The sequence below is a fragment of the Corvus kubaryi genome, unplaced genomic scaffold (assembly GCF_017639235.1).
Source record: "Corvus kubaryi isolate FWS band 111438036 unplaced genomic scaffold, C.kubaryi_AGA036_p1.0 split1-37296, whole genome shotgun sequence".
Taxonomy (NCBI): domain Eukaryota; kingdom Metazoa; phylum Chordata; class Aves; order Passeriformes; family Corvidae; genus Corvus; species Corvus kubaryi.
In genome coordinates, this window is record NW_024582075.1 from 4688866 (window position 1) to 4833044 (window position 144179).

The 144179-nt window shown below is 40.8% G+C and overlaps 3 protein-coding genes and 1 long non-coding RNA gene across 8 annotated transcripts; 2 read left to right on the forward strand and 2 right to left on the reverse strand.

Moving 5' to 3' along the window:
- Positions 1 to 15269: 15269 nt before the first annotated feature.
- LOC121657376 lies at positions 15270 to 22889 on the reverse strand. The gene is made up of 2 exons (XR_006013594.1): positions 22801 to 22889; positions 15270 to 18359 (listed from the first exon to the last, which is right to left on the reverse strand). It is a non-coding gene; the product is annotated as an uncharacterized LOC121657376 (long non-coding RNA).
- On the forward strand, positions 22405 to 80390 carry MAMDC2 (MAM domain containing 2). 4 transcript variants are annotated; one of them, XM_042013026.1, is made up of 15 exons: positions 22405 to 22492; positions 22643 to 22756; positions 51838 to 52103; positions 52806 to 52890; positions 53847 to 53984; positions 56425 to 56681; positions 59326 to 59419; positions 62006 to 62152; positions 63040 to 63305; positions 73410 to 73503; positions 75193 to 75345; positions 76639 to 76898; positions 77088 to 77172; positions 77499 to 77604; positions 79862 to 80390. In XM_042013026.1, the coding sequence occupies exons 1-14, from the start codon at positions 22462 to 22464 to the stop codon at positions 77558 to 77560; spliced, it is 2052 nt and encodes a 683-aa protein (XP_041868960.1). In that variant the 5' UTR covers positions 22405 to 22461; the 3' UTR covers positions 77561 to 77604; positions 79862 to 80390. The 4 variants fall into 4 exon arrangements, with proteins under 4 accessions (XP_041868960.1, XP_041868961.1, XP_041868959.1 ...); XM_042013027.1 differs by having other exon boundaries at positions 77499 to 77600; XM_042013025.1 differs by lacking the exon at positions 79862 to 80390 and having other exon boundaries at positions 77499 to 78285.
- A 1074-nt stretch (positions 80391 to 81464) lies between these two features.
- On the forward strand, positions 81465 to 123446 carry SMC5 (structural maintenance of chromosomes 5). 2 transcript variants are annotated; one of them, XR_006013541.1, is made up of 25 exons: positions 81465 to 81615; positions 82906 to 83047; positions 84165 to 84217; positions 86331 to 86493; positions 87674 to 87808; positions 88427 to 88567; positions 93624 to 93785; positions 98420 to 98491; positions 99325 to 99580; positions 100773 to 100927; positions 103445 to 103558; positions 104533 to 104627; positions 104817 to 104949; positions 106241 to 106414; positions 106546 to 106715; positions 109803 to 109926; positions 111110 to 111232; positions 114073 to 114198; positions 114839 to 114934; positions 115305 to 115409; positions 115620 to 115739; positions 118528 to 118707; positions 118794 to 118889; positions 118994 to 119172; positions 121682 to 121767. XR_006013541.1 is itself a non-coding variant. In XM_042012711.1 (24 exons), exons 1-24 carry the CDS (start codon positions 81503 to 81505, stop codon positions 121817 to 121819), a joined length of 3186 nt encoding a protein of 1061 aa, XP_041868645.1. In that variant the 5' UTR covers positions 81465 to 81502; the 3' UTR covers positions 121820 to 123446. The 2 variants fall into 2 exon arrangements, 1 of the variants encoding a protein (XP_041868645.1); XM_042012711.1 differs by lacking the exon at positions 118994 to 119172 and having other exon boundaries at positions 121682 to 123446.
- A 5796-nt stretch (positions 123447 to 129242) lies between these two features.
- Positions 129243 to 144034, reverse strand: KLF9 (Kruppel like factor 9). Its single transcript, XM_042012815.1, has 2 exons — positions 143240 to 144034; positions 129243 to 132377 (listed from the first exon to the last, which is right to left on the reverse strand). Exons 1-2 carry the CDS (start codon positions 143706 to 143708, stop codon positions 132145 to 132147), a joined length of 702 nt encoding a protein of 233 aa, XP_041868749.1. The 5' UTR covers positions 143709 to 144034; the 3' UTR covers positions 129243 to 132144.
- Positions 144035 to 144179: the final 145 nt, after the last annotated feature.

Here is a 144179-nt window from a genome sequence, read left to right on the forward strand (position 1 = left end):
CATTACAAATTAGGTCAAAATGCCAAGGTACCTGAAGGGCTTTAGTTCTGGTATTACATTTTTTCCATTAAAATCAATGGTTTCCAATAAATCATTGAATCATAGAATATGCTGGGTTGAAAGGGACCCGTCAGGATCATTGAGTCCAAATCCTGGCCCTGCACAGGATACTCCAAGAGTCACACCATGTGCCTGAGAACATTGACCAAATGGTTTTCAAACTCTGTCAGGCTGGTGCTATGACCACTTCCCTGGGGAGCCTGTTCTAGTGCCCAGCCACCCTCTCGGTGAAAAACCTTTTACTAATATCCAACCTAAACCTCCCCTGACACAACTCCAGGCCATTCCCTTGGGCTCTGTCACTGGTCACCAGTGAGAAGAGATCAACGTCTGCCCTTTTTCTTCCCCTCAGAAGAAGTTGTAGACTGTGATGAGGTCTCCCCTCAGTCTCCTCTTCTCCAGGCTGAACAGACCAAGTAACCTCAGCCACTCCTCACAAGGCTTCCCCTCAAGGCCCTTCCCCATCCTTGTGCCCTCCTTTGGACACTCTCTAACAGCTCAATGGCTTTTCTGTGTTGTGGCACCCAAAGCTGCCCCCAGCACTCGAGGTGAGGCCGCCCCAGTGCAGAGCACAATGGGACAATCCCCTCCCTTGCCCGGCTGGCGATGCTGTCCCTCATGCCCCCAGCACACGGGTGGCCCTCCTGGCCCTCCTGGCTGCCAGGGCACTGCTGGCTTATGTTTAACTCACCATGACCAGGACCACCAGGGCCCTTTCCACAGTGCAACTTTCCAGCTTCTTGTTTCCTGTCTATACACACAACCAGGGTTGCCCCATCCCAGGCTAAACCCTGAGGCTTCAACAGGATCAGTTGTTAGTCATGACAAGTGCTTTTGAAAATCTTACATGTTAATTTCAGCAACTCATAGCTGAAGAGTGTCATAGCTGCAAAATAGCATATTTAAGGAACGGATTGCTCTTTTAATGATAGTATTGTTTTAGCTCTGGTGATCTAAGGACAGATAGGAGACAAAACATAGTAGTTAGACCAGGTAGTTCAGCAGAAAAAATACACACACTGTTAAGCATGTGAGAACTTTCTTGAGATAATTTTACTAGCAGAATATTTAGAAGACTGGAAGCTAACTTACAGAGGATTACATAATATATGATGGTATCAAAAGAAAGTTTTCAGGCACATGAAATCTAATAAAGAAGTAACAAATTCCTGACAAAAGTAATTTAGGACAGCACTTGGGATCTGCTGTCAGTATCTGTTTAGGCCCGTTGATGACTATACATCTTCTAGGGCAGGTATTCCTTCTGTATGTAACTATGGATTTAGATGGTGAAATTAAGTTACTAACTGTGTTCATCAACTGGTCAGATCTCAGTGAAAAAGTTTAAACAAAAAGAAACAGAGAAGTCAGCAGAGGTTTGTGAAAGACTGTAAAATATAAAATTCAGTCTTCACTGCATTGGTGTATTTGGTTTCAGCAGAAGTGTGAATTTTGTTTACAGGTTCATCTTTTTTGTATGTTGTTGAAAATCAAGATGAGACATAAAAATAGAATGCTACTTTTAAGAGAATATTGCACAGGATTAGGATATAATTTTCTTGGTCTTCTAGATTGTCAATCAAGTTCCTAAAGGTACTGTAGTGGCAGATTTCCTACCATTGTTACATCACAGGTTTCATTTCTCTTTCTTGTAGAGCTTAATCACATCTGAATATTCTTGCCAGAATATCAGTTTATTGCTCTTTAAGTTACTGTTTCATTAACAACAATTAAATCACTCACGGTGATTTATACTCATACACTCAAGCTGGTATGATAAATTAGTGTGTAATAGGTATAACAATCAAGCAATGTTAAAGCTGATAAATTATAGTATATATATAAAGAGATTGATTTTCATTGAACTTCCTGAAATATTTCATGTTTTAATCTAATGCAAACAGTAAATTATTTAGTTTCTTAATCCTGTTCTGGTCAACAAGGCTGCTATAAGGATAGTTTATTTTTGCCATGAAAATAAATTTAGTTGTTGTTATCATAGAGCACATTTATCTAGAGTTCGGCCGTGTACTGATCGCTCCTGTCCTCTGGAATTTGACAAAGCACAAAATTATGATGATTGATAGGTTGATTTAAAAAGGTTTTTTCCAAACTAAATAGTTCTATGATTCTAGAATGAAAAGGCAACTGAGGGCTGAAGTAGCTTCCTAAAATCATATGTGTTGGGCTATACCAGCCTACTGGTGATGAATGGAGAATGCAAAGCTGGTAACAGGGTACCTAAAAGTGTAAGAGACCCACGTATGCACTGGTCAGATGCATGTCTTCTACTCTAATCTACCTGTCCAGAACTCAAAGTCTCTCACTGACACTGAAAAATAATGCAAAATTAGTGGAATGAGGATTGCTTGAGTTCTGTGTCAGGCAGCAGATGCCATGTGAATCTGCTGGACAAAACCAAGGGCACAGCAGGACATTCTTACATTATGCATAAGAGCATAAGAACATTACTTGCTGAAAAGTGTATATACATATTCCTAAGGAACAGACAGTGCCATGTTCGTAGTTGTTTGTGGCAGTACAACCCCATTTTAAGGCATTTTAGTGTGGTGCAGCACATGCTGTTCTGTTCTACCTTGGATGTGTAAAAGCCCACGCATCTGGCGATAACTGTGTTAAGCTTCCCACAGTCTAAAAAAACCCCAACCAACCAACCAACCAAAAAACTATATTTCGTATTTTGATATTTATCTGGGAGGTCTGCTGTGCCCAATAAATCAGTGTTTGCAGGGGTAATCTCTTACATGCATGGTGTGTGTTAGTGCGGTCCTCACAGACTTTGAGGCATTTTGTGCTAGATACCCATTATTCTAATTATGCTTGCTTCTTTCTCCAGGGCATTGCTTTCTAGTGCATCTCAGAACAGAATGCTGGTGTTGACTGTAGCTGTTGCTGCAAGAGAATAATAACTGTGACTTGATTTTTCATTTTAGTGATGGAGAAATTAAAAAAAAAAAATTCTAAGTATCATTTGGGCACTTAAAAAAAAAGGTAAAATTTCAGTTTACTATTGTCAGCATTTAAAATTTTCAGTACTTATGCTGACCTCTCCCACTCCTTTTGCTTTTCTCCTTCTTCCGCTGCCCCAAACTTGCAGAGATTCAAAAGGAAAAACACAAGAGAAAGCTTACATTTGACTGTAAATTTTCAGTGATTCCACAATGAACTCAAAGAATTTTTGTATTTCAGCTCAGAAAAAGTCTAAAGAGAATAGTTATTGAAATCAGAGGTGTTTGAGAAAAGAATTTTTAAATGAGACCAAGTAAGTGCAAAAAGGATGTGGATTGCTAAAATTGTGAGCTTTCTTTAAGTAAAATTTAGCTCTGTCTCTTCCTATACACAAGTAATGACAATATTGTTAAGAAATTACTATTTTTATCCAAGCTATTCTCATGTGGACAACAAGTTCTACATTTGACTTAAGAAGCAGGGAAAAATTCTCATTTTAGGCCTATATGTTGCGTATTTTATTTTATTTTATTTTATATATATATATATATATTTTTTTTTTTTTTTTAAGTTAGAAGAGTGGAATACAATATTACAAGTAAATATTCATACAATCATAGAAGATCCTGAGTTGGAAGGGACCCACTAGGATTGTCAAAGTCCATCTCCTGGTTCTGCACAGGACAGCCCCAAGAATCCCACCATGTGTCTGGGAGCATTGTCCATGATATCCTAACTGTAGTAGTCACTAAAGAAAATCCACTGTGGAAAGCAAGTGTTGAAACTCTTCCTGTCTCACATTTCATCAATAACTGCAACTAAAATATTTATGGCAATGGCACATAAAACAAAGAGCCCATTAAGTGTAGAAGGTGAGTAGGTAGCAAAACATGTTTTCTATATAAACTGACCTTCAGCAATCTGTGAATCTTGGGGATAGCAAATCCTCATCCTGCTGTTAGTTTTTACTCTAGAAAGTTTGAAAACAAAAGCTTTTCTCTCAAAGGCATATGCTAGAGTTATTAAGCCACATTGTTGTTACACAGTATGAAAAGTGCAGACTAGATCACAGCACTAGTGAAAGATTTACTCCCTGCCTCTTTTGTTTCCTCATTTCCTTTACCCCTAATTCAACAGGTGTTGGAGGAAAGTGGTTGTTACTTCAGTAACCTCTTTCTAAAACAACTGAAGAATAGGTTTTTATTTTTTGGAGAAACTAGAACAAAGTAGGAAGCCTTAAACATATTTTTTCAGTTTAAAATGTGATATTTCTGTAAAGGCCTTTTCATTGTTCTGATGGTTTATTGGGTCATGCTTGAGCTTTTACAGGTCTTGTAGATGTGGTCTGTTAGCTGGAGCTTCAAGTACAGTTAGAAACAAATGAACACTTACTAAATGTATGAATTATCTGCTAGTAGGACTCATCTGAAATCCCAGACCACAGGAATGTGAACTCAGACTTTTATGTGGGTCACCATAACCTTGCTGCAGGCATCTCAGATACCACTAGCATCTAGGTTAATAATTCCTTTGACATCTGGAAATAATGGCAAATAAATCTTTCAAAATACTGATATCTGATATTCTCAACAGCTGTGTCAGTTGGTATCATAGGGCTGGAATCGCTCTTCTGGTGACTACCATGAATGCTGGCTCAGCTGGGTCCTGATGGGTCTCTTGAGATGCTGGCCTAGGAGATACTTTTTTCTGCTGCTCCACGCACAAAGAGGCTCTTGCGTGGGCACAGGCTGGGTTGCAGAGCAGCAGCATGTGCTGCAGGAAGGCACTCTGCAGTTACACTGGCATTGTACCCTGAGCGGCATGTAAAACAGAGCAGAACTAATGAGATCTGCTTCTCAGAAGGAGAAAAAGGAGTGGTGTAGCCTGGCTGCCTTTTTTTTGCTGGAGCCATTATTTACAAGGGTGAGGTGCTCTTACAGCCAAGGGCTGTTCAACATGGACCTGCTTTTTTGTGCATGTTGATAATTCAGGTTTTGTTGAGGAAACTCAGCAGGAGGAACTTCTCCCTCTGGTGGGTCTTGGGCCCACAGCACGTTCTCCTGCCCAGCTGATGCAGGAGAGCAGTCAGCTCCACACTCAGGCACTTGATGTTTCACAGAAGGCTTTGAGACTCCAGCAAAGTGGTGTTTGATGAGGCTGCATCTCTGGGTTTGCTTCACTGGTTTGGGCTGTAGGAGCCTGTTTCCCCATTCACTGCATACACAAAATATAGTGTATGAAAAAAATAGGGTTTGTTTTCTCTTTCTTCCTTGGTTCATCTATGTACTTCTTTTGTCTAATGCTGAGTGTCACCTTCAGATGTTTCATAAGATTTTTGTAGAGGCTGCCCTAATATTTTCATGACCTAGTAGTAAATTTCTAATGAAATATTTTGCCCATGTTGTGACCTGCTGTATGGAAGAAGAACTATTTCAAATAAATCTTGTCTATTAAATCTTCTCCTATTTATTTTGTAAGAATTCCTCTTCTGTTTGGGAAACAGGAATCAGAATTGTCTTAATCACTGTCTGAAGAGGCAGAGTAAGCCATGAGAAGTAGCTGTTCTTCGTCAGAAATAAATCCATAATTGATCCTGATTATAGTATACAACTATGGAGGCCACCCAAGAGGAAAAACAGATGGCTCCCAAGCCTGGAGATAATAGTCTAGTGGCCACAAATTCTAGGTTTTGACTGGAAACTTGAGCATCGTGAAGAAAAAAGACACTCGGGGACCTAGTTACTGAGTGGACTAGTAGAGGAGAAACAAAAGCACATAGATGAACTTCTTTGACATAATTTTCTTTGCCACTGGGGAGTATGTGGAAGTAAGTGGACAGTTTATTGTAATGACTGTTTTGCTGAAGGACCCTTTCCTATGGTTCATCACTCAGGTACTTGTACTGGTATGCTCTGAGGTGGGGCAAGGGAAACTGGGGCAGATCTGTCTGGGTGTTTCAATACATGAATGTTTACAATCAGGCAGTACAAACACACCTTGCACCATGTGTGGCTTCTCTCACCACATGCGGTCCCAGGAGGTTGCTGCATTCATGCCCTGTGCTAGGACAGGCAAGATATATCAGTAGCACGATGTTTCAGTAATACTGCATGGCAGGGTTTTCAGTATGCCTTTTGGTTTTGTGCACAGTTTGCCACTAAAAAGTCTGCAGAACAAGGTGAGATCTCCACCTATCCCCGGTTAACCCTGTCTGTATGGGAGATGAAGCTGATGGTGCTGATGGCCAGCTAAGGAATACAAAGAAACTAAGTGTTTGAACAGTTAATTAAAGAAATATTATCATCTTTCATAGTTTGTTTGTTGATATTGCTGTTAAGGAAAAAGAAAATCACAAATCTGGATGCCCTTTCAGTTAATATGGACCATCTGTCTGGTTTGGTCTACTTTTCTGGCAGAACTTTTACTTTTGTGGTTCTTTTTCTTCTCTTTGTGATTATGAAACAATCCCCAGTGGCGTGTCAGAAATCACCATTATAAATGCTGACAATTGTTCTGGGGTTAGCATTAAAGGCTTCTAAAACCCGTGATATGTCTGAAGCTGTGCGTATAGTCGTTGGCTTCAAATGGAGGTTGCCCTCAGTTGTGAACACACTACAAATTCTTTTAACACAGAAATGCTTGTCAAGTGCAGATCAGAACTTGGTCACTGGGACACCACTCCTAAGGGGAAGTGGAGTTTGGCAAGGAACCAGTTGAATACAGTGGCGTGGCTGGAGACCCACAATCCCAAGTGGTGAAGGTGGAGGCGGGCAGAGGTTCTTTGTACCAACAAAACTTTGCCCTGAAATGGTAAAATACCAGTCACAGCTGTGCACAGACTTGAAAAGGAAAAAGTGTGCAAGGCTGTTTTGCAGACAGATTAGTGCTCCTGCCTAAAATACCTGGCTTCTTCTGCACATTATTCTTCCTGCCTTGATTTTGTGGGAGTCTGCTGACTTTTATGCCTGATTGGATGAGACTAGGATTTGACCTGTGGCCTCTTGTGTGCACCTCTTGGTTGTGAAGAAAACTTAAAAGGGGTGTAAAGGAACAAGAAAATGGTTTAAGTTTGCGTCCAGTGAACTAGCAGCTGTTTTCCCTACAGCTGAACTGGTATTTGAACATGAATCTACATACTGTGGCAAGAGAAAGGAGGAGAATGTTTAATCTAGCATTCTGGGGAGTTTTAGTGTATTATAGAATTTGAATCTCAAACATATTTAGGAAAAAATACATACAGAGGCAAAGAAAATACCCTAATAATACAGTAATTAATTTTAAAAAGTACTGGTTTGTTTCTGTTCTGAAAGTAGAAATCTTGACCCTCTACTGTGATGTGCTGGATGAACTGAGGTAAGATGCCTTTCATAATCTTTCATAACCAGAGAAAAGAATTAATAACTATCTTTAATGCTGTGTTTGGACGTTCGAGTTTTTTTACTGGTGTTGAGACTATCTTTCTATTTCTAGGGCCAAATAACACTCAACAAAGTAAAATAAAATGTAATGTTTTCTTTGTCTCCAACATAGTGTTCAAGGATACACATCTTTTCAGTTTGCAGCATCTCTAGGCAACTGAAGACCTTTGCCTATTTTCATTAAGATCAAGTGGAAGTCTTTTTCTTCCTTCAGTGGGAGCACAATTGAGTCATTACATACTGCTTCTTGAAAGCAATGTCTGATCCTATTCTCTTTCCCTTTTTGTAGGAACCCAGAGTGCAGAGAATATTTCTCTGCCTGTTTTGAAGAATTTTACCCCCCTGAACAACACTGGTTTTGACCTCCGTCCTTGGAAAAAACTGCCTGCTCTTAGAGAAGAACTAGAAACTACATTGATGTGAATTAGGTGATAGACTACTATGTAAGATTGTCACAGGGTGAAAAATTTAGAGGTTTTGGGTTTGGTAATCTAGTAAATAGATAAAAGCAAAAACCATCAAAATGGAGGATTGTTGTTGTTCTCCAAACCTTCTTCTTCTTCTTCTACTACTCCATATTCTGCAGCAAAAGTAGTTTGGGATGATTGGATAGAGAATTCCACAGTTCCTGGCTGTGTCACTAAATATTTGGTAGAAAAGTAAAAATAATGTACATTTTTAGTAACCATTGGTTAATTTACCTTTAAAAAGGCTGTGTAAATCTTGGTAATAGGGCTTTCTCCTGCATTCTCTGCTTTGTGCTATGTCTGGGTCATGCTAGTGACTCTTTTTCTCTGATAAGAATTAATAAACAACTATCAAGAAGCAGTGAAGGCTGAGAGTCCCGTTTGTCTCTCGAACTCCTGGCAAGGACTTTAAAGATCTCTCCCACCAGGAGAGGCATAATTACGGCATGGTCAGTGTCACCTTTTTACTTTTTACTCCTCATGTCTATTACAGAAATTAATAAATACTAATATTTTATTATTCTCTAGCCTTTTACTACACTCTTTTTTTATTTTCAAAATTCAGTGTGTTGTTTTAGCACACAGGAACCATCAATGGAAAGACTTAGTTAATAACATTTGGAGAACGTTACAAACAAAACCAGGGAAATACATCACTGTGAGACAGGTTGAAGTAAGCTGAGTATTCAATTCTGCGTGCGCCAGCATTTCAAAAGTATGGTTTTTTCAGCACTGATGTTTTTTGCTTCTATTTTCATCAGGAGATTTTGAATCTTCATTGAAATCTACAAGGGAAACATGAAGAGTTAATTCTATTTTTAAAAACAGGAAATTGTGTAAAGTGTTGGTATTGAATGGAGCGTTACCATAGCAAAGTCAAACATGATTGGACTCTCTCGTGCTTGACATAGTGTAATAGGGTTTCTGTTATTTATGCATGTCAAAATTTAGCTTCCAATACTAACAAACCAATGTCATTCTAGTTCTGGTTTGAATTAGCAAAAATCAGAGCTTTTCTTTCTACTCTCATTTTGTAATAACAGTGCCAATTAAGAAATAAGACACCAGCCATGAACAAAGAAGCAGTTCCTGCTCTAATGAGTTTGTGGTCTGAATTCAACAGGCCCGAAGGTCACCAGCTGTTTTACAGCATCAAACTTGTATTTCCATCTTAAATTGGATGTCCTCATGAAATGTAGTTCCACTAGTTCAGGGAGCTTTTCTCTTGTTTTTGTGAATAAACTGGAAATTAGAATTATGATCTCTATAATTATACAAATGTCTGAAGAATCATTTACTATATGTCTGTCTATAAAACCAGATGTTTTCAGTCCTGCTCACAGAAGTCTCCACTGGTGGTTGGGAATTTCTTTATCTGAAGAAAACCAGCACAGGTAGTTCTTAACCACAAGTTATTTCAATGAAGACTTTTGTAGTTTTTTCTGAATAATGTCCTTCATATAAAAATGTTATTATTTTCTGATAGGTACCACATTTCCTCACAGATCTGCAAACAGGAATAGCTGCTGCTTTCACACTCATGTTTTGTGTGAAGCTGCCTGCAGCAATTATGAAAAGCTCCTGGCAGGACTGAATCAGGGGATTCCAAGTGGGAAGACTTGTTGATCATGGCGTATCTTTTTGGCACAGATTTTCACATGTCTTTTCCATCAAATTTCTGGCTTCTTCAAAATGGGACAGCTCATTTCAGTAGAAATACACCCATACATACACTGTAGATTTTAATTACCGTTTTGCTTCATTGCTACCACATCCTTACCAAGTACTAAGTTGGCCATAATCTTTTCAGCTGACCTCAGACTTTTCAGCATCATTGCATGGCATTATACCATTAAACATGGCTCCTTTTAATTTTAGCACAGTCCATAATTTGGGATACTGATATTTTATCTCTATTTCTGCAGATTCTATACTTATTACAACCAAAACCTGCAAGTGTTTACAGTGCCTAACAATTGGTGAATAAGTACTGCTGTCTTTCCTTTAATGCGCTTACCCATAGCATAATAGGAAATCACAATGCACAGTCAGGCCATGAATACAACATCTCATTTTAGGGATGGAAAATGCAGTGATTTCTGAGATCGATATAAAAACAGGTGGTGTGTCGTGTTTCCAATCCCCATGTGCTGTGTGATTCCTGTTTGGTTGAACAGGTAACTTTCAGCAGGGAGACAACAGTACGTGAAAGTACTCCAACTGTGTTGGGAGCTCTAAGGAGCAGGAATTAACAAAATGTATTTTGTTTCATGGTGGGTTTTGTGGTGTTTAGCCTCATGAAGTTCAACAAGGAAAAGTACAACATCACGCTCAAGGGTACAAACAGCCCCAGGTACCAGTACATTCTGGAGGCTGCGCAGGTGGGAACAGCTTCACAGAAAGCACCTGCGGTCCTAGCAGACACCACGCTGACCATGGGCCAGCAGTCTGCCCTTGTGGGAAAAAACCCCACCAACAGCATCCTGGGCTGTGTGAGGAGCAGTGTTCCTGGCAGGGGGAGGGAAGGGATCCTGCCTCTCTACTCAGCAATGGTGACACCTGGGTGCTGGTCCAGTTCTGGGCTCCACAGTACACAGATACGGACACACTGGAGAGAGTCTAGCAAAGGCTTCAGAGATGATGAAGGAGCTGGAGCATCTCTCCTTTGAGGAAAGCCTGAGAGAGCTGGAGCTGTTCAGCTTGGAGCGCTGAGAAGGCTCAGGGGGGGATCTTATTAAGGTGTGCAAGTACCTGAAGGGAGTGCACACAGAGAAGGGAGCCAGACTCTTTCCAGACATGCCCAGTGACAGGGCCAGAGGAGATGGGCACACACTGAAACACAGACAATTCCCTACAAACAGCAGGAAACACTTTTTCACAGTGAGGGTGACTCAGCACTGGCAAAGGTTGCCTAAGGAGGCTCTGGAGACTCCATCCTTGAAGATATTCAGAAGTCATCTGGACATGGGCCCAGGCATCTGGCTATGGGTGGCCCTGACTGAGCATGGGGTTGGACCAGGTGACCTACAGAAGTCCCTTTCAGCCTCAGTCAGTCTATGGTTCTGTCATAATGAACATGCCTTTTCTAGAGTCTTCAATTAAACAGAACTCAAATTACTCATGCTTTGTTTTACAGACTGATTTTTACGTTATAGAGGTATCTGTAACTGCCATTTAAAATTTTGATGCAGAATCATGATGTATTACAAAATCCGTAAGACAAGTTTTCAAGTGAAAAACATAGAGATATCAAATTTAAAATTAACAGCAGCAGCAAAGGAACCAATAGCAAATAAACAGAATTGTCGGGTGAGTTGATTGCAAATCTTGCATGGATTAAGAAGCTGTGAACAAGAAGTTACTGAATTAAAAAAAAACAACAACTAGGATCTATTGATTTTTAAAGTTGGGCATTATTAAATGGTCCCTATGGACATCTAAGATAGTTTAACTTCTGGTGGTTGTATGAAAGACACTTGCCATTTAGCATTATTCTCCATCTGCTTTTGCTCACAGTTGCTACTGTTGTGGAACAAGTTTCTCTTGCAAGCTTCAAATTTTCCATTACAACAGAAATATCTTAATTTTAATATTTTTTCAAAAGACAATCTGGGTTTTTTGCAAACATCACAATGTGCCAGTTAATATAAAACCAGATTATATATACTTGTGATTATAAGTCATGGAAAGTAGCTGATGAATATGCTTGGATTTCTTTGTTCTTGCAGCCCGTCTCGTCATCTTCTGGCTCTGCTGTCCTGTAGAGGTTAGACCTCCCTGCCCATCCTGCTACTTTGTATTCCTCCGTTTTCCTAACAGTTTCCCTTCCCTCTGCCTGTTCCTTGCAATCTTAGGAAATCACTTACCTGTATATGGTAACACCACGGAGGTGTTCAAAATGCACAGTGAACAAAGTTGCGTGCTGTTTCTTCCACCTCCCGAAAGCAACACAGCTCATCCCTTTGCCTTAGGTGACAAACTCTCTAGTCCACATGGGAAAGGGTTTGTGATACGATCCAGCAGCGATGCATGGAGCACTACCTTGGGATGGCAGGCACACGAGTGGTGTTGAGAAAGGTGTCTTCTACAGAAGACATGCTTAGGAAAAAGAAGATCTGCTTCAGATAAGATCTTAAGATCTTCAGATAAGATCTTCGACACCTGGAATAAACTTCACTTTCACCTGTCCTGGCCCTCATGGGGGTCTTCAGCCACCCTGGTATCTGCTGCAGTGTTAATGCAGGAGAGCACAAGTAATTGAATTTTCTGGACTCCACTTATGACGATTTCCTGACACAGGTGACTGAAAAGCCAAAGAAGTTCTGTTGTTTCTGTTAATTTCACAGAAAAAATGGCTGAGAATGTGAATGTTGGGAGGAGCCATGACTGCAGTTACCACCAGACAGTGTAGTTCAATGTGTACAAATACCTGATGGAGGGTGTAAGGCAGATAAAACCAGACTCTTCTAGTGGTGCCCAGTGACAGGACAAGAGGCAGCAAGCACAAAGAGAAAAATACGGGAAATTCTACTTAAAGAGAGGAAAAAATTTTTTAGTGTTTGGTCAATTAAACAATGCATCAAGTATCTTAGGCAGGTGGTGGAGCCTCCATCCTTAGAGGTATTAGAAACCCAACTGAACAACAGTCCTGGTAAACTTGCTGTAGCTGATGCTGCTTGAGCAGGGGTTTGGACTAAGTTACTTCCAGAGATACCTGCCAACCTCTGAGATTCTGTGACGTGAATCTGTGATAAAAATATATTCCAAAGCACATTTCATGGTAAATTTTAGAAAAGCTTATTCATAAAGAAATTACAGGGAGGAATCCTGGCTGACAAACCAATTTGAAAGGGTGCTTTATTTAAAATTACAGGAGCATCAGCTTTCTTTAGCCTGTTATGCACAATGCCATGCAAATAGCAGCAGAACATGCTCCTGTTTAATCTCCCATGCACTTCTACGGCCCTTTCAGCCCATGGCTTCACTGCTGTGCAGAAGGTGAGCTAAGTGACGCAGTAAGCTGTCATGTAACTGGGACTAATGTGCACCATCAAGCAATACTATTACTCACAAGCTGTCAGTTGGGGTGATGATTTCCAGACTGTCAGACAAGTATAAAGGAGATCAACAGAAAGTTAATTAGGAGTTGATGTGTTGACAATACCCAGATTTCCCTTTTCATAATGCTAGATCTGGACAAAGAAGTGAGTACCCCAGTGCTTAGGTGAGGTGGAACAGTGATGAGCAGTGGCTCAGTCAGTCTGAGGAAGCTGATGAAGTTGTTGCTATGTCATCGTGACTGTTGAAAGATGTGTGGGAGCCCTGCTCTGGAGCTCTGCAGCAGACCAGTTGTTGGCCCACCTGTAACTGAGCAACTCAACCCTTGTTCTGGTTTGTTCCCTAGATGGCTGTAGGTATTGGCCACATAAACCTCTCTGTGAGATTTCACCTTGGAAAAAAAGAGTTTAGGCACTCCTGCATGTCCCAGAACCAGCAACAATCAATGTATAGAAACCAATGGAAGTAGGGGATCTGGCAGCTTGCTAGTTATTGGGTCCATCTTGTTGTGATGCTGGAACTAAAAATGGGGTATTCCTAACCAGAAGAGAACACAACTCAAAGACATATACATATATTGTGTAAGTCAATCATAGGACTCAGTCCATGACAGCACATTGTTGTGGAAACCTCATACCCAGTGTCATTAATTATTAGTCACTTCTCCCCTTGGACCTTGCCATATACTGAAATCCTCACTCACTGCTTTTGTCTCTACATGGTAGCAAGAAAGCTACAGAACTGTAACTTTGTCGACAACTGAAATTTGCTTGTTTACCATGATGTGCAGCTTTTGGTGCAAAGACCACTACTTTCTCATCTGACAATTTTGCCCTGGTGTGGGATGGTCAGGGTGCACACACAGATTGTTGGAGACATTGATCAGGTCAGCTGACAGGGCAAAACCACAGCCACAAGAAGGGGTGTAATTTTGGCTTTTCTTTTTTTGTCTAAGTAAAAACTTTAGAAGGAATAACGTCATCTGTTAGCTTTAAAAACAGGAAGAAGAACTTCTAAAGTTTCTAGATTTACTTTTTTTGTTTAGAGATGATCAGTGTGAGTCAGTCATTCCTTCTGCCAAGCTGGAAACACTCATAAGATCCAACAGTCTCTAATAATTCCTAGGGAACAAATATTTTAACCTGTGGAAGATATTTTTATCCTTGCAGATTTTGTAATTGGCAAAGCTTTTTGGTTGGAAAGCAAATCAGGAATGACAAAGTGATGCTGTCTCGTTCATGAAAATTGGCTTCTAAGGAACAGAATATGCAGGGATTTTTCTGTACCTCCCTGGTTTGAGTTCTTTATGTCCACTATTTGGGTCCTATACTCCCTTAACTTGGGCTACATAATATTTCAGTTTGCGAAGCCTTACTCTTCTCACACCAACCGCAGGGCAAACCAGGAAGAAGTAGACTGAAGTATAAAACCGGGGTATGAAATGCCAATCGGGCCTTAACTGTTCAAACAACAATAAATATATAAACGTCTGAGCTTATTAGCATGCTGCCTTCTTGCTGGGGAATGAAATGGGTGATTTCAAACAATAAACAACCACCGTGTTCATCTCTCTCCTTCTTTCAACAATTTATTTTCTCATAGCATTGTAATAAATGCTGCACTAAAGATTTTGAACAACTGCTTGAGTGTCACAACATTCACAGATAAGAAAAAATTGGTGTAGCAGGGAAACAAAAGGCAAGTTTTGCCCATGAAACAAGGTGAAAGTCAGATCAATTGGCTATGCAGGAACACTGTGGAGCTGCCGTTCAGGTTTTTCATCAGGTAGTTAACAAGTTATGACCTGTAATCAAAGTAAGCAGTACATTACAGAGATTTTTCTTTGTTGCATGTAATCTGTTGAAATGCTGGCATTTAACATGAGCGGGCTGGGGGGAACCCTGTGGCAATACCTGCCTGTACAGCTTTAACTATGTATTTATCTCATGGCCCATGTATTTATGCTGTATAGCAAATTGAAAAACAATGAGCAGCTGGAGCTGCCTCTTTAGGGGGTTGTAAAAGTGAAGCTGTACTTTTTGTGATACTCAGCAATCTCTAGTGTTGAGTAAGTGTCCTGATTTCCTTTGCAGTTGTTGTAAAATAGTTTTCTTCCCTTTGCTATGCATTTGTAAAACTGCAGCATAGTTCCTTCAGGCAAAAATGCTATATGTATGTCAGCTCTCTTGTTTCTGTGGTGGTGGGTTGGCTATCTTTTGGTTGTTTTATTTAAATCTCATACACTTCCTATTTGATGTCGCAACTGGGACTGCTATTGCTGTGAGTATGTCTTTCATTTATGCACATATGTACATGTCCTTCCTCTATTCAGCATGTTTTGACGGAAGAGATGGTTCCAGACAGAAAGATCTGACACAGGCAGGAGGAGATACCCGGCTAAGAGGTGGATTACCGCATGACTTCAAGCCACACAAAATCCCAGCCCAGCAGCTAGGTGAGTGCAGTGACTTCCAGCTGTAGGACTCTAAACCCCAAGGATACAATGCAGACATGGTGTCTGCTGGTTCTTTGCTGACTCAGGAGACAGAAAAGGTCCTGACACAGCTGAACTAGTCCTGTGACAGGAGGTCTCTCTTAAAGAGGGTAACCCTTCTCTGCAGGATTTTGCTACTTTTTTGGGCAGAAATTTTGCCCCTTCCAGGGATGTTCATTACCCTATTTCAGTCTGAAGAAGCCCCTGGAATACTACTTTACAGCAAGATAAGGCACATGCAGGTCCACTGCACTCAATTCTAAAAAACAGGCACTAATGATTTTCAACAGAACTGAATAAATTTTCCTTTTCTTGTCTCACTTCCTTTTTTCCCCCCCGTTTTCCATCTCTGCACATATCGTCATATTTGGCTTTGTCGTCTGTTTTCTACAAAGTTCTGCAAAAGTAATGTCATCTGAGGGAGAAACTGTCTGCAGGGCATTTATTTGTACACAAATAATATTTTACCATGGCAACCCTAATTTTTTTCATTACACAGTCCTCTGGATCATGAAATAGCTTTTGAACAGCTGGTCATTCCCCTGCTTCTTCTGCAGCTGATATCTTAAAGAAATCTTAAAAATAGATTGTTACACGCACAGAACCAATAAAAAAAAGGGACACCATCCATAGAAAAGGTTTTCTTCAATAGTCAGTGGCTTTTTTCAAAACAATAAGTAAGAATTACTTATTTTAAAGCAATTAGTGATGTTATTTTGCCTCTTACTAGGCCTAATTATATTTACTTTTACACCTATACTGTAGCATCTGGTACAAATTACTGTCCATGGTGTTTTGTTATTTCTGGGTTATTAAAAATTTTTGCTTACAATTTTTTCTTATACCTGATTCATTCCATAATGTCCAAAGAGGATAATGTCACTTGAACATTTTTTTGAACAAAAAAATGCTCTTCTATTTTCAGAACTAAAATTTGCAGCAGAATACAGATAGCCTATATTGGAAAGAACAGTTTACTTTGGCCAATTGGACATTGCTCCAATGGGGTCCTCAGATAACTAACACAGACCCTAACTTTACAACTAGCTGTCCTTGCAGGAGATGACACCTATTCACGATGTACACTGACCTACAGCTTTGTCCTGAGCCCCACTGCCATCCCAGGTCTTTGGGCTGAACAAGATGTTGCTCGCATTTCAGCTCTGAGGTCTTTGATTTCCCTGGCCCTAAACCAAATCCTAACTTTAGCTTTCTGCAGAGTAGAGGATAAACCTCTCCAGTTCAAAATATATGATGTCCTTCTACTCCATCCTGAGCCCAACTGGATTTTCCTGAAATTTTGTCTTCATGGGAAAACTTTGCAATTTACAAGCTAGTTACACTGGCAATCATTGTATAACTACCTGCTCCAGTACATCTTGTTTCAGTGTACTGTAAATCCCTTCTTAAATGAAAATATACTTGCGTTTGAATTAATATTTTAACTATACTTTTGCAAGTAGTCCCTATTCTATATTTCACAGAATCACAGAATATACTGAGTTGGAAGGGACCCACAAGGATCATGGAGTCCTGTACAGGAGGTCACATCTCAAGAGTCACACCAGGTGCCTGTACTTGTTTAAACTCCTGTCTTCATGCAGAACAGCAAAGGCTGTTTTTTCATCTAGATATGACTAACCTTCAGTAACTAGACACTCACAGTACAGCTTTAATTGAAGAATTTATTTTTGTTCTCACCTGAGTAGTTGAAATATTCAGCAAAATGCCTAAATCTTACAGTAATTCTGTGGGTTTGTCCAGGAACAAAAACCTCCTTGAATATCGATTCCCAAAAACCAACACATTAATGTTTCTTTCTTCTTCTCCCTGAGTTCATTTCATAAATGCTCATCTCTAGCAGAGCATCTGGGGAGCACAGAAGGGCTCAGCTTTGTCATGTGAGGTCTTTTCTTGTGGTGGCTCCTGTCTCTTGCTAGCGAAGCATGGTGCTGTAGCTTGGATTTATGCCAAGAAACTCCTTTACACACATGCACGTGGAAAGACTACTTTTGACTGCTACTTTTTAATCTGCAGTTTTCATCACTGTGAGATTGCCCATCTCACTCTGGCTCTCCTACTTTGCCAAGGATGGTGCCACTCCAGCTTCTACCTACTGGCTTTCTTTTCTCGGCAAGGCTGAGCAGCCTGTGTTGTGAGGATGTAGAAGGGAGTCTTGTAGAACTGCATTCCCTAGGACAGATCAAGCATGGGTATCCTCTTGACACTCCTGATCACTTACACCAACTGCAAAATCACAGTGACTTGTGCGCTCTCTGTTGACTGAAAAGGACAGAATTTGCAGTTAAAGCAATATCCAGTGGCCTTCAGGAGCCATTGTCTGGCCAGCAGGCCCATACTCAGCCTTGTAGCCAATGTTTAGATTGCATACAGTCCAGTCACAGAATCACAGAATAATAGAATGGTTTAAGTTGGAAAACACCTTTAAGATCATCCAACTATGCCAGCTCCTTAACTAGACCATGTTCCTAAGAGCCACATCAATATGTCTTTTAAATTCCTCCAGGGATGGTGAATTAACCATTTCCAATAATCTGCTAACTGTCTGGGTTTTTTAAAAAAAATCATAGAATTCAGATGTGAGAGCAGCTGTAAAACATTCATTAGCTGTTAAACTGAGCATTTTGTGCTAGCTATTTCTCTGACACCTGAATGGTGGGGGTTTTTTTGAAAGAGGAAGTTGCAGTTTGCTGGTGCCAGCAGAGTTTTTACAAAGCGACAGTCACTGGGATTTAACTTGTTTAGTAATTCCACATGCAGGTGTCATTCTTGACTGTTCCTTTTACTCTTCTTCATGAAACCATGATGATGTACAGCAAGAATCCACTTCATTCGAGCAGAACTTTCCTTTACAGGGAATATAAACAACATCTGAAAAATATAATCATAAAATAATACAATCATTATAAAAAGTAGCCTGATACTTTTAATGTAAGAGAGTACTTTTAATATAAGAGAGGGGTCCTGTAATCTATTTGTTGCCCCTCGCAAAGAGTCAGCTTTACTGAGCAGTGACTTCATGCCAGCTTTAACTTTTCTGAGATTGGCCTCCTGGTCTTTTCCCTACTATGACTAGCCTGCATATTGCCGAATGATTAAATTTTTTTTAAGGATTACTCAGTTCAGCCACTTTTCTGGAAAGTGCTGCAGTACTTACAGATACACATGTATCTCATATATATACATATATACAGCAAATGCTGACTGGACGTATAAAACAGATCAACCTGTTCCTGTCTGTGGCTGTGGCTCTGTATTACAACCCTCAGCAACAGCCACTCTTGCCAAGCTCAGCCACAGCAGGATTCCCTTCACTGAGCTCAGCAGCTGAACCAGCACTGGACTGATTGCAATTTCCATTAACAAATCCAGGTGCCCCTCAAGATCAGTCACCAACCCTCAGCAATCCAGAAGTAGTGGAGAGCTCCATGGATCTCCACATGTAGTTTTCAGAGCATCAATTAGTAGATGCAACTTCAGTGCAAGAGTAAATACACCAAATCAAGATGCAGTATGTGGGGACAGCATGACAAACACATGCACTTTGTTAGGACTAAACCATGCCAGGCTGTGCAGAGCAGGGCCTTCCAAAGCATTATACAGAACTAGTTCAACAGAATGCGAACGAATTTCCTCTCTGAGCCATCCCCAAAAGCACACAGGAGTACCTGCTATGCTGATGTACACATGTGGCTCATTCCATAGACAGCAGGACAAGAGCTTTCCCCTGCTTCAGCTGGCAGTTGCCATTTGCTGCTAACAGTACAATGTGATAGCAACCAGAAACATTAAATAATACTGCCAGGACTTCTTCTTGCTCATCCCATGGGTGCATTTCTTCTCTTACCCCACCCTCAGATGGTAAACCATATGGGAGCAGAAATGTCTAGCACAGCCACTGGCTTCTAGTACCTTCTACCTTACCAGTGGAAGTATTCCTATGGCACAATATACTTCCAGAGAATGGAGAAGACAACAGCTGCAGAAACTGGCTCACAGGCAAGATAAGAATTGTCTGGAATTCTGAAGCACAGGAGATAATGGGCAAAGGACAGAAGAAATATGAATATACCAAAGCAAAGTTAGATTAGATGACCTCAGCTCAAATTATTTGTATTTTTCTTACTGAAGATAAATATAAAAACATGCCAGGACTTCTGCCTAAGTAGACTTATAAAGTGTCATGCATGATTATAGTACCATTAAAGCATGTAAGGCATAAAATAATAACATTAACACATGTATATGAGAAGACTGAAGTTTGAACACTGAAAGGCACTACAAGACCTCATTTCCTTTTCCAGTCCTGGTGTCCTTTCCCAACTGAGAACAGTACTGGTGTCCAAGGTCTGAGAACAAGTGGAAAGTTTGGATGTGCCTGGGCATGCAAAGAGGTCTTTTTACGAAGTGTATTTTCCAGGATTTCAAAGCAAACACTGGAGAGGACAGTATCTGTAGCTGTGCCGAGAATTTGGAAAAGCTCAGACTTTAACTATTGCTCGTCTGCTTCTCTGGTGTTGCAGTTAATCTGCAAAAATGAAAGCAGTCAAATTAATAAAAGTTAAATGGCAGCCCATGGATTAACTTTGTGCTTAAAGCAAGCTCACTCACTTAGTAATAGGAACTGACAGGATATGTAACTGGCCTTCTGCCTTATCCTAGATCTCTGCATTCCCCATCCCAAAAGGCAGTAAGGACTAATGTGGCTTACACATTTCCTGTCTGGTCAGGAACAAACTGGGCAAATGCTTACGGAATTAAACTCTGCCATCTGTAGAAGGCTCTTGTACCTCTCAAATACTCCTGTATAATGATTAATGGCACTTCTGACATTGGTTTTCCCTTGTGAGATAGCCTGGTTAGCATGGCCTTGATTATGTAACTCCCTGATATGAAGAACACAAACTTAATTGAATGAGCACCAGGAAAGGACAGGGTGAGATTTCAGGAAACAGGAGTTAATAAGGCACAAAATGCTTTTACAAATTCATTATTAAGGAAAATGTCTTCTATGCATTTCTTGGAAAAGAGTGTAGTGGGCCACTCTGAGGTTTTACATTAGTTTCAGGAATTCTTGGCTCCAGAGAGGTTGCAGCAAGGTGCCAGTTTAAAAACCAGTTAAACACATGGTGCTGTAAAGTTTGGTGGCTGACATGTGCAGCTAAGCCACCTCTGTTAAGAGGTGGAACATCTTGAATATCATCAATGAAAAAACTGAGGGCATTAGCCACTTCAACTGCTCTTAGTGAGTGCTTATGTTAGTGAGTCATCAGCATCCATTGGCTATTTGGGCCATCAGCTCTTCAAAAGTGGTGTATACTGGATAATGCACTATACTGAATTCTGTGCAAAGATAGGCATTTGTCAAAGCTGCTGGAGAAATTTAGCTCATCAACTGCCTTAGTACTGAAATTAATTCATGGAGATACTGAAATTGGCCAGAATAAACTTTTTAACACAATTTGAAGCATTAGAAAGCAGGCATTATTTATCTGCACAGGACACACAGAGGATCTCTCTTCATTCTGTGTGTGAGGTGAGAGTTTACAACAGGTTTTTTATCCATCATAAACATATATATTCATTAAAATGTGTCTCTTATCTAATACATAAACATCACTTCCCTAGAACTAATTTGCATGCATCCACTGCCTGCTGGAAGTCCTTTTATGGTCCTGGAGAGTAATAAAAGGGGTCTCTGGTGGTCTTTCCTATTCACTGAATGCTTTGATATTAAAGCATGGTATTAAGATTAAAGCTTGTATTTGAAATACTACTATGTGCCACCAGTCAGATCTGGCAAGTATGCTATGTGGGCAGCCCTAATAGACAAATAGTTCAGAATTTCAGTCCTTGCAATGTAACAAATTAAGTGAACTTAATCTCTTTGTTAGATGCAAGGTGAGGGAAGAACACTGAGACAGTGGGGTTGGAGACTCTATCCCACAAGGAGGGGCTCCAGGACCAGGTCTGGTACATCTGGGAAGGGAGATGACTTCGGCAACACCTAACAGCAGTCCTGGTATGGACAGGAGAAGGACAGAGGAAATGCAGCATCACAACTCCTCAGAGTGGTGCACAGCTGGTGAGTGAGAGGGAGTAGCACAGCTGTAACAGTGGAAATACAGAGCTTTGACAATGAAGAAACATTTTCCCCAGAAAAACAGTCTAGGAGTCAGGGCCCAGGCAGGCTGTGCTGTCACCAGCCTTGGAGGTTACCAAACCCCAGCTGAGCAACCTGATCTAAGCTCAAAGCTGGCTCCGCCTTGGGCAGGGTTTGCACTGGACACCCCTTGTGGTCCATTCCAAACTGAGTTATTCTGTAACCCTAGGAACTACTACAAGCTCTTGGAGCATCTCAGCAACTGCTGGACCATTCTTAGCTAGAAGTGCAAGGGTACCCTGCCATGGCCCTCTGGAAGGGCAGGTTTAGTGGCTGGGAAGGACAGAAGGGCAACTTGCGGTAACACAGGAACTCAGGTAGGAGCCTCTTTGTCCTCGGCAGATGGGTTTGAGTGGACATTTCACCATTGTGAACAAACACCTGACAGGGAGTACATCAGACAGATCCAAGCTCTTCGAGTGGTACCCAGTGACGGCAGAAAAGCACAAGCTGAAAAGCGGGAAAATCGACTTAAACATAAGAAAACACATTTTCGCCGTGCGGGAGGTGATACTCTTCGGCAGGTTGCCCGGAGAGGAGGCGGCACGCCCCACTCTGGAGGGCAGTCCAGCCTGAGCCACTCCGGCCTCGGGCCACCGTCCGGGGCCGACCCCACTCCGCGACGGAGTGGGATGGGCCGCCCACCCGCGGTGTCCGCGGGCCCTCCCCGTCCCTCCCCCGCCTGCCCGGCCGCGCTGCCCTCCCCGTGCCCCGCCGGGGTGCCGAGCGGCCGCGCTCAGCCCCGCCGCACACCGCGCCCCGGGGCGGCCGCGCTCAGCCCCGCCGCCAGCCCGGCTCCCGGCGCGGAACATGCGCCGCCACTGCCTGCTCGCCGCGCACGGTAAGCGGCGGCGGAGACCTTCCCGCCCGCCCGAGACGCGCCCGGGCGCTGCTCCGGGGGCAGCGGCGGCCCCCAGCCCCAGCCCCCAGCCCCCAGCCCGCGGCCCCCGGGCCGGGCGCGCCGTGACTGGGGCTCGCTTTGTCCTTGCAGCTCTACGGCTCGCCGGGGCGGCCTTGCTCTCCCCCGGGTCGTGCACCTTCGAGGACAGCGCCTGCGGCTACCAGTGGGACTACGCGCATCTGCCCTGGACGCTGCACGGGGAAGGTGAGAGCGCTGCCGCCCCCGGGCGCAGCTCCCCCTGGGCTCACCTTTCTCCCCGGCGCTGCGGGACCCCGCTCCGGGCGCTGCCGGACCCCGCGGCGGGGCGGCGGCATCTCGGGGTGCCGCTGCTGCCGGCGGGGCGGCGCCGCTCGGCTTCCCCGGGGAACAGCCGCCGTCGCGGCCCTCCCGTGTGGGTGGCAGTCCCCTAACAGCTGGTGATGGGCAGACCCTGCGGGGAGGCGTCTGCACAACCCCGGCACAGGTATCTCCGCAGGTTTCCGCAGGATGCCTCGGAAATCTCCGTTCTTTCTCTTTCTGTTGGGAAAAGGTGTCTTTTATCAAACCATCTTTCTAAAAAAACCCTCACAGCTGCCACATACCTATTAAGCTGCATTATTTTTTTTCGAAATATATTTTGGGTTCTACTCCAAAAGTGGATGCATTTCCAGAGCAAGAGGCAATCTTTGGCAAGAGTATCTTTACAACATGTTCAATTAAGACTTTTCTCCATTTTATGGTACCTTCAGTTCAACAGAAAAAGTCAAGTCTTTCAGTAAGTTGTATTAGACTTACAAGACTTAATGCTACTGAAAAGAGGACAAAATCCAGTCACTGCACAGAGTTTCCCTGCAACTGTAACTACTTCTCAGTAAGTTTTCAGTGTGGGCTCCAATTTTTGAGAGAAACTACATGAACATACCAAAAGACTAAACAAAAGTATACACAGCATGGTTGTAACTGGGTAATGAAATAGTTTAATTTTGATTATGTGCTCACCAAATTGTCATTCATGAAGTGAAAGTTATACTCACACAGAAAAAGGGACTATGTGGTTTTAGTTTTTAAGCACTAAAACAGGTGCCAAGAATAATGAAGAGGTGAGTACAGATATGAAGAGATAGACACCCCCTCAGAACCCCTTAATCAGTGCTCCATTCAAAACTGGCTGGTCCAATTTTGTATTCCGCTTGTCACTCAGTTGAGGAAAAAGATTTTTTTTCCTCCTGATTCGTGCCCAGTTATCATCTATGCAAAAGAAGTCACCTTCATTGTTACTTTTTAGATTAGTTAGTAGGCTTTGAGAATGTACAAAAATGCTAACTCAGAAAAGCCTGCAAGGATGTCATAATTAAAATACTTGATTTTCCTCTTATTTATTTGATATATATTTCTTAGTTTATTTATTTATTTAAATATACAAAGATTTTACTGTATTTTTGAAGATGCTAGTGGAAATTTAGTAACCATCTTTGCTAACCCAGCTATGCCTCCTGACATCATGCCCTCTTAGTCCATCTGTCTGCAAAGTAGCACTTACTTCCTCCTTGTGATTTACAGGGTAGTGGTAGTGGTATTGATTCAGCTCCAAGAGACTGTGAGATGCTGGGAGCAATATCTGCAGAAATGGGTGTGCATCATGTTGTGCACATCCACACTACAGTGCTTCAAGACACAAGGATGTTTAACCAGAGGTTTGGATCAGCAGCAGCCTGCTTTTTTCAGTGCACAGAATGCAATTTTTCTTACTGTAGTTTGATCTTTCTGTACAAACATAAACATACCAGTGGCTGCGCAGCTTCTGTTATTGCACATCTTATTTTCAGAGATACATAATGGAACTGTAATACTCTGGTAGAATATGTGGTATGCCAGCTCTTGTAATAGGCATAGTTCTGTCAGCATTTCCATTATGAACAGTTTTTCTGCAGTCTGTAATTTGATCATAGCAAGACATTCTGTGCAAACATTTGGCACACAAGGTATTATATTAGTCTCTTCAGAAATACATTCAAAGAATCACAACTAAATCTAGCTGAAAATAATTCATTCAAATCTACACAGCAGGTGTGCAAAACTAGTCTTCCTTAGATGCTCTTTCATTCTTTTGCCTCCTAAAACCATGCTCCTTTTGGCAGCACCGTGTCCTGGTGTTTGCTGGTCAGCGTATGTATATGTGGTAATTTACTGGGACAACAGGGGAAGTCAAAAATGGGAGAGACAGCTTAGCTCTGAATTGTTCCACTTCTCCTTGCATTGCTTCAAAGTTGCTTTATTATTTTAAAATGTTATTTGTAGTATAGAATTACATTCAGCAGGTCTTTTATAGGGATTATCTGACTTGCAGTGCCAGTTCTTTCATCTTATAAATCTCTCAATAGTGTAGTCTTGTGCCAAACTGTCAAGGTGATGTAAACATAACTAAAACCGTGCCCAGGAATTTCCACTCCATACTTGAAAGTATTTTGCCCACTTGCCAAGGAAGCCAGTATCTTCTGGTGGGCCAGAATAAGTGAGAATGTGAGAATAAGTTTTGCTTTTGTTTACAGCTATGCAGTCACACTAAAATGAATATGTTTCTAAGGTTCAGCTGCTGTTTTAGATGTTTCTGGATTCTCATTAGTGTTCTGGTAGTTCCAGCATACAAGATTTTTTTTTGTTTAATTTTAGAATTTTCATAATTGAAAATATTTTTATTCCTTTAGCTAAAGTTTTGATACCTGTAACTGGTATTTTAGGACCCATTTTAATCAAGTGCAAATCAAAAGAAAATACTCAATACTACAATGGATAGCTGTTTCACTCCTAAATGCTTTACTCAAGACTGGCAAATCAGGCCGTAGTGAAGTGGCAGTTTGTAAGAGCAGCCACACAAGAAACAATTCACGCATCTGTCCAGTAGACCTGTGCTCCCATAAAACCTCTGCTTCAGTGAAACCCTCTGTAAGCTTCAGGCTCTCTCACATGACTGAATTCTGGAATAGGACCATCGAGTATATCAAGGTGCTTTTTTCAACTGTTGGCTTTTTCAGTCACTGGCTAGCTCAGTGTTTGCCTTTTAGAACTATAATGATTTTAGCAGACAAACACCATACAAGGAAAAATGTAAAATACAGAAAAAGCTGTGGATATAAATTTCTAGTGAGCCTGGTTATGGCTGAGAAGCACACCCAACTGAGGTCATGGCCCAGGCTGGGTAAGTACAGCATCAGGCTTGAGGCAGCATGTTCCTTAATGAGCCAGTTCTCTTTTCAGTGTAAGCTGGGAAACCCCATGCAACATGTTGTGGTTCATGTGTTCGTAGGATACCAGCTACACAAGAAACAGTAAAGTTGTTGCTCAGGAAAAGATCATTGTAATATGATCCTGGTTTCTGAAATGAGCAACAGATGAATTTGTATGTTACCAGTGATAAGATCTGAAAGCTTTATGTGAGTTGCTCCTAGACATAAATAAAGGGGACAATGGTCCACTTTCATTTCAGAGGTGTAGGCACGCCCCCAAAAATGTTCTTGCATTCATGATGCCTCTGAACAGATAATTTATTTTTACATTCAGAATATAAGACAAAGATCAAACTCTTGGACCCAGCAATGGATAGGAAATTTAGAAATCACATCTGTACACATTGCTACTGTAGTAATTAGAGCTAGTTGAGAAGTTTGAATACCATGTTGGTTCTACTAACACCTGCAGGTGTATAGAGCATGAGTTCATGTCCAGTTATTTTGGGGCATAAAGCTTTGCAGATGTATAGTGGCTGATTTCCATAGGAATTTACTTCTTTATCAGCAGCGTATGTGTGGCAAGGGAGATGCCAGTTCATTCTAATACATACCGTCAAATGGTGCAGTGTAAGACTCATCAAATAATCTTGAGATTTTTTTTAACCAAACGGCACAATTATTTTAGAGGACAGACATACTTTGTAAATGCAAAATGGTCCTTGAAACAAAGGAAGATGCTGTATGTAATAGGCAATAATCCTGAGTAGAGTAATAAATAAAACCATGCAGACCCACTTAAAACAGCAGTAGGAAAGACAGCCTTGGGTCAATTGCAGCCATTCTGAAGTGTTAGGTTTGGGCACTTTTTGCATTCCGCTTACCCATGTCCGGCGCAGAGATGGCCATAACCTGATTGTAAGAACATCCTGCTCACAGCATTATTACAGATAAATTTCATTAGACACAATAATTATGGCATGTCTTTTCTGTGACTCTAGGCAACGTTTACATTTTTGCTTAGAATATCTGTACAGGACTTGTGTGAACTGTGTGTATGTTTTGTTTTCTATTGCCCTTCACTCTAACATAGACCAGTTTAATAGTGCTAAAAATAATGTGCGTTTTGGCGGTCAGCTTACATCTGCCCTAAAGGAGTTTGCTTTGCTGCATCTGCTTGCCTGGATTTAGGCACTAGATAAGAAACTGTGTCCATTACCACAGCAACCTATAGGGAAGAGAGATTGTTTATATTAGCAATGTGCTCCAAAAAGCAAGTGATCATTGTTAAATGTGCCTATGCATTGCCTAATGAGTTTTGTGGCACTGAAATACTAAAGGTATAACTGGTAGTTGATACAGCTGTATGCACTTCGCTCTCATAGGGTGATAGACAGCTTCAAATGCATATTTTTGTGTGTGTTGCCTTCCTTCTAAAATTCTGGAAATGTGTATTACTTCGTATCTCATGTTGCCAAGGGTATATTTTAATAGCACACATTTCAGGGGTTTTAATAATGTTTTCTGTTTCTGCAGTATTTTGAATGGAAAGAGAGATTTCACTCAGAAGAGTGATTACATTACATACAAATATGGCCTTACTTTCTTATCCTTGAAGCATATGCCTATTCTTGCCACATTATTCAAAGACACTGTTCCTGTGATACACTCCAAACTGGCATCTATCAGATAACAATTTATGGAAAGCTGGTGAGCAAGCAACATCTTCTAACAACAGTTTCAGGAAACTGAAGTGTGTCTTTTGAAACATATTTATCACATAGCTACACTTAAAAGTATATGGAAAATAATTTCAAGAGACAGGACAGCTATTGCAGACCATCAGATAAGTCAGGCGTGAGAGCAGCAGCATAAGGAATCTCAAATCTAAACATTGTCTGCATACCATTTAAATAGCTTGTATTTACAGCTGTGCCATATGACTTAAAACTGACCTCTTTTGATCTGAGCTCTCTGATCTTGAATGTCACATCATGTGGTTGTAATATGCAGAGTAATGAAGCAGGTGATAATTGGTGATCCTACGTTTTGTGGCACAGCAAACACGTAGTGCTCCATCACAAACCTACTGGCAAATAAATTAGCACATTTGAACTTAGTTTTCTTTCCATCTATCTACAGTACTTTCCTGCACATTGGAAATACATAATTTGAAAATGTAAAAAAAGTTGTAACATTGCTGGCTTTGTACAATTCTTGAGATGAGACAAGTGGTCTCACATGTTTGTTGTGAGATCACTGTATACTTGCGAATCAAGGAGACTTGCACCAGCTTGTACCTAGCTGCAGCAGAACCAGGCTGGCATACCACAGTGCTTGTTTGCTGGCAAGATCTCAGCTGATAAATTCACCCTGCCATGGGAGCATATTGGTTTGGGTCTTCCAAACCTGTAGCTGGGGCATCTCTGCACCAAGAACTGTCTGATGGAGGGTAGAAGCCCTTAGGTTGCCACATGGTCTGTTTTGCCTTGCTCTGATAATTAAAATGTTGGTATTCCTGGCCAAAGTAATTGAATTTGGAGTGACAACTTTCCTTCCTGAGGAGCGGGGAAAGAAAGACTGACTCACACACTTCTTTTATGCTTAGAATCTCATGTTCTTCTCATTTTCCTTTACTTCTGGTGCCATTTCTTCTGTGCACTTGACTTTGGCTACTTAGCCACCACTCTTGTGTTAGCAACTCATATTTTTGCGCTGTTTCCCTGTTCAGTCTGTCACTGGCAGTTTAACAGTAGTACCATGTGTGAGTAGCATTCCATCTTGCTCCAGCCTACCCCTTGTCTTGCTGATCCCAGTATGAAATCTGACATTTTGCTTGCCCAGGTATAACTTCCATCCTAGGCTTCTGGGTAATAGCATTTTTATTGAGCTATGCCCACGTTACAGTTATTAGCATCTTTTTTCCCCACCTTCAGAGGCAGATCTTGTGCAAAAATAAGATGCCCAAGAGCACTTTATGTCCATCAAGGGCTTCACCAGCAGTTGCCTAGGCATGATGACACTTGTGATAAGTCTGGCCTTTCCATTTGCAGCTGGGGAACAAACAAAGCCTAAATTGTTATCAGTGAGTCACTGCACAAGAGATGAGTTTCAAAGCATTCCTCCTCTCCACAGGATAGTAACGTTCTCATAAGATTATTTTCACATACAGCTGTTACTGATTCAGTGCTTACAGAGTCAACAACTGCTGTAGTGTGTTTTACACTGAGCCATGGAATTTGGCCACAAGAGAGGGAGGATGACCCTGAGAAAATTCATGTTTACTGAATATACCTTGCACTTCTGACAATAGGCTGGACTTTGTGTTGAATGAAAAACCTGAAAATAGATAATTTGTCACTTCTATTAAAAAAAAAAAAATCAAAAGCTGTAGGAGGGAAAAAGAGTATTTGGGAGATGTGATGGAGGTGAAATCACCTCAGTCAAAAAATCACTTGCATGTAACCCCTGACCTTGGAGATGTGGTTGAAGTTTGCTAAAATTCCAGTACAATCATGCAAATCACTTGCTGAAAACTGCTAGAAATATTTTTGAATTGCTTTCTGAAAAAGAATGAAAGATGCAAATGAGCTGAAGTTAGGTTTCTTTCAGGAATTTCAGGATGCAGGCATGGCATGATTTCTTTTTATTAGTAAAACGCTGTCAGGCAGTACTTCATGGTTGTTGCACCTATTACACTATATGTGTAATCATCTTGAAAAATGAAGAGGAAAGCCAATCATTTGCCAGTTCATTTTTTGGAGGGAAGGAAAGGTATTTTCGCTATAAATTTTGGTCAAGATCCAACGTGAGTCAAGATCTGCAGTGAGGTAAGGTAAGCTTGCACTTGTGCTGAAAGGATGATCACAGACACTCTAGAAGCATTTCTGCTAGTAAAGAAGACTTGTTCACCTTGCACATGGTACAGACTTCAAAATTTTAATAGAATCAGCCTGAAAATGCCCTAATATTCTTGTTATATAGGATGCTATCAAGTAGAAGCATTGGAAGTTTATTGAGAAAGTAAGTCCAGACTAGTTACAACTAGTTGGTTTGTTCCCTTTTTTTGAGTTCTCCCATTACATTACCTTCTGAGACATTTCATCCCCAGCCACTGTGTGCAAAGAGCAGTACAAGCAAAGCTGTAATTACTTCACTAAACTTAAAGCTTAGAAAAGAGGGTCAAATCTTCTGTGGTTACATCTCAAGAAAATATACTTTTAAAAAATAGAGAGATTTTCCTTTAATGTTTGAGTTTTTACTGTCTTAATAATACTTTTTAGCAGTTATGCTACCGAAGGCCAGATAAAAGGCCATAGTCATCCATGTAATTTTATATAATGCTTTGATTGCTTAGAATGCTTTATATCATTTGAAGAATTTTATTGCTCCCATTGAAAAGAGTAAGCATGTTTTGTCCCATCCTTCCCTGTGCGCCTCTAGACAGGCAGAGGTTAAAGTGTGATTATTGTAGTCCTTCTTCACATAATAATCAAGCCAAACATTCCTACAATTTAACATAACAATGTAGTGCTCTTTGCTTAAGAGAGTGTCTTCTACACTGTATGGCTGTTCCTCCAACACATTTTCCTTTGCCAAATGTGGCTCAAGATCAGTATTTGAGACTACTCTAAGAGTGTGAGTAATTGTGTTGGTGTACTTTGAATGCTGTTTTAAATAGATATATTCTCTGATAAAGTATGAGCTACATGTTACTAACATTTTACTCTGTTCTGAAAACCTTGTGAGTCTAGTATGAAAATAATCATGAATCATGGTAATTAGATCTCCGTTGGAAGCATTAGTCAAAGTGTTTTAGGAAACAGAGTCTTCACAGTTTTCAATTAGCAAACCATTAAAAAGTTTAAAGAGGCACTGTTGTGACTTGACAATTTTCTTCAAAGTTCCTGGCCCACAAACTGTGTTTGGTATTAAAAATACATAAAGAGCTACAGAAATGGAAGGTTACAGCTGTTGTATACAAAATCATAGTGAGACGCAAATTTATTGAAGGAAATAATTCTCCGTCTTTCAGATTGTCTTATTTTTTGGATGTTATATCACTGACAATTGATCAATACTGTAAGACTGTTGCCTTGTCTATCCCTCATGGTTCAAAAAGGCTGGAGCAGGCTTCTGCATGACAGTGGTGCCTAGGGAAATGCTAATGCATTTGTGGCAAAATGTTATGCCTGGAAGGCAAAGAAGCCAGACAATCATACCTGATCTATGAGTAAGCAGAAGATTTCCCTGTTCTCTAATAATAACATTAAAGATCATGTTCTAATGCACTAAACAAAATTTAGATTTACTCTGTAAACACTTCAATAAAATTCTAAGTGTTCCACCAAGCACTTTCTGCTTGCAGTAGAAATCCTCAGCTGATACATAGATGGGGAACCTTAATTGTCCCATGTACTTCCTAATTCATTTGTAGATCAGGCAATGAAAATGTGTCTTCTTTCACAGGCCTCTTTCACATTTGCTAAACAGTGTTTTTTCCAGCCTGTAACATAGTTTCTTTTCACAAATTATCATGTGTACAACTTGAGAAGGCCCTTGAAGAAGGCTGGAGTCAGCAGGTGGAATGACTGCTTTCTCTGGGTTAGAGAACTGTGGAATGCAGCAAACACCACTTTAATGTCTGTCTCTTCATTCCAGGGCTAGATGATGAGGTTGGTGTCTGGCTGTAAGAATCCAACCAAACTTATAGGTACCTGTAAGGCAAAGTCACTTCTGAGTTAAAATCTTTATGGATACTACAAGACTTGTGAGCACTGGAGGGTCTTTCGGGAGAACATTCCATGTTTTTATATTGTGGCCTAGTTCGAAACAGCTTGGCAGAAAAGGCCCTGGGGGCCTTGGTGGGCACCAGGTTGGACACGAGCCAGCAATGTGCCATTGTGGCAAGGGCAGCTAATGGTGTTCTGGGCTGAATTAGCAGTGTTGCCAGCAGCTCAAGAATGACCCTTCCTCTCTGTTCAGCACTGTTGAAGCCCTGTCTGGAGTTCTATCCAGTTCTGGCCTTGTCCAATTCCAGCCTTCCCAGTACAAGAGTGACATGAACATACTGGAGAGGCCCCAATGAAGGACCATGAAGATGATGGAGTGGAGGATCTCTCCTATGAGAAAAGTCTGCAAGAGCTGGGACTGTTCAGCCTGGAGAAAAGAAGGCTTGAGGGGGAAGTTTATATTATAAATAAACAGAAGTACCTGAAGGGAGAGTGCAAAGGGGACAGAGCCAGGCTCTTTCCAGTGGTTCCCAGTGACAGGAGCAGAGGCAGTGGGCACACACTGAAGCACAGAAGGTTCCCTCTGAACATCAGGAAACACTTTTTCACTGTGAGGGTGGCTGGGAGGCTGTGGAGTGTCTGTCCCTGGAGATATTAAAGAGTTGTCTGGACATGGTCCTCAGCAACTGGCTGTAGGTGGCCCTGACGGAGCAGGGTAAGAACAGGTGATTTCTGAAGGTGTCTTCCAACCCCAACTATTCTGTGATATCTTCATATTTTTGACTGAAAGTTAAAAAAGCCCTACTTGCAGTGGTCTTTCAGAGATATCTTCACGCACAGTAAAAGAATAAAAGAATTTCTGGTTCCTTTTAAAGTTAAGAATTAAACAGAACAGTCACATGTTATGTGTAGATGCCTGATCCATTTATATGTATGTATCTCTGCACCCTCATGCAAGAGGAGAAATGAGTTTGTTGTAGATCCCGTTAGATGATCTCTTAGTTGTAAGCAGGATATGGAGAACTTGCTACTTACTGGTATCTTTGGGGCTTGATTTGCATGTAGCTAATGTTTCTAATGCTCATGGCTGCAGAATTTCATGGGAAGCAGATAGGTTAAAGTGTACAGCACTCTGATGCATTTTGTGACAGGATCTGTTCTTCATAATTTCCTACTTTTTAAGTAATTTCCATTTGAAAGCTTGTCTTTGATGTGTTCTGTTTTAGACACAGTTGTTATCCTGAAGAAGTTTTTTAGCAAAATAGTTGTGCTCCATCTAATCACTCTTGGCACATCATTCTGCACATGAACCTCCTCGACTGAGACCACAGTTTTGCAGCTGTTTGGCCAAAGTGAGTTGAGTTCATTTTAGGCCATATGAGAGAGTTGACAGAAATTGGCATCACTGTTTACTGGAGTCAGCAGGGAGGCAGATGAATGAATGGATATTGACTCTGAGTTGTTCTCAGCTCATCAGACTAGATTCAGGCAAGTGATGAAACAGATGTAGATGTCTGTGCTGTCTCCCTTGCATCTGTTTGGGAAATAGAGTCCTAAATTCTCCCAAGCCATGTATCCTCAAGCTGACCTGCAGTTCATTATCAGTATTTATGCTGTTGTCTGCTCCTAGCAAATCCCTTCTTCTCTCCTTCCCCTGAGTGCCAGATGCCTGGTGTACTGCTAAGTGTATTTGCTGCCTTAGACATGTAAACACTTGTGGCAAACAATCACAAACATTTACAGCAAACAACCACAAACATTTACAAGCTCTATGTAGGAGCTGGAGCCAGCAGACCAGGTACATGATGACACATTTCTTCATGCTTCACAATCTTCCTGAGATATTTGTTATCCCAGGAGAATCATATTTGTGTACCCAAGTGTCAGGTGATAGTCAATTTTGTCCTGTATGGTTACAGTAGAACAACAGTGAGAATCTGTAGCAGAACTGGAGTAATGCCATTGTTTTCCTATTTTGCCTCTACTCTATAGTAAATAATTTCCCATTATAGAGCCTGACAGTTTGGTGTCATACTTAACAGTTCAGTTCAGAAAATATACTCAATACAGAATGCAAGAAAATGAGGAACTTTTATTTCTGCTCTGGCTTTAAGCTACAGCTTAGTTTACTCTCATAGCTGTGAACAAATTTGGATATGGTTTTCCGTAGTGTAAACTACTTTTTGATTGTGTAGATTCCTGAGTTAAGGAAAGTAAAGTCTGCCTTGAGTTCTAGAGGACACAGACATACCCAAAAGCAAACTGCAAATGCAACCATCCCGGTATCTGAATTTTAAAAGTGTAGCAAATATAGCAGCAATAATTTTTTAAAAGAAAACTGGATATATTCGATATTTTCTTCCCTTAGAGGTAGGCCTTAGAAACATGATAATATTCCGGGCAAAAGCAATTATAAATTCTCACACTATATAGAATAAAGTGTGTTTTCTAGTCCATGTCAATATACTGGTTTTCTTAATGTCTGCATCTGCAGCTTAATATTGAGATTCACAGTAGTTGCAGTCAGCTATTAACATTTTCATAGACAGCCTTGAAAACTGACATGTAGCTATAGGAATGCTTCATTTTAAGATGTTTTTTATAGCATTTCAAGTAGTGTGACCTTTAACACTTTAAATATGCATGCATATAGCTAGGCAGTGCTAATCTAAGTTGTGCTTTTTAGAAACTTAGTTGAAGTTCACTAACAGGCAGGAGGAATTCAAATGAATGAATCTTTTCTAGTTCCTATATAGTCATTGCTTTACATTTTAATTTTTACTAGACGTTTTGCAGAGGGATTTCTTTCCTGGCCAGGAAAAAAAATGTGCTTATGTGCTTGAGTGGCTTTATACCAATACCAGATTGTTCTCTAAATATAGCCACTTCTAGTGGCTATTTTAAACTGAGTGTCAAACTGGAGAGTTATTAGGGCAGTAACTGTAGTTTGTTTGTAAAAGAAGAGAGATCTTTGCACAGTGAAGTTGTCGTATATGGAAATACGATGAGTGGTATGTGCAGTTTGGACTACCACATGTAGGTAAAAACCAGAAAGCTGTAATTAGTGTTTGTTTTTATATAAATTTGGAGTAAACTTCACAGCTGATGGGTGTTGAAGCCAAAAATGGGGTTACATGATCAGTCATCCCTTACTAACATAGGAATGAGAATCTTTTCCTGTGCTGGGTCAGCTAGATACTTTTTGTTAGTTAAAAAGTTCTCTTTTCATGGTTGATTAGATTTTGCGCTGTTTTTAAAATTTTTTTTTTCTTGGAGAGAGACCATTTTGTGTTTTCTATTAGTTATGCATCTAGAAGAGAGTTTCATTGCTGTGCTTATAGTTGAGCTGCAGGTTAGTCCACTATGAGAGAGAAAGTTGAAGCCCAGAGCAGTAAGAAGTCTCAACAGAAGTCTGCAGTCTGAAAATATTTAAACAATTCTGTGAAAAGAATAAAAAAACCTACTTTATCTTTGAAACTTGCTGGAAAATGGAATTGTTGCCTGCTGGACATCTGCACTAGCTGAATCATCCTCATGAAACCTTTTCTAACTCAGTGGTTGTACCATCTGATTTTGTCTAGTGTGTTTTTGAGCTGTTTTGTACTGCAGTGTACCCCCTGGCAGGGAAGGGAGGCAGATGGAAGGGGCCTCACAGGAACATGTTGCTCTAGCCTAACAGAAGGCAGCCTGTAAGGTCTTTTGGGGAGAGATGTTTGCAGGCTGTACCTGGCCAGGGAATCTGTGCATTTTACTCACGTGTTGCTGGGGAGGTTATATGGTGTGCACAGGGAATCTCTGCAGGGTTTCCATTACTGCTCCTGTGGTCACTCTTGTCCCCTGAGGTACCTCAAGGCAACAGGCAACAGCCATGCAAAGGCTGGATGAGAGTTTAGGAGTGGTAGATTGTCCAAAGCCATGAATGCATCAGATAGTTAGACCACAGTAAATCTGTTGAAAAGGATGCTGAGGAAGTCCAGGTCAAAGAGGGATTGATATGCAGCATGGAATTTTAAAATTTAGCCAGAAGCCATGGCTCTGCTTTTCAATCACTTTATCTCTTCCAACTTTTTATAGCAGTATATTGCCAAACAATAATTTTTTTTTCCAGAAAGCTGAGAGAACTACAAAAATGATGAAATATCGAGCCCTTTATCAGGTCTCTATCAACCACTTCTGCTGCCCATCATCTCTAGCTAATACCAATGGTCTTATGTCAGCAACATGTGTGCAAGCATCCACAACCAAAGAGCCATCAGCTGTGATGGAGAATGGACTAGTGCTGTGACAACTTCAGTGAGCATCAGAAAGGAGCCTGAGATGGTTTGTTCAGCTCCAAGCTTTTATTCTTCATTAAATTATTCCCTGGTCAAATTAAAATCTGATTACATAGGTAATCTCCAAATAATTGGTTTTGCTGTTTTCTCCAGTTATGACATCATTTTAGTTTTCAACTAACATTAAATAAATTAATGTCTTTTAAAACACAAGTGGTAATGAGTTACTCTATACTTACTGCTTTATTCTCCTATCTCACCATCTTAATGCACAACTGCATTAATATTTGATAGTAGTTATGTGGAGATAAGCACAACACAGTACAGTGCAGACACAGAAATGAGGCCAAGAAGAGGGTATGGACTGTAGGGGGAAATTGAGACCACCAGAAACTACCAAAGCCCTCTGTGCCATTTCCATAAAGGTCTGAAAGAATGTACTGTGTGTGGTAACTGATTCACATAGAAGGCAAGAAATTTATTTCCAGGGCAAGGAAAACTTACCTGTGAGAAGGTAAGTCCATGAAGCCTGGGTACATGACACCTCCAGGACCCTGGACACCCCAGCTGCATCAATGGGGTGACACGTTTTTCCTTCTTCTTTTCTCTCTCTACACCTCTTTAATTAACATCTCTCTCCCTCTTCCCTTTCACCCTACCCCTTTATCCAAAACCCATGGCTGTGTGCTTATGGAGGTCAGAGACAAACACACGAATTTCCTTGCCAAGGGTGTAATTTACTAACAAAACTTGGTAAGCTTTTGCAGACTCACTGACTTTTCTCATTCCTTTTGACCAGGAGAGAATCTTGCGTACTCCCTTCCCCTGAAGGGTGGGACGCCACAGTTACGGAGTGAGTTACAAAGAAGTAACTACTGGTGTATTCTCTTACCAGAGATTGAGCTATCCAGTTAGATCTGTTTTCAGTAAAGCTTTGTGGGTTTAATTTTCTCCTGCCTGGGCTTCGTGTGGTGTGGAGATGAAGAGGAGGAAAGCAGGTTTAACATTTGTTGTGTGCCTCCCGACTTCAGCCCTGCTGAAGTCGGTCTATATTCTACTGAAGCAGCTTGGCTCACAGGTGTCAGAAAAGCTGGGAAGCAGAGAAGTTTTCCTCCACAAAGGATTGAAAGGACAATCATGGGCATTTCTTGAGGCCAGTTTCCTAACTGCTAATACTGCTATATTTTGCCTCAAGAGTTGGAAGTATAACAAAGAAGCAATTCCTTTATTCGCAAAAGATAAAAGTTATAGAAGACTGATTTCTTTTTTAAAGCAGATTCTTAAAAAGCCAGCATGGAAAAAAAGGAACCCAAATTAACACAAAAAACCATGTTCAGTGAAAAATAAAATAAAATAGAGCAGTTTTAAAGACAAGGAAATAACCATATATATGAGTATCTGTCCCTTGTTGCGTTATTTGTAATGCATGTTGCATCCCTTGCTTAGTAAAGCATTGTGTGCTTTTTTGCTTCTTAAAATTTTTCAGAAAACTTAGATACCTATTTGCATGATGTATTTTATTGACCCTCCCATTATAATTTTTTTTAAATGGAAAAAGTAAAAAATATATAGCAAAGTTCTTTGCAGCATTCTTGTGTCATTACAGTTTCCTAAATTCAGAATGTGAAGATTTTTTGCCTTAGATGATTGTTGTATACTAGGTCAGCTTGTATTGGCTTCTTGGTTGCATTAGAGACCAGGCTTTTGAAGACTGGTATGTGAGCCCTTGTGCTTTTTCTCCTTCCTCAGAGCACTGCACTTATTCAGTACTTCAGTTTATTTCAGTATCATGCACTGAAAAGTTGTCTTTTTATTTTTTCCAAGTTCCCAATGGTTATAAATATTCCCCTTGTTTTCCAAGATAAAACTTGGCAAGCGTCTACTCTTGTGGCCTAGTTTACTCTCAGCTTCTGAGGTGTGGAGGAGCACCAGCTCTGGGAGTTTTCCCTTCTGTTTTCTCTGGAAGTGGGACTTTCTCCTGCTTCATGTTAGAGGGAGAGGCTGGGGACCATGGCAGAAAGTTGCACTGATACCACATTTCATGACAAATGTCTCGTGTGTGTGTGTTGTGAAGCAGCTGTTGATGCTATTTGAGTCTTGGAGCAGAGGCTGCAAAAGACATTGCTACACCTTCACCTTTAAGAGTTGAGCAGCCTGTGTATGAAATTTGAACCCAAAATAAGAGTTGTGCAGCTTGTCTAACATTTAATAAGGAATTAACATATAATAAGGAATTAATTGTCTCTGTATTCCCAGAGACGTCCACTGATACTTCTTGGATGAGCAAAACTGCAGATTTCTTCAGTAAACAATTAGCTTTCTCTGCAAGCAGCAGAAGTTTCTGACTCTGCAGGGTAGCAGGCGAAACTCGTGGTACCAGCTGCAGGGACAGAGTTGAAAATCTGTTTCTTGAATTGTTTCACTAGAAGCAAAGCAGTGAGTCACTGCCAGTGACCATCCAGCCGTGCCAGCACTCCTGTCAGCGCTGTGAGCAGCGAATGGGAGCACATGCACCCGGCGCGAGCTCCTGGCTCCCATTTCCCCTCAAGGGACGCCTGTTTGCAGAAAATACTTTTCCAACAGAGAATTCACTCTTCCTGGGGAAGCTGCAAACACAGAGAAAATGCGTTGGGATCGGCACTGAATGTGTTTGTTGATGCTGTATGAACTTTGGTAACACCTTCGAGCATTCCAGCATTTGTCTTGTCTCAACTTCTGAGTTATACTTTATGGCAAATATGACACTAAAAGGCATTCTCAGAAAACATGGACTAAGGACTGTTTTTAGAAAGACCACACAAAGCTTGGCAGATAGAGCAAAGTTATTTCTGCAGGGTTTATTTTCTGCAGAGTTTGTTTTTATTCAGAATACATGTGAGGCACATGCTGCTTAGTTGGGCTCGTGTGTTGATACAGTCAGTACCACAACCAGCACAGGCAGTCCTCCACACTGAAAAATGGCAGCAGGAACTGGGAGGCAACAGGAGCGTAGTGTCACAGTGTGCTTATTCTACACTTTATTCATACCTGAGCGTCCATCTGTGACCACTCTTGGGTACTAACAGCCAGCTGGGAGGAGGAAAGGTCAGATCTGCTGGCACATTTTGGGGTTCTTTGCATTGTGAGCAATACATTGGGATGCACATTTGCAAGGGAACCATTCCTGTGGGGTAGTGTTAAGCGCCCGGTGAGATTTGGCACTCCGAGCATAAGTTAATTTAAATGGTGTTTTATGGATTTACCTAAACTTCATTGATGTCTGTTTGATCACCCTAGGATCATAGAATCACAGAATATGCTGAGTTGGAGGGGTCCCATCAGGACCATGGAGTCCAACTCCCAGCCCTGCTCAGGACACCCCAAGAGTCACACCATGTACCTGAGAGCATTGTCCAAACTCTTCTGTAACTCTGTCAGGCTTGGTGCTGTGACCACTTCCCTGGGGAGCCTGTTCCAGTGCCTAGGCACCCACAGGATGAAGAACCTTTTCCTGATATCCAATCTAAACCTCCCATGACTCAGCTTCATGCCATTTCCTGGAGTCCTGTCACTGGTCACAAGAGTGCAGAGATCAGTGTTTGCCTGTCTGCTTCCCCTCATGAGGATGTTGAAGAGCACAATAAGGCCTCCCCTCAGTCCCCTCTTCTCTAGGTTGTTTAGGATATAAAGTAAGTAGAATAAGGCCTAATAGCCTTAGTGATCCCTTAGGGGGAATAATAATAACAATAATAATAAAATATCTCATGAGAGGCTATAAACTCTATTACTTTGTAAAGTTTTGACAAGTTTTTACTTACTTTGACCATAAACAGGAGTCAGTGAGGACATCTTGAAGGAAACAGTGTCATGAACTGGCAGGGTCAGACTGATAGGTTTTTTTCAATGACTCATTTGTATCTCAGGTTTTGCTGCAGTCTTGATAAATGTGTCTTACAGCTCAAGAGGGGTATGCTGAATTCCTTTACGAGCAATTGCCCGAGGATAATACTGGATATTCACTGGAATGACGTTACAGAAATTGCTAAAATTCACCAACATTCTCAGGAGCTTTTCACTTCAAAAGTAATCTAGAAAAAAAATGGAAGTATTTGAGGCTTGTGTTACAAATAAAGTCTTAGCATCTGTGATGACAAGTGTCCCAGGGCAGCTGGAGAGCATTTGAAGGGGGTGCCTAAAGGAATTAATTTGTTGACTGTTGCCTAGTGAGGGCAAGCAGAGAGGCCACCACAATGTGACAGACATGCGAAGACTGGACTGGGACAGACAGATGGCAGAGCCCTGTGCCTATTCTGGGTGACATCCGATGGCCTGAGGTGAATTCACATGTGTTAGGTGGTTCACTGAGTTGGACAAAGAAGAATTTGACTAGCTATTTTAATTAAAATAAAACCCAGGGAAGCTAAAATATATCAAAACTCAGTTGCTTACAATCAGCAGTTAGATATGCTGTAGAAAGCCAAATACTCCTTCCTAAATCTCCTAAATGACTAAACATTCATACCACCGATTGGCATCTATCTCTTTCTGTTCCTTATACTGGAGTATGTGCAACGAGTTGTCTTTTGCTTTTGATACTAAGTGATCCTCACTAATTATGGATAGTTCAATTATCTTGCTTGGAGCAGAAGCTTCACGTCTGAATCTCCTTGGACTGCAACTACTCAGGGACAGGTGAGAGAATCCTAGGGCATCACCCCCTCCTCAGGGGGCCAGAGGATGTAAAATACTTTGTGAATTTATGGATATTGAGACCATCAGTACATTCACCACTGTGTGTGTGAGATGTTGGAGAGATTACAGTTATATACCTTGGGGCTATTTTAATAAACCCTTCTCCAGTTTTGCAGACTTTGGCTCTGTCTGAGTGTACACCTCATACACATCCTCCGTTGTTACCAGGCCCTGCCAAGCAGGAATGATGTACAGGACTGAAGCCTAGGAGCATCCCTCATAAACTGAAGCCAGTCTTTGAAATGGCTAATTGGTGAATGCAATTGTGCAGAACTTCAGGAAATATTAGCGATGGGCCTTCTTGTTGTGATGTTGAACATCAGTAGATGTGCTCCTTGACTGAAGGTTCTGTGGTTGTGCATGTGGAATCCTCACCCCTGCATGCTCCTGGTCCAGGAGGAAGCTTGCAGGGACAGAAGATGAGTCACTGCAGCTGCTTTCTTGCTTAGGGTTGGTTACTCGGCAGTGGCCATTGAGTGAGCAGAGTCGGAGCGGAGGGGTTGCTCAACAGCAGCCAGCGATAAACGCGTTCCAAGACAGTGATCTCCAGCAGTTTTTGGAAACTGATGATGTGGCTTGGCCAGTTCCCTCAGGTGACCTTTGACCAGGTTACTGCCAGCACCCATCAGGATCTGATTAGCTCACCTGTAAGCTCTTTCTGTAGCCAGCTGTTTCAGCTCATGTATACAAATATGTACCTCACCTGTCTGCAGTTCTGTCTGCATTTTATGATGTGAGATCATTGATCAGCCCACCATGAGCCTGCCAGTTATACCAATGATTCTGGTATAAAAAAGAATATGAAACCACTAAGCTTATGTCAAGCAGCAAACTGAACTCATGGGAGTTCAACTTCTGATGCCAGTGAAACCAATATGTATTTCAAGTATTTTTTTTCATCTGTGTAGGACTTCTGGCCCAGCTGAGTATTAGAATAAATGTAATTTCTACAACCCAAGCTTACAGTTTCCCTTGGAGAGATAACGCTTGTGGACAAAGGTTACATTTTAATTGATCTGATGTAGCGGGGAGAGACAGACAAGTTTCAGGCAGATGAGCTGTTTTTCAGGGTAATGCAGTAGGCTGAGTGATTTGGCAGATACTGAGAGCAGATCCAGGCAGTAGAAAAGTTTAGCTTTTATAATCTTCCATTTGGTGCATCCGCATGGTTTGCAGTTGCACTCCAGAAGGCCATTGGCTGAGGCTTTTTTATTTCCCCAAGGGAAAACCTTGTCCAGGACTCCCCATGCATGCTGTCACCCTACTCTCTCATTCACCAAAGCCAAGTCATGATGGGCAGATTTTTGTTCCCTACTTGTGCCAACTCCAAAACTTGCTTGCCCTCTACATCCCAGGGCCACTGCTTCCTGTGACCAGAGTCTTCCTGCTTCCCTAAGTCCAGGTTTGCTGCAGAGCTTGGCTTAGATGGTGAGCACCACGGGCTTTTAGTTTAACCTGTTTGGAATACACCAAGGACATTACTCAACCAAGAAATCTTTACTTCTGATGTAAAAAAGCCTGATCTTCCAGATAATGGAAATCCAGACATGCAGAAACCAAAACAGGGTTGATTGAGTTGGAGTATCTCTTTCTTCTCTTTCTTAAACTCTTACTCCCTGTGGCTGTTCTTGTCACTCTGATCCAAGGAGAAGAGTGGCCCCATAAATTTCCCCCTTTTAAATCACAACAGGAAGTCCCTTGTTTCATGGTCTGGCTCACCAGATTCCTTATGTTGGGTTCCTGCGGGGTGCTGGCCTACAGTTTGATAGATTTTTCTTCAAAGATGTGCCACGAAAACTGTGTGAACTACAGTGGGCAGGTTTGCCTTGACCAGGCTGAGAGTGCTCATATCACAGAGCACATTATGTGCACATAATACAAAGCAGAGCTCATGATATGTTACAGGCATACTCCAGCACATCACACCACATGCACCTGTGTAAGCAAATAAGAAGAGTGATGAGCAAAGTGAATAGACAACATAATGAAAAGGAATACTGTAGGAGTGAAATTTTATATTTTTCTGCTGAAGGAAGGCACTCCATTAGGACAAGCAGCTGTGCTGGAAGAGCTGTCACAGTGCATTCCCCTGTGTGCTTGATCCTGGTGGAAACACGATTTAGCAAAGAGATAGAGCTAGTTATGAAAGAGATGGGAACTATGAACAAATAGATGCCTGGTGATTTCTACTGTATCTGCTTTTTATCTTTAATATTTCCTGTTCACTGGAGGCAATGGAAACTGATTTAGGATGCCAAAGAATAAAGAGAAAAATTTTCCGTTCAGAAATTCACAGCAGAGAATCTTGTGTCTCCAAATACTACCTATGTTCTTTTAAAGTATACAGCTAACAGAAGTCATGGAGATGTCTTTTGGAAAGAGCTGTTTCAAGGAAAATCAGAGATACCGAACAAAAACTTGGCAGCCTTTGTGTCAGCTCATGAAAAATTGTGAAAATTATGTAATGAACAGCATGAAAATGAGAACTCAGTGGTGTGAACAGCAGATTACTGGGACTGATGGGTTGGTTGGAACAACAGAAACAAAATTTGAAAGTGTATAAAAATTGTTGAGGTTATTGTGAAAGGAAAAAAACCCACATGCTTGTGCTCGGAACAAACAGGAGATCTGGTGCATGATGTAAGGTCCTTGGGACTTGAAGGAGATCAAGGAAAGGAAGCATCCTCAGTATACTGGAGCAACTCCTCTAAATCAGAAGGAGAAAACGGCAGCTCAGGCTGGACCCTTGCCAGGCCTTCAGAGGCAAGCTGATGGATGGAGACTGCAAGACTTTCCAGAGTGGTAGTAGCTGCAAGCAGATGCCGCAGCCACAGAGTATTTTGGGGCTAATTGTATTAGTTTTGACAGGCTTGCTAACAGCTGTATTTCTGAACTTCCTGGGGGAGCAAAGGCCAGGGCAGGCAGTGGAGCTGGTAGTTGATTCATAAAGCCATCCTTTGGGAAAGGAGCCTTGGAAGATTTATGCCCGAGGGCTGGCAAACAGGAGTTCTCCGGCCTGGTCTGGTGAATGTGGCCAGAAAAAGGTCAAATAATTAATCTCAGTCCCTGTAGAGAGACCCAGTTCATAAAGTAAGGTGAACTGGAGAGAAGGCTGTTGGAGGAACTCCTGTTGTCAGGTTTGTCCATTTGGCCACAGGAAGGTGGGTGACTACCTGGGTGAACTGCCTGTGTGTTCATCACCCCAGGCTGTGCTTTTCTAAAAAAAAAATCTTTTGTTTTTAATAAATACTACTCAGCTTTGTGAAAGTTAACTGGAAACCCTCTGGACTCCCTGAAGAAGATGACTAGCACAGGGGTAGATCTGGTGGGGTATTCAGGTTCCCTCCCTACCTGGAAGGGCAGCCAGCAGTGGCCAGGTGGGACCACAAGCTTTTTTTGCAAAGAGGTGAGAGCTTTAGGCTTGAAACTGCTGCTGCCCCTGTAGACACACAAGAGAAGGAAAAGCCTTGACAATAGCAATGCATGTCAGTCACTGCAGACAACAAACACAAACCACCCACCTCCTGCTTTTCCATCCCTCAGCTATTTCCACAGAGCTACTTTTAAGAAACCGTGGAGGAGAGAAGGAGGCTTAAAGAACAGAACATTTTTTTGGTGATGACAACACTGATTAGTCCCAGGGTTTTCACGTAGGTTGTCTGGTGTGAATTTAACAGCTTACCAGAAATAAAAAAATCTGTGGCTTGATGGGAATGGAAACACCAGTTATACCCTGCAGCATCAAGTAGCTTTAATCATGGCACCACCCTGAATGTTTTGGGACTGAGTCTCTGCATTCATTAATGTGGACCAGGTTTTTCCACTCAGCCCTCTGTGTGTTTTGAGTGCATCCATCCATCCAGGGGAGAGATACCGCTCCTGCAGGTCTCCCAGGAGCCAAGGAGAAGGGATTAAACACCAGCTCTGGCAAAAGCAGATCACTGTTTGTCTTGTTTTAAGACAATTTAATAAGTGGACACTCTGAAATAAGTTACCTTCCATCATAGTTTTAATCAACCCCTTTCCGCCAATATGGAGAAATAAATACAAGTAGATGTAAGTGAAGAAAATAACAGTTTATTAGCAAAACAAAATAGCAACAGGCAAAAAATAACAGTAATAGTCACTAGTTACAAAGGTGTTGAAATCTCATTGCCTCCCGGGGAACAAGGGGAAACTCAAAATGGGGGAGTGACCCCCCCAAGATGGTGCCCTCCTCAGGCGACCGCATGGTCTGGGAGACACGAGGAAGATGGCAGACAAATCCCACTCGGTGCAACCTTCTCTCTGGATAAAAAAAAAGAACAGCAAACCAAACCAAAACCAACAGGAAGGCAGGAGCTTATGAAGCAGTTCTGGTGGCAGAATTGCTGGTGTTGCCGGGACACCCCGGCCCCACGCTGTCAGCCTCCAGTTCATTGGGTGTTGGTGCTGTTGTCTTGCTTCCTCATCCTGAACTCCACCGGTGTTGGTGCTGCTGCTCCTGAGCCGTGGGTGTGTTGGGGGAAGAAACGATCCCCCAGTGCACTGCAAACAGCACCCCCCAGCCCCAATGGCTCTAGCCCCACACTGCAAAATTCACTCTGAAACAGGTTTTTATTGGGAAATGCAGCTTCTCGGGTTGCTACTGTTGAGTCCAGAAACCTGCCTGAAACAACCTCCTCTGAAGATAAGAGAGAAAAAAAAAACCATGAAGGGGAGCCTCTGCCTTGAGCCAGAGCTCGGAGGAAAGAGAGTTCTGCTTGGGTGACCCTGGCTTTAAAAAAACCCGGTACCCACTGGCCCTGTGATGCCATTTCCCACTGCACTGCTGGGTCTTGGAGAGACAGTAACAGTTCTGGGCAGATAGATGTGGAATAAAATAACATCTTGGGTTATCCACAATACTCTTGCTGTGTTTTCTTACCTACATGATCCAGCCAGGGAGAAGGGCATGGGGCCTCTATGTGCAAACTTAATTTGCAAAATTTTGTCCCTCTGACTCTATTGTTAATATTTTTAACTTTTTCTGGAGATGTAAGAAGACTTAATAGGTCTTAGAAAGGTACTGCTTTGCTACTGTTTTTTCCCCTCTTTTTTGGCAATAAAATATAAAAAGAAATCCCAAAACTAAAGCCAAGACCCAAAATCAAGATTCTGAGATTCCACAGAAGGCATCAATAGATCAGCTTTTGTCCTAGCAAACCCTGGTAATATTCTTTCCTGTTTCTATGTGGGAAATAGAAAATCAAAACAGGACTCACAAATGTTAGATATTTCTTGTAGTTTTTCTGTATAAATGAGTACCTAATCAAACGTAAATTCTTAACTTTTCCTGCTTTGAATTTCCTTATTATGGCTTCTCTTGGAGTTTGCTGCTTATATTCAGTTTTTCTTGTAAAGCTGTACTGTGGCTGAACTAAGTGAACAGCTGTGTCAGACATAAACCCTACAAAGAGCCAGAACATGTCTGTGGTTACCCTTCCAAATTTTTACAGAGGAAATATATAATTGAAAAGTGAACTAGTAATTTTATTTATCTCAGTAGTTGTTTGGGGTTTTTTTTCCCGTTTTTCTCAATGCAATTTGTTTAGTTTATTAGCCAGCATCTGGCTTTTTGTCTTGTTTGTGCTATTTACAGAGAAAGCAATCAGTGTAGTTTCTGTGCTCTTTTTTGGAAAAAGCACTATTTCTGATCTCAGAAGCCCTTTTTCCTAAGCCATTGATATAACCACTGCTGACTGATCTATTGATGCCCATCTAGTAAGTACATTAAAGTAATTTTTATATATATTTTTGGAAAACTTGGGTGAATGACTCATGGAATTAATGCATCACCAACTGTAATTGAGAGAGGCTCTGTACAGAACTGCTTATTAGAGCAGCAAGATGACAGACATTGATACAGAAGGATTTAAATGATCTCATTTTGTCAGTCTTGCTGCTGCAGTGCATAGTTGCACTGAGGTGGGATAGGTTTGAAACACAGTGTCCTCATTCCCCCCGGGCTCAATGTTTTGTTTGGACATGGAGGAATATAAAATGAACACATGCTTAGTCCTGTAAAGTTTGATTCAGCTGTCAAGCAGAAGACAGTCGAGTTACATGGTAGGTAAAAAGTCATCATAGAAATGTAAAAAGTGCATTACTTACTATCCTGAGTAGTGAGAGACAGGTGAGGGAAATAATGTGAGTCTCCTTTCTCCCATCTCTTGTCCTGGCTGTAGGTGTTTGCCTTCACCAGGCATCTGCTGGCTGTTAGCAGTCAAAGGTAGTTAGAAATCCCTGGCTTTTGTCATCTCTGCAGAAGCTTGTCTTTGCTCAGGAGCTAGCAGGGCTCATTGATGGAGCTTTAAAATAGGTGTGCCAGGGAAGGTGACAATGTCAGGCTTGCCCTTGAGAAGCTGTGGGATGACATACCAAGGTTAGAGGGACAGGGTGCAGGTGAGGGCCCTCAGGCAGTGGACCTGTGATGTACTGGCCACACTGAGCACATTTGACATCTTATGGAGACAAGCCAGGGGCTCCTGAGGTAACAGAAGCCAAGAAATACCAGTGAAATATCTCCCTGAAATGAAAGGATGTTCTTCCAAGAAGGCAACATGAGCTGACAGCTCAGCTGAGGTGCCTTTGCACCAGAGTAACAGTGTGGGCAACAAACAGGAGGAATGGGAAGTCACTGTGCTGCTGTGAAGTTATGATCTCGTTGCATTACTGAAACTGGGTGGGACAAATCCCATGACTGGATTGCACCTATGGATGGTGTTCAAGAAAAGAAAGGGGGTTGCCCTATCAGGAGGGGGATTGAGTGTGAAGTTCTGTTTCTGAAGAATAGGCATGAACAGATTAAAAGCCTGTGGTTAAGAATCAGACACTGAGACAACAAAGAGAACCTCATGGCTGACACATACTACAGGCTGCTCAGCCGAGGGGAGCCTGTTGACAAAGCCTTCTTGCTCCAGCTGCAGGAGGCATTGTGCTTACAGGCTCTTGTCCTGCTGGGGGCCTTCAACCACGCTGACACCTGCTGGGCAAGTAACACGGTGAGCTGTGGGCAGTCCAGGAGACCTCTGTAGTGCATGGCGGATAACTTCTTAAGGTTATAGACAGCCCTACCAGAGGGGATGTGATACTGGACCTGTGGGTTGCCAATACAAGCTAATTGGGGCCATCAAGATTGGAGGCAGCGTGGGCTGCAGCGATCATGCACTGGTGGATTTTGCAGTCCTGAGGGATACGGATCAGGCCAAGAGTAAGTCAGAATCATGAATTTCAGGAAAGCAAACTTCCAGGTGATCAAGGATGTAGTCAATAGGACCTTCTGGGAAACTGCTCTGAGGGACAAGGGAGCAAAAGATGTGTGGCAGATCTTTAAGGATGCTTTCCACAGAGAACAAGAACTAGCAATCCCCAGGAGGAAAAGTTCAGGCAAGGAACGCAGGAGACTGGCATGGGTTAGTCAGGACCTGCTGGTCAAACTAAAGGGCAAGAAAGAAATCCACAGTCAGTGGAAGCAAGGACAGGTATCCAGGGAAGATTACAGGGTCACAGCCCAGTTGTGTAGGAATGGGGTGAGGAAGGCAAAGGCAAAGCTGGAGCTTAACTTCACAAAGGTCACAAACAACAGCATGAAGAACTTCTATAGGTGTGTCAGCCAGAAAATGAAGGTCAAAGAAAGCATTTACCCCCTTGATAAGCAAGGCTGGCAAACTGGTAACTAGGATGAGGAGAGGGCTGAGGTGCTCAAAAGTTTTTTGCCTCAACCCTCACTGGCAACCTCTCTTCTCACACCTTTCGAGTAGATGGAGTGTAAAATGTGACTGGGGGAGCAAAGTCCCTCAGAGAGAATCAGGTTTGTGACCACCTGAGGAACCTGAAAGTACATAAGTCTATGCGACCTGATGAGATGCATTCCAGAGTCTTGGTAGAATTGACTATGTAGTTGCCAAGCCACTCTCCATGATACTCAAAAAGTCATGTCAGTCAGAAAATGAAAAAGAAAGTTCAGCTTTCTTGTATTTGCACAGCCCGTTACCCTGCTTAGGGCTGCATCTACCCTCTGAGCAAGTAATTGCTGGAAATTGTATGCTTGTGTTTCTGTGTCATCAGGCTTTTCCTAGAGTTTTCTGACTGCTCTCATCTGCCTTCCTGTGATTTTGAAGAGTACTCTGTTGGTAACTCCTGAATGATTGCTATAAATTAGCTGTCATGGGCATTTGCAGGAGGATTGTGGCATGCTGCAAAATGAAGCTGCATGTTACATTTTTGACAGGCTATACCACTGTGCATTCATGAAATTCTCCACAGACTGGAAAATTACTCCCACAAACAAGTGTGGAAAGTTGTCTGCTTCTTTACTCCAAGGAACCCCCGCTTTGCCTTGCTTTGCTCTCACAATTGCTCTGTGTCAGCCCTTGAGGTCTGCATTGTGAGACCTCCCTTTCTGCATCAATGGCACATCACTGCTGTTACTGAAGTACAGTTTAGGGTAAAGGCCATTTAGTCAATGCTGCCATTCATTTGGAAGAAGTTTAACGTTGGCATTTTCTGTGCTTGGTACTGCCAAATGCCACGCTCCCTGATCCTGATTAGCAAAGCATTTAAACTTACACATAAAGCGCTCTATCAGTGCTCTCATTGATTTTGGTGCAGCCAACTACACATTTAAACTTTCAAAAGAAGCTAAAATTATTAGTTTGGGAGTGAGAGCACTCTGTTTCTGGAGAGGTAATGAATATATACAACTAATCTTTTTAGAAAAAGCAACCAACCCCACCCCCAGTTAAAAACGGAGTTCATGATCTTTGCTTTCATACCTGTAGTGAATCAGACAAAGTGGGAGCAAGTGCACAACACACAGAGAGCAGAGTCAAATTTACAGTGACATAATCATCCCAGTTGGAAATTATAAGAGGTTTTCTTTTAAACCACTATTTTTTTTCTTTTAAACCTTAGTCTACTTATAATTAAGTTTTAAAACCTGGCAGCCATTTAAGCTTCCTAGCTGGTAATTTGAGGTCTTCATGTGAATGTATTTTTCTATGTCAGTGCTAATTTATTTCTGAAAAAAAAAAAAAAACCCAAAAAACCGGAAGATTACTAGTACAAGAAGGATCTGTTTTCTGTGAGGTTTCTCTTGCGGTGCAGACAAAAATAGGGCTGAAATCTAAACTGAAATTGCCAGGTATGGATTCTGAATTGTAGGTTTCTTTGTAAGTAAAATGATCCAAGTTCAGACTAGCCTAAAAATATAGATTCTTCATCTGAATTGGATATTGTCAATTACATCAATTAAAACCAAATGTGCAAGAAGCATTTGACTTCTGATGGAGCCTTGGTGATTTCTCTCTATCTTCTTGTGAAAAAACATGCATACTAGGGGCAGGCATATGCCAATAAATAAATGCCGTGTGTGCTAACTTGTGTGAACTATCTGGACGTATGCATGCAAGTGGATGCTATGGACTCCCATTTTATGTAGTGGCAGATTAAGTATTTGGCATGCACATTAGGTGCCTATTTTAAAATATTTATTCCTGTGTTTATTTTTCTTTCAAATACCGCTGCAGTAACAAGTTACTTGTACTTAACCAGTGATTTTGTATCTTTCCCCAGTAGACTAAAACCAGACAGTAGATATAAAGAGAAATTATGATAAGAGGCAAAAGAAATTCCATTCCCTAAAAAGGGAAAGAAAATGCAGCTTTTCTTTATTTGCACAGCCCCTTACACTGCTTAAGGCTGCAGCTATCTCCTAGCAATCATTTATCTTACATCAGTTAAACAAAATGTCCGGTACAAATGGGTTGCTGTGCACTGTGTCTGCAGCTGAGAGATGGAGCAGATGCAGGGGGATGCTGTAACATGCACTTCCCAAAGAATCAGGTGTTGTCAGAGTGACTGTCTGTTCCTGCCATCTTCCTGAGGGTCGGTGGGAGAGGACTTTGGGAACCTCATAAAGTGGATCTATACCTGCTCTTTGCCTTGAGGGGGTAGTGACTATCCATGAAGATGATTTTCTTTCATTGGAGAGAATGCTTTTGAAAAGGCAACAAGAGAGCTTCTAGGAAGGAACCCCAGAGTGTCTTGGTGGGACACAAAGAATGGGAGGGTTCGGGCAGGATTTGGGAGGGGAGGGTGTGCCTCAAAGGCAAGCACTGTATTAACATCAGTGTGACTGCTGAAGTTTCTGAGTTATCCAAGTATTTACCTATGCATGGAAACTGACAAGCTCTGTGGTCAAGTGAGATGAGATTAAGGAAGAAGTATATGCTCTGGAGATTCTGAAAAGGCTAAGTGTGATGTGCTGCTGGGTAAAGGGCTAATTTGACACAGGCCCTGACAGCACTTATGCTTCCAGCTCGGGTGATGTGAATTAGTATCAGAAGTGAGACTTGTCTAATATACATTGACACTAGGTTAGAAGGATCATTTTCCTGATTGTCTATGGGATAATGTTTCAGACATCAGTCCTAACTTGTCTTATTGTTTTGTTTTGTGGTGTTTTGGATTTTTAAAACTTATTTTAAAATTTTCATTTTTTGTATCGCTTGTTTCTGGCATTGCTTTTCAGGTTTCTGTGACTCCTGTATTCCATTTAACTCTCCTGATCTTGGTTTTGATGTCTTAGTAGAGCCTCCAGGACCTATGTTTCACTGAAATTTGTTTACTGTTGCCTCATATTTCTATATGATGTTTCTTTCACACTTTTTTTGCCTCCTCATGCACTTCTAGCTTGTCATTGCGCCCTTTCATTCTCATACAGAAGGCTGTTTTAGACCCTGCTCCAGAGAGTAATTCTAAAATAATCTTGGACTGGTGATATGTTTAAATGTTGCTTTACATTTTGCAATTTTTTTGAGTCAGCAGATTTGAACGTTTATTTTACTACTTAAGAGTGTCTTTCTAGTTTTATTCTTTGAAACCAGAAATGCTTTGGAAGTTTTTAGCTGCAATGTTCCATTTTATGTATTGTTTTTAAAATTAAATGAAAATAAAAAGTTTTGATCTATAAACCAACTAAATATTCCTGCAAAACATTTCTAGTGTGCAAATTATCTTGTCAATCAAATTGTCTATCTACAGCTATCAGTTCCAGAGGGTACTACTTAATAATCTGCTTTACACTGACAAAATATCTTGTCTTAAAATTTCCAATAATTTAAAAATTGTGTTTGAAAATGGTGGGAGACACATTTGTATGAGTACAGTAGGATATCGAAAGGTTAAATGACTTACCAGATGAGTGGTGGTCTCAGTCTCCTGACCTAGTCCTAGAACTACCATTCCTTCCTAAATAAGTATTTTTTCCAGAGGTGCAAAAGCAAAGCCTGCCATTTACTATTCTGATGCGTGTCCCTTCCCAGGACATTACATTTCTGTGGATATGTCTTATGAGGGTGAGAAAGCAGTGCTGTCCAGCCCTGATCTGTACTCCGAGGAATGGAGCTGTGTCAGACTGATTTATCAGATAGCCACAACTTCAGACACCTCACCTGATCCTGCCAGGCTCAACCTGTACCTGCGGCAGGAAGGAGAAAGTTTTGATCGTTTGCTGTGGTCGGCCAAGGAGCCATCGGATAGCTGGCTCATAGCTAGCTTAGATTTAATGAACAGCACAAAGAAATATAAGGTAAGCCCAATTTTAGAAGATGCGACAGGCTTTCTGGTGCATACGTTGGGCTGTACAAACTGCTTTTTTAATGTATGCAAACTTATTTCGAGTCCTTCTAAGGCTGGCAGCAGGAGTCAGCTGAGCCTTCTGTCCCTAGCACACATGAGCAGAGCTGGCACCAGGCAGTGCTCTGAGCAGCAGCTGTGGAGTAGCTCACAGGGGCGCACAGCCAGCTGAGCCCTGCAGCAAGGATGCCTCACCTCCTGGTATCCCTGCGGAGCTGCTGGTGCCACGTGGCAGATATGGGAACTCACAAGCCCCGGGTCTGCGGCTGGGCTCACTTATTCCTGCCCTCTGTGCCTTTCTGGAAGGAGTCAAATGCTGACAAAAGAGTATTTCTACCCAGAAACCATCATGTTGTGTCACTCACAATAACATCTTGCATAACCACAGCTGAGCAATATGGAATTCCATACTCTTAAATGAAGTGTGGGAATTTTTTGCCTTTTCTTATTGTCCTTCAGTGTGTCTTCTGTGCTTGAGGAAGAGCACTGACTCCATCTTTAATGCATTCTGCCAAGCTCTTTCAGCAAAAGCACATCTGACTCTAAGGATGATGGTTTCCCAAGATATATTTAATTTGTTCCCCTGTTTATCCTGTTTAAATATTCAAGGTACTAATGAAACTCTAAAATTGACAGTTTGGTTTATATTGTGCAGCTTGTACTGGAAGGTGAAATGGGACAAGATAAATCCACCAGTATAGCAGTTTTTGAAATCAAAATAACTTCTGGATATTGTATTGGTACGTACTCTCTGCTCAATCCTCATACTCTCTGCACAGAAAAAAATACCTTGTTGGCAGTTTTAAAAGTGGATCGAAGGTCTGGGTTTAAAAAAAAGACAATGGCTTTTTCCTGATTGAAAAGTACACTGCCATATTCAATACAGATAATTTTTAAGCTAAGATTGCACAAACTAGTAAGTGGGGTTTTTTCACCTATCTCTGTGATATATATAGACATATTACATACAATAATTAATTCCAAATCTATTTATTGTTCAAGCAGGAACAAGTGTTACATTTTAAAGAAACTTTGCACTTCTTCAAATACGAGACATAACAGCTGCAACATTATTTCTGCTCTCTGCCTGCTTATGGCTTCCTTACAGTGGCATCCAGAGACTGCAGACTCAAAACTCTGCTGATATGTATTTACACTTAGTGCTGTTTCTTCATGACATTTGCTAAAAACTGCTAATGAAGTTCAAAAATTCCAGTGTCTAGGAGGCTTGAGGATCTTCACATTTCTGGAGAGCTCTGGTGGAGTCCAGCCAAGTTGTCACAATTCTTTGGCTCTGTGAAGGAAACAAAGCAGTTGCATTACTGTTATGAAATACTAATCCTGCTTTGCTTCTGGCCATCCCTGATTTACAAGTGAAAGTTCTGCTTTGACTATTTACTACTAGGAGGTGATATATTTAAGTTGGCTTTATTTGGTTCTAAATTACAGCAGTCCTATGCTGGCAAATGATGAAAAGACAGATTGGCCCAAAGAAGATGGAAACGAAAATTTTATCAAAAATTGTGGATAGGTTTGCTTCTATTTATTATAAGCTCTTAAATGCTGCGTCCAGTTTTATAAATACAGGCATTATCTGCTCTGCCATATGTGAAGCAAGGCCAGTGCTTAGTAATTTGCTCTTCCTATTTCTGTAATGAAAATGTGTGCACTCAGCTGGTGGTGTCTGCAATTGCAGAATGTGACTTTGAAGAAAATCATCTTTGTGGCTATGTGAACCACTGGAATCCTAACGTCAACTGGTTTGTTGGTGGAGGGAACATTCGGAATTCTCAGTCTATCCTGCCCAAAGACCACACACTTAACAGTGCACTGGGTAAGCAACAAATGTAGAGCAGAAATATAGTGGAAAAATCTGAATCTGTGATTCATGTATGACTCTCATACTGCGAGTTATTATTATGCGAGTTCTTTCCATTGTTGGGTTGGGGTGGGGATGGTAAGAGTGATTTATGGGGAAAAAAAGAGATTAGAATGAGGTTATGGGATTTTGCAGAAGTTCACACAAAATTGCCTGTAAGCTTTGTAATAAGGCTGCTACACGCTTTGCTAGGATTCAAAAGTACTCAGAGGTAAGGGTAAAATTTTGGATGGGAGAGGTGGAAAATTCAACTTTCTGCATATTCTAAAAGTATGGGCCACAATGAGTTTCAGATTCTTGTACTGCTGCTCTGTACATCTGGCAGGGGTTTTCTTTCCAGTGGCTGTTGAGAAAATTGAGTAGGAAAACCAAGGTATTAAAACACGCTTGGAGAATCTTGGGTTAAACTGTACAGTTTAGAAGTTTTGTTTCTTTCAGTCAAATGTGGTGCTGTTAATACAGCCCCTCAGCGGCATAATGCTGGAAAGAATTACTGGAATTTCAGCACTTGCCTTGTATGAAATGCTTGTCCTGGACACCTTGCTGAGGGAAGAGTTTTTTACACAGCCATGAAGAAGGGTTGGGGGATAACTTCACCTTTGCACAAGGTTCCACAGCAGGTGATGGTCAATACACCTGGCTGCTGGTGCCCACTGTGTGTCTTGGACAGAATGATGCTTGTGGCAGTGCAAGGAATCACATTATGAAAAGCAGGGTTGATCCTCTTTCCTTAACTCATGCCGCTGTGCCTTTTTATTTATTTCACAATTTTGTGAGTTGAGTACAGAGTGTCACTCCACCCCCGCGTCACCCCCTGGCACTGAAATGCTGGTAAAATTTTGGTGAAAGTTTAACTCGCCACAACTTCAACAGCCGACAGCAGATCAACCTATTAAATAAGTACTGTGACAGGAAATGCTCCCAGCTGGGAGGGATGTGTTTTCTTGTAGCCACAGCATTTCTATTTCACACCAAGCCCTCACTGCTGACCATTTACTGAGAGTACCTCAAGAAGCCTAAAGCCACGGAAGAGCCTTCTTTTTGCAAGAATTGGGCTGTGGAGTTGCATCATCCAGGGAGATTGTAGCTAAGCTATGAGATGTGCTAAAACTGCAGAACAGAAGTGAAGCTGAGAACCTCGCAGGCAAGTATCGCTGAAGTCACCAGTCTGGTGCTGAAGTGCACAACCTGGAGGAGACCCCCAGCCAAGCAAGTTCTTTCCCCTCCTTCCACCGGAGTGAAGCAAGAAGTGACATCTAAAGGTCTGAGTCCTCTGTGTGCTAATTAACATAGTGATGCCCACACAAACCTAATGGCACAGTTTGCAGTGTTCATGCTGAAGTACCCCACCAGTCTGACGCTTCAGTCTCCTCCAGGCTTTCTACCTGAGAAGAACCATTTTTTTGTTCATCATACACTGCTTGATGCTGTCTTTCGGGGAGTGCAGAAGAAGAAAAACTACAGATGCACAGCATGTTTGTGAACATGGATGAGTCCTGTTTAAATTCAGATAACACTCCCAAAATTAAAGTATTAGAAAATTTGAAAATCCTGCAGGTCATATTGGCTCATATTCATGATAGGAAGGTACTCTCCTCATGTGTAATGCATTTTTCTGCTCATTAACATCTCCCAAAAATCTTCTTCAAGGATTTTACATAAAAACTCAAGTCTATGCAGTAAAAATAAGTCATTTATAAACCAAATCCTAGATAGACTGAGCAGAAATGTACTGATTAAAAGCTATTTGTTAATAATTTGATATATTATATGAGCTGCTGTATAAAACATGAGGAAACACATGGCTTTGTTAATTTACTTGGGTTGCTTCAGTATAAGTTGCACTTGAGAAAGACTAAATACTATACAGAGCTGTTGGGAGGGAGGCAATTTACACAGTTGTTACACATTTTTCCATTTATGAATGGCTCCCAAAATTTAGAGTTTATTACGTTTCAAATAGAAATAAATATATTATTTATGATAATAATAATAATAATTTATGATAATAATTGTTATTATTATCTATGATAATAATAAATATATCATTTATGATAATAATATTGTTTATGATAATAATAAATAATAATATATTATTTATGATAATAATAATATTTATGATAATATCATATTATTTATGATAATAATAATAAGAAAGAGCTAAGACTGACATTTTGCCAGTGGTATTTTAGCCAAACAATTTTGGGTTGCACATAGGAGGAAAGGAGAGAAAAAACCCCCAACCTTTTAGAATTACTAAAAATTTTCTGGGAAGCAACCATTGTTGGCCAGATCATAGATGTGTATGTCTAGTCCCTGTTCCTCTCCTGATACTTCTTGTAAGTGGTGTTCTTTAAAGAGTGTCCTTATACAAAGGTTTTTCTTCTGCTTCTAGGTCACTACATGTACGTGGATTCTGTTTATGTCAAACATTTTCAGGAAGTGGCCCAGCTAATCTCACCAAAGACCATGGCCCCAGTATCTGGCTGCTTATCTTTTTATTATCAACTTAAGCAGGAAAGCAGCATTGTTTTTACTGTTTACTTAAGAGACATGAGTGGCTTTTATGAAGAGATCTGGAAAACAGACAGTGCATTGAATGCAGACTGGACACTAGCAGAAGTCGACTTCAATGCGCCATATCCCATGGAGGTAAAACAATCCTTCCTGTACAGTCCAGCTGCAACTTCCAGGTTGCCTCAGACATGAGTGCCAGCTCAGGCTAAGCCAGGAACATGGCAGGGACTATCCAGTATCTGAAAGATGTCTTTAAAGATAGTGGTGATCTGTGATTTCCTTTGACCTTTGCATAAGGGTCAAGGAGGGATCACTTTCCACACTCATGCTTGATTTTGAAGCCAGCTGGTGCAGTGCTTTATCGGAGTACCTTGGGAGGTTGTAGAGTCTGACTAATGGGAGGTTTTTCAGTTGCTGAATAATACCAATGTTCTCTCAGTTCCCTATTTTTGTGACTCCATGATCCATTTTTGAAGATGCTGAGTATCATAAAATTATGCATAAGAAAAATACTGCCGAAGAAAAATTCAAACTCATATTTGAGGTCTATTCTCCACCCTACTTAGATCCTGCAGTTCATGAGAAAAAGTCCAAACTTGGCTCCTAAGAGTACAGTAGTCCTTGGATGTGAAAGACAGCTCTTGATGGTTATTAAAATGACTTTCGAGAGTATCAGAAAAAAATTGAATTTTTTACTCCCTAGAGTTTACTAAAAAATACTCAAAACGTAATAGATTGAAATAAACAGTGTATATGCATTATATACATATGTGTATACTTACATGTATATTTTACACATATATGTAATTTTTATATATATACACACATATACTCTCTCTATACATAAATACTTCTAACAGATGGATTACGAGTAAATTCTATTTGCTTCAATTCTACCTAAGTTATTTGCTAATTCGCCATAAACCTGCAGATTTCCAGAAATTATTCGGGGTAAAGCTAATTTTATTGAGATGTTGCACAGCTCTTTTATACTCTGTAAAGTCAATGATCATCCATTTAAATCATCAGACTTCAGGGAAAGGAGGGTGGCTCTCATAAGGCTTCATAATACTGAATGGTAAGTGAATTACTGATTCAGTAAATACAAATTAAAAAGTGAAAATCATTTCTAGCACTGTCGATGGAAATTAATTAATGATCACTTAGAGCTTGGCAACACGGTGGTTAATCTTGTGAAAATATCCTCTCGTTTTCTGGTGTCATTCAAAAATCCATCCAGAATGTTGGAAACTATCCATTCTGGAATAAATAAGATGTTGTACCACTGGATGAATGCACAGGGTACCCTTGCGTTCAGCCGGGTATGCAACTTCAGCTCTCTCAGTTAAAAAAAATATTTTTAAAGATTAAAAAAAGATGCAGGTAATTAAAAGTATGGAGAAGTTACATTAATGAAATAACAGTTTTCAGCCCTTACAAAAAAAGATCAAAGTAGAGTATGGTAGAGGTTCTTAGGAGTCATGGAGGAGACAGAAAAGATTAGCTGTTCCCTGTTTCTCAAAATTTATATTGCTGTTCCAAATTCTTAGCTACCATGTAAGTTTTAAAATAAAATAAACAGAAGGTCTTTTAATATATGACACAACCGTAGAACTCACTTCCACAGCATACCATAGATACCATTATTAAGATCAGTTTAAAAACTGATTAGAAAAATTAATGGGAAAGAAAGAATCCATGAGGAATATAATGTAAGGGAAGAAGAACTGAAAGCCTGTCATTGTCTTCAGTTCTTTCTGTAGGTGCTCTCTGCTGGAAAAAAAACCTAAAAGGCTAAACAGGCCTTTAATCTGCTCAAGGAATTTTTATGTAATCCAACACAGTAATTATTTTAGAGATCATTTTACAGAAGTAATTATGAAACCTTACATATAAATTCTTTGGTTGCTTCAAGAGAGTCTTCCTCTTGTTTCATCTGGCTAAAGGAGATTGCTCAGGATTCTTACACTAGCTCTGCTAGTTTGCCTCCCATCCTTAGGCAAAACATCACAGGCATTGCTTTCACTGAAAAGAATCTCACTCTGAAAGCGTTTGTCCTTATTTCCTTGCTTTGTCCCTGGGGCTGGCTCTCAAAGCTTTCCTGTACCTCAGAGCTTTGATACTTAAGAGAAGTTTTAAGACACTTCCTCAAGAGTTATAGATTGTCCTCCACTTACTTGAGGAAATTATATCCCCTGGGAATGACTAAATACAAGCATTGTTTGATCTTTGTGGTAAACAAAACACAGCAATAGCTTTTCTGGTTCTTAAATAAATTCTGTACAGGAAACCTTCCCTGACAGCTAATGCCAAGTCACGCGTTTTAGTGTCTGAGGATGTTTACAGAAAACTGTAAAATTCAATATTTTAATAACAGAGTAGTGAACACAGGGGGGCTTTAGCTCGATTCAGACAGATTCTAGATAAAATTGGGAGTTCTAGTCAGTACAGACTGATGATTGTAAATAGTGGTTTTGTATAATACAATGGCAGAAGTCTTAATACATCTTTAAAACTGGTGCTTCATAAAGCAGAAGACCCTATGTTCCCTTTGGTTTTTCCTTGACCTTGAGTGAGCAAAGATCTACTGCCAAGGTCAGGCTGTGATTTATATCCCTAATAAGTGATATAATTTAATTTGTGCCAACACTTGCAGGACTGTATGACATGTGCTGGACTCTGTCTGGGACATCCAATCAGAATTCTGTATTTCAAAGATGTGTACCAAAATTATTGCTAAGTATATGGCAGATGAATAACAGCTTATTATAATTTCTAGGTGATATTCGAAGTCGCTTTCAATAGCGCTAAGGGAGGTTATGTTGCCCTTGATGACATTTCTTTCTCTCCAGTTTACTGCAGCAATCAGACAGGTATGACGAGCTCCTACTGCTATTCATCTCCCTTGTTTTCCCCCTTTGCCTTGCCCCTCAGAACTCTGTCTGTCAGTATTTGCAATATTTGGTGCTAACTTCTCAACTGACCAGTGCCATTGGGCTCCTCTTCCTTCAGAAGACATAACAGCAGATAACACGAGTGCCATTCATTTTTTCCAAAAACCAGGCCTTAATGATTCTTTTTCCAAAAACCTTGCCTCAGGGTTCTGCAACTGGAGTGCTGGACTGAATGCTGTATTTGCATCACTACGGGTTTTGAGAAATTAGCACTTGCAGGCCTGTCACAGAAAGAGAGGGTGGATTTTCCCAGGTGTGATGGTATGAGGAAGTAAATGCCCTGGGCTTTTCATTAATGCCAGTGTAGGCGTTTTTTGTGCTACATGCCCCGAGGTATTCTTCAGAGCCAAAACATGAGCCTTACCTTCCTGTCTTCAGTCTCCCAGGAGGTATTACTCATCTCAGACAGTGTCGTGTCTGTCAGGTATTTGTTAGGCTTTCACAACAACAGACATCACCTGAATCCATGTGACCTCTGCTGTAGAGGCACTTGGGACACAAGGACTTTGTCATTTTGAATGCAGCCTCTTAAGTAGCTCTGTACTGGCTGCTGGGTTTTTACTGTGGTACTAAACACAAGTCAAAAGCAGATTAGTGGTTTCCCACTGATACCATCTATTCCTTTGGTCATAAGTTTGAATTTTTTGGCTAATTCTTTGAAGTGATCAAGGAAAAAGAGGCTGTTTCTTCCCCCTTTTTATCTCAGAGTATCTGCTAGCTGTGCCTCCACTGCTGAAGTATCACTGCTGATGGAAGTAGATTCCAGATACATTAATCATTAATAATCCACATCTCCTGGCTGGGTAAATCCATTGTTTCATTATGTCCTCAATACCTTTTTGGTGTTTACTTTATTTTGCAACAAAAATCCCAAGTTATGTTTGCAATTTTAAAGGGGTTGGAGCTGTGTGCTTATCTGTGTTTTCCATTTTAATTTTCAGACAACTTATATGTATAGAGGAAGGGGATAAATTTTACAGCATTTTCTGCCCCAATGGTTAAGTTCAGATCTAATCCGAATGGTTCAGAATCTATTCTGAATATGATAGGTTCATATAGAACTTTGCCTACTAACTTTGATTTTGAAGGTTGGTTTTGTGGTTGTTATGGGGTTTCTTATTTGAGAAATGAAATTAAATAATTTCCTTTGTACTTTGTTGAAATACAAGACCTACTGTTTGATCCTTCAGACTTATCAAATATTGTCATCTTCAATTCTTCTGAGTAGAGACATTAAAAAGCAAGAGATCTCAATTTTCCTTGTAGTTCCGCCATAGCAGTATATAGAACAGCACTAAGTTTTTTCTTTATATTTTTCTGGAAGTTTTGTTCAACAAAAGTCTCAATATTAGCCAAATGGAGGAAGAGGTACCAGAGTACTAAACTTGCTCAGCAATGATGAATCAGAATATGGGTTTAATGCCATGTGGTAGTGCTCCACCTGCCTTGTCTTTAACTAGGAAAGCAGAGGTGGGAGGCCGCAGCTGCAGGAAGAGTAAAACACACAGACGGGGCATAGATTTGGCCTATCTGAGGCTGAAAAGACCTCAGGCATCACTCCAAAGCCAACTTTTTTCTTCTTCTGAAGCTGATTGTCTGTGTACCTGTCCCTGCTGGAAAATCTCTCTTAGTCTCCATGAAGAAGGGTCACGTGTGCTGCTGTAGAGTGGTGCACACAATGTCCTGGGTCTGGGCTCCTGATGAAGCCAAAATTTGCTTGATAGCTTTGGGTTGTGCCCCTCCTTCCCCCAGCACCTTGTGTAAGAGACTGGTGAGGCCTTTAAAGAAGTGGAAATGTTTTATTTGTGGGCACTTTTTTTCAGACTAAAGCAAGTCCTGACCCATGAATTCCATAATGCAGGTTATGAGAGAGCCATCAGCAAGGGCTGGGGGGTCGTAGCTTTGCTTTTAATCAACTTTTCTATAAATGGTTCAGCTTTCCTCACTGCAGTGTTAGCACTTTGTGAGGCAAGCTGCAGAGAAAAGTAGCCATGAGGCGGTACATGAACTAAAAACTATTTTACTTACATACTTACAGCGTGCGTATGCACACACGTTACACATAAAGGATTTTTAATAAGTGCTCTTTAGAAAAATACTAGATGTTGATGTTCAGTGCACACATGGGCACACACACACACTCATTTTGTCCTAGTATCTTTTCAATGAAGGAGCAGATGAAAACAAATGGTTAGGATGTCTCTGTGAATATGTCCTGAAGGAAGAATCTGGTCTTAATATCTGTAGCTTATTTGTGTTTTAGAGGGACTATGAAGCAGATTTTCTCCTGGCTCCAGCAAAAATCTAAGAATACTTGCAATAGAAATTTGATAGTTTGATTTCATTGTGACTATGCACTATGTATGTGTAACATCTTTGCACATGCTCATCTTCTGTAAAGAAAAGCAAGATGAACCAAAGTATGCTTTGGCATCCTTCTGCTTCAAATACCTATGCTTATCACAGTGTACTCATCCTAACAGAACATCTGTGTCTTTCTTTTAGGAACTCCTTTCAATCCTGCCAATGCAGGCTGCAATTTTGAGGAAGATCTGTGTAATTTTTACCAAGATCACAAAGATGGCCCAGGATGGAGCAGAGTGAAAGTGAAGCGCAATGTGTATAGAGCAGGAGATCACACTACTGGGTTTGGTGAATCAAAACTGCTTTTTCCTAGAAGAGTCAAACGATATATAAATGTTATATAAAAGGTTATATAAAGGTTAACTCACTGTATCACTGTTCACCTGTTAATTAATATCACTGGCACAATGGTTAGTCTGCCTCACTGCAACTCTCTGTGATTAAAACCGGTGTCCACAGCTTGATCCTGTCTGGAACTCTGGCTGTGCTTCCCCATGTGTAAAGGAGGAAGGTCACCTGTTGAATAGTCAGGCAGAGCCATAAATCAGAGTATCTTCACTATACTACTCTGTAGTTGCTGGAGGGATGAATCCACAAAAACATGCAAGTAAATGTAGTCATAGCTTAATGCACTGTTTTTACTATAGAGGAAAAGTGGCCTTTTAGCCCTTCTGGGCTTAGGATAGTTGTCATTTTTAAGGGAAAACTGATCTATTGTGTAGTGAAACCGCCTGGTGAAAGGACTGTGAATAAGTTCTGAAATTCAAACATCTCTTTGTGTATTTATGGTTATTAATTATATGTGCTAAAGTCTCACCTCCTTACAGTTGGTGCAGAGAATAATAGGCCTTGTGCCCTACCCTCGTTTTTTTTGTCTTGCAGTTGTAATCTTGAAACAGCCAGTTTTCCAGTGAGGCCAGCAGGCCAGGGAATTTTTCAGGGTAAATTTGATAAGTACTTATTTCTGGTAACTTAGCCATGTGCCAGTTTAGCTAGAAGCAGACAGGATGCTTTTGGAAAAAAATTGTTATTTCCTGTCAGAGTGTGACAAATCTATTTCTTGCCAGTTGGAACCGTTTTTATAACCCAAGTCTGATGCAATAACAGAATCTGCTTTAATAGCAAATCAGCTGTGCTAATAGAATATGAAATACAATCATTATGCTGTCTTGCAGGTTATTACTTGTTGGCAAACACAAAGTTTACATCACAGCCTGGGTACATTGGACGTCTGTATGGCCCGACCCTGCCAGGAAACTTACAGTTTTGTCTGCGTTTTTATTATGCCCTATATGGGTTTTTCAAGATGAGTGGCACTCTTGCAGTTTACATCTTTGAGGAGAATCATGTAGTTCAAGAGAAAATCTGGTCTGTCTTGGACTCTCCAAAGGGAGTTTGGACTCAAGCTGAAATCTCCTTCAAAAAACCTATGCCTTGCAAGGTAAGAGCCAACTCTTCAAATTTGCTGAATTCTTACAAGAGATTTTCCTTGCCTTCTCGTCTCAGAATTCTTGGTTACACAGGAATTAAACCTAAATGAGCTATACCTACAAAGTGAATTAGTATTCCCCAGGTAGTACAGTGGTGTGTAGAATGTTTCCTCACAGCCTGGCTGCCATGGGAGCCCCGATGTAGGGGCTTTTTACCAGGAACAGGTACAAAGTTGCCCTGGTGTCCTCAACTGTAGTCACAGTATTGCTAGAGATCTCACCAGAGGAGCTCTAACAAAAGCCAGTTGTGTCTCGGTTTCTCAGCATGCTCCACATTCACTCATTTTTGTTTGCTTGTTTCCTATGTGAGTCACATCATCCTCATACTCAATTAGAGATTTTAATTAATCAAAAAAGCACTGGTAAGTTCTGGTCAAAATGCGGAGTTGATCCTACTTCCCTAAACTTAACTGCTGGGCTACAATATGAAACCAGAAATCAGTGTAAATGAGAGCAATGGGCTTGAAGAATTTGTAATGCCACGTTTGAGAGGTCATATTATCTCAGCAAGTTAATAACACATTGGTATTTGACATCACCTCCTGACTAAGTCCTTAAGCCATTGTAATTCCTCATTTCCACTCTTTTTACAAAGACTGACTTTTACACGTATTTCTGTAAGTGCTACTTCTGTAGTGATCTTGATTTCTGTAACAGACTTTCACTATCAGCAGGTCATCTAAGGAGGACCAGACAGATCACTACATGTTGACCAGAGTGTGATAATATGATGAACATATGAATGGAAGCTTGTCTTGCAACTAACTCTTCCTAAATTAAAGACAAACATCTTAAGCATTTTGTCCACTACAAATTAGTTTTTGAAATAACAGTAGTTACTGAGCATAAAAGTTCACCAAAACCCAGCTGCCTAACTGTGTTGAGGCAAATTTATATTTAAAATTTCAGTCCTACTTGTTGACTAGTGTTTTCTGTCAGATACCTGATACCTTAAAGCTTCAATGAGATTTTTATTTACTTTATGCATAAAACATAACAGAATTTATAATTCCCTTTCAACTGTTAGAGAATAAAAAAAAAATTTTATTATGCCCAGCAAGTGCATACTAGAAAGGTTTCTCATATTATCATCCCAAGATATTTGTGGAAAAGTTAAAATGGCAAACTTATAATTTACTTTTGTCATCTTCTGTTTAGGTATTTCTTATTGGAAAGGTTTAGTAGCTTATGTATCATAATCAACTGTGTGAGTAGTGATGACATCTAAGTATGACTGTTAAAACTAGTTGACAGCCTTGAAAGTGGCAGGTTTTTTAGCATCAGACATTTCCAGCATGAAATTTGTGAAGAACAATTTTTGTTTCCCTAGAAGTCAGTATATTTAAAACAGTTGTGAAGAAGCTTACTTCGCTGCTTTTGAGCCTGAAGATGTGTAGGAGGGGGAGAAACACCATGCTCTGCAGCATGGTTTATTGGCCTCTGGCAATTCTCAAAAACCTTTACTGGGTGCTTCAGGTCTTGTGAAAGTCTTCTTCCTGTGGAAACAAGTTGCAAAATGTTTCTGTTGTGGAGGCATTCCTCAAATATCACAAAATATGAGATTTATTGTGCTTTACAGAAGTCAGAATGTGTTCAGCATACCATAATTAAGGCACCCCTTAGCTAAATAACTATGTATTTGGCAGGGGGTTCAGTTTATAAAGTCTTTCTTAGACAAATAGAAGAAAATTGGTGAAGTTCTGAAACATGTTAATATGGAAAAGTACAATATATGTTTACAGATGGAAAGGTAGCATAAAAAAGACAAATATTGCCAAAGTTTAAGCATGTCTGCTTAAGGCAGAGGGTGAAAACCTAGTGTAGTTAGTTACAGGCTGTCTGCTCGTAATATTCAGAAGTAGGCTTGAATGAAGTTGCATAGTGAACTTGATTCTGGCTTTTCCTTGCAATCTCATGCGCAGCTCTTCAAACTTAATACTTTTAAAAGTCCTTTTATGCTTTATTTTGTTTCTTCTTTTCTAAGCCAACAGAAGGAAATGAAGTACTACTATGTGGCACTGTGTAAACACTCAGGTTAGTTATCCGTGAAGATGTGTCTGCCTAGCACCCAGTGAAATAGCTGGCAAGAAACTCTCATTTCAATGTGGGGCAGCAGTGGAGGTTCACCAGAGCATGTTTTGGTTGATAGAAAGGAGTGGTGGGAACCAGCAAGTCAGGGGTTACACTTCAGGCTCCAGAGGGAGACAGGACTGAGAAACATGACAGAAGCTTGGCTTCTCTTGTCCAGTCTCCTGCAACCTGTCCTTGTGTCTCTTGTATCCTCACTGAGGCATCTTTATTTTATTTAACCTGTCCCATAGGCAACAATCCACCCCTCTACCTCCCACCCCAATCCTCATCTTACTCCCAGCTCTGGACAGTCCAATTTTTTTTCCCTGTAATACTACTCATGTCCCACTCCGTTTGCCCTGCTTGTCCCATTTCTTACAAACTTCAGTTTTTCAAAAACTAATGACTTGACAGAAAGTATAGTACTGGCATAAAGACCAGACTCTGACACTTTTCTGCTCCTACTCCAAAGCCTAGGAGTGCTCAAGCTTTTCACAGATTTTTTTTTTTTTTTTTGCTTAGTAGGGGCAAAATAAACCCTTTTTTCCTAGCCTTGTTCTCAGAAATGATGGAACTGTTTTGGATTAAATCTTCCAAAAAAGGCTGTAGCAAGGAAAATCTGAGCTGAAATCATTGTGTCTTGGCAATGTTATAAGCAAGTGAAAAACGGTCTTTTAGTGAAGAGAGGTGGTCTCAAAATAAGATAGGGCTGCCACCTTTCCTCTAATACAGATGTAGTGACCAATGTGCCTATTTTATTGTTTTCTGAGATGCATGATATGTAGACTTGGATGGCAAGAAGTTGTAGGCATGCACAGTAGTTTGGCTGAGAAGCTTCTTGGTTACCAGGTGTGACTTTTGGATTGGGTCAGCACCTGTAGAAACAGTAAACAGTCTCCTGGCAGTTCCTTGGCAGCCAGTCAAGTCAGTGACACAGTCGTGTGTCCTGAAGGTCATAATGATTTTTGAGCCAGAGAATAATTGCTCTAAAGTAACTGATTACCCACATCCTTCATCTTTCTTCTACTACAAATACTACTCCCAAAGCTTTGAAAACAATATAAAGTGTAATTTTTTAAAATCCATCTAAGTTTTCATTTTGGTAGCATTTTTTTTTTGCATCGGGACAATAAAAAGATGCAGATTTTCATCTCTTGGCTTCTGTAATGGTTTTTGGAAGTTCTTTTTGAATTAGCTAACTGCAGTCTGGCATGAGTTGATGGCTTGAGCTCTGTAAGCAGGAAATGTGAAGCTGGCCAGCTGGCTTTAACATGACACTTTGAAAATAAAATGCTGTAAAGGCTAGGTAGGTATGATCCAGTTAAGCAAGTCATAAATGTCTATAAATACATACATACATACATATGTACGTGTGTGTGTGTGTGTGTGTATGTATATGTGTGTGTGTGTGCACATACTGCAAATACGTATGTTGATGATGCTAGTGAGAAGGCAGGAGATTTAAAGTCCTGATTTCTCAATTGGTACTTGCAGCACTGTCTCTTCTAGTTGATGTGAGTACCTATGATCCTATATACATACAGTGTATACTGATTTATACTGTACCCAGGGAATAAGTGTGAGAAGGAAGAAATGGAAAAAAAAATTCTAATATTTTTTATAATCACTTAAACCCTTCATGGTTTATTGTATAAGCCTCTGGAAGGGCAGTATGAAAACCTAAATCTGAAATATGTAGATTATTTTCATTTGATTGAATATACTGAAATTCATCTTCCATGCCAATATGTCTCAGGAAAATATAAGAGCTAACTGAAAGAAAATTATACATACCATTTGCATCCTTGAGAAGCTCACATGAAATGTGAAGCAAGAATCTACATTTTAATATTGTGTGTGTGTGTATGTGGGTAAACACCACCATGAAAAGATATTTCTTTTGTGCAACTTCACAATGAAGTCCAAATGCCTAGATTAAAATGAAGGTTTGACTTCAATTGGTTCTGCTTATATCAGTTCTACTCATTTCTGCTGGATTTGGGTTACCATTCTGAAGCTCAGGTTTTTGAAAGTAAACATCTTGCATTCTTTATCCACCATGCAAGCTTTTGCAATGTATAATGTAGTGCTTGATACTTTCCAAAGAGTTCATAATCAAATCCTCAGAAAGGTCACCAGTGTAACAGTCCATCCTATTTCATCAGAGTAGCTGTGGCTGCATTTTTGCATTTTCATTCCTGAAGTATTCTTTTCTTCCTCTTTGATGTTTTTTTCCTCACTCTCTTTACTTGAGTTCATCTGCTTGCTTTCACTCATCCTCTGTAACTAATTTTAGTTGCAATTGTAAGAAAGGAAAATCAAGTGACTGAGTGTTGTACTTGAATATTTACATGTTTTAAAACAAAGAAAAGAGGACTTTCTCAGAAAAACTAAACACCGAGAAACTGTGCTGCAGGATGCTGTGGAGACCAATAGTATACATACAGTTTTAGAAGGATTCACCAAATTCATGGAAAATAGACTTCACAGTGACTGTAAACACAGTGGTTCAGTTGTGACCTCCAGTTCAGCAAGTTCTTCAGCTTTTTTTGGGTTGGACATACTATAAAAGCTTTAGGGCTGGTTTGTTTTTTTACTGTTTTCCCAAAGTATCTATTATCACCCCGCTGCCTTCCTAACACTTGATCTGAGTGTCTTTGGACCTTTCTTCTCAGATCATCACTGTGGTGATGCTTAATGTTAAATTACTCTAACATTTCTCTTTGGTTCTGAGAAATCTGTGTTTCCTGCTTGTCCACCAAAGTCATAGGTAAATGACTAAATTAATCTCGGATAAAGATGAAGTCCTAGATCCCTGTGATCAAGTCACCAGTATGAAAAACACAGTTCTCCAGTCAGGTGCCAACTGGAGGAGGGTAGACATCCTCATCTTCACCTCCTCCTCCTCCTCCTCCTTTGAAAAATTCACACTTGTGTCAAATAAAAGTGATTTTTGGTATTGTTCCAACAAAACCTTTAGTGGTCTTCCCACAATAAGGTATCTACCCTAAAGAGGCTGGAATGAGCTGCAGTTTTATAGAACAGTCCTTCTGTCCTTCCTTCTCTTACTTCTAATATAAGAAACTTCCTGAAGAACAGTCACCAGAAATGCCTGTCTAAAATAAGAATGGTAGGGCTTGGAAACAGTAGAGTAGTGCTTGCAGAGTGTGCACCTTAGTTCCTGTGGTGCTCAATATACAGTTATGGAAACAGCATACTGGAAACTGAATTAGTTACTCAGTTTAGGAAGCAGTGCCGAAGTAGCTTGCATCTCCACAGTAGCTAAGCAAGGTAATATGTTGCATGAAATACTACATATCTCCTTTTGGTATCTGTGATACTTAATGGACACTTTCCTTTTTTTGCTCAGTTTCTGTTCTGGGCTCTCAGTATTATGATGCTACACTGCTACCTCATCTGACAAGATTCTTTGGTCTATAGGCAAGAACCTTTCCCTCTCATAAAAAGAGCCAAGGAAGCTGTTTGACTGGAATGAGGATAGAGCCCTTACAGTAGATTTGTGGAAATCTAGGAGGGTGGTGGGGGACAGATGAGAATATCAGTGTCCTGTATACATTTGTGTGCAGGCAGTGTTCTCTACAAGGCTGGGCAATCCAGCAAAAAGAGATGTAGGATAAACAGCCTGTGGCACTAGGTTATTCTGTTAGCTTTATATTTCTCTTTAATTGCGTGTTTCTGCCCTTGGACAGGAAAGGTTTTCAAAAATATTTGTTCAACTGTCACAAGCTTGTTACCAATGTTGTTACAGCGGGGATACTGCAACATGTGTATCAGACAACGAGGCCCGTGGAAAAGAAATCTATATGGACAGATTCTTGGTAGATGTTTCAGAGATGTTTATTTCTCCAGCCGCATGGCCGGGATCTCCCGGGGAACTCCCCCAGTCAGGGGACCCGAGGGTCCTTCTGCCCGCGCAGGGAACACAAACCAACCAATGGGAACGAGGCTGAGCAGGGACAGGGAAACCCTGTGTCTCCCCCCAGGGCCCTCTCCCAGGGCTCCATGGCAGGGGGAGGAGACCCCAACACAGTGTTATCCAATTATTTATGTAGAAGCTTCCATATTATATTATTTTTCCCACAGAAGCTTGTTGTATTTACATGGCAAGAAACTGAACTTGCCTAGTGAGTGCCATTTTAAATCAATTTATTTTAAATGACAGAAGCTTGCAGATATTCTAATTTTGGCTTAGTATCTTACTTGTGTTCTTGATAAATGCATTTCTGACTGTTTAAGCCAAAGAGATACAAGCCACTTAAAATCTAGTTTAATTAAGCTGGTTATGAGTAATTTGGTCTACGCTTATAACATCTGTATTGAACAGCCGTGAGACAGTCAGAATGGTTTTCCCATCCCCGGTGCTGGTGGTCAGTCCCTGGCTTACATGCTTCTATGGCTGTTTATTTGCATAACTGACTGAAAAGTCAGACTCCCTGTCTTGTGAAAACATCTTGACTGCATCTTAGTGTCAGGTCACACTTCTGTTTCTAGTGTTCAAATTATTTTTTGATTTTATAATACTGAGTTTTGTGTCACTTTGAGGAAGTTACAACAGTAGCTTCTCAGAAGAAAACACCTCGAACTCCACTATAACTGTCCTTCTTCTTTAGGAAATTGAACTTTAAATGTGTCTAATTGACATACTGAGTTTTGTGTCTACACAGATTTACAGTTTACAGTGTGTCGTTTAAATCTAGGAATAATCATTAGGGTGGAATAAGATAAATTACCTTGCTACAGAGGCACAGCTTGCTTTTAAGTCACCAGATTGGGCCATTTTAGTGTTTTTCTTCTGTTTGGCTGATCTGGCTCTCTAATTGAGCAAGGTGTATACTTTCTGGGATAAACAAGGAGGAAAGAAAATACACAGAACATAAAGGGATTCAAGGGAGTCTTCTCTCCTTTTCTCCTGTTCTCAGTCCAAACCTCCTATAACAAGCTTCCCCATTAGTCCTTCCTTACACTGGGGGTACCTTAATGCATGTCCTCCTACTTCTTCTCCTCTAAAAGCAGAATAACTTCATACGCGTGTGAGTTTTAACCCACATTCTGCTTGTAGAGTTGCAGAGTGCTAAGGATGAGAAGTCCCTTCTACTTCACCCAGTATCTGCAGCACAACCCAACGTGGTGTCTTGGCAGAAGCTTGCTCGACCAGCTGTTCTCATCTGGCACTCCTCATCCTGATATCATCCGGGAAAGTGCTAAGAAAGGATTATTGGTACTTTGAGACTGAAGGCCAGGGCCATTGATTAAGCACTGCAAAATAAACAAACCAGCTTCCATAAACTGGGGCAATGGTTTGGAAGGAAACTGGTGCCCTAGCTGTGTCCTGTTATTGGAACAAAGAGAGACGTGAGAGATGTGTTTTATTTTTCAGTAATACAGGCAACAACTGCCTGCACTGGATAAGGTTTTAGCTTAGCCTCCAAAATAGGATACAAGTCTAGGAATATCTGTTACCTAGCTTGAAACTGTCAGTATGTTGTTCATCTGCCATGCTTTATGACAAAAAAAGCTGAGCACAAAGAATCCCCTATTCTCTTCTCCAACGCATGAAATAAAGTAATAAAATTTTATTTTGGAAAAATTGACCTAGCAAATATTTTAATTCAAAACAAGAACAAATGCAAAGCATCATGAAATTAGTTTTATTGAGACTGTAGGAAGGATTCAGAGATCTGACTAAGGGTGAAAATCAGTTGTTGAGTAAATCCAAGTTGATACAATTTTGGTAGGTAAAGTTCAAATACTCAAATACTTCACTTTATGACAGAAAAGGATATCTGAAACAGAAGAAGAGTGAATAAATTTGACCTGTGAACCAAAATGTTCTAGTCCATTGCCTAAAACTAAATCAAGAATGTAACAACAAAATAAGTTGAGGGGACTGTAACAATTTTAGTACATTCACTATAGCCAAAACTGAAAACTCCGCATTCCCAAGCAGAAGCTCCCACACTCCATCCCTGTGAAATCACAAAGTCTGCTCATGGCAGTGTGTCACTCAACACCACAAAAATCAAGTGGAAAGTTAGTGAAGCTTAAGCTACAGATGGCAAAGCTGAACAAATTTACAAGTGTCACTGAAGCAGATCAATCCTTTGGTTGTACAAAGATTACTGGTTCAATGACCTTTGAGAGACCACAGTTATTGTTGTGATGTTTTTGAAATGGAGGACTTTCTGCAGGATCCAATGGGTAGTTATATACCTTGTATGGAACAAATTACTGCAATCTAAGAATAAAGAACTTAATCCTGCTCCCAATGATGTCAATACAAAGGCATTGCTTAAAACATGATACCACAGTGTGGAAATGTTGTTTCACAAATGAGGACTGACGTCGCCCTTACATGTGTGGTTTTCTGAAGATTCATGGATTTAGGGCTATAATATGTCTTTAGTTTATTACATATGTTCACCAGAATGCATTTATTTAAATTCTGGTGAATGATATTCACTCAACGTTAGTATCTTACTTTACACTTATTTTATGCATTTTTCCAAGAAATGCTACTGTTTTTGAAAGATTGCCCCTGTGTCCTGACAATGAACTTACAAAGTATGAAACAATTTTTGTCCTGTTAAACCTTGAGGCTGAGATACAGCCCTACAGTGAGGGGGGTGGGGGGGTGGGGGGAAAGGTGTGTGGTTTAGGCCACTATACACTGAGCAGCTGTGCATTCTGTGCAGGGGCACTCCTCAAGTCCATACCAGTACCAGTTTATAAGACAGATAATCAGTAATAACCAAGACTGAATGGAAGAGTTTCAAAAATTGCTGCATGCTGGGCAGCATAATGCATACATGCTTCAAGGTTTTTGGTGTAGTCACGTTCCAGGCTGTTTTATAAGCAAATGGGTTAATAAATACTATACAGAGCAAAGCAAACTGGCAAAATACCATGTAGGTACCATATCAAAGATATTACCAAGCCTACTAGAAGACAACATACTAAATAATGCTCTAACAACTTTTAAAAGCGTTTTTGTATCCACATGAAACTTGTCAGTCAGCATTTAACCTCAAATATGTAACTGAGGTGTTGTCCAGAATATTAAACGGTTAGAAGTGACACTATTCCATCTCCAATCACTAGCATAGACCTCAACACAAAGGAATTGTTTTGAAAAGCTCCTCCCAAATTATGGTCATAACCCTAGTGGTCAGACAGATGGTTTGGAGTAGTTAGGCCAAGAAAACCACCAGCAATGTTTTTACAAAATAAACCTTAATGTGTCTTCTATATTTCCAACAGATTGGTGTCAATCTTGGCAGAACGGCAGCTGGGACTCTTACAGTTTCTTGACATTTTATTTTGTTACCTCATGAGTGACATGTATTTTTCATGGCAGAATTAATGTTTACTCAAAGATCTGGGATGTTTTTATTAATCTTCATGAACTCAGATGAATACTGTGAATTATGCTTAGCATTTCCAGCGTCCTGCTCTATGGTATTATGGCATTGAGTAATTTATGAATAATCCCATTTTGTGCAGTAGTTTCAGTTCATCTCTATTATTCTTTGCACAGCCATTTCTCTTGCTCATCACTCTGAATTACTCTTTCAAATTTATTTTTCCATGGATAAAACCTCCTGGTTTTCAGGATAAGATAGCTGAGGATATTTGAGCTGTTCATGTTGGGTATTGCACAAGAAAAAACCACAACAACCTCAGCGAGTCATGTTTTCTCATAGACAAAAAAATACTCTAGTAAAATGGGAATTACATACAGACATATGTAATTTGCCTATAAAAGTGAGAAAATATTTTCTGTTGATTGAAAACATACATTTAGTCCCCACTGGAATCGACATTGGCAGAATGTACCAAGACGAAGCAGATTCATTATTCCTGTTCTGTAGATTTCAAAATTGTTTGTGCATTTAGAAAAAACACCAAAATTTCAGACTCTTAACAGTACCAGGTTCTGTGTCTGAAATTTCCTTCCTGTATTGCAGGTTGTCTTTGTCAGCTGGTGTAAAAGCTTCTGGGACTGTGGACTTGTGGCACTGGATGATGTATCATTGAGCCTGGGAAGCTGCCAGGCTGCTGGTAAGGCCACGTGTATTTGTCATCCAACAGCTGCTCTCCTTTTGAGTAAGAGTTCATCATACACCTTCATTTTCCAAGCCTATCCTACAGCTGCCTTCATCCCATTGTGGTTTCTTGTCTTTTCTTTTTTCCCAATAAGTATTGCATAAATCTTATTTTTGCAAAGTAGCAAACATCCAGCAAGGACCAGTTTTTGGGTACTAGCTAGCTCCTAATAAATTTCAGTGACTCCAGAGCAGTTGTATACAGGTGAATGGCCCTTTGAGGGCATTAAAATTTAAAATAAACCCACAATCCAACTGAGTGAAAAGTAGTTTTCAAATGATATTTAAGAAGCCAGGAAAGGACCCAAAAGCAGTATTTTTCAAAACACAGCATTATTTTATTTAGTCCTGAAGTACAGTTGTGCAAGGCCAAGACACAGCCTTACCTGAGCTGCAGTTCTTTAATGAAGACAGGGAAGACCAGTCCAAGACTTCCTCTATAGTAGGAGGAACTGAGTGGTTTTCAGCAAGACTTTACCCTCTGACATGCACAGGCTAACCTCTCTGAACTCACCAAACTCCCTCTTCTGTGGCTTTTTGAGGTTTGACAATACAACAATTGTATCCTAATTTAGAAAATATTCTCATGAGGCAGGCACAATCTGCAGTCCCATTCTTCTTTGGAATAAAGCCATGCCTTTCCAATGGTCCTAATAGCTTTTTCATGACCTCTTTAGATTGGATTTCATGCATTCAGGCTCATAAACCAAAGAGAAGTCACATGTACAAAACAAGATGCCATTTTTCTAAAGTATTTCCAACAGTTGTCTTGCCTTGCTGTAATTTGTAAGTAACTGGAAAAGGAACCAAAGGTGCAGAACTGGGTCTGGGTGTGTAGTCATGCCATGGCTTGTCTCTGATGGCAGCAAAACAAATGCCTGAAAAATGCCCCAGAGGTATCAAGATTTCCTTCTCTTCAAAAGGCAAAGGCAGCTCAGAGTATCTACTTCTGAATGACAAATTCAGATTACAGCAGAAGACCTGACAGAAGCCTCCTGGCATGCACCTGAATTATATCACCTTTTGTATGATCTAATAGAATTGAAATAATGAAAATACTCTAGTAATTGCAGCTCTGTGGTCTGTTGTAGGCTGCAGTAGAATCTGGTGCCAAGGGAACAGTGGAGAGCTAAATGTGGCATTTGATTTCAGATCACAGAAACTCCAGTCTTTGACAAGGTGCATTTATTATGCTGGAACTTATTAATCTGCTTGGGGTGCCAAAGCAGTGAAGAAAATTACACTGGTAATTCTGTAACAGAGCCTGTTATAGAATCATAAAACTGCTAAGGTTAGAAAAGACCTCTAAGATCACTGAGTCCAACCATTAATACCAAAATACCTTGTAAGATCATCTGGTCCAAACCATTATTGTGAAGAATAATAAACTGTTTTAAATAATCCTAGTACATGTCACTGAGCTAGACCAGGGCACAGATTTTCCCAAAGATGTGAAGAAAATGAAATTTAATTTAATATGACAGTTTGAAGGTAGCTTGTATAATAACCTTGTGGCTATTGTAAGCATTGCTAGGTAGCTATAATTGACGTCAGCAGGTGAGGAAACACAATACGTTACTTGTGTAATCTTACCATATATCAGTCTAATGTATTTGAAGTTTTAAGCCATGTCCTCTCCTTACAGATTTATTGCTGCCCAGTCCTGGAGAATGCACTTTTGAAAAAGATGAATGTGTGTTTACCCAGAAGAAGAGAGGTGGTGGGAGCTGGCACAGGAAGAGGGGTCCAACTCCCACTTCTTACACTGGACCGAAAGGAGACCACACTACTGGGGTAGGTGAGTTAAGTTCCACATTGAACTTTCAGAACAGAGATTGACAGTTAATAAAAAATACTAATTAAATATTTTAAATGATAACCCAGAAGATAGAGAAAGTTTTTACTCTTCTTTTCAGAAAAGTTACTAATCAAATGAAGTAAGCACATTCCACAGGGACTCATGAGTGGTTTTGAGAATGTGACATTTAATCTGAATTATCTGCAGGCCATATAGATAATTTGGTTGTCATGTCCCAAAGTAGCCTTTTCCTTGGGAGATAAAAGAAGAGGATGACTCTCCAGACCCCACAGAAAAAGCTCCTTCCAAACTCCCAGCTTATGTGAATATTCCATGAAACTGATTTCAGACCTATTTTCAGTTTATGTGGATCACTAAGTAGTCTGAGATGTGAGGCTGATGAGCTTGACTTTAGAACTGAGAGCCTTTTAAGCCTGGTCTGTGACAATGATTCCTTAGTTCATCTCTTAGCAGCAAGCTGTGCAAGTGGTTGGGATCTCTTCTGCATGAGCACCTTTGGTTTCAAAAGAAAACATGAAGGATAAAAGATTCCACAAGCCCTTTGTCTTGAAAATCTGCTCTACAAGCTCACCAGTGTAAATTCAAGTATTTAGGCAGGTATTATCTATTAGCATGAGAACGCAGAAAACTGCATCACCACCGACCACTGCCTAAAGTGTACCCTCAGATGTACATGCAGCTGTCTCAGAATTCCAGTGAATCAATCTCTATCAGAGTGCAATTCCTGGTGTAAGAGCAACTATGGTTTTGTATTCTTTTCTGTGGCTGCGCATTTCAACAGATATAACCAAGTTTTTAAGGGTTCAAGCCATTAATTGGTAGAAGGCAAATTCATATGCCCCTCATTCCATCATTCAATTATCACCAGCTGGAGCAAACTGAGGTGCGTCAGAAGACTGAGGAGCGTCCCCACATGACATCTGCTGCATAAGGCAGCTGTTCTGAGATGTATGCTCTGCCAGCACACGGTGAACTCAGATAATGCGGCAACTCTTCATGCAGTCCCAATGCTCCCTTTTTGTTGTGTTATCTGCCTGTCTGTCACCACAAGTCCTGGGGGTGAGATTCCCTTCAGAGGGACAGGGAATTCCCAAGGATAAGTGAGAAAGGCAGAATGCTGCCAGTGGATGCTTGAGAGTCTCTTGTGATACTCAGGAGTCCTATTTTCTGAGGCTCACAAAGCAATGTAGATTATCTACGGCTGCAGGTCCATAATATATCCCAACATAATGTATCCTACTTTGCTAATATTTACTTCTATATCTTTTTAAGGATACTACATGTATATAGAGGCATCTAACATGGTCTATGGACAGAGAGCATACCTGGTTTCAAGATCACTAAGAGGAACATCTGGAAAACAGTGCCTGACATTTTTCTATCATATGTATGGAGCTGGGACCGGATTATTAAGTGTTTATCTAAAAAAGGAAGGGGATGAAGAAGAGATTCCTCTGTGGAGGAGGACAGGGGAACAAAGCATCTCATGGCTAAGGGGACTGATAGAATATGAAAGTGATACAAACTACCAGGTAAGAAAAACAAGCAAGAAACAGTCAAACTGGAATACTGAAGTGGACTAGGGGAGGGGAAGGGAGGAGAGGGAAGGAGAGGGAAGGGGAAGGGAGGGGAGGGTATCCCTTGAATAGGTTGCATGGCTATTATTTTTTTCAGTCCTTCCACTGGTGGGATTCATGAGAAGTTGTGTCTTACATTTACAGATAATTTTTGAGGCAATCCGTGGTGTGTCAATAAGAAGTGACACTGCTATTGATGATATTCTGTTCCAGGCAGGACCCTGTTTGGGTAAGTTTCAACATACTTTGTAAGAGACACCTGGCAATTCACAGTGCTTGTTTGTAATTAAGTGGATGATACTTCTTCCCTTGAGTCCCCCATTTAATGGATTTGAATTTAGTATCAGGCTGCTGGGTTAATGCAGAACTTTTACTCTCTAATAGGATGTGAGATTATCCTCAGCATCTCAGCTAGTAACGTGGCTGTAACCCTTTCTAAAAAACACGTGACAGTCCCATTTAAATCCAGCACGTTAATTACATTCTGCTGTAAGTATTCTTATGTATGACAAAAATACCAATAATTACAGTATTTCTTCACTCTTTATATTCCAGAAGTGGAAGAAATTCAATTCTCATCAGGCTATCCTGACAGCTTAAATGAAATTGAGTATTAAATACAGTCTGCTGAAAGGAATGAAGCAGAATAGAAGAATTGTATGTAAGAAACTGCACAAACTGCCTATTTTAAAATATGCTTTAAGTAAATACTGGACTGGTTTGAATACACACCAATACGTAGGAAGAACTCGGAGCACTCATGTTCCTCGCCTTTTCAATGAAATTATTGACTCAGGGCTTCTTAGATCATAATTTTTTGATACTATTTCCTCTTTTGCATGAGGTATCAGTTATTACATAAAGGCTTCCCATTTTGCATAGATCATTCATTTTTAATTTTTTTAACATTTCTGGTATATAAGTAAAAAGAGGAAATTCAAGTTGCACAATTGAAGTCCAATATTGTGTTATCTTAAATCTGCATTCAGTGAATGTTTTGTATTGGGGATAGAATGGATCTTTGTTAAGAAAATTATAAATGTTTTGAAATAACAAAGAAAATAGTGTTAGCTACTAGTATTATCCTACAGGTTAAGTGCAATTATTCACAATGACAAATCTCTCTGGGAAACTTAATACTCTGCTGGCAATTTTTTGTGAGAGTGTATTATTTTACTATGACAAATATATTTTTCAATAACAAACTCAATTCTAGTGTTCAGTATCATTCAGCATAAGATGCTGGCCTGTGGAATTATATGAAATGAAACACTTTAAAGCCATATGTTTTCTGGGATTAAAGTCTTGATGTTTGTCTTTTTAGTAAATAAGTTTGTATACTCACAAAGAATGCACTTACACTTGCCCAACCACAGATGTCTTGCATTTGTATCAATAGGAAACTGAATTCACACATCTTGTTATTTTTTAAGATTTTATGTATTTGTGTGTAAGGGTTTTCTTTTTTTGAAATTACTATAAATTCCTAATAAAATGTAACTTTTGAGTACCATCTTATTGCTCTGCTCTAGATTTCATACTAATCAGTGTAAGGAGAAAGAGCTGACCTAACAAAGAAGCCTGAATTCATTATTTTAAACATGAAGAGAATGAAATGTATGGGTCACATCACCTAAGAAAGCTAACAGAAAGCAATCTAAACTGCTGCAAGAAGCTGTGTACCGAGTGGCAGAAATTATTCTTACAGCCACCATATTGTGCTCCTTTCAGAACTGAGCTTATGCTTTTCCTAACAGCTTATAAGGATCAACAGCACCTGGGATGATCTAGGCCCTTGACTCTTTAGTAAATTTTCATTTTGGTGACAGAAACAATTGAAGAGATTGTCCAATGCAATACATTCATTACTCATGTATTTATTTAACCACACAGATTGAAGCTGTTTATGGTTTCCTAGAGACTGAGAAAGAGCCAAAAGGAATTGATACCTTATCTGCCTATCCTTACTTACAGTCTCCCTAGTCAGCTGCTTATGAACACATGACTCTTGCTATTATTCAAAAATGAAAGCAAACAGAAATAATGGACATGTTTCCTATGAATCAAAACAATTTTACAGTGTTCTATAAAGTGCATGCATTGATATCAATATTCATCTCAAATTGTCTAAGCAGAAAGCAAGTGAAGATGAGGTGGTTAAAATAATCAGGCTTGGTGGTTCTCCGTATGTAAATTAAATGAAGCATGAAGTACAACTGTTAGGCTCCTATATCTAAAGATTTATGCAAATCTACTTCACTCCATCATAGTAATCAGATTTAGGCTGATAGAATAAAAACATAAGTGAAGGACTCTAACCTGCATTCCACTGAGTGTTTTCTAGGGACCTCAGTGCTACAGTGATTTTATCAATATCATTGAGGGAAGTATTTATCCACAAGATGTGAGGCATTATCCTGACTGGGGGGGGGAAGGGAGGAGGGGGTGAGAGAAAAGAAAAAAAAACCTGAAACAAACAACAAACAAAAAAAAAGGAAGAAAAGAAAAACGCACCCACCCACCCACCCAAACAAACCAAAACCAAAACACCAAAAACCAAAACCAACAAAAAAACCCTTAAATTCTGCCTTAAGTAGGGAACATCACTTTTCCACTCATTTTTGCTGCAGGAATTAAAGAACAGAGGGAGAATTTGAAAGGTGGCTTCATTTACTTCAGTGTCTGCTGAATATCAGTTTATAGAATAGGAAATTCACAGACCAATGAAAGAATGGCTACAAAACATTTGAAAACTGGGTAAGGCGCATTAAGATTTCTCTGCTGGCAAACTTCAGTTTTATGGTGAGATTAAAAAAAAAAAAAAAAGTTCTATCAGCTCTGTCCAAATGGGACATGCAATTAATTTCTGTCCTGGATCCATCTTTATTTACTGTTTTTTCTTTTCTTCACTGCTGCAGTAGCTGTACCAGGACCACAGCAGGGCAAAGAAGAGTTCTAATGAGACTTGCCATACCAGGCCTGTTTAATGCCTGAAAATTTCTTCAAAAGCTACTGAAGAACTTACAAGTAATTGCTTCGATCCCAGTTGTGTCACAATCTGTAAAATGGAAATGAAAAAGAAACCCTGAAAAGCACCTGTAACACCCAAAGCAGTAATGGGCTTGTATTTGATTGCTGTAAATGTAGCTTTGTGGTGGAGTGGAACTCAAGTTGTCCTGAGATCAGTGGAAAGTCCTTTTACTGTCCTGTTTAATATAGTCCTCATGTTTAATATTGTTTTTATTCTTTAAATATTGTCCCATTAGTTTTCATTTTATCATTATCCTTATTAATTTTCAAAAAGAGGGCCAGATTCAGATCTCAGTTACACCAATAGAAATCCAGAATAACAACATAAGATATCATTGTTATTCTGTCTGTATAAAGTAAATGAAATGGTACTCTGACTATGGTGTCACACCAAAATAAACCTATTTAAAAACCTAACTTTCCAGTCGTGAAGATTCACAAAGACAGCCTAAGCCAAGCATTAAAAGACTTGGCATTTTATCCACCCGGGTGTGAACAGACCTTGCAAGTGTGACTGCCCTCACTCAGGAGACCCACAGCTCTGAAGGAATGGTGGTGTTAAGGGCAAAGGCTGGAGAGAGCATGCTTCTCCTGCAACGTGACAGACAGACAGAGTCCTGTTCTACCTCTCACATTTTGAAGAAGAGAAAACCTGCCTCTCATCTCACCTCAAACAAAACAGGAGCTATCTGTTGTGGCACATTCCCCTGCCACACTCCTCAGCCTGGGCCACCCAGGAATTGCTCTTAGGCCCCTTGAGCTTACCGGAAACACCCTTGAACTTTTGCTGCCAAACCAGCTCCTGTTGTCTGAGAGGCAGTCCTGGAATGTTATTTACCCGGACCATTAGCCTGAATCGCGTAATTAGAGAGTTGTTATGGTTGGAAGGGAGCTCTGGAGATCGTCTATTCCAACCAGCCCTGCCAAGGCAGGGTCAACTACAGCAAGTGACACAGGAATGTGCCCAGGTGGGGTTTGAATGTCTCCAGAGAGGGAGACTCCACAACCTCCGGGAGAAGCCTGTTCCAGTGCTCTGCCACCCTCAATGTAAAAAAGTTACTCTCATGTTGAGGAGGAACCTCTTGAGCTTTAGTTTATGGCCATCGCTCCTCGTCCTCCCTCAGGGCACCACTGAAGAGTCTAGCACCATCTTCTTGGCAACCGCCTTTGAAATAGTCGTATGCATGAATCAGATTCCCTCCCAGCCTTCTCCAAACTAAACACGCCCAGCTGCTCATAACGTTCTGAAGTACGCAGGAAATGTAGCGGTGACTGGAACACACGGCCAGCGGAACGCGGAGCTCTGCACCAGCCCAACCCAGTCCCGTGCAGGGCGGAGGCGCCGCGGCCCCCTCAGCAACAACGGCCGCAACGCCCCGCCCCTCCCCGCCAGCCAATGGGCGCCGGCGCCTCGCGCTTCTCACCAATGAGAAGCCCCAGGACGGCTCAGTCCCGCCCCCTCGGCTCGGAGCGCGCGGAGCGGGCCCGGACCCCAGGGGGAGAGAGCGTTGGGCTTGGGAGGGGGGAACATGGCGGCGGCGCGGAAAAAGGGGAAAGCCGTCTGGAAGTCTGTGAAGGGTGGTGAGTCTCAGTCCCCCTTCGTCCTGGGCTCCATCGTCAGGATCTTCATGGAGAACTTTCTGTGAGTGAGCGGGTGGCGTTTCTCCTCCCTCGAGCGGCCGCGGCCTGCCCCATCCGCCCCGCCGTAGAGGGGCCGAAACAGCGGAGCGGGGTCGCCGCGAGTACCGTGGGCTACGGGGGCTGGAGGAGGGAGTGCGGGAACTGGTGTTCCCTGTAGAGTGCTGCTTTTCTCGGAGTGGGGAGCTCGGAGACGCTGCTATGTGGGTTACGAGTCCCAGGCGTTATCAGCGCAGTGTCGCTACCCTGGGGGCGCGTTCCCCGGTGCCGGCCCGCCTTCCCCGGAGGTGATGGTTCCTGTTGGCTGTGCAGCCTCTGCGTGCTGTTTGTCTCTCAGATACCTGGTTGCCAAGCAGTGGAGGAGGGGAGATGCAGAAGATGCTCATAGGGCAGTGGGGACAGGCCTTGAGACCCATTAGGATGAAGCGTCTGTGGTCTTTGCACGTGTTTTTGCCAGCTATGTACTGCGAATATCATTCTTTTGGGGCGTATTGTGGTTACCAGCAGCAGTTGTCGGGCCATTTTCTTACGGCTCCATGCCAGCCTTGAAAACCTTCAGTAATGTAGTGCATGGGTCACGTGTTAGATGTTAATTGAATCTCCAAAGAGAGTAGTTTAAATCCTCATTAAGGGTTCAGATACCTTCTCTTCCACAAGTACATGGTTTATAATATTGTGTTGCCATTAACTGCTTTGTACTCCTGCTTTGGTGGTGGTAGTATTTCAGCTCCTTTCTGTGTTTGGCACAATGCAGGAATAGAACATCAAATGATACAATTCTTTATAAAGGTAGGGTGTTAATTTGATACGAGTTTGCATGGGTGGGTTGGGTTTTTCCCCATAGTTACTCTTGCAGTAGGCATGCTGGATGTACATGATAAAAGATATCTAATGGACTTAGAAAAAAACGAAATACTAAGGGCCGGCTAATATTGTAACTCAAGAAAGCTACTGCATGATCAATTTTCAGTCTTCTTTTTGATGCATAAAATAAAATGATACCCTAGTAAGTTCAATAAAAATTGTCATCATGTTGCTGGATTTCATTCCTTATAGTCACTGATTTTAAAGAAAGTTGTAGTGAGTACTCTGGCTGTTAGATATGTATTTCACAGTGTTGCTCTGAAATGTTAATTTTCACTCTTGTGACTTTCTTACAAATCTGTATTTCGGGATTGAGTCTAGATGAGGTAATTGTATCTGTTTAATAAAATCATGAAGTGTTTCTAAGCAAGTTCTTTTTTTTTAAAGGTAATACAGTGTTTTAAATTCAAAATCTTGCTGTGTTTTCCAGAACGTACACTGTCTGTGAAGTATTTCCAGGGCCCAACCTGAATGTGGTTCTAGGTGCTAATGGCACAGGCAAGTCAAGCATTGTTTGTGCCATCTGCCTGGGACTGGCTGGGAAACCTTCTTTCCTAGCACGAGCTGATAAGGTAACTATGAGCTTTTGTGATTTTCATGATTAATCTGAATTTCATTCAGAGCACTGTCCAGCAGAGGGTGGGACAAAGATAGTCTTCCTTGATTTGCTTTACTTTTATAAAAAGTAAGGTGTCTAAATTGAAGAGTAACCTGGTCCCGAGACAGAGGGGGGTTGTCTTAATTAACTGCTTGCTGTCTTGTATAAATTATGAAACGGAAACACCTGAATTGTAGTGCAGCCTGAGTGGACTAGAGGTTTTATCTGAAGATGGCTAAGCATCCACAGTGGGGTAGAAAAATGCTGCTTAATGGCCTAAAAACATTTGATAAGAAGTACCAACTAAAGGAGAAATAGACAAAGTCTAAAATAAATTCCCAAATACATAGTACCTGTAGAAAGAATACACTCCTTATGTGTCTTGAGAATTCAGCTAGAAGCATGGAGGAGGCACTGATCTTTGATTTAAATGGAATTTGGATTGCTCTACTCTATTTTTACCTCTTACTTTCAAGATCTTGTGCGTTGTCACTATAGTAGGAAGTTTATATTTTGAAATTTTCAGAGTTTTGCTATTTGCTTTCTTGGATATTCTCATTGGATGCAGTTTATCTGACTAGGTTTGGAGCAATGAATCTGGGTTCTTAAATGATTGCCCATATTCTCTTGTAGCTGCTCAGTCATAAGCAAATGTGAATATGGAAATTGACTGCATGGCCATTACCGTGTGTTGGTATTTCTCTTTACTTTTCATGGTTTATTTTCATACTGTTATAATTTGCAGTTCTAGTACAGATATTCAGCAGTGTGTTTTCAGTTGTCTTGCCTTTGTTCCCCAAATTTGTGAGAACTTCTTCCTGTCTGTGGATCTGCTGATTATAATTTGTTCAGTTTTGGTGGCTGAAGGTGACCAGAAATTGTTAACTTGTGGAGGAAGTTCTAATGCTGCTGGTGGAGGATAATAGTGTCTTCCTTTCTTTTTAGTTAGTGCTTTATTTTTCTTTTGATTGTAAGTTTTCAATAAAATACGCTGTTACAGCAGCTCCATTATACAAATGCATTTTCTTGTAAAATAATACATGTAAATATACTGTTATTTTGCGGTAACAACTTGTAAATTAATTTTGTAGATCGGTCTCTTTGTGAAGCAGGGGTGCATGAAAGGCGCAGTGGAAATTGAACTGTAAGTAGTAAAACTATTTCCTCATGCACTTTTAATTGGATCACTTCCCCACACAGTCATTCACAAAGTGGTGAGAAAAAAATTTGGTGTACAGAGGTCTGTCTTTAAGCTGGTGCTTTAATTTCTCCTTTTTTAATTCCTCTGGACTTCAGGATATTAAGTTTAAATAATTATCACACAAGAAATAGTCAGTGATGGCTACTCTTGATCTTGCTTTCTGAAGCATTTCACCTTGTCTTTATGTACAAAAAATGTATGGGTAATGATTGTTGTATATGATGTGTTTAGCTTTTGATTACATTTAAGGTTCTGATGATTTAAATTTAGTCAGTTCTGCCATCACTATGTGGTGGTTGGAATTCTTTTTATTGAAGAAAAAATTACAAAAGTCTTAAGTTTTAAAACAGATTGTTCTGCCTTCACTTCCTTATACTCATAGTGCTGGTATGAGGGGCTTCTCTGCATCCTCACTGAAAACATCACATACTGATACAAAAGAGGTAAAAACAAAGATCTGAGTAGTTCCATGTAATGCAGTCTTAGGTAAGCTGTTGCAAAACAGAGCAACTGGAAATCATTTGGACTGTAAAATTCCATTAGTAGCTTCTGCCATAGGGCAGTGTTACATGCTTCCTTTTTTGTGGCCGCTATGGCATGGGTGATTTTAATAAGCCTTAACCTGGTCTGTTTGCCTGAATGAAGCTGAAAATAGAGATAGTCAACTGATTCATAACCTGTGTTAATTTGGATAACAATTGGCCACCCTGATCAGGTTTTCTAAAAACAAAATTTTGTTGAGGAAAAACAATATGACAGCAGGCCTTGGAAAAAGTCCTGTCCATTTTCGTTGTGGGAGTGATCAAGTAAGACCTTCTTTAGAGATTGTGGCAATGTGTTTAGGAGATGGGATGTCTTTCAGGTAGATGTTGTGATTGTTTTAATGTAGATGTATCTTGATGTTACTTGAAAATCTGGAAAGAATCTTGCAGTTTGTGAAGATTTAGCATTTCATGGCTCGTTAGACCCAGCATGTCATGGTTGCAGTGTAGCTTAGTCCTTTGACTGGTAAAAAATATTTTAAATACAACATCAGGGCTGGGAGACCAATGATGCAGAAGATAGCTTTTTTGACAGGAGTTAAAAATTGAAGTTCTGTATGCATGTATTGCCTTTGTTGAATTTGGCCCTTGGAATGTAGCTATACCCTAGTTATGGTAGTAAAAATATGCTAATTTAATGAAAGAAAGGAGCATGGCTTTGTAGGTCTTTTGAAGGAAGTCTGATAAATTAAAATGAGGTGGTGCAGGAAGTAACAATTCAGTAATCAAGAAATAGGATCATATCCCTATGGTGCTTAGTCCAAACACTGGCAACAGATGTGTACTCAGTTTACATTGACCTCTATTCTTGAGTCTCCTGAGGTACATGACCACTCTACAAGCCTATATTCTCCGTTCTTAACAGTGTGCTTAACAGGCAAGAGACAATTTCTAAATCAAAATGGTAAACTAAAATTCTACTTCTTACTTCTTACTGCTGCATTTTAACCAGACTAAATTTTTGAAAGTAGGTATTGAGCTAGAAAACTAACTGGAAACTAATGTGTCTTTACTGGTTTTTAAAAGCAGAAAACGGAAATAAATTAGTATTTTTTGTGCTGTACGCTATTTTTATTTTCAAATGAAATATATATGCACAGCTTACTGATGTATTTCTGTACACTAGCAATTCAAAGACATACTGCACCTCCTTCACACCAATTTTAAAACTTAGTAAATCTCACACAAATTACACTTTTATAGAAACTGTTCACATTTGTAACAACTTCCTAAGTGTTTCATACATTTAGCGTGAGCATCTCATTTATATAGGTAACTTCTGAGTTGAGATTTGCAGATATTTTTGATGTTTCCCGTGTGAGTTTAATTCATCACTGAAGTACTGGATTTTTCTGAATCATGAAAATGAGAATCTGATGGTACTGTCCAGTTAATTTAGATGAAATATTTAGCTATCTATAAAGTCTAATAATACTTTGACACTTGGTAACCTTTGACACTTGTAACACTTCTCAGGTATTCTTGAAGTGTAAACACTTCTTTCTATTAATCAGGTTTAAGTCACCAGACAATATTATTATCACACGTGAGATTTATGTGGTGAGCAATGCATCAGCGTGGTTTATCAATAAAAAGCCAGCAACCCTGAAAACAGTAGAAGAACAGATTGCAGCCTTAAACATCCAGGTGGACAATTTGTGCCAGTTTCTTCCTCAGGTATGAATTAATTTTGAAAGACAATGGGTGCAAATGGAGTACTGTGCTTTGAGAGGATTTTGTTCCTGGTTAGCTTGAGCAGCACTTCTGCTAGTTCAGTGGGACGGTACGAAGAACAAGAGGGATGAGGCAGCTGTGCTGGTGTGATGGTGAAAGAAAAGAGGAGCTGTGTGTCCTTTTAAGCTCACTACTTGAGCAGTTTTGTACCTGTTGACTCTGAAAGGAAAAAGATACTGATACTCCCTGTCCTGGTGTTCAAGTAGCAGCAGTTGCTAATAGAGCCTTTCCAGTAATGTCAGCAGTTTCTTGAGCATAGGGCTTAAAGATGTATAGAATTGAATTATGTAAGAATAAAATCATCCTAATGGAAAATAAGTCTTAAAGGAGAGAGAATATTAAGAATACTACTGGCAGTTTCTGCATTTGAATCCATGTTGAAGCAGGTCAGGATTCCTGTGTGGGTAGCTAAGTGGCCTCACATTGCACTTTAAAGTTGTGACAGGTTCCTTCCCAGTTCATGTGGATCATCAGGAATGGTAGTAAAAGAAAACCTTATCAGAGCCTAGCCATGGTGTTAATGTTGAATTCAAGAAGGCATGCAAAAAAGCATTAAAGTTTAGAGAGATAATACTGCAGAAACAAAAATATGCCAGGTGTTTGATGGTTCGTTTTCACTTACATACAGTATTTGTTCAGAACTTTCAGCATACTATGGTAACATAACTTTGTGTTTAAAACAACCTTTTCTCTTTAGTACATAAATGTCAGTTCAGTCAATATTACTGTGTTGATAGTTCTGGTTTATTTGTTCTCTCCCAATGTATTAACGACAAGCACACTTCTTGAGTCAGTCTCGGCTTTGAATGTTCTTCTGCCTTTGACAGCAATACTTCCTAATAGCCTTGGCTGCCAGCTTTAATAATACCTTCTACGTGGCTTAACTTTCAAGTTTGTCATAATATTTATACTGCAAGGGTTTAGCTTCAGCAGGGAACAAATGCTCCTTAAAGTTTGGTTGCTACTTGATGAGATGGTCATTAACTATGCCAGAGCTATTTAGCATAGAACTGTAAGTCAGGTGATGCTTGTGAGAAGTATGCCACAGTGTATAAATCCAGTATTACTGTATTGCACTGTTCCAGCTAATCCTGTATTTTTATAACTTCTTTAAATTTCATAGGACAAAGTTGGAGAATTTACAAAACTGAGTAAGACTGAGTTGCTCGAAGCCACTGAAAAATCCATTGGTTCTCCAGAAATGTACCAGTTTCATTGTGAACTGAAAAATTACAGGGAAAAGGAAAGAGAACTGGAGGTAAAAATGCACTTTAGAGAGCAGTGAATGTAGGAAAAGTGAAATAAATTTTACCCTGACATGTTACAGAATTAGAAGATGCTATTTATTTACAAAGTCCGTGGTAAGTTGATTTTACCAAACAATGCTCATCTTCTCTCAGAACTCCTTCACTCTGACACTCACATGCTTGTAAGAACAAAGATGTGTGCAAATGGTCTGGACTCAAAAGACAAAGAAAATATGGCTGTCACCAAGTACTCCTCTCTTCTCTGGGATTTTTGACTGGTAACAAGTTTCCTAGACAGATCTTTTATGTCTTCTCTGTGTCACTGGCTATTACAGCATGGTCCATTGCTTTAGTGTTGCTCACTTCCTTGAAAACAAAGGGACAGACAAAAAGGAAGAGGAACGGTGTTTGGGAACAATGTCCTTAGCCGTACAGGCCATTCTTGTAATCCTTTGTTCTTCTGTTTTTATCTTTTTGGGTGGTTCCCCTCTAGTTACTGCTGTACTAAAATGTCTCCACAAGCGTTAAATTTCTGCTTTAATGTACACGTAATGGGTTACATGTAGACTAGTTTCTGAGAAGAGTTTTCACAAAGTAGATACTGTAAAACGTGAAAATATATATTACAGAACTTGTGCAGAGAAAAAACCACCTCACTGGAGAAAATGAAACAGAGGGTTGAACGGTACAAGCAAGATGTTGACAGATACCATGAATGCAAGCGCCATGTAGACTTAATAGAGATGCTTGAAAGGAAAAGGCCATGGGTGGTAAGTTTTATTTCCAGTGTTTTCTCGCCTAACCCATTTTCCGTAAGATAGTGAAATTAGAAATAGGCCAAAAGTTGCTTTAGAAGAAGTGTGACCAGAGTAATTTGAATATCGTTACAATTGCTCAGTGCAAATAGGCTAGGTCTTGAAATTCTGTTCTTGGCCTAACTGTAATGTTTGCTTACATACCCAGCTGTATTGAATAAATTGCTTCAGAAGTAGTTCAGGTAGTTAGTGCACACCTCAGAAAGCCAGCAGGACAGGCCAAGAGCAGTATTCCTTTTATTCTGTGCAGAGACAATTGGTTTAAGTGCTAGCCGGCTCTACTTGCTTCTTCAGCTGTAACTTTTTTTACAACTTTTTTTTTTTGTTAATTTTTTTAGAGGTTAAGTTCCTCTTAATTTATTAGTTGAGGTTTAATGTGCCTGACATACATGTCAGTGAATTAAAGTTACCAATCTCAAAAATATTAGCATTTGGACAGAGAAATTTTAAAACAAATTTGAAAGAATGTAGAATAAAGGACAGGTCATGTTGGGATTTCAGGGATTGTCTCCAGATTACTGAGAGATGTCACAGAGATGATGTGTTGCTGAATCAGTGTCATGTTTATTGAAGGATGAGACAGGAGAGATGTTGCGAACAAGATTTCTAATATCAAAGGCAGCAGTTACAGTAGCAACAGCAAAAGCAGTAGCAGTGGCAGCTGCAGCAAATACAAAGGTCAGGGTTAGCAGCAGCTGCAGCAGATCCAAAAATGCTGAGGTAGGTAGGTAGGAGCTTTTTTCTACGAGGCCTTTTATACTTCTTTAAGCCAGTAAGCAAATGCTACAAAGCTTGTTAACACATTTGTACCAATCACCACTCTACGTGATTTTGCCGCCATGCGTATTTTCTTATCCTGTCAACATACCGCTATTAAGGCCTATTGCACAGGCTTATATTGCTACATCTTAACTTTCTAGGAAACTCTACTACAGAATTTATTGTTAAACTCAAAATTCTTTACTCTTAACCTATTACTATTATTTCTTGCATAAAACATATTTTTACTTGTTAAAAATACATTTCTACTTTTATAAGGCATACTTATTTCAAAACTACAAAACTACATTTGCTTTAAACTGCAAAAGCTCATTGTCTTAACTCAGGCAGCTTTTGCCAAGGTCTCAGATTGAAACATGTATCCATTTCTATCTGTTCAAGCACAGTGCTGTTTCTGTACCCTGTCAGCGCCTGCGGGTTTTCTCTAATGTCATTTCCCACAAGGTCATTTAGACAAATCAAAGTCTTTCTGAGGAGCACTTTGGTACTAGTTTAGTTTAGTGTTGAATGGTCACTCAGATTAAATTATTCTAAACAATTCAAACCGATGGGGATTTTGGTTTACTGAAACAATATGTTGTTTGCCGGCTTTGTAGAGTTCATGAAATACAGATAAAGAACTTTCAGAAAACTTAGTTTACTATTTGTGAATGTGGAAAACTTACTTTTTGCAATTTTGCATATAACAAAGCCTCACATGGCTACGTAAAGAACTTTGTGGCCTTCGCATCTTGAGCAGCTGGGTTCAAAGGGTCCTCGCTGCCTTCAAATCTTGCTAACAGTGGAGGGATTTAGGAGTAGCAATTGAAATAGATGGATGGTGGTATGTGTTAAGGAAGTATGGTATACATTCTGTATACCAGTCAGTACTTGCTGAATGATGGGAGTTTTTACTACTGCATGTGTTAGCCTGGTGTTGCATAATTAATGTAGACTGATACTGATTGTTCTCTACTGTAAGATATTTGCTTATAAAGAAAGGCTTGTTGGACACTGGCAGAGGAAAACTAAGCTAAGAATTTTATCTGCTGACAATTAAATTGCCTTCCGTAAGTTAGAGAACATTCCTGCTAGTTACGTGTTACTTAAGCAAGTTTAGTCACACTTTGTCACACTCCCACTGCTGTCTTCTGGACAGTTTGTGTTGCTCAGTATGTTAAAGACTTTTAGTGGGTGCATTCAATTAAATGTAACTTTTTGGCCCCTGAATCCATAGAAACAACAGTGTGCTTTGACACCTTGGTGGAGTTCTGATTAACAGTACAGAATCCGTAGTGTATATTAGGTTCAGGGAAAAGAGAAGAGAACTGGAGGTAAATATACACCTTAGAGATGCTGGGAGCAGGGACTGGAGGTAAATTACAGTACATTTTAACATGAGATCTTCCATGTGCAGAATTTACAGTTGAAATCAAAGGTCATCAACATAATCGTTTTACTAGGTAGAGGATATCTGAACTACAAACTGTAATAAAATTCCACATTTCTGTTGCTGTTTTGTGATTTGTCAAACTGTGACAGAACTTTTGGCGTTGTCCTACACTGCAAAACAGCAAGCTCTCTCTAAAAGAAGAAATGTACTGTTCTACAAGGGTGTGGGGTTTTTTGTTGTTTTGACCTAGCACTGTTTAGTCCTAAGAATAAATGTTTTTTTGGGTCTTAAAATGGGGTTTACTGAAGTTGAGAATAGCATGGGAGTTTATTCTTCCTTTTGTAGATGGTTCATCAGCTCTGTCCTCCCCAAAACACAGGTTTCAACTTGAAGGCTAAACGCACCTAGCTGTTCAATTTACCTTTGTAACAAAGCAGAGTAGCTACAGGTGAGCTTCCAAGTCAGCTGGAAGGCAGATGTATAAACACTGCTTTATGTTATGAAATAGAGAAAACAGGCAGCCTGAAAATATTTAAACTCAAATATGACATTACTGTTTCTTAATTGTAATGGAAAAGAGAAAGTCTAGTGAAGAGCTTGTTCATGTTTTGACCACTGTTGAAGTCATTTTTATTCTGAAGACTGTTGCCTTTCACCTGAGGAACTTTTTTGTGGTCATGTGCTTTTTTCTAGACAGGGACAACTGCTTCTATATGTGGAGAATTATACGCCATTTTCACATATGTCTATGTCTAATAAGTTTTTGAACTTATACTGTAAATTCCATAAAATTCCATAGTTCCTGTAATCATGTAGTGTGGAGCAAGAAAACATGGTACACTTCGTAATAAGAGAACAAAGACTGCTTGATTAAGAGAACAAGGACTGTTCACTCGAGGCAGGAGAGATGTAACAAAATTTCTAAAATGTAACAGGTACCAGAAGTACAGTAGTTTGCAGAAAAAATTGTTATACGAGCACTTGTTTTAGGACAAAAAACCTGATGTGATTATTAGGAATGTGATCATGTATACTATTAGTTAGCAGACACATGAGCACCTGTACTATTGGCTATCCAGACTCGTGTTATTCTAACCTGATAGTGAAGATATTATAAAAGCTATATACACTTCTAATAAATATACCACGACTGGAGACAGTGCATCATTCATATGTCACAATGTAGTTTTGAAAATATATTTTGGTCAAGCCATGTCCATTCTTCTTTTCCTCCTCTGACATTTACAATTAAGAAAAATATTGTTTTAAGATGCACATATCTCTTGGGAGAGCTGAAATGCTTTGGAAGTTCTGCAGGTCTTTAGTGGAGTGTGCAATTACAAGCATCAAAGTTACTTGTGTACAGATTACCAAAATACAGAGAGATATTGTGTATATCAGATTTTCTTAAAGTATTAAAGGGATCTGCTGTGTAAAAATCATGTCATGACAGTCCTATGGAACTTGCCTGTACTTTGTATCTGAAGAATCTGAAGTGTAATTGTATGCATGTGCATTTGCTTTAGTCTTGAAACAAAATGCCTTATTTAGAGCAGAGCTAAATTTTAAGCTTAGTCTTTCAGCTAAGTGAAAGTATAATCCCTTTACCTCTGTAACTTTGTAAGAGTGGCTGTAACAGTTCTGTGACTGTGCTTCACAGAATTAGAGCAGCTTTTTTCAAATACTTTTTGACTCTTTGAAAAAGATACTATGAAGAAAGACCTTGGATTTTATAGCCTAAGTTGATATATCTGTGATTAATCAGGTTAGTTAAGTAACTATGAAAAAGTGGTAGCAGGTAAAGCCAAGTCACCTGTTACAGATAGCTTCCAGGTGGTCTTTATTTAATATTGTTATTATTGTTATTATTATTTTAATGCTCCAAAGTTTGGAATAAGATAGGTGTATGTTCTGAATTAGGGGCTTTCTTTAGTGCATACAAAATCAAACAGCCTTCCCTTCTTCTGTTCCCCTGCATACCTGAATCTGCTCCTCTCTCTGGTCCTCTGAACATCTTGGTTTTTTTCTCATGAACCTTTCATGGTCTCATGGAACATAATGTTCTCTTATGTTTCTTTGTTGGGGAGAGCTGGGGAGAGGTTCCCCTTCTTTTTGTGCCTTTCTTTTTAAATTTTTTTTCTCACCAGAGAGTATAATACACACCAAAAGAATCACTAATAGTGACTCCTTCAGCTTAAACTACTTTCTCTACAAAATTCCCACCTTCTTGAAGTGGAGGTTTTTGGTCACCATACTGCTTACCATCTCTTTTCTCTCATGAATGTATCTTCAGCTAAACTTCCCAGATAGCGATGGCTTTGGTGTTTGTGGTGTATGGTGGAGTTTTTGCTTCTTTCTTGAAAGTCTATTCCACTCTGTCTCCTTGGTTTACTTCAGCAGTGGTTATGTCTGTTACTTGCTCTGATGATCTGTCCAGCTCCTTTCCTTTTCTTTCTCCCAAAATTGTTTGTGGTTATTTGCTCCTTAGCTTTTAGACTTCTGCCTAAGTAGTCTCAAACTATGAACAGAGATGGGCTAAGGAGTTTTTTCCGCAATGATCCTAGATGGACTCTAGGGACAAGGTAGTTGCAGACAAATGGGTTGTTTCTTCTGCCACTTGAATTGCATATTATTTAAGAAGCATTGATTATGTGTCCTCATTCACTGGGGACTGAAAGATCCCTACAGCTCCTCGTCATTGGAACTAGTAACATTATTACTTAAGTAGTTGATCTAATACTAGTTTGTGAAAGAGATTTTTCTTCTAAAATTCATGAGCAATTAAATAAAATGCTTGGACAGTATAAAACACTGGAATAGAAGACAGTTTTTTATTGTTTTACTTTCAATTCTTCCAAGGAATATGAAAATGTTCGTGAGCAGCATGAAGAAGCGAAACAAAACCGAAACCAAGTTAAGAAAGAACTGAAGTCTCTGAAAGAAATGCAGGCCCCATGGACAAAAAAAATTGAAGAAGCTGAAGAAAATTTAAAGAGTCTGGATATGAAAACCAGAGATAATGTAGGTATTGAAGTTCTTGTTTAACACAGGTAGTATTTCAGGTGTTCTGTGTTCAGCTTTGTAAAATGTAAAATAATAACCTCTTTCTTTGAAGTGCGTCATAACGATGTTTCAGCAGAAATTTTTGTGAAGCACCTGTGCCCTTGGTTCTCAGTGCCTTCTCCATGTCTGTTCAAGGAATACATTCCTTAGTAAACCTTTAGTAGCAGTTCTTCAGTCTGCTCTTGGTTTCATAAAAGCAAGTTTTAAAATTTCTCTTTGTTGTACCTTAAAAGTCTTCAAGGATATAATGTCAGTAGTTTCCCCAAGTTAGGTACTTCTGTTGAATTAGATGCCTGTTTTCATCTGTTCTGTAGTTCGGGTTTGTGGATGCTCCTTTTACCTTCTTACCTTTATTTAAGGTAAATTACAACTTTACTGGCCTACAAGCATTCCTCTAATATCGAATGTAATTCCACAAGTAGGACTTGATTTTTTAATTAGACAATAATCTTCCATCAGTTGTGAATATTTTTATGCATAAGGAAATTCAATGATAAACCTGTTACAGTGTGGATACTGCAACACGTGTATCAAACAAGGAGGCCCGTGGAAAAGAAATCTGTATGGACAGATTCTTGCTAGATGTTTCAGAGATGTTTATTTCTCCAGCCGCATGGCCGGAGCTCTGCCCAGGAACTGTTCCAGTCACGGGACCAAGGGTCCTTCTGCCCGCGCAGGGAACACAAACCAACCCATGGGAACGAGGCTGAGCAGGGGCAGGGAAACCCCGTGTCTGTGCCCTCAGGGCCCCTCTCCCAGGGCTACACGGCAGGGGAGGGACCCCAACATAAACCTACCTATGTGTTACAGTTTATGTAAGTGTTTTGAACAGCTGGGTTTATGGAAAAATACTATTTCCATGTGAAAAATAAGAGTACTGTGATTCACTGCAGGATTTTAACAATTATTTACTATTAAAACTGCAGAAGTCATTAAACGCATAAGCTGCACAAGTTTGCAGTGGATAACCAAAGTTAAATGATCACTTGAGAATGTTTGTTTGCTGCAGTGAGTTCTGTTTGAAGATAAGTGACCCACTTAGAGGAGTTGATGTGGAGACTCATGACACCTGTAGAGGATTGCTGCCTTGAAGCGTCTTGTAGAATGAGTCTGAAACTTCAGTGGCATTTAATGCACTGGGAGCTAATAAATTAGTCATGTGCTTCCTTTAAAAAAAAAACCAAACAAATGAAAACACCCTTGCCCCAAACAAAAATCTAACCCAAAACCAAACCAGAAAGACCAGACCAAAAACCCCTACAGACTGTTGTTCAATGTTTTTGTTGTGATAAACACTGTACCAACAATATGAAGTACTCAAGTACCTCATAATTATAAGAAAGGTCTTTGGTAAAGGTATTTAGATTTTTTGTCCCACATTATTGCAGTAGTTTACTATGCTTTGAGTCAAAATACCTTAATGTTAAAAATGTTGCGGTCTTACTGCAGTTGCCTTTTTTTGGTGTGGTTGGGCTTTTTGTTTTGAAGGTTTTTGTTGTTTAAGGGTAAGTGTACTTTCTTAGGGGAAGTTAACAGCTGGAAGCTTGAATTTTCATAATGCAACAGTGCCATCATGCTTGTGAATTGCTGTGCTTTGTTTGCACTGCTTGATCTTATCCCGTTGGGTTTTACTGAGATGTTTCAAATTACTATATTTTTTTCAAACAGGAAAGAGTTCCACTTAACCATTGGTACCACTGTTCTTGGAAGTATTGGGCTGTATTCATATAAAAGTAATCTTTTTAGTTAAAGGTTGTGCTTTGTTTCTATGAGAAACCTAGGACAAACATTGATCATTTTAGTTTTAATTTATGGGGAGCTTGCTCAGCATAGGCCACTTCCTACAAAACAAGGGAAGAAAACCTGAGAGAATGTACAAAGACGGTTGATGTATACTCTTGAATCTGTGTATTTTTCTTCTCAATCTAAACTTGTTGACTAAAGCTTTCATATACTACATATTCACAAGGTTAACCGTATAGCGAAGTGTTGCTTAATTTGAGTCTGGAAAATGGATTAGGTACATTTGTTCTACAGTATTCCAGAAGCCAAAAATACAGGAAGAAGGAAAGAGGATAAATTTGAAATAAGTAATTTATAGAAGACTTACTGAGGTACTCTAATATGGCTTTCCAGTGATTAGTTACAATTTTGTATTTTATTTATGACTGATACTGTTCTGTTAATAAGACACTTCCAAACCTGTTTTGTTCTGATGTTAAATGATACGTCCAAGTCTAATTTGAGTGATTATTATTTTGTCTTGAACTCAGAGTCCAGAATTGTGGAAAAAGACAAAAGGGAATATGTTATATATGTGGTTAGGCATGAGCTATTTGTAAGATACCAGGCAAGTTAAGAAGATCTGCTGCTTTTTGAACTTTTTTGACAGTAACTTCTTTTCAGGTGCTGAAATTTATTTCCCTCGCACATACTTTCATAGTTTGGCTGTTGAAGTATCCTTGGAAAGAAGAATCAGTGCTGGTTGCACTGTCAGGAGATAGTTCTGACCTAATGTAAAAGTAGCGCAAGACTTTTAAGTAGCTTAAAATAGCTTAGGCTGCTACATCTTCATTAGTTCGTCACCTTTTCATAGACTGCTTGAATTTCTTGTAACTTAGAATTCTGTCTTTGTACAAATGCAGGCATTTGGCGAGAGTTTCACAGGTTATTATTCTTTAATCCAGAAGGAGTTGATTAGCATCAATTTGGCATTAAGGGAAAGCAGTTTAGTATTTTAAGTCTGCTCTATTCTGGACACACAGACCTGTAGGGAATATAATTCTCTTCAGACCCTTTGCTCCAGGCTTATATCCATTATCAAATTACTTTAATTCTGATTGCTTCTTGAGATCTTTCTCTTGACATGAGGATATATATGTGAGAGCAGAAATAAACCACCTCTTCATTTTGTCTTTTTTGCACTTTGTTGGCAAAAAACCCTGTATGGAGTTGTAGTTTTGCCTGGAAGGAGCTGAACGCAAGGAAAGGCAGAGTTAAATCTGGGAAGAAATTATTGTATCCAGACATTGCATGACTTTTTCTCCTGTCTCTTTGTGTTAAAACCCTTTCAATTTCTGTGTGAGATTAAAAATTTTTAGTAACATTTGGTGGTTTGGGCGGTAGGATGTGTAGAATGTGGAATAAAAGAAATTGACCCATATTGTAGGAAAAGTTTGATAAAATGGTGTATTTTCAGAACAGTTTCATCAGGCTCTTTAAAGACATTTGAACAGAGTTAACTATGCAATGCAATTTTTTTAGCAATATTTAGTAGTATAAAGCAGTCTTTTGTGGTTGTACCATGAAAATCATAAAGATAGTTCTAGTTAATATGTTCTGTAGGTAGGTCTATATATAAACATATAATAACTGAAAATACAATGATAACTGAAAAACTGAATTCCAGTTCCTTACTAGTGTCCTGATTTTGAGAGCCTTTAGAATGGCTTTGTGAACATTGTGCATCAGTTTCCTGGGAGAGAGCTTCCTCTTCAAGACTGCCTCCGTGAGCTCTTTGGAAAGAGCATCACAGATCAGTACCTCATAGCAGTCAACTGCAAGACCCAGACGTATTTGTTGTTTGCTGTCTTTATGCAAACACCTGCATGAGTCTTAAAATTTTTGTGCTTTTTTGCGGTTGTGGTAGGGAAAAAATTCTGCGTAGTTTTATTTTCTCATTCTTGATGTATCTTAATGTCTTCAGTATGACTGACTGCAGGAAAATGTTTCTTCCAGTGACAGTGCTGTTTTATTTCTGTGTCTGCACTGGAATTGGCTTACAGTCCTTCCATCCTTCTGCAGTGTTCCAGTATTCTCTTTGCAGTGCTTCAGCCTTGAGTATTCACGGAAGGAGGAATTCAGTTTGCAGAGGAAGGATAGTGTACTTCCCCTGTGTTTGGAACTCAGCTGTGTGGGTGCCTGAGCAACTTGACCTAATAAAACAAGCTCTGAGAAAGGAATGGGGCAGGGTGATGCCAAGAAGTTCCTTCTAACCTACGTTATTCTTCCACTTTGTAGAAGCTGAGTATAGAGAAGGGGCAGAGACATAGATGCCTACACATGAGCCAACAAGTTGTCAAGCTCAGCTGTGTGGGATCTTGCTCTAGCACAATTATTTCAGATGTAGGATGACATGGACAAAATCTGGTTTGGCCATCCTGTGCCTAGGAGCTTAAGCCTTGCTCACTCTTTAGTATCTCCTTTCTTTGCAGAGCTGGTTTGGAGAAAGAGGCAAGAACATTTTATAATTGTGGACATCAGTATGTAAAATTTATATTGAAATTAAGGATGGAGTTATTTTAATTTCAGATTAGGAACTTCCTCTATATGTCATGCCTGAATTTGCAGACATATAGCTGCATGGTTGTGATCTGTACAGTATATGTGGTGTTATACAAGTCTTCACAAATTGCTGAAATTAAACATGCTGCAGATACAGTTAAGAATAAGAAATGGGTGAGTATGACTTTCTAAGTAGTAAAATGCAAAGTAAATAGTTATGCATTTACAAGATGTTGTTCAAAATCTGACTACTTTTTACAAATATAATTGAATTTATGACTGTAGTTTAAATACCTTGCTGTATGCAGACTGCTGAAATCAGAAGTATCTCCCAGAAATGTAAAGAGAAGCAAGATGCTTTGGAGATGAAAGATAAACAGGTAAGAGTCTCTTTATCTGTGACTTTTCTTGGTGTTTGTTTGGGTTTTTTTGTCTACTCTTCTGTTAGCAGAGGGGCAAATTTCTATGAAGGTGCTGCAAGTGCTTGCACTCTTCACTCCCTCTGCTGCACAGTGAGTCTTTAGAACTCTATTAGTCCAAAAGGAATTACTGAGGGAGGGGTGTGTACTGCATAAAATGAGTTGCCTTATGGAGTAGACAAATGTGTGTGTATGTATAGATAGATACAGATATATACACACACTGTTTGTGATAGGCTTTCCTTGGAAAGCTACAGCCTGTGTAGTGATTCACTCAGCACTAAGCATGCCCTCTGTGTGAAAGGCTGGGGTTATTGCTTCTAAGGATATACATCCTGCATCTTGTAAAAAGAAACATCCTTGCAAGGACCTGTTGTAAACCAGAGTCTGATCTAAGCACTTGGTCAAGAAATGTACAAATGAAATGCATAAGGGTGCAGAGTTAAAACCTCAAAGTTGTGTTTGGGCTATGGATTTTACTTAATCATAGACTAAACTTCAAATGTGTTAAGCAATTGTTAAGCAGTTTATTAAGCTTTAAGCTTCTGCTTTTGTGAAAATGAAGGGACATCATGAATTGACTTACAGGCTTGACTGTATTTTTGCTTATGTTCTTCAACTGCCATAGTGCTACTGGAACTGTGTCATAGTGCTGTTGGAACTGTAACAGACTCATGGGGTTTTGGTGCATGATTATGTCAGCATTTAATAGCAGTTGCGCAGGTATCCTAGGTATTTGTTATAGGGTCTGTATACTGAACTATTCTCTTGATGGAAATACTCAAAATTTTTAGATTGAAGAAATTAATCAAGCATTCAGAATGAAAAAAGATGAAGAAACAAACAGGCAGAAGAAAATATACCAAACTCAAAAAATAATACAGGAGTGGCAGAATGAGCTGGATACAATGGCAGTCTGTGAGAATCTTCAGCCACAAATTGATGCTGTTAATATTGAGCTGAAAGAATTACAAGAAGAAAGGGTGAATATTGATAATGATGTCAGTGATCTAAGAGCAGAAAAAACTAACCAGGAGCGGGAAAAGAAAAGTAAGTTACTTGAGGGTTTTTTGTCAATTTACTATTTTAATGACTGTACAGAATCTACACTACTTACTGTAGTGAAATAATTCAAGGTGTTTACCTCAGTCCTCCTAGTTGGTTTACATATATAGCTGTCCTCTTTCCTGTTACCAGTTGTATTAAAAGTAACATGCACTTTCAAAATTGAACAAGAAGATTCAAAGGTAACAATTGATCTTAAAACTATCCTTCAAAGAATCAGTATTTCTGATCTCTGCATAAGGTGACTCCTTTGCCGGTTTGGAGGTTTGGGGGATTTTTTGTTGTAAAGGAAAGTGTGTAGTTAGCAGGTTCTGAAAATCAATCCCAAACCTGATGGAGAAAGCAGCTTGCTTTGAAGATGCAGTGTTTTAGCTACTTCATATATTATATGCAGTATATTAGCTGCTGATGCTGCATTTGTCCTTTCTAGATGAATTTTAGTTAACCTTAATTCCAGAGTTTCTTTACGCTGGTCTGGTATTTGCAGTTAGTCCTTTCTAAGAAATGAAATGAAATTAAAAACCAGAAGCTTGGCAGGTGGAGAGGGTGTTGTATACATATTCCTCAGTGAATGTTGCTCATTTGCACATACCTGTCTATCTGGCACATAACTTGCCATAAAATCCAGGAAGAAACTGAGGTAGAGAGTCCAAGTGACCTGGGGAAGGAGACACTGTATTTTATCTTAGTCAAAAATTTTATCAAAAATCTCTGGTTTTGATCTCTGTCTCTGCTGAATAACAAATGCTTTCATGCACGGTCTATTGTCACACATTTTGGTTTTTGCCAGCATGAAATAACAGAGATATTTCACATTACTAGTCCTACTATCTTTTTCCTTTGGGGATGTGTTTATATTTAAGTACAAAGGTAGAACAAGTCTTGATGAAACATACTTCTAAGGCAAAATTCCTGTATTTTTACTGTGCCTACCACATTTTGTTATTCCTTGCGTAAATTTTCAATTCTGTTTTAGATGTTAAGCTGTAATAGTTCTTAACATTTCTTCAGAAGTAGCAGCATCTCAATTCTGGAAAGAGATGTCATTTACTGGAAAGTTCTTGTTGTTTACTAACAACCTTATTTTTGGAGGAGTATAGTCAGTAGATACCAGAAAATGCTGGTTATAACGTGTACTTGCTATGGACTCTGTTTAAGAAACTACCTTAAATTACAGGAATAATTGATCGCCTTGGACAACTTAATAATATAATGCATATGAAGGAAGAGAACCTTAAAATGAGATTCCGAGACACACACTCTGCTCTTATGTGGCTAAGAAAGAACAAAGAGAAGTTTAAAAAAAGAGCCTGTGAACCCATGATGCTTGAAGTAAGATGATTTACTTGCATACCACTCTGTTAATGGTTAGATTATTTATGTCTTGCAACACTTTGAGAATGACTTGAGGGCTTCTAAGACACATCTTGGAATGTCCTGCCAAGTACATGCAGGATACTCATAATTCCATAGGCAATGTAGTACTTGAGTTATGTGGGATGGCACCTTTCCTCCTCAAGAGCATGCCTATTGCATGTTTCCTTTAAGGTGCAACCAGTTATTATCCAGTCTTACTACTTAAGACTTAAGTAATTCTTAGTTGCTGCTTAAAAAAGCAGTGGTAGTTACCAGTTATCTCCCCTTGCAGCACAACCTGCTCAGCTGTGGTTACTTCTTTCTGTGATTGATCTCCGAGTGTTTTTTTGGTTTGCTCTACCCAGCCATCCAGAGATGTGGAAATCTGTTGCTAATTTTGTTTTGTGTTTTAGTTTGATTTGATAGCTGCTGTACTAGCTAGTAATAGCAGGGCTAAATTTTCAAAGAGGACATTGGGTTTTTTTGTGCATTCCTCCTCTTGCAATATATGCTCTGTATAATGCGAAGAGGATGAAGATCTCCAGTTGCACTTCTTTTCAGAATTGCAAACTTATTACTAATGTATTGCTACAATTTAAATTAGTATATTAGAATATTTATATACAAATTCTTACACTTTGTACATGTACTAGGACTGCTCAAAATTACTTTTATTTAGAATAGAATCCTAAGTATTTCTTGTTATTAGCAGAACTTTGAATTCTTTCTGAAAGACCACATCAAGATAATTTTACAAATGCCTTGATAAGGATGTCTTTACTTTTAGTTAAGGCCTCATTAACCTCTGTAAATTCAATTGGTGTTTAAATTTGTTTTTTCTGTGTTGAGGTGTAACCCCAAGCCAGCAGTCAAGTCCCAGGCAGCTGATCGCTCACTGCCCCACCCGCAGAATTGGGTAGAGAATCAGAAGAGTAAAAGCTTAGACAACTCATGGGGTGAGATAGAGACAATCTAATAAGGAAAGCAAAAGCCATGCACATGAGGAAAGCAAAACAAGGAACCAAGTCACTGTTTCCCCTGGGCAGACAGGTGTTCAGCCATCTCCAGGAGAGCAGGGCTCCATCACTCATGAAAGTGACTTGGTGTCCTGGTTTTGGCCCATGGGCAGGGTTAAATTTTTTGCACTGGTCAAGAGGATCTGTGGCTGAGGGGGCATGGCCAGACCTTATTTGTTCCATACCACCTTACCTCATTGTTGAAGGTTGAGGATAGGGACTCTTTCTTTTGAGAATGCATCCCTTTCAGGTTGGGAGAAGTAGTGGTCAGGGACTTTTGGTGTAAATTGTTAGTCTTACACCTTTTGTTATTAAATAATTACTGGTTGCTTTCTGATCTCATTGCTGTTTCCAGTAAATTGTTCTTATCTCAACCCATGATTTTCACCTTTTTTTGCCTCCAGTTCTCAACTCCATCCTGCTGGAGCAGGAAGCAGGGAGGGGACATGGGGAGTGAGCAGTGGCATGGTTTTAGTGGGCCTTCTAAATTGAAGAATAGCATTTCTAAACTATGACCTTTGGGGAGCCATCACTCCAAATGTCCCTCATTCCTTCTCCTCCTCTCATGCTATATGCTGAGCGTAATGATCTGGGATATCCCTTTGGTGAATTTGGATCAGCTGTTCTGGCTCTGTTTCCTCCCAGTCTCCCATGCACCCCTACCTTACTGCTGTGGCAGCATGAAGAGCAGAAAAGGCCTTGGCTCTGTCAGAAATAACAACCGTCTTTGTATTATGAACCCTCTGTTCAGCACAAATCAAGCCACAGCCCCATACTAGCCACTGTGGAGAAAATTAACTGTGCCTCAGCCAAAGCCTGTATATTTTGGTATCATATAAATTAGTCTCATGTGCTTAAAAATTCAAAGCTTTCAAACTGCTGTTAACTATACACAGCCTTTGGCCAACTTTAGATAAATTGTGTAGTTTTGTGTAATTTTGCCTGTGTGTCATGTATGGTGACATAATGTCTAATTACTCATGAAAGTTAACTGAAAAACACAAACATTAGCATTTCATTCAGATTTGGAAAACTTCATCCATTTTAAGGGTGTGGGATTTTTTTCTTAGGAATTTCAAGACACCTCAGTTTGAGGAGTGTGGTGTTTTCTGTTGCTAATTGAAAAACCTTTACTAGTGCTGGAGCAGAGCCATTAGACGTGAGATGGGGGTGGTTGCAATTGTAAGGTCAGGATGGAGCAGGAGAGGGAGAGGTGGTATGGTGAGAGATGGTGATAACTTTGGGAGTACTGAAAAAGGTTATGGATGGCTAAAAATTAAGCACAATGACCTGTGACTTACAATAGGTTTCCTTCCATGAGAATTGGTTGCAAAAAAGGCAGGCAATATGTTTTTGAAGACATTGTTCTTTTTTTCATTAAATGTAGATGTGGGCATCATCTTGACTATTTAAAATGTTTTTGGGGGTGGTAAGTCCAATTGTATTAAATCACTTGCTCATTACCTTTCTTTATTAGATCAATGTGAAAGACAGTAGACATGCTAAATACATTGAAAATCACATTTCGACCAATGACATGAGGGCTTTCGTTTTTGAGTGTCAAGAAGATATGGAAACATTTCTGGTGGAGGCAAGTTGGCACCAATTTTAAAACTTTCTTAGGTACTCAAGTATGAGCCCTGAACTTGGGAGTATACCAAGTAAATCTGTATCACAGCAATAGATATCTGTATCATAACAAGTAGGTAATGCAAAGTGTTCAAATACTTTCTTCAGAATTAAGGTTTTCTTAAAGCTTAGACTAACTGGTGGAATGCAGAAATATTAACAAGATGTGTTTTTTTAGATTTTTTTCTTTGGCCAGGCAGTCATCACTTAAGAAGAAAATACTGTGTACAAGAAATTGGCTAGAGCAGAAATCTACAAATTTAGTACCAAAATTTTCCAGTGCCCCTTGACTAAAGAGGCAAGAGACCATCTTTTGTGACATGCAGTGGTACAAGCAGCAAATCAAGCTTGTATTTTCTTAATACTGCTGCCTCCTGAATCAGTGAGGAGATTGTTCATTTTGAAAGTCAGGCAGATGATGCAAGAGGAGGAAGCCAGAAGACACAGTATTAAACTATCACAGTGCTTCCCAACTACAGTCCACACAACTGTGTATTTAGTGACAAGCTGTCCTGCAATTTTTGAAGACTCATCTGCCCTTTGCAGAAGCTAATCACTTTTGTATTCCTGGACGATAGTGGTGGTATCTCAGGTTCTAGGGGCTTATCTTGCTTGTGTGGTTGTGGAACTCATTTCAAGGCTGCTTTAACCAGCTCAACTGGTCTTTCATTTGTATGATTAGCTCTTTAGAGTGAGCACTTGGCTCTGGATTTTTGATTGCTTTTATTTTCTCTAGCATGTAGTGCTTTCAGAGACATTAATAGAGTTTTCTTTTAGAGAATTTGGTTATTCCTGAGCCAGAGTGAATTTGTGAGTTCTTCCAGAGGTCATCAGTTTAAAGTAATTCTGACTCTGTGAATCAATAATTAATATTTTATTTGCATATAGTGAATTTTCCTGGTCTTTACCAACTAATCTAATATAATCTAAATATAGATGCGTGATCATCAGAAACTAAGAGTGAATGCTGTATGTGCACCTGCCGAATCATGTGCTGAAAATTTACCATCAAGACCTATTGAAGAATTACAGTATGTATCTGATTGTATTGGGGAAATGGTTTTAAATGCAGTGGGTTTGTTTTGTTGCTATATATTAGAATTTTCTATGCAAATCAAATTTTCACCAGTTCAGTTCTGGGTTAGTGAGACTTTTTTCTGACCCTTCAGTAACTGCTGAACTTGATTTGTGATGCTTGCTTTTTTTAATTTCTTCTTCAGCCGGTATGGATTTTACTCATATTTACGAGAGTTGTTTGATGCTCCTCATCCTGTGATGAGTTACCTTTGTTCCCAGTACCGTGTTCATGATGTTCCTGTGGGAACTGAGAAGACTAGAGACATGATTGAAAGGGTAAGGTATCTGAAGAAGCATAAACGCATCTGTGGTGTGGAGTTTTATTTTGGAAATTATTTGGCAAGTAAATGTTGAGAATGCAAAAAATTGCTTTAGCAATTTTATTTATCCTTTTTATTTGCCCTGTAGAAGTGGGAACATTTCATGATGGGCTAACATATTGCAAGACATTTTAAAAAATTCAGTCACCTTAATACAATACTTTACAATACAATACAGAAAGATACATTTATCTTTCACCTTAACCAGTTCCAAGTCAGTGGCCTGGTTTTGGCCAAAGACAGGGTTGATTTTTTGCAGTAGCCCATTGGGGGAGTGGCTGAATAATCAGTGTGCCAGGTCTCCACATATATTGACCATAGCCCCCATACCATAGAGGCTTTACTTGCTTGGTTGCAGTGCATGTTCCACAGTTACGGATAACCTGGGAAATACCGTCCATGGTTAAGTACACCCCTTGATCACCAGCCCATCTGTATGTTGCATCGCCTCCCTGATGACCTGAGGCATCATGGGCCATGCCCCCTCTCAGCTACTGCAAAAAATTAACCCTGCCTTGGCTGAAACCGGGACAGTTGTGTACCGGAGTCTGAGCTGTAAAGTAAAGTGAACACTTTTTACTAAACCTAATTGACAGAATATAACTGATGCTGCATGTATAAACTGAAAAACGTTTTTAGTCAAATAGACCTTATCCTATGGAAGCTTTTTGCTTTGTCTAGTTTACTGGACATTTTTTCTCTTTATGTATCTTGAGTTATAGTAAATCTTTGGTTATTTATAATGTCATTTTTGACATGAGTAATTTAGAACTAGCAACTCTGGTATTTTTGTACCTTCTTTTTTCCTACAGATGCATTTGCTTGACTAATACATTACAGCTCACTTTATGGTTTCATCTATTAATTCTTGAGTACTTTGTTTCTTTGTTACACAGGATGCATGTGTAACATGTTACATATATGAAGCAAAGACAATCCTTGTTCACGATGCAGTACAAATACCAATGGTGTTTTATTGGTGTCTGTAATATCTTAACAATCAGACCTGTTTAATTAGTTCTGGCAACATACTCTGACAGGATCTCAATAGTTCTTTGCTGACCAGTCTGAATTACAGGCATAATGCTGCATTAAACTTAGCATCTTTGTGCAAAGGTTGTTAGTAAGTAAGTCTTGCGTAAGCTGAAGTTTTTTTACTGTGGATTTTATCAAGTTTATTCCTTGTTCTGAAAAGTATTGCCTTAAGTAATGCTTTTGTCAGATTAATATTCTTCCGTGTTTCTTAGGTCATACAGGAAACCAATCTGAGGCAAATGTACACAGCAGAAGAAAGATACGTTATTAAAGTATCTTCTTATACAAAACAAAACCTCTCTAGTAACACATGCTTGAGGGAGGCACAGTTTCTCACTACTTCAGTGGATACAGATGAAAGAGAACAGTTGGAAAACCAACAACAGGTAGAAATGTATTTCTGTAACAATATGTTGTGAACTACTGCCAGTTTTATCATTCATTAAGCAGAGCCTACTTGCATATGTTAGTATGGTATGTAGTAAGAATGCTAGTGGTGTGTGTTCTTTTATTTCAGGACATCAATAGTATGTTAAAGTCGTTGGATGCACGTTTGACTGTACTGTTCGACAGACAGAAACTTCTGGAACACAAAGACAATAAGCTCAGGCAAGAGAAGAAGGCGCTTTTAGAGAGAGGAAACCAAAGAAGACAGTTGGAATCAAAAATTGGTGTGAAGTATGATAGGTAGGAAACAAGCTATGTTATCTATGAAAAATGAACCATTTTTAAAAGCAAAGATATTTTTGATTTCTCTTACTGCAGTGTGCTTTTACCCTTAAACAGTAACCAGTAGTTGTGCATCAGTCAAGACAAGGAAGGTGTTTAGAAATTACAATCGTATCTGATACAACATGTAGCGATGTTCCAGATGCTTCTCTGTAATAAAATCATAGGATTCCAGTTAGATATCACTGCATGTATTTACTCAACTATTAGGTTATTGTTCTGATTTTGTAGCACATCCCTAGATAATACCATAATGTTCATAAATGGTACTAAGTAAGCATGTCAGGGATTGAGTTAGACCCCAGTTGTCCATAGTATTTTTCATTACATGTTTTTTGTTTTAGTAGGCCTGTGCAATTGGTTTTTCTGTCACTCTGTGTCAAAAGGCAGAATCTGGGCATGGTTCAACAGGTGTTTCATTTAAGCTCACAATCCCAGAAGGCAGTGTAGACAACATTAACATACAGTCTGGATCTTTCTTGTTGCAATTTAGGAACACTGTCAATTCTTCTACTATGCATAAGAGAACTTTTTTCCATCCTGTCAGTGGTTTCCATGGTGGAATGATACTGGGCTGTTGTTATTAGTCTCTTGTCTATGGTGAACAAACCGAGCACCCTCATCCTGTGCTGTAGAGCCTGTGTTGTAGCCCCTGACCATCTTGATTGCTCTCTATGTTTGTTCCAAGTTGTTGAGGTTTGGCAGAGTGGTCCAAATTGTATGCAATGCTGAACAGAGAGGAGAAATCACTCATCCTGCCTGTGCTTCTACTCATGCAGCCAAGGACTGTGTTTGCTGCCAGGGTGCACTGCCCGCTTATGCGCAGCTCACTGTCCACTAATACCTCAAGCCCTTCCTTGCAGAGCTTTGCTGCAGCCAGTCTGTCCTGAGCTTGTATCGCTGCCGGACCCATTGTCTTCCCAGGGCAGGACTCTGCGTTTGTCCTTACTGAATCTCATGAACCTTCTGTCAGCTCCTTTTCCAGCTTTAGCAGACCCCTCTGAACTGCAGGCTCCCCCCAGATCAGCATCTAAAAACTTGACAACAGGGCCTTCTCTCTTCTCTTCCATGTCACTGGCAGGAGTGTTAGAAGGACAGGCCCCAGAATATAATCCTTGGTACTGACTTGTGGGCAAGATACAACAACCAAGAGTGACCATAGAAACACGTTTTTTTACCTATTTAGTCTTCAATTAATCCAGACACTGGGAATGCAAGAATAGTGTGGGACATGGAACTGAAAAAATGAGGGAAATGAGTCTGGATCCAGCAGACTGAGAGGAAGGTGGAGCTGATGCAAGCTGATGCTCCCACATGTATCCAGTAGTGAGGCTAATCCTTACTTGCCACTAGACACACACGGAACACATCTAAACAGCGTATGTGTATGTAGTTACACATAGCACAGTGGGCACACAGAGCAAATGCAGCACCGGTGGCTGCCTCATGGTTGTACTCTGTCTGGGCAGGATGGGGTTACCCTGGTACAGTGTCTGTGCATATCTGTGGGCAGTGGGGATCCCATTGGCAGCTGGTTCCAGACGCTCTGAATCTGCACAGTAGCTAACCCTGGACCTCTGTCTCCTGAGTTGCTGGTACCTGGAAATGCAAACCCCTGAGGTGGTAGCCCTGCTTCTGTTGGCCTGTACAGACTGCCTCCCTCACCTGTGTGTGCCTGCATGCTGAACTGGCTGTGACTCCCTAGTTCCCCAGTAGCTCATTCTGTGGTCCTTGTCTCAGAGATACATAGGTAATATATATGACCATAGGTAATGTATATGAGCCATGACTCCCCCAGTCTGCACCCCATAGCCAGTACCCCTGTCATCTTACCCAAAAATACATACACATGGCAGCAGTCTGCGTCAGCTAGGCTGGTCCCTCCAGTAACCTTCTTGTGGTGTCACCCTGAGTGACCCACATACCCTCTTGGCTCCCAGGCCACTTGCTATCTAGTGTGTCTTGGTCTTTATTAGGGATCAAACACTCTCTTGCATGCTTGTACCGTGGTGCTGGCACCATGGACAATTGCATCATCCCATTCCTGTGGCTGTCACTTAGGTACACTCGCTCTGGTCTCTCCAGCCAGCTGCAGCCATTACAGACAAGTAGCCTTCCCCTCTGACTTGTGATTTGACTACAGTTGCTTGTACTTAGACTTCCATACACGAGTACTGTGGTGAGCCTGGGTGAAGCCAAGATGTAGGGTATTACTTGGGCTTCTGCCAGCTGCTGTTGTCTCTCTTTTATGTGTGTGCAGGTGAGCTTTTATCACATACCCTAACAGAAAGCTAAAATTGACATAAGTGGCAACCCCTTGATCTCCTGTCACCTCATGGTTTTACAGTTGGGTTCATGAGGTATGGCATGCCCTTTGTAAATGGTTGGTGAGTCTCTGATCACCTTCTCCGTTATGCCCCTGAATTGCTTCCTGAGGGGACTGGCTCCACAGTTTTCCCAGGGATCAAAGTGAGAATGATCAGTTTGTAGTTTCCTGTATCATCCTCTTAGGCTGTTCAGCAGTTTTGGAAGATCTCCAAATGCTTTGCAGCTCACTAAACATCATGGTTCCTTTTACGTGTTCTGAAGGTCTAAAACAAGTGAGAATTCTGTTTTTCCTGTACTAAGATGAGGATACAGTACCTTTTTTTGGCTAGAATATGTAACAAGAATTAAGTAAACTTCCTGAACTCTCTTGTGTTGTATTGTTGCAAAGAACTATCAGAAGAAGACAAATATCATTCCTTACACTGATTTTTTTAAAAAATTCTGTAATTTGAAATTTAAAGTAAAGGACTATGCTTGCTGAGTGATGCTGTTAGTAGCCAAAAGTGGAATTTCTTTAACTTATTTTTTTGTCTTTTGTATTTCTTTGGCTTAAAGTGCATAGGTTGGGAATGCCTCTAATATTTGGAATGTTTAGGACTACAAATTCATATTCTTGATAACTGTTGGTTTGTCATCAAATTTAAGAATTTTTGTATTTTTAGTACAATTTATTTTTAATTATTTTTATTATTAGTCAAATATTGATTCCTCCCATAGTTTAAGACAGCTGGAACAAGATGCTATCGACCTAGAGAAGGAGTTTCAACTGGCAAATGTAAAGATCAAAGAAATAAACAAACAGAAAGCAGGACTTGTTAGTGAATTGATGCATCTCATAAAGGTATGTATTATTAACTTGGTATGTGTTCCACTTTTATGAAAAGTCCAATTCTTGTAATTTAAGTAGGAGGCATGCAACATTTGGATGTGTTACTGTCAATGTTTTCAAGCTAGCTTTCTTGAACTACTGAATAATCTTTTTCCATTTTTCATCTCCTTTTAAATTTTTTTTTCAGTTTGCATTCTGATAATTATTTTTAAATCACTTAAGAGAATTGAAAACTGTGTCCAAGTTCACACTGTAGAAACTTTGTGTTAAAATGACACATAGTAAAAATCTCAGACCTTGGCTCACCATTGTCGTCAGATGCTAGCACTCAAAATTTTATCTTGTAGGTCCCATAAGTCTGCAATTGAAACCTTATCATCCCTTTCATTATGGGAGAGGATTTGTTTGTATTTATATGCTGATCATAAAAAACATGGTGTAAACAGCTGCTTTCAATGCCCCATGTTTGTAGCTACCCTTTAGACAGTAAAGAATCTGTTGCTGGTTTTGAAGCCTCTAGACTGTTCCTGAGGCTGACTTGTTTGAAAAAAACCCAAACATTTTAAGGTCAGTGCTGTCAAATCAGGTTCTAGTGATCATTAAAGCCTGTTACATAACTTCCCAACCACAGCCTCATTTTGTTGTCATGTGCTGTTCCAGTTAAGACTTTAATAAGAGTTGCTGTACGCCTTGTCAATCAACTGCATTGTCATTACAAGATGCATATGTATTTTGTGTTTATTTTTTGACCTTTTTCCATCTCTGTGACATACGACATCCACCAAAATCCACCTGTTGGATCCTTCTCTCTGAGAAGCAGTTGAGATGGCCTTGGCTTTTCTCATATTTCGCATATTGGTATATAGTGAAGGGAAGGAGAATGGGGGGAAGGAGGGTTGATGTAAAATTGTGGGTTGGAAGTGTGCGTGTGTATATATCTATGTATATGTATTTATATATATTTAGTTGAAATTATATATATGTATGGATACATGCGTGAGTGTGTACATGAGGACTATACATCTTGGGGAGCTTGGGTCACCACTTTTTCATTGAATTTGACAGCAGTATTGATGGGCTGAACACAGTGTGAGATTGTTATGACTAGAAGGACTGGCAGTTTCCAAAGCCCAGTAGTGATTATATCAGTTTTGAGTCTGGTGAAAAAACCGATGCTCTGTTTTCCTGTGTGTAGAGGATCATACCACTGAACATCGTCAAAGTAACTTTGGCTCTTCAGATAACAAGAATGACTGCTGAGAAGAACAGACTACAATCAGAGTACAAAGCAGGAACTGTACAGCTAAGAGCTGCACAGGTAACAATATTTATGAATACCAGGGTATCTGTTACGAAAACATCTCACTGGGAAGCCTTTATGGTGTTGAAAAGGATGCTTCTGTGTCTTTGTTTAGAAGTGGGTGTTAGAACTGCTAAATACTTAGCCTTGATTTCTGTAGTTTGACTTCAGCCTCTTGATTTAAAGGAGAATAGTAGCTTTGCCATCCTCTATTAAGACAGCTAAGGTGCTGTGAAAATGTGCCAAACAGTCATCTTATCCTGGATCTTTTGTTATAATGAGAAGTGTGTAAAAAGGCCAGCTGTTAATCAATTGCTGTTCTTCTGAGTCTGTCCATAAACAAGTAGCTCCAACCCACATGCGAAGTACAAGCTCAAGATGAACCAGAAAGTGCAGCAGCACAACAGAGCTATTTTACCTTTCTTTATAGCTCATTTCTTCGTACTGTAATTAAATGCCTAGAAAGCTATGCTGTGTTCAGATAAAAAGTCTGAGGAGTTAGTTCCACAGCAAGTACTCATTTCTAAGAGCAGAGGATGCTGTCATTGCTCATGGATTGCTGCAAAGGTCAATTTTTTGTATTTGTGTAGTAGTACAATCTTTCAGTGCGCTGGGGAATAAACTGTTAAAGAAAAGGGCAGTAAGTTGGGGTTTTTTTCCTTGTCTTGCAAGAGTCCAGTCAGCTATAACCTACTAAATCAATTCGATCATAAAGATAAAAGTAAAATCAGAAAGCAGCTTGAAAGGTAGGAGACAGTTACTTTGCATGGACAGATATTTCCAAAAAGAATGGCCTTAGCATGCAGTTAGAAAACCACTTGAGTTACAGTTACCACCACTTGCAGGAAAATTAGGCAGAGGAGAACTTTCTAAGAGGAGCAGAAAGTAACTTGAAGACAGAGACAAATCCAGCATGTTACTTAGAAAACCACTGTTGCACAAGTTCTCACACATGATGCATCTTTTGCTCAGTTTGTTAAAGTTCCGTGAAAATCACTTAATTGCTGAAGCTCAGTAAGGAGTAAGAATGTGTTACAAAGCCATGAGCCTCATGTCAGTAATGTCCATTGTAACTGGGAAATTCATTTAATGTTTTTAGTTGTCTCTGCACACATCTTCATCATCTAGGGAGTAGCTTGGTCTGGTACATAGTTAGATGTCTGGTCAGATCAGTAGACAGGATTTGTGATTTGTAACATTCTGATAATTCTTAAAAATAGCCTCCTTCCTAATAAAAGGTGTGTATGAGTCAAATGGAGTCCCAGTGAGGCCCCCTCAGGAAATCAACAGGAACATTATCATTGCCATGTACTTTTAAATATATAGAAGGAATAAGGAATCAAAACCTGTGTATTTTTATTTATATTTATCTAAATTTTATTTTGCATATGGCCACTGACAAAAGTCTGGCAAAGTTGAGTGAAAATTGAAACCTAGCTTGTTGAACTGTCAATGTATTTATTCTAGTACATGCTTCATAGTAACATCAAATATCTATTGCTTTCTAGTCTTCCTGTTGCATACTGAAGTTTCTCCTGCCAAACATGTGTTTTCCTCTTCACTGAAGAATTTTACTTACCTTAGCTTGGATCATGCATATTCAGTATTGAATCTGTTTCAGATTTTAAGTGCCTGCAGATCAACTTGAAATCTTGTTTCGTGCAGCTCTGCAGAGCTCCCTTCAAGGAGGAGCTTTATATACAATTGAGAATTGAGATTCCCTTCTTCATATAATTCAGAATTTATTTAGGCTCTGGAAATGATCAAACACATGAAGCTTATGCTTTTTGTATAAAAAAAAGTCTGGGTGCCTCTCACAGGATCTTTTGCCTTCATTATCATGTCAAAACATTTCAGATGAAGCCAGTTGACTTTTAAATTTGTGGGATCCAAAATACTATTACAGGGCATGTGCAGATATCGAGGGGAATGTAACCATTGTGCTCTACAGTTGTATTTATGCTAATTCAGTATAACGTGAGATCTTGGCTGTAAAGAAAAGGAGGGACATTCTTCCTTTATTTTTTTATCTGTACAGCTCTGATGCCAGTCCTTGCAACCCATGTAACATTTCCCTCCTCTACAGTAGACTTTGTGAAGTGGAGGGGGTGATCTAAGAAAAGCTGCTTCTAAAATTTTTCCAACTTTCCTGAAAATACCAGTGCAGTATAGAAAAATATTTTTACAGTGTGTTTGTGGAGATCATGAAATGCTTATCTGCAATGAACATATCTATTTCATAGTACTTGGTGGAGAGAGAAGGAAGAGCAGGTTTTTTTGAGTTGATACATGCTGAGAACAGCAACCCTAACTCTTGTGAGTGTGAGATGATCACTAATGATCATACCGGTTATAACTGCTTCTGTTGTATTTAGTAAGTAAAGATCAACTACATTTCCAAAAAGTAATGAGGGTGACTATCAGTGTCTGTGTCCTGTATTTTAAAACTGTTGAACAAGCATTTCTCTTACTGTATGATTTCCAAATGAAAACTGATTTTTTTTCACCACTGGAGGGCTCCTATATTTAGCTAAAGTACACAACAATAAAACTTGGGAAGGTACCTCTTGAATCTACATGCACACTTGTAAGTTGAGAGAAAATAAATTTAGCTATTTTAGAAGAACTTGCTTTTGATCAGTTTACCTTGGCATCTGTTGACTTGATGAGCAGAGAGGTATAATGAGTTCTGTTAGTTGAAGCAAATTTTTTGATATTTTAATAGTCTGGTTTCACCTACTTTTTCTGCTTCAGATGTGGTTTGTTGCTAGTGTGCTAGTGTTAATTCTGGAAATTCACAATAATATTTTTTTTAAGAAAGTTTTTTTTTTTTAATTATCTTTTAATATTTCTAACAGCAACGTTTTCATGAACTGGATAATAAGAAGCAACTTCTTTATGAGAAGTGCGTGGAATTGATGAAACAAGCTCGACAGGTCTGCAGATTGGGTCCAGGTCAAGATTTTCCAGAAGAATTTCAAGTTGTATGTACAAAAAGAAATTTTCACATATCTGTTGAATTTCTAACCTCTCCTGCAAAAAACAATTGTCTATTTTTTATTAGAAGGCTCCCAGTAAAGGATCACATGTACTTCTGTTATTGTCATTAGCCTTTTAAAGCACCTTTAAAATAGTGCTGAGATGCCCTTTGACTACCACTTTGTTTTGTGCACAGGGGAGAGAAAATTTGATCTGTGATTTCAGTTGAAATCCACAGCGTTGTATTCACAGAAATAAAAAGAGGCCATATTTTTCTAGCTTCCTGCTCTAATGGAGCAACACAAAAGAGCCGAAGTCTCTGCCCAGCCTCCTAGAAGTATTCATTTGCATGGCTTATCTAGCCATGTCTTGTACCAAATCTCTGAGTATCTCTGCCTGCACAAGTTGGGCAACTAAGGAGCAACTAATTGTGTATCTTAGTTACGTAATAGCACTTCCAACCTTATTTCTCTGTTCAGAACAGTTAGTGAGGGAATCTTGCTATGTTAAATTTTGACTGTGTGACACCCTGATTAAAAGTAACAGAATTAGTTTATGGTTTATCCAATTTATTTATTTATTTTTAGAAAACTTGAATCCTTTGTTAGTATTGCTTTGTAACACATGCAATCCTTTGTCTTGTAGGCTTTTCAGACTCTTCCAAACACATTGGAGGAAATTGATGCTTTTCTGAGTGAAGAGAAAACCAGGGCTTCCTGTTTCACAGGCCTCAGTGCTTCAGTATGTTCACTGCTTTCCCTCCACCCTCTCTCTCTGCCCCTCTACCCACATTGTACTTCCTTCCCACTCTGTGCTAGATCTCTTGGTATAATAAGTTAGACAGCAGGAACAATGTGCTGTAAATGCATTTATTCAGATTTCAAGTAGGTTCTTTAAAAAAGGTGCCTTTAAAAAAAAAAAGTTGTAGTAATCTGAGAGAAACAAAGCTTTACAGTTTCTTTGCTTAAAAGATAGAAACCTATCTTGTTCAGTGTGCAGTGCAGTAGTCTGTGTAATTGTGTTTGAACAGTATTGGTGCAGTGTGGTATTTTTAAAGTCAAGGTTAGAATTGCCAAATATTTTGCTGACTGATTGCTTTTTATTCTGGCAGGTTGTTGAAGAATACAATAAGCAAACACAAGAAATACAGCAGTTGACAGAATATCTAGAGGGAAAGAAAAATGAGTTGAATAACTATAAGCAAAACATTTCACAGGTAATAGCTCAAGTTATCACGTCTGTGTCATTATAGCCCTACATCATTGTAGGAATGTATGTACAGAAATAAAGGGTATCATTTCAGATTGTCTTGAGTGCAAACTGAGATGTTACCTCCCCTAATTATGATGTTTTTGCAATTTAAATGCCATCTCCAGGGGAAAATTCAGTTCTTAAATTGATTTTACATGGATATGTCTACTTTTAGGTCAAAGAAAAGTGGCTAAGCCTCTTGAAAGTGATGATTGAACAAATTAATGGAAAGTTCAGTAAGTTTTTTAGTTCTATGCAGTGTGTTGGTGAAGTTGATCTTCATATGGAAAATGAGGTATGATTGATTTTTTTAGTTTAACATTCATATTTTCTTGCATGTTTTGCTCACATATTGCTAGAGAAAAATAACAAGTCATGTGGAGATGTTCTTTTTAAAAAAACACTGAACTTCTACTCAATGCTTTGGTGTACTAGAACTGACTTACCAGTCTGATTGAAGGCAAATGAGTCTCTATCTAGATGCATAGGGCTTCACCTCCTGACTTTTGGAATAGGCCTGCAACTTACAGATCTTGGTTAGAAACCTTGTATTTACTTAACAGTTACTCAGATTTTTGAAGTTTTTGATCTAAATCTGTATTTTTAGCTAATTTTTGTCCTCCATTATCATCTAAATCTTCTATTACTAGGCGTTGAAGTGATTTGGTTCTACATGTAGTTTCTACTGGAGTCTGGGGACATTTTGTCTATTCTGAAAGCAGTTGTCATTTGGCCCTATTACCTTCTCAGTAAGCCTTACAGGTAGAGTTTGCCTCTGGTGAATAGTTTAAAACATTAGTAGAACTTGGGGAGAAATACTCAGTGCGATAAACAGGAGAGAGAAATCTGGTATTTTGTTTTAAGTTGATTGCTGAAATGATGATTTCAAGACTTTCATGTGTTAACACATAGACTACATTATAGTGAAAGTTTACACATAATAATTTTTTAATCTTTTTTTTTTCTGTTGTAAATCACTCAAGCAGCTTTTCTTAAAATAGCAGTGGCAGTTATTACTCAGGGCAGAAGAGTGATTAATAAGGCTCTTTATGTGAACTGCATGAAAAATGTTTACCTGGAGACTAATAATATGAAACAGTAGAACACTAAAACACAGACTTTTCAGGTCTTTTGATAATTACCTAGGCAGATCTATATTATATAAAAACTATCTTTCAGATAAAAGTATGTTGGGAGAGAGAACACAAAAGGAACAGTAAAGCAGTTTAAGAGCAAAAGGAGTCTGGAGTGCCTTCCAGAATCTCTGCTTTGGAAGGTCTTGCTTTTCTATAGTAAGGATGTCACAAATAGTTTCAAGAGATTAGCTAGTGGTACTGTGCTAGTGAGTAAAACTTCTTTCCTCAAGGGATGAATGGCCACAATCCAGAAGGGTGGATAATCTGTTCTTGAGTTTGTATTCCTTACCCTTCTCTTCAGGAAAATCTTCTGCCTCACCTGTAGATATGAAGAGGGAGACTCTTGAGGTAGAATTACTTTTTGTTAGAAGTATTTCTGTGACACTGAAGTTCAAGTCTCTGTTAGTCTGCCTTGTAGGAATCTTGAGATACGTGGATGTTCTTGGTGACACTACCTACTATCCCCATTGGATAATAGGAGGAATTGGACATTAGTAGGAATTTCTTCACAGGAAGGGTGATTAAACATGGAATGGACTGAGGAGGGAAGTGATGGAGTCACCATCCCTGGAAGTGCTTAAGGAATGACTGGATAGGGCACTCAGTGTCATGGTCTATTTGACAGGTTGGTGTTCAGTCAAAGGTTGGGCTCTGATCTCAGAAACCTTTTCCAACCTAATTGATTCTGTGATTCTGTGTGAAATGCTTCACTGGGTTCTTCCTTAACATCCTAGCAGAAGCCTCTGTAAACATTCTGATTTTACTTGGTAACACTTAGTAGCCAGAATTCGGACTGCTAGCCATGATAACCATCACATTCCTTGATTAACCACAAGGAGTTTTGAGCATCATTTTTGTCAGGTTTTGGAATGTCTGGCAGTTCTACAAACTGGCATTCCAAATAGTCTGGCAGTAGTCAAGGTCTGACTGATGCCATCATGGCTGTGTTGGACGTGAATCTTTTTTAACTTGGTTTTGCTAGACTGTATCTTGTTCACTTTTTCAAACCTAGTTTCAGTCTGTGCCAATGTGTCTGAAATTACAGTGGGTCTAGAGAACCTTAGATTCTGGGTTTTATTTCTCCTTACATGAAGTTGTAATCAGAAAAACTCAAAGAATCACAGATATTCTAAGTTGGAAGGACCCACAAGGATCATCAAATCCAGCTCTTAAGTAAATGGCCTTAAATCCAACTCTTAAGTAAATACAGGGATTGAACCCACAACTTTGATGTTGTTAGCATCGTGCTCTGACCAGTCAGGCTAACTCAGTGGCCACGGAACACAACTTCAGGAATAATAGAGAGTACTCTGAAGACTTCTTTTTCGTCTTATGCATGAATACATTTCTTTTCATGGTCTTTCTTTTGAGCCACATCTATTATCCTGATACCTTGCGTCATTGGCTGAGGCTAGTGACAAGTTTCACTTTCCTGTTAAAGAAAAGCCAGGGTTGGAATCCTTGTGTGTGGTTTTCCTGTTGAGGTATGAAAAGGAAATGGCTGTCCTGGTGGATTTTGGGCTGCTTGTACTTGAAGAAGTTCAGATTGGTATTCAACCTACACACACACCCCATTACTCCACTGTTCAAACTAATAGTATCCTAAGGCATTGTTTTTCTGATGAATGGGATTTATAGGGGCATTGCTTTCTCCTTCTAGCCAAGATTTTTATTTTCCTGTTGATGTTCTTACTGTGGATGAAGCCTTTCTTAACAGCAATTAACAAATCGTAGTCACGGAGAAGGAATGGTATTGGAAATTCTGTAACAGAAGTAGACGAGAGTTAAGGAAAATAGATGAAACAGAGTTAATATATTGATCTTAAGTTGAACCTGAGTAGTTGGTAGACCCGTATACATTTGTATAAATGTCCTTCAGTTTGCATGTCATCATAAAATAAGGTGTAATACAAAGAAAATGAGTTTAACAGGTGGTGGCTTCTACAGGAGGAGTATGAGAAGTATGGGATTCGCATTAGAGTAAAATTCCACAGTAGCACTGAACTTCATGAATTGACTCCGTATCATCAGAGTGGAGGTGAGAAAACTGTTTCTACTATGTTGTACCTGATGGCTCTGCAAGAACTCAACAGATGTCCTTTCAGGGTTGTTGATGAAATAAATCAGGTGAGAATCAATAGTGCAGTATTGTTCTTTCTATGTACAGATGCTTATGACATAGTGGAGAGAACAGACTTTTTTTTTCTTTTCAGGGAATGGATCCAATGAATGAGAGAAGAGTTTTTGAAATGGTTGTGGAAACTGCTTGTGAAAAAAGGACATCTCAGTACTTCTTCATTACACCAAAGGTGTGTGGCAGAAAATTAAATAGAAGTTTAAAATGTAGGAGAATTGGATTTTGTGTGATAATACACCAGTAAACACTGTATAACTTACCGCTGTTTTACCTAAGAATCTTGGATTGAAAGGTAACTGAGAGGATTTGTCCACTTTGAGGACAATCAGGAAAGAATTCAGACAACTTAGACCAAGGTTTATCTCCTCAAAAACCCACTCTGGACTTGTGGCCTCACTGGAAGTATAATGTGTTAATCACCAGTGGACAGGATTACCATGGAAAAGGTTGTAAAGGTAATGCCTCTAGCTAACAGAATTCAGACGGTAGCAGAGACCAGCTTCCAGATGAGTTAGATGATGATACTGGAGGAGGAGCAGGCTGGTGCTGCTGATGTCTGAAGAAGTAGAAGAGTCCCACATCATTACTGGAATAGTTTTCCTGTATTAATCTGAGGCTTACAGGCTCAGAAAAGGTGAGATCTGTGCTCTGAGAGGGACCAGTTTGATTGTACTCGTTGGTCAAAATTTAAAAAAAAGTAGTTGACTTACTAGGCATGCAGTGATGCAATGCCAAGGCTTGAATGGGGTAAATAGGCTGGCTGTTCACCTGCACCTCTAACAGAGACTAATGTTATATTCAGCTTGATCCAAGACAGATTGAACAGTAAAAGTTACTTGTACACCGGGGAGACAAGCAGTCAGTAGTGTGCTGGTTTTTATTAAGATATCATCTTATCATTCTGTATCCTGTTAACACTGTATTTTAGAAAATCTGGTTGGTATGTCCTGTTTTTTCAGTAAATAGCAATTGAAGGGTCTGATTAAGGCCACCTTGTAGCATTTACCTTACTGGAAGAAGATAGAAAGTAATGCTTCTTGTTCCTTCTGATCTTGCAGTATGCTTACCTCCACGCACTTTGGTCGTTTCCTGACCACATTTCTTTATTGTTATGTGTAATTTATTCCCTTTTGTCTTCTTGTGATTCCTCTCCTTATTGGATCAGCTTTTTTGTGCACTCTCCTACTTAGAGAAAGAACAGAGTGATTTGGATGTTGAATGATAGATAGCTCAACTAACTAATGCTTCCCAAATGTAAGGAGTTGTAGAAAATTACTGTCTGGGGTCCAGAGTCTGTTTTAAAAGCTGAGTCTGTTGTCAAATTACTAAGAATAGAGACAGGGGAAAATTGAGTGTTCAGAGCTAACCAGAAAGATCAAAATAGAAAAAGCAGAAGTAAAAAAATCTCTGAAGTTCAAAAAAGCAAAAAACGTTAGCATTGTGGTAGGAGGAAACTCAAGGACAGTGTTGCACCATTATTCAGCAACAAGAAACGGTGTTATGAAGAGGTGGCTGAAGATACTCTTTGTGCCTCCTTCCTTCTTCCTGCCCCCTACAAGCAGGTGATCACCACAGTTAACATGGCAAGTTATGATGGCCTGTCACAAGAAAAATTAGTGAGAGAGCATGTCAGGTAAAGGTTTAGCTGATGAGAGTGTTTGTGTGGGTGGCATTAGAGGATAATTAAAAAGCTGCACAGGGCAAGCAGAGAAGGCCAGACTCTGCTGTTCCATGGCTTACCTGCAGTTCCTGACTCCACGCTGTATGTCACCACTTACTAGAAAGCAAGTATGTAATCACCTACTAGAAAATGTGACAATTTGTCATGTTAAGCTGAGTTCTGTGTGTGTACCCAGTGGATATAGGGAAAAGTGCGACTCTCTTTTTCAGTATGTTGACATCTCCCCTGCTTACATTTTTAAACAAGTTGCAGTGGGGAGGGGTATAAATTAATATACAGCAAAGTTGATTAGGAATATTTTATTCTGAATAGTTGTGAATCACTGTCATAATGAGTAGATGAACTGAGTATGTTCTTAGAAGTGGGTTTGAAAATTAGTATTTTTAATACAAATCTGTGGTGAAACAGACTACGTTTATTAAACATACGGATAATCACCATGTTGGGAGTTAATCATTTTTTCACTGTAAAGCAAGATTAGAATTCTAAATAATCTTAGGTTAGGTAACTTTATTTGAAAATAGGATTCATCTCAGTGCAGACAAACATAAAATTTGGTATTTAAGTGGGAAAAATAAACAACAGCATCTAGTGTAAGGCATAAATGCCTAAATGGCTGGGGAGAAGGAAGTGGCAAGTTGAGCATCAGTTGCAAGTAAATTGTTGAATGTCATCCTGAGCACTGCTTGTAATCTACAGTTTGCATGATATCTTTGTCTGCTGGGCTTGTGCTTGGCAAGGTTTGGATTATCATAAGTATCCAGCTTTGGTTGTTAAACTTCAGAAAATTAGTACAGAGGCTGGAATTACTCCAGAAGATAGCAGTGCAACTTCTAGTAATTTGATTGTTCTGGGTTTCCACCAGTGGAGATTGCTTAGCTCAGAGAAGCATAAGGCTAAAGAGAGACATAGATGTACTTAGGTACAACTACTATCTCCTGCCCTGCCCTGGGTCAGAAAGGGAAAAACATGATTCTGTGCCCACAGTGGAGTGGAGGTATTCTCTGTATACAGCAAAAAAGCAAAGAGATTGTTTGCAACAAGAAGGTACAGATTAGATATGGAGATGTTCTTCTAATAAGAATAGTGATGCTGGAAATTGGGTGAAGAATGAGTCCCTGTAGAGGGGTTTTCTAGGAACAAAAACACTTCGTTTTTCAGGCTGTAATCCTAGGGATATTGATCTTTTTGAGATCTGGGGTTTAACATAGACCTTATTCACTTTTTTGACATAACGGGGAACATCTAGCTGTTTTGACTTTGGTTTCTGTGTTTTTCACCAGCTCCTGCAGAATCTCACATACAATGACAAGATGACTGTGCTGTTTGTCTACAATGGGCCTTTTATGCTGGAGACATACAAATGGAACACGAAACACATGAGGAGAAGGCAGCGGCGGCTTACAAAGATGACTGAATAGTGGCATATAGCTATAGATACATAGTTCTACAGAAGTATTTTATTTATCTTTCTTGAAACATCTGGCTTTCAAGAATTCAGAAATTGTCAAAGAGGAAAACATGCAAAGAATTGATAATTGAGAACTTTAGCGCAAGTTTTAAGAGCCAATGTTTGACAGATTTGAAATGCATGGTTTTCTTTTTAGGTCTTTCATAGTGGTCACTTTCTTCAAAGAACCTACTTTTCTCAATAGTAGGTTTAAATAAAAATGAAGTTTATTTTTTTTTCTATTCTATCAGTTAATGCAGCATCAGAAGTGCAGGTAATTTTTCTAGGTTATCCTGGACTTACTCTGTGACTGTTGTGTTTTAAAGGTTTTTTTCCCAAAAATTGGAATTTGCTTTTGGTAAATAACTTTACCATAGATGTGGATAGTATTGCATTTCCCTATTGAAATGCAATTTTTTAAAATAAATTCAGATGATCTGTAGGAACAGAATGGTTTGTAATGGTTTGTTTTGTAAAAAGAAACCTGAAATTAATATAAAGAATATGATTCTATGGATGTATTATTGTTGAATAGATACTTTATCTCAAAATTAATAAATAAATATAATAATATTTCATTTTGTAGTGCTTGAAGGATAAGGTCTTTCTAGCACATCTCTTTGCAAGGAGACTGACAGAGTTCCAGGTCTTTGTGAAACAGTGAGCTAGTGAGCTTGCGGAAGTAAAACTAAGCAATATATAACGTCTTGTGTGTTTGTTTTTCTAAGTAAAGTTTGATACATTTTTGGTGATAGAGAAAATAGTGCTGCAGATTTCACATGTAAGTGAAACCCAGGAGGCTTTTTACAAGGAGTCAGCTGCATTGGAGTGATTGTACAGTCAATTGCTTTTCAACAGAAAGCCATAAAAATTTTTAATAGAATGTTGGCCATAACTGTTAAGCATTTGGAAATGGAGGTTATCAACAGAATGTTGAATACCTAAAACAAGGTCCTGATTATTAAGTTAACTATTAAAAAAGTAAAATTCAACAATTCGATGTCTGGTTTGAATGGGTGTTTTTCTTAACGGTATCCTGGCAACGAACTTTGCTAATGAAACTGGTATGTCAGTCTTTGATATTCTCATATTTGAAATAAAATAACCCACTACAAAATATGAGCTGGAATCTGGAAGGTTTTAGGTATTAAAGAGTAAGTATTGTAATTGTTCTTTTGAATAGATAGATGAGCCTTCAATGCAGTAGAGAACCACTCATTCTTGTTACTGCGGGCCGCTGTTGGTCAATGGAATTGTCTGTCTGTGAAATGAGTTCCTGGAGTGATTTCTGGGATAATTAGTGTCCCAACACAAGTACTGAAGAGAAGATCTGAAAGTATGGAAACTCAGGCTGTGGTCCAGAGATAATTTGGTCAGCAGAGTATCTTTGACATAATTGAGGCTACAGGCCTATCTGCCTGTCCACTGTATTGAAAGGTCTTAGTTTTAAAAGTATTCTTCAAAATTGTCTATTATCAGGGAGTTTCTCCATGTGAATGGTTTCTTTTCCTGTACCCTCTGTCATTCATATTGTTGCTGTTAACTGTTCATTTTTGTATCTCATTGCTGTTTGCAGTAAATAGTTCTTACCTCTCTCAGCCTATGATCTTTGGCTTTTGTGCCTCCAGTTCTCCTCTGCAGCACACTGGAGGGGAGGGGAAAACAGAGCAAGAGAGCAGTGTCTGGTTTGGAGAGTCTTGGTGGCGGCACTGAACTGAGGAGTACCCTTCATAAACCAGGCAGATTGGCATAGTGTCTGATGGGAGGTGTCTGACAGGAGACCTTACATCGTGGGAAGCAGGGGAGGGGGAACCTTGGCACTCTAGCTTCTCTGTAAATAACTGAGCCAGAATTACTTTCTTTACTTCTGACTCACTAAAACACAGTATCCAAAATTACTTTTCCTAGAACTTTTTGTTCCGGAAGCGTTTTTTTCCCCCATACCTTGCTAATTGAGAATAAAACCACGATTCAGTACACTGTAATTCGGGAGAGAAAGGAGACACAGAAGGAAGTTAAATCCTCCTCTGCTCCAAGAAAAATTCTTCACCTGTCCCTGCCTGAACATCTGAAAATCACATGACTGTTTCTGTGCTATTGCACCCAGACCAGGCTTGCCAAAAGCCATGCTTCTAGGAGGCTCATTGATCCAGTGTCCTTTGCATATTCCAATAGCCTGGGTGAAGGGCAGTTTTTTTGTAGCAGGGGCTGATCTAGTAGTTGCTATACCTCATTATACTTTGGTGCTACCTTCAGCCATTGACAAGGCTGAAATAGTAGGGAGAGGGGAGGTAAATGCAGAAAGCAGGTATTTTTAGCCACTGAAAGCTTTTCAGGCTTGACTAGCAGTGTTGAAAGCCAACAGGGAAAGCATGGAAAAATAAGGGCCAGTAGCAACAGCAGAGGCAAAAGTAACAGAGGTGATACACAGTGCTACAAGAGCGTACCTACCAACCTCTCCTGTGACTCAGCTCTTTCCCAGTGGTGCAATCCTCTGACTCCCAGTTCCCACATACATGCTTTCCACCAAATTCCACCAGCTTTTCTTCACTAATCTGCTCCCCAGTTGCTCTTGGAAGTAATTCCCCAGTTCTCCAGTCTTTTTTCTGTTGATCTATTACCCCTGCTAGGCCAGTGGGGTTTTTTTAACAGTAGTACTAGTTTTGGCTGGGATAATTTTCTTCGCAGAAGCTTGTATGGTGTTATGTTGGGTTTGTGAACACTGTTGGTTACATAGGGATGTTTTAGCTACGGCTGTGTGGTACTTGCACCGCATTGAGGCCTTTTCTGTTTCTTACACTGCCCCAAGAAGTTAGCACAAGAAGTTTACAAAAGGCTGGGAGGGGACACAGGCAGGACAGCTGACCCCAACTGACCAAAGGGCTATGATGTGCTGTATGACACTGTCCTCAGCAGTAAAAGCTAGGGGAAGAAGGAGGGGTGTTTGGAGTTGTGTCTTCTGAAGTAACTGCTGTGTGTAGTGGAGCCATGCTTTTCTGGAGGAATAGCTGAACACCTGGCCTGTTAATGGGAAATAATGGATGAATTCCTTGTTTTGCCTTGCTTGTGGACACAGCTTTTGCTTTCCCAATTAAACTGTTTTTATCTCAACTCACAGGTTTTTTCACTTTTACCATTTTGATTCTCTGACCCATCCCACAGGAGGAGGGTCACTGTGTGGCCCTGAGCTGCTGCCCAGGATTAACCCGCAGCACCAGAGTATGTTGGTCTCAAAACATGACATTACACTTGTCATTATTGCATCTGGAGCTGCATGGGATCTTAGTAAATATCTTGGCAAGAAGCACAGTGATGAGAATGTGGCAAGTTAGCTGCAAACGAATGACAGACTTCACTTTGTTGGGGATAAGGAAACCATGCGTGGTAGTGGACAAAGCTGATCTTGCAGGAAGCAAGAAGGAGGGGAGAGATGGTAACTCAGAACATAGTGGCAGAAGGTAGCAAGGAGCCTTGGAAAAGAACAGAGCAGAAGAGTGCCCAGGTAACATGTAACATGGATGGTTCAAAGTGTATCTGCATCATGTAATTTAAAGGAGAAAGATGTCCAATTCCCCCTTCCCAATTTGTAACCAAAGCTGTAGACTCTGAACATTATGCAGCTTGACCTTATCTGCAGTCCATTAGCAATGGTTTACCTCAGTTTGGGTCATGTAATAGTTTTTTCATGGACAATAAAGGTTTTTTGGTTGGGTTGGGGGGGGGGGAGGGGAGTGTTGTTTTTTCATTTGGTTTGGTGGCTTGGGGTTTTTTGCAGGGCTACTTGTTTGGTTGGTTTTGTTGTTGGTTTTCCTGAGGAATTACAAACAGCGTAAATCCAAAGCAGATGATCAGTACAAGAAGTGTGAAGGGACTTCTCATACACCACCAAAGAGTATCAGCCCCACTTTGTGCTCCTGCAGTGATGCTTAAAGGACTGTTCAGGTCAAAAGCCACTCATTTTACAGTTTTCTATGGGCCTCATCGGCTGAGGAATCTGATTCTGCTCTGTGTCTGCTTCTGAGCTGAACTGTACTGCCCATGAAGGACTTTTCTTGTCAGAATTTTTGTAGTATTTAAAATGCACTTTGCTGTATAAAATATACTGGCTTTGTGCCAGTAAATTTAGAGTGGTACAGTTGCCAGTGTGCATGCAATTCCATAAGCATCAGTATGTCAGAAATCAGTATAGTCATGAAATCATTTCAGTAGCTTATATTGGGAGAGCCTTTTATTTTAGTTTTAATAAATTTACAGGCTGTCCCCCTTGAAATGTTTGTTTAAAAATGATACCCCTAAGAAATAATGGTTCACTAGATGTAAGAGTTGAATGTAGTTCAGCTTCTAGATAAGGCCTGGATTATTTTATACAATCCAGGAAAGCAGAGGCAGTGATTTGCCACCAGCATTGCACAGGCTAATAATACAGTTGTGGTTTTCCCTTGTATTTTTTGACAAAGCAGTTATGCATGGCTTTTCATAGACCCTAAAAAGGTGCTTTCTGCTTGGAAACACAGTTCAAGGCCACAAAAGCAGCCATTAACAGCAGAAGAGCCCAAACCACTGTACTTGGTGCTCTAATATACCTTACATCTGTGTCTTCTGAAACTCTTGCTGCTGGCTTTCTGGCCCTGCCCATTAGCCAGAAGAGAAAAAAAAAGCCATTGAGAAAGTCTGAGATTTCTCTGTGCACCTTTTTAGCACAGTGTTGGAATGGCTCTGATATTGTCTGTACTCTTTGGTATCTTTCTCCATGCGTTCTGAATTCCAAGAGAGCATTTTTGGATCTTGAAATGGTGAACTGCCCTTATGTACTCAGTGATTCTCCTCGTGTCGTGGTTTACACACTCCATTTCCTTTGTACCTTGTGTTTTGCTGTGCAGACACATAGGCATTATATGGCCTAAGAGGCAATAGACAGTATTGTCTAGACTGATGGGGTTTGATATGAAAAGTGATAGGATGTTTATCAATTATCAATTGAAAGTCAACAAGCCAGTAAAAATACAGCAACAGTTGTAGCAATTCAAAAAATACAAGCTCAAATCAATAGGGACTTTAAGCTCACTCCAAAAGCCATAGATGAGCCAGAAAAATACTGTGTGTAATCATACAGAAATAAATGTCTGTTCAGGATTAGAACTGATGGCAGTCAAGATCTTCGCTTTTGAAATGGGAAGATTTCCACAATACCTGTGGAAGTGTTTGAGGAGGTGTTTTAGGGCTCAGAGAGTTTCTCAGCTGAGGAGAGCATGGCAGAGAAAGCATGGTAGCTGAAAAATTCTTGCCACTGGGAAAGCTTCTCCTTCTTTAAGGGAGTCCCTTAAAGAGTACTTGAGTAAATACAGTATTCTGACAATTGTGCATTTGCATTAAGTTACTGCTGATGAAACTTTTCCATTGTGGCTGAGCAGTGTGAGCAGCTCAACTTGAAAGAGGTTTGGTTTCCAAAGTAAAAGTCATTGTGAAGGTAGTGGTTGTTACAGAGCTCTGATGCTGAATGAAACCTCACAGACTCTTTCGCCCTTCAAGAGTGAGTGCTGAGTAACATTGTTATAGACACCGTGGAGATCAAAATTATCCGGGTCACCCAGCAGGCAGATTCAAAAAACCAGCCTTCCTTGTATGTGGCTTTCTGAGCCACTCTGCAGGCATTTAACTGGACTTTTAAGACATTTTCTGGCATGTTCGCTTTCTTTCTTCCTTGGTAGAGAGGAAAAATGAAAATACAGGAGACCCTCACAACCTTGTAGAAATTGTGCTCTCAGAATCAGCAGGTCTGTGTTCAGGGTCACACTTCCCCATGCCACTGCTGCCAGCACCACTGTGGTGCACCCAAGTCTTTGCATGATGTACCCATTGCTAGTCAAAATTTATACCACTCCTGGTGCGACCCCTCTGTACAGTGTACTACATCTCAGTGGCTGGAAACATTCTTCTAAGGCCTTCTCTACACTAGGCAGATTTTGGTTGCTGTTCAAATTACAGCACTAAAACCAACTATTAAAAGGTTTAAGATGAAGAATGATAAATTTGTGGAAAGTCTTCTATGATGGGATTGCAAGGGAATGAGGCCAGTGCCATAGCCCTGCGTCCCTTATTCCTAAATCAATGACAAGCTGAAAAAAGAAAACATTATGCTGAGTTTTCTTATCTGTCCTTTAGTCATCCAGCCTAAGAAGAGAAAACTCCAACTCAGCATTGAGTCAAATCTGGAAGCTACTTAACAAGTTTTGTTCCAGCTGCAGATGGCAATCTTCCACCTCTTTGTCCCTGCCTGCATTGCTGGAAGGTTACATGTTCCTGCGGGTCCAGGGCTCATCTTGCAGTCATACCCACGTACCAGGTTAAGTTAATTCCTGTAAGTGGTTGCTTTCAGTAACTGTGATGTCAGTGACTGTACTGACTGTTGGGGAGTTTTTTGGCACAGGGTACCTTGCCTTTCCCTCCTTCAGAGGCCAAGCAGATGCTTTTTATCTCCATACACCAGCGACTGCTCCAAAGCCATGGAAAGCTCAAGGCAGCAGTGTGGCTGCACAGGCTGAAGCATCATTAGCTCACTGAGCAGCTGGCACAGTGTTAGCCAGAGCACCACGCTGAGGTCAAAAGCCATGGAGCAGTGGGAGATAGACTTCTTGGGAGCTGGAGCATGCAGGTGTTGGGACACTTTTTCCTGAGTACAAGTTGTGTCTCTGTCTCCCTGCTGTATTGGTAGAAGGAATGCCTGGGAAAAACCTCTGGAAAAGTAGAGAAACATGACCCAACCTAAATGATGACTAGCAACACTTTGAAGCTGGTTCACATACCACTCAAACTATAGATTTCATAATGTGCAGTATTTTTTTTGTACTCACTCAGGCTGGTTTACATGACCACTGTTTGACTCCAGTCATTCAAGACAACATTTGGGTTTTTTATTCCTTTTTTCTTTATTTGGACAATATATATATATACATATGTACAAAAAACATCTATGCCTACTTTTTTTTTCTTTTCCTTTTTTTACAATTTCATGTGATTTACAAAACAGGACAGCAAAATAACTTATAAAGAATACGAATACTGTACAAAAATAAAACTGATTAAACTGTTGGGAGTTGGTATTTTTACAGTGTTACAGATCACTTGTTTGTAAAACAGCATTTCAAAGTATGTGTCCAGTCTGCCGTCTGCTGGGCTGAGGCCATCTGCAAGCTGAAAACAGATCTGTAATGTCGGTCATGAAAAAAGTTCAAAAAGAAATATGTAATATAGCTATACCTTTAAGTCCATGACTTCTCTACACTAACGGACTTTCTTAATCAAGAAGAGGAGCTGTCCTAACTTCAGCGCTATTAAGTACTTCCAAAATAGTACAACAAGTACATACAGTATTAGAGAACCTGATTTTCCTTTTCTTTTCCAACACTTGCAACACTATTTAAAACTTAACTTCAAGATGCAAGGAACTAACCTGCAGTTTGTTTTAGGTGTTAAAGCCACTGTTTGCTTTTACTGAAAGAAAAAAAAACCAAACCAAATTAACAAAACAGTAAAATGAAATCCCCAAACCTGATTATTCCTAATGCATTCTGTTAGTGGTTAATTAATCACATTAATGCTTTCTGTCCAATGCTGAAATACACCATGCATTACCATTTAGGAAGGGTTTTTTCCAGAAACAGGATCTTGTCACTGGCAGTGGTGACACATGCCTTGCATCCCATTGTCCCATGGACTAAAGTACCTCCCACCTATTTCAGACTTCGCAGAAACAACAATGTTTCTTTAGGTGTGCATTCTACCCCAAATACACAACATGGAAACCATAAAGCTGGCCATTACATCAGTTAATCCTGGTAGCTAAGTGACCAAAATGTTTACATACTGATTTAGGAGCTACTTATCAGCTGTAGCTTCCAGTTGTGGTTGATTGGATATGAGGATCTCTTGTATTTCACAGGATCAGGCTTTAATTTTCCAAGTGCTGCATTTGTCCCACAAAATGGTGACAATCCAGACTGCAGGACGGAGGCTTGAAATCTAGCTTGATCTTCAGAGAGAAGAACAAAGGTGAACATAGATGCACCTTTGAATCTCATCGGGCTGCTCGTGGCCCTGACCCTACTCCACAAGGCAGCATTAACAGTACTGGTAAGCAGAACACTTCCTGTATTTCTAGATCAATAGAAACACCAACACTACCAGTTTTTATTACAAAGAACCTATGTCCCTACGACTCAATCTGAATACAAGAAATTAAAGTTTGGTTTCTAAAATAAATGTTTCAAAAAGCTGAAACGGAGGTAGAAAGTGTGCTTGGTTTCCTGATGTCTTCACTGAAGAAAACACATCCCTTTTTATTCTACAGACTGTTCAATATCCCCAATGCTTTAAAAGCAGTTCTCTTCACATAGACAAAATCTATCATGAACTACACAGGTAAAAACACAGTATGCAAACTGATTTCTAATGCTGAAAGCCATATACAACTGTAGAGGAAAACACTCTACTCTCCGAGTTAATTTTTTAAGTTTGTTTCTAGGAAGCAAGCTTTTTATCAGATAAAACAATAAGATACTGTAATTGCAGGTGTGCTAACAATCTTTTATGTACAGAATTTTACAATATGATCTAAATTCATCTGCAGTGGAGACACTTTGGGTTTCAGTGTAAATACGCACAAAATTAATTTGGCCCTAAGTCTCTGTAGTAGGGCTGCACCTCCCCTTCCCCTTCTGGAGGAAGGGGTAAAAACTAAACAGAAGAATGTTTCTTGAAAAAATTAATGTGTAAACAGAATTCTCCCCCCCTTACACAGCTGAGGAAGGGAAAAAAATATATCACTGATAACCTCTTAAATTTCATGCTTTTAACATAAAAAATTTTGAAATATTCACTAATGACCACAGCTGAACGTTTTCATTCAGTGATATTTCTGCTCCTTCTAAAGATCAAAAAATAGCTTTAAAATAAAAGTAACATCGCCTTTATCAGCATTTGATGTGCCATGCATGACACAGGTGCAAACTACCAAGAGAAGCTTATATCATACAGGAGTATTTGCAAGACACCTTCTGTATTTCAAATTAGCTTGTGGCATTCCCCCATACTCCAGAGAAAGAGCAATCAAGAGATACAGGAGCCCTTCCAAAGTGCTCCTTACAGTAATTTTAGGTGTTTCCATTAGCAGAGTGCTCTTAAGGAAAGGTCTACTCTCTCCATAAACACACACAACTCCCATAGGACTCCAAGGGAGTCAGGCCATGGTATGAAGAGAATAAATCTTTAAGGCAAGTGTAGGAAGAGAAAAAGCCTTTAAAAAAGCAGCAGTTTGTAAAGATGGTAGCTGCTTTGTGCACCCATTCAAACAAACCGCAGCAGAATAAAGCACTGTCAGTGGCATTTCTATAATACAGTACTGTATTATTGACAAGTAAAGTATAGGATCATATGAGAGACATATGCTTCAGCTCCCACATGCCTGCCACATTATCTAGGCTGACTTGTATTTTTCCACGTAAGTGAATAACAGAGCTAAATACACACACAGAAAATTACTGAGCTCTTTATGGGGATATTTTTTTTGCTTTAAGTATCTTCTTGAGTCATACATGTTTTCACTGGAAAAGTCCAGCTTATATTCAAAAGTATAGTATATTTAATAAAAAGAAAAATTAAAAAGACCTATTTACTTTAATGGGCCTTATTGAGTATAAGTTCACCTGATCTCAGTATATCAATCAGATACTACTGGTAACATATGTAATGTTTCTCATAATAGTCTCTTTAAGTGCTGGATCGCAGAAGATACACAGAAGTAAATCCACTTCTACAATGTGCTATGGAGTTCTTATCTGAGAGTTATTTATGTGACTCGGAAAGTGTTTTTACTCGACAGACTCTAAATACAAGCAGCATTACACTGTTCAACAAAACATGTTCATGACACAGCAATCACAAAGACTCTGGGGTCATGCTACTGTGGTGGCACAGGCCAGACTGCCCAGTCATATGTATGTACACCAGTATCAACGCATTACATTAGAAGAGGTGGTCACCTCCTTGCTGGCTGCCCCTTCCCTCCTCTCACCCCACAGCCCACTTGTTCCAGACCGTTGTTCTCAGTGCAGGGCCAGGAGGTGGAAGACGGGGAGGGCGATACTGAGTACGTTTGTTTTTTTCAAATGCCGGCTACATGTGCTTTTGGACAGCGAGGGTGACCGGCGCCGCAGCGGATGCTCATGTTCTGGCACCACTGCCTGGATCTTCACCACAGCCTGCCTCTTCCCCACTCCTCCCCCAGGGCCAGCCCTGCCTTCACAAGGAGCTGCTGGAGCTGGACTTTTTGGATCGCTTGATCATGCTGGGGTGGAACTCGGTGTGGCGGCGGGCGTGCTTGGTCAGGTGGTCGCTCCGCATGAACCGCTTCTCGCAGAGGGGGCACCGGAACTGCTTCTCACCAGTGTGGGTTCGGTAGTGCCGTGTGAGCTCGTCAGAGCGGGAGAACTTTTTAAGGCAGTCGGGCCACGTGCAGGGAAATGGTCGCTCACCTGTGTGGAGAAAAGGACGACAGATTTAGGGGAGCAGGGGAAATGCAGATCGGCACATGCCAGCTTTGCTGAGGAACCAGAGAACATGCTGCTGAGGGGAAAAAGCTGCTTTTGTTTCCTGCCATGGTGCCAACGTCTGTGGAGTTGTTGATAACTCACTTCATCAGGTTTCAGTCTCACCTCCAGTAGAAGCCAAAACCCCCTCCAAACACATGGAACTCACATTCTAGTGCAGAACCTTACATGACCTGAAGACTGTCAAAACAACAGATGAGCTCTGCCTGTGCCTGTATGTTTTTCATGTTGGTCTCACTACAGTAGCTTGGGAAAAGAGTGCCAGAATTATTCCTCTGACACTTCCATTCTACTGAATTATTTGTAACAGTTAGAAAATTATGCAAAAAAAAAAAAAAAAAAATCCTTCACCTAGGACAAGTCATTCCAGCCCAGGAAGAACTGAGTAGGGCGGCACTGAGGAGAACAGTGAAGCCTCAGGGCTGCTAATATGTAGGGCAAAACTGCTGCACCTGCAGAGAGAAGTTCCATGCTCCCCTGTCAGTCGTTCCCCTGGAAATACAAGGTGTTCCAGCAAGTATCAATCTCTTAGACAGCTGATTTGAAGACAGGAAAAACACCTCATTATTCACGCTCTATCAGAATAAATGTTTGCTATAATGATGAAGAGCAAACCCAAACACCTTAACCTAAACCATATCACAACTTTGCTGTTACAAAACAAGGGTGCAAGGATTGAAGAGCACTCTGTGTCATCTTCCTGGCACTCCACATCCCTACCGTTCACCTCTGTGGGTTGCACAGGCTTTGTCTTCAGGCACATACACAATGCCTTTGGAGCAGCAAGGCTGACCCTAGTACACAGCACAGATGGAAACTGGTGTTTAAGTTCACACAAAAACTTGCCACCACAGACACCATGCACTGCTGCTGTCCTGATGCCTTAATTTACTTTCTTCAGTCTCCTGAAGGGAATATAAATGGCAGCTCTGTAACAGCTATTTATAGTCAACCATGAAATACAGGAACTATCCCAGGAGTTTTCCAGCTTGGAAGAATTGGAAAGAAACTCAGGAACTCTAGTATTTCTTGGTACTGGGGTGTTTGGCACAAAGGTGAGCTCATTTTACATTCAAAGATGAACAAAAAAGGAGTAATTTACAAAGTGAGTCCTGGAGTTCTCCACAGACACAACAGCACAGACAAAAAGCTACAGACTTGAATGAACAGCCCTGAAGTCAGGAAGACAATCAGCAGTAGGCAGTGTGGCAGAGTCGCAGGGAGAAGAAAGGAGGTGGGAAGGGACTCACTGATGGCATCCAAAAGACAGATAAGACAGATCAGGTAAGCTGAGGTGTAGCTACACCATGGGCCCTGAAAGCCCTAGTGAGCCACCCTGAATAATGCAGCTGCTTTCACCATTTGGGCTCCTGATTATTTGTGCTCCTTAACAGGCAGCTGCCCTATTCCAGACCAAGCAGTGTGCCATGGAGCTGAGCTGGATGAGTGGGACTTCACAGGTCACAACAGCCCTGTGGCTGCTCCCCCTGCTCTTGCCTCTTTCACCTCATGGCCTTGCTGGTCCTCAGTCAGGGGGGAAGAATGGAGCAGATGAAGTCAAAGCCTGAGGCCGATGGAGGCAGAGCTGACAGCCATCCCGAGTCAGGGCTATTTTGTTTGTTATATATGCATTTCTTGGCTCCCTGATGTATGCTCTTAGACATGGTTGGAAGACCTTCTGAACAACCACCACCTGCATAAAACAAATTAATTAATTAAAACAGTATGTACAGTCACGCGTACATGAAGACCACGACCACAGCTACACAGTGGAGCAGCACCGGGAGCTGTACAGAAGCCTCACAACACTGCCCTTGCCCAGTGCCTGCCCTCAGCATCTGAGGCAAGTGTTTCACTTGTGCTGCTCTTTTGCAATCTATCTCATGGTTTCTGTCACAGCTCCTAGAAGCAGGTGGCAGTGGGAGGTGCAGAACAGCTTTCTTGCTCCCCCTGGGGAGCGTGGGAGGAGTGCTATACATCTTGCACGTGTGGAGCCATCTAGGATATGCCTCTGTGTCAGGCACTTGCACCGCAGAGCAGTGGGAGCAACTGAGACACCCTGCCTCATCCCCAGAAACCACATTGCCAACCACCTACCTCAGGACAGCTCTTCAGCCTGCAGAAGTGCCCAAGTGTAAACAGGGAGATTAGGTGCCTAGACTGGACAACAAACACCACAGTCTTGGGGGTACAGCAGCTCCATTTTAGGCATGGTAGTATCCAACCTGAGTCCCTAAAAGTAATATTTAAAATCTGGCCTCAAGCAGCCCTCAAGAAACTGAACTCCTCCCCATGCCCTCTTGGAATTGTACATGGGAAGAAAAAATGAAGCCCTGCTTCTGGAATTTCCTCTGACACATGACAGCAGCAGCATGACCTACCCCGCGCCTTCACATGCAAGGGAAAGCACTCTGAGGTTATGCAGCATAACCACAAAGCTTTAGGGAAAAGCAGGGCTTGCTCAGGATCCCTTGAGGGTCACCTCACCTGCTGTGCCTTTGGCACTGTACTCTGCAGGGAATCAGCCCTGGCTCGGCTGGGGGAGGACAAAAATGCTGCGGGAGCCTGGCGTGGTGCAGACGCTTGCTACCAACAGGAGAGCCGCTGCGCACCAGGACGGACACAGCAGGGATCGCGGGCAGAGACGGGGGGCCACGCTCCTTTGGACGCACCTGGATGCCACCAGCACTGTCCCCCACCCACCGCCGAGCTCCCAAGTACAGCAGCGGAGAATGGCGTCACCACCTCGGCAATACAAACCTGCAGAAGCTGTCACAGCCACTTCGGAAGTGCCTATATGAAAGTAGGCACAACCCCTGACACCTGGATACATTAAACTCCAAGCTTCTCAGAGCAGAGACAAGGGGGAGGGAGGCTTTTGCAGGCCCTCAAGGGTCGTCTCCGAGCCTGAGGAGTCACTGCTCCCCTTGCTCACAAAGCTGTAAGGGATGACACCAGCCCCGGTGACAGTCTCAATAGGTGCAAGGCAGACGTGGAGTTTGTCTCCAGGAAGCACTTAACGCAAGGCAGAGACGGCTGATGGCATGTGATACCTGTCCACTCAATAAAGCTGGCAGGGCTACCTGTATTTGACGTGCTTTCTTTTTAAAGCAGCAGAGGTGTCTGTGGAAGAGCCCTCTGAGGAAACACGTCTTGCAGTTCATGCGCTTGCTGGGCAGGCAGTGGCCTAGAGAGCTGCAATGCAAGCTAGTGCTGCCTCCACCTGGAGATACGGATTTCTGTGTCAGCTCAGGCAAGGCGTATCTTTTCCCTATGATTCTTCTCCCTTAGTTTTGCGGGTAGTAATGCTAAAGCTTGAAACAGCAGAATGAACCACTAAAATGCGATTCTATTATACACTGATTCCCTTAGTGGCTGTATGCTACTGACATTTTAAGATATACCTCCAATGGGATTTTCCATCAAGACATGAAGGAAAGGTCAATGGTACATCATGGTAATTAAAACTATGTCTGATTGGATCCTAACACAACAGACACAAGATGTAAATAATTTTCTTTAAAAAAAAAAAAAAAAAGAATATGTATATACACATATATCCAGGGCAGCTTACAGAACTAGGCAGTGAATGAGAAACTGATTTATAGGTTACAGGAATAGGTGCATCTGCAGACTCCCATTCTTAGTGCCCTGTGGTACCAGGAATACAGTGAGAGACATAGTTTATTCTGAGTATAAGCTAATAGTGGTGCTTCACAGGTCTTCTCTACAGTCTAAAGAACTCTTGCTCCAGCAACCCTGGCTTACTTTAAATCCCATATGGATATAAAGGCCTTTGCAGAACCTATTCATCTTACCCTCTTGCTTCACCTGTCATTTTCTACTTGTTCCTTCTCTCCACTCTCTACCACAAATGTTTAGTTTCTTCTTTCTGTGCAAGTTTAAACTCTATATCCAAGCTATTTTGTATGACCTGAGGCAGGTCCACTTTATTTTATTCCATTTCCATTTTAATCTGAATAGACAAAAAATAATTTAACTTTTTTTCCTACCCTGGGACATTTCATATTTCCCCACACTGCAGTCTTATGCAAAAACGGTTTCTGAAAAAAGAATACAGAGTGGGCATTAGCTGACTCATTAACATAAATACAGGTAGTAGTGATATCCTGATTAGTCATCTACCTTCTCACCAAAAAATGCTGCTTTATGTGTGGATGACTGAGGTTAGGAGCTGCAGTTCATGGTGGCTTTAATACACAGAATAGCTGCTGTCTCAGGTATCTCTCGCTTTTCTCCCCAGTCGTTTGCCTCACACACCCTGAACGAGCAATTTCCTGTGGGACACTAGACTTTGACTGAGTGTCCAAACGCAAGATATTCTGGTGAAGATAGATCTTCAGGGCAGACAGATTGGAGGCCTTGCAAGCAGGCTTCTTCCTCTTCTCAGATATTCCAAAATCAGATCATTAGAACACATGGCAACAAGGTACAGATACTAATGCAGAGAGAGATCAGCAGTGAGGATGTTAGGGACCACATGCCTAAACAAAGGCTTCCTGGAACACCTAGACCATGGTCATGCAACCAGACAACAGATCAAACAGATGGGATAGACGACAGATGGATGGGTTCCAGCAAGGGGTTTATTCTGCCAGGATTTAGAATTAAACACAACAGGTTGATTCAAGTATTAAAATGCTGCTTTCAGGATGTTCTGACATTCTTAAAACTACCACTCAGCAGATGCTTGGACATACAGGTGTTTTGGGTCTCTTTCAAAAGTCCAGATGCAAAACCACCTGCTACAATCTGCTGCTGCTGAGTCTAAATTCCAGGAAAACTAGGTCTTGCTCTTCTCCAACTGACACAGTATCAGACGCAAGGGATGCCCTTTCAGCTTCTCTGCCAGAGCACAAACCTCTTTGGCTGGGTTACAAAAGGCTTTCTCTGGGAGACTGTGCCTCCATACACATATACATAGAGAGAGATCAGTCAGGGAAGCAACTTGGGAAAGATCTTTCCAAACCTCACCAGAGAGCTAGATCTATGCTTTCTTAGCTGAGATGAGTGCCCTCAGCAGTACGTTCTTGGATACGTGAGACAAGTCCTTACCTCTTCTCCTTTCCTGACTTATCGTCATGTGAACTTCCTCCATTTTGCAGTAATACTTGAATATTAACTGAACAATGGAGAGAGACCAACTCCTAGCCTGGTGCTTAGGGCACTTACCTCTGATCAAAGGACATTGGGTTTATGCTCCTGTCCTGTATGAATAATCAAATTTCCTTGCTAAGAGGAAACAGCTTTGACAGGGAAAGGAGGAATCCAATTCTACATGCATTCAGAAAGAAAACATAACTTTTGATATTTCACTCTGAATTTATTAGCCACTGTTTCAACAGACCTTTCCCTCAAATTTAAGGTATTTATAGAGTGCTCTCAGGCTATGCACATTCATCATTACCTGAATACAGATGGTGAACTGCACTACCACAAGTGAACAGTGTCTGAAGTATTCTTTACCATCACTCCCTCAGACTCTGTTTAATTTTCAATTGGCCCTTCCCTGCTCTTCCAGCTGCAGGCTTGGAAACTGTGCAAGACCAGAAGCACAGAAGCAGCAGCCTGGTGCACAACAACACAGCAGCCAACAAAGAGAAACAAAGGAGTTCCTGCAGGGATCCTAACAGCTGGGGCTGCGAGAAACACAGGCTAACAACAGCAGCTCCACATGGTCTTCAGTGCCACTGCACAAACACTGTGCAGGAACTCTGTAAGGCTGCAATTTCAATACATCCATCTGGAAGCAGGAATTGTGCTCTTATGGATAATGCCTGCTCACTGCTTCTGTCCTACATGTGAACTTTGTCATGCTGACTCAATTGATAAACTTTTCTGGAGCACCTTCCCAGAAGTGACACATACACCTGCTTAAAATTTTAATTTTTTATCATAAAACAAGACAACTGGGAATCAGGCAACTTTGAACTTAATCTTGAGGATTTTTATCTACTTTACTCAACTGGCAAGGCTCCCAGTCAGAATGATCATGTTTCTCCAAGAGCTGGAAAAATGCCCATTAGAACTCCAGCAATTTGCACACTTTCGTTAACCATGGTATTTCACATGGCAATCTGAATTTAGCAAAAAATGTCGGTTCCACTCTTTGGTCTTATTCGAAAGGATCTGGCTAAGTGGCATTGCATGAGCTGGATAGGAGGAGCGTAAAATGCTAAATTTCAGGTTATACTCAAACAAAATTACTGAAAAAGCTCTCAGCAAGCAGATGACTGTCAACATACCAGCATCTGTACAGTCTGTTGAGTGAAATAATCCAGAACACAAATAACAAAGCAGCACAGTCAAACCAAACCGATACAGGGGCCAGTCCAACACCACAATATCTGGATAGCAGCAACAGGCAGCTGCAGTGTTTGTTCTTAACTCTCTGCTGGAAATGCTCCTCAGCTTCCCTGTGCAGAGTGCCAACCTGTGGGTTCACACCTCTGCCTAAGTCATGCTACTGAGCACTGCTGAGAGCACTCAAGAGTGCATCAGCTGCCTGGTGTTAACAAAACTCTTGGCTGTGTTTGGATCCAGTTTACATGATGATGCAGTTGTCTGAAAAGCCTAGTTGAAGAGGGAGAACTTTTCCCACATTTGGGTTTTGTGCATCTAAGCTCTTAATTAAGGGCACCTGATGTACATGTGAAATTCCCACCAATCCTCAGGCTCCTCAGGCAAGCAAACTCCTACAAGTCCTGTAGGAGGAAGCATCTCACAAACTACTTTTATGGTACCTTTCTGTTCAGGAAGGAGGGATGGGGAAGATCTGATCGCAGTGGTCATGTGCCCTTTAGCTGGATTATATTCACACCATCAAATGCAAACATGAATTTCATACAGCTTGTTTCTCTTCCCAGTTTCTCTCCCTGCCCTTTGCTCTGCACTTCCTGTACAGGCTCCTAATTAAGATTGCTTGTTCGCTCTTGTATGCCTTCACTTTTCCTGGAAATCCTCTGGCCTGCACATCCCTCTCCATTAAGTTGTTCCCCCTACTCCGTCTCTGAGTCTAATAATAACCCTGTCATAACCACACCTCTACATCCACCTATTTACAGAATTCTGTGCATTTTGAAGGTAACTCTCTGCTTATCTGCTGTTGCTTGTCATTTTCTTGGTCAGATGAGTCATTCACCTTTTCCTGACCTCTGTACCACTTCCAGGGCTTGTGTCTACCTAGGCATTTTTCTATGCTCTGAAGGTCAAGTCTGCAATCTCAATGCTCAAGACTCCTAAGCAGATAGGCCATTTATAATCCCTTCAGCCAAACTTCAGCCAAGTTTACATGTCCTATACTCCCATAATGCCATTCTGTAAGTGACAGGGAAACTTAAGGTATGGTCATGTTGTACACTCATCCCTCCACCTGCCTTCCTGACAAGCCGCTTTTGGTTTGGGAGCCATGAGGCATAATGCCACCTTTCCTCTCCTACACTAGCACCGTGTGCCTCAGAGATGCTACTGGGCACAGCTCATGCTGAAGAACAACCTTACCTGTAGTGCTCTTCTTTCTCAAGACACCAAACTTAAATGACAAATTCCAAGTCACTTTTGGATGGTAGTCAAGAGAGAGGAGAGGCAATAGCTCAGTTTCAGTGATGCCTGTGTTTGTATCCCTGCACCTTTGCAAACTAATGTATTTTGAATGTAGGCCTAGTGAGGAATGAAAAGACTACTCTCCCAAGAAGGGGCAGGGTTCAGACTTCCTTGGCTTCCCCATACAAATCCTGCTCTACTAAATCAAGCTGAGTTCAGTGGGACTAGCAGCACAAGCAAGGGGGCTGTTTGCACAACAGAATATGCAGTGCCATCTGCTGATCTTTTTCTGTAAAGATCAACTCAAAAGACAGTTTCTGATGGATAGCTAATTTGAGCCTTCTGGAAACTGAACTAGCATTATCATCAAAGGCCCAAACTTCAAGCAGTTATATAGATATTTTTAGTATCTGAAATATGGAACCCTTGAACCAACAAGTTTAAAGAATGGTTAATAAGATACAGACTTCTAACCTCTGAGCATCAAGTTTTTGCCTTCTATTCTTCTACCTTGATTTGGTATTTTGCTTCTAGCTTTCCACTAGGTTACCAAAGATGGTCTGGTGAGTTTTTAGATTCCCAACCACTACAAAGAAAGGGAAGGATCCAGAGCTTCCCAACTTGCTTGGTTAGGATTCATGAATAAAGAGAACTGTGAGTACAAAAAAGTTCATGGGTGTGAGCAGAAATCCTTAAGCCATTTTCTAAGATAGAAAGACTGGGATTAAATATTAAAAATTTAAGACCAGGAAGCTTCTACTGGTGGCTGTGCACCTACTTCCACTAAAGGCTACACTGCAGTAAGAAACCTAGTGGCCTGATGAAAAAAGGCAGATAGATGATAGAGAGATTCTTTGAAAAAAAAGGAAATAAAATGATACTAAGGAGGGCACATTAATGCTCTGCAATACACAGTTATGAATAACTCCAGAGGTCCCATTGAATCCCACTGTTGCTAAGGAATTGTTGTCATCTATAAAAATAATTAATGTTATCAGTATCGTTTAGCATTTCAGTTAGCTACAATTAACTCCACATTAGGAAGCTCTGAAAGTTCATTACTCCTGGATGTCTGCAGTGATTTTAATCACACGGAACTACCATGACAGTACATCAGTGTGTCTGAGTCAAATGCCTCATACTTGGAGCTAAGGCCACCCACTTGCGAGCAGCACATGCTAAACCTCATACCACTTCAGCAGTACTTATTATAACACTACTGCTTACAGCAAGCTGTGTGGGTTGTACAGTACATTAATTTACATGTCATCACACAGAATGTTATCTCAGCCAACGTCTATTCTGGTTCCCTTATTGGGGGGATATTTGAGCATGGGGCAGTAAATGGAAATGATACTAACAATGTTTTCTTTGTCACTTATGAGACATAATTTTGGAGAGCATCAGTTACACTCAGCCTCCAAAAGAGCATCTGAGCTGCAGTCTCTGAGTCGGTAACACAGCTATCCTTGGCAGCACGAGGTCAGCATAGGGTCACCACTGACCATCCTCTTTCCCAGCTCTCAGAGAAAGTCTAACTGCAGAGCCCATTGCTGAGCCATATCCAGTAATCCTACCCCTTCTCTCCAGCCTCTTGAGCTAAGCACCAAGTAGATCTGCCAGCAGAGCACCAGTAGGCAACCAGCACGGAGTCTCTTCCTCTGCAGTGCATGCACACCTAGGCACACAGGTGAACTGGAGCAATGGAAGCTGAGCTGGAGCTCAGATGTGGTCATATCCTACCCAACCTGTGTCAAATTCTACAGCAATGCCTCACAGTACATTCCTTGGGTGATAAACTCGTTTTATATGACACCACTAAACATCACCACCAACAGACAAAACCTGAAAGACACCATCATTGACAGAACCGATGTGAAGCATGTGAAATGTGTTGGCAGCGTTTGTATCTTTTGATTCACTCTTTTCCATTATTTTACACAATCCTTTAATGCAGAGCATTTTTAAAGCAGCCTTTTTGTACTCCACTATGATCCCAAGAGTAAATCAGACCCATAAAGGTTTTTATTCAATCACTTGCACTGAGAGTCTAAAAACAAACAAATAAACAAAAAACCCACCAAAATGAAAACCAAAAAACGAACAGAGAAGTCTGCAGCTGCTGTCCCCTTGGGGTCAAGCTGCCGCAGATATGTTTTATCTCCAGGTTTCCATGTTGCCACACCCTCCGAGGCGCCCGGGCGAGGGCCGGGAATGGGAGCACACGGCCTGATGAATGAAGCCCTTGTGGAATGCGCCAAAGCTGGATCGCGACAACCGATAGTACGAGGCGCTGCCGCCGGGAAGAACGGGGTCGGTCCTCCCCGCACGGCGCCTCTACCCCTTCGTCCGGAGGCGCGGGGCAGCGCGGGGGCGGTTCGGGGAGCAGCCCGGCGGTAGGCTGCTCCACCGCTAGCCCCGAGCGCCTGACACCGGCTTTAGGTGATGCGCTTCCCGAGTTCCCCCATCCAGCCCGCCGGAGGGGGGTGTGTCCGCAAGCCCCAGAGGTGCCGCTCACCGACGTTCAGGGAGACGCCGCCGCCGCCCCCTCCCGAGCCGAGCCGCCAGCCCCGCTCCGGCGCCACGGCCCTGGGGCGTCCAGTCCCTGCAGCCGAGCAGAGTTCATCCGTAACTCTGCGGGCGCGGGCCCCGGGCTCCGACGGCGGGAACAGCGAGAGGGGCGCGGGCGGGGACTGCGCTGCCCTCGCCTCCCCTGCGGAATAGGTGCCGAGCTCTGACCCGGTTCAGGCGCTCGTCCGCCTACAGCACCAGGAAACCTGAATCCCACCGCCCCCTATGCTTCCCTCGCCGACGCCCCGAGCGGACTCGGCAGCCACTGCCGCCATCCTCCCAGCCGCGCCGGACACGCGAAGTTCGCTCCGATCCCCGGCATCTGCCGCCCGCCCCGCACCGCCCGCGGGGCCGGGCCGGTTCCCAGCCGGCGCAGGTGGGCGGCGGGCAGGGCGCGGCGGGAGGCTGTGCCGCAGCCCCGCCCGGGGCAGCCGCCAGCTCCCGTCGGACGAGGGGCGCCGGGGAGAGACGGGGCTGGGGGAGAGCGGGAAAAAGGAAGGGGGGCGTGAAGGAGGGACAGACACGAACCAGCCACGAAGCCAGAGCGGCGCGGCAGGGCGGCGGGGGCGCGCGGGGATGCCGGGCGCGCCGCTGGCCGGGTTCATCCGAGGACAAGCGCTCGCTCCCGCCCCCCTTCCTCCGCCACCGCTGACCTGTGTGCACCCGGTAGTGCGCCTTGAGGTGGGAGGACTTGCCGTAGACCTTGCCGCAGCCGCTGTAGGGGCACTTGTGCCGCTTCTCGGCCGCCAGCTTCCCCTTAGGGGCGGCCCCGGCGGCGCGCAGGCGGGGGGACGGCCCCGGCGGGGGGCTGCGGGGCGGGCTGGAACCCTGCTCGGTGGCCGCGTCGCTGTCGGAGCCCGCGTCCTCGTCGGGGCTCTCCACGCTGTCACTGCAGATGGAGGGGGCGGGCAGCGGCCGGTACTTGTTCAGCTCCAGCAGGCTCTTGGCGATGGCCAGCAGGGCGCAGTAGTCCTTCCAGGCATCGCGGGGGTCGCGCAGGTCCCGGGCCGCCTCCCCGTCGCCCGGCACCTTCAGCCGCGTCGCCTCGGGCACGGCAGAGCGGTTGGAGATGGAGACCAGGCACTGCGCCGCTACGAAGTCCACGTACGCGACGGCCGACATGGTGCGGCCGCGCCCCGACGACAAGGGGGGTTTCCGTGTGCCCTCAGTGCTCGTCCGCCGGGCCGACCGCGCCGCCGCCAGCCATGGCCCGCCCGCGGCGCGGGAAAGAGCGGGGCGGAGGAGGAAGGGGGCGTGGGGGGCGAATAAATAGCGGGGCGCCGGGCAGGTCCTTCACCGCCGCCCCCCGGGGGCGGCGCGCAGCCGGCGAGGGGGGAGCGCCGCCCGCGCGGCCGGCCCGGGTCCGGCGCAGGGGCCGGGGGAGAGGATACCGCCCGCCCCACGCCCCGCGTGCTCCTGCCCGGGGGCGGCCGCGCCGGGGCCCATCACGTCAGGCGCGGAGCCCCTCCCGCCCCGGCCGGTCGGCGGGCAGGGCCGGCCGGCTGTGTTTACTTTCTCCCCCCGCCACTCACGGCGCCCCTTTTCTAAGGGAGGCGTGTCCGCCGGGCGGCCTCCCCGCCAATCCCCGCGCTC

What these genes read in the sequence shown, in the direction of transcription:
- KLF9 (XM_042012815.1), bottom strand. Translation starts at nt 143,708, where the DNA reads ATGTCGGCCGTCGCGTACGTGGACTTCGTAGCGGCGCAGTGCCTGGTC. An exon ending in GCACTACCGGGTGCACACAG is followed by an intron (nt 132,378 to 143,239) that starts GTCAGCGGTGGC and finishes TTCTCCACACAG; the next exon opens with GTGAGCGACCATTTCCCTGC.
- SMC5 (XM_042012711.1), top strand. Translation starts at nt 81,503, where the DNA reads ATGGCGGCGGCGCGGAAAAAGGGGAAAGCCGTCTGGAAGTCTGTGAAG. An exon ending in ATAAGCAAAACATTTCACAG is followed by an intron (nt 115,410 to 115,619) that starts GTAATAGCTCAA and finishes GTCTACTTTTAG; the next exon opens with GTCAAAGAAAAGTGGCTAAG. An exon ending in ATCTTCATATGGAAAATGAG is followed by an intron (nt 115,740 to 118,527) that starts GTATGATTGATT and finishes TGGCTTCTACAG; the next exon opens with GAGGAGTATGAGAAGTATGG.
- MAMDC2 (XM_042013026.1), top strand. Translation starts at nt 22,462, where the DNA reads ATGCGCCGCCACTGCCTGCTCGCCGCGCACG. An exon ending in CTGCCTGCTCGCCGCGCACG is followed by an intron (nt 22,493 to 22,642) that starts GTAAGCGGCGGC and finishes TTGTCCTTGCAG; the next exon opens with CTCTACGGCTCGCCGGGGCG. An exon ending in CTGGACGCTGCACGGGGAAG is followed by an intron (nt 22,757 to 51,837) that starts GTGAGAGCGCTG and finishes GTCCCTTCCCAG; the next exon opens with GACATTACATTTCTGTGGAT.